The sequence below is a fragment of the Numenius arquata genome, chromosome 17 (genome assembly GCF_964106895.1).
Source record: "Numenius arquata chromosome 17, bNumArq3.hap1.1, whole genome shotgun sequence".
Taxonomy (NCBI): Eukaryota; Metazoa; Chordata; class Aves; order Charadriiformes; family Scolopacidae; genus Numenius; species Numenius arquata.
Genome location: NC_133592.1, coordinates 2526683 through 2644125, shown reverse-complemented (window position 1 = coordinate 2644125; position 117443 = coordinate 2526683). Strand labels below are relative to the sequence as shown.

Genomic DNA, 117443 nt, shown 5'->3' with positions numbered 1-117443 from the left:
CTGTCAATGTGGGAGCAGTCTCCACGGTCCCTCCCGGCTCAGGCACGGCGCCACCAGCCCCATGGCACACAGGGAGGGCGAGGGGGACCCCAAGGGACCCCCAAGGGGCTGTGTCTGAGTGGCTCCTGGGGGGGGGGGGGGGCAGGGGGGGCTGCTCCAGCAGCCACAGCAGAACACACACTGCAGCGTGTCTGTGCGGTGTCAGTGTAGTAAACCTCTTTGCCTTATGTCCAGTATATACATATATGTACAATCCCCCACCCCTTCCCTCCCGGCCGCGCCGTGGGGTGGGATGTCTTGGGGTGCCCAGGCTTTGCGTCCCTCGTCTCCTTCTGCTCAGGACATGGCATGAGGCTGGTTCCCCCCACTCTCAGCTGGAGCCTGGCTGTGCTCCTGCCCTGGCTTTTGGCAGTCCGGGTCCCGGAGCAAGCAGGGAGCAGGCTGAAATCCGTCAGCAGACACAGGGGGAGGCTGGCAGGGAAGGGCAGGGGTGTCCTCGGGTCGGGAAGCGGCAGTTCTTGTTTCAGATCTAGTAGCAGAAAGGGTGGTTTGGGGTCTGCTGTGCCCCTTTGCTCCTGCCTCGCTGGTGATTCCCGCTTGGGGCAGGGCGTGTGGCCGGTGCAGCCCCGGCAGAGGGGACGGAGACTCTCCCTGAGCGGTTTGAAATCAGCTTGGTGGCAGCAAAGGCTGAAACAACCCCCAGAGACGTGGGTCCAGCCCTGCTCTGAAGCAGAGCACGGATCCGGAACCTGGGAGCTCTCTGGGATGGAGCTGGATGGGGATCACCAGCTGCACTGTTGCCTGTGAGGCCACCTGTGTTCCCGCGGTGCGGGTCCGGGAGGGAAGGAACGTTTCCACGGAGTCTCCGTCAAAGACATGGCTCTTCCTGTGGGGACAGAGTCAGGGAGCCCTCCAGAGACATGACAGTGCAGTTCATTAGGAGATCATTATTTTAAAGAAGTCCAAGGCAGCTTTGGTGCTGGTATGAGGAGCTGTAGAGGTGTGACAGGAAGGCTCCTGGTCCAAACCCAGCCTCTCCCAGCCCAGAGCAGGGTTTGGCTATTGAGCACCGGGGGGCACTGGCCACCGCAGTGTCAGGAGCCAGGCTCAGTCTGAGGTGGGAATTGTTGGAAGTGCTCCCAGGGTGATGCCCAGCCACAGCATAACCCCCCCGGCTCCAGAGGGCTGAGGGACAGGAGACAGTGAGGATGCCTCCCCACAGGTCAATCCCACGGGGGCTTCCCTGGGGTTCCTCGTCTGCCTGGGGTGGGGGGAGAAGCCAGTGGTGGGGAGGGAGAGTTGGTTTCTCATGGGCTTTGCGGGGGGGCTGGCAGTCTTCTGCAAGAGTCACCTGCCGCAAACGCCCCCAGTGACAGCCCCAGCACCGGTGACAGCCCCAGCAGAGGCAGCCCCACAGCAAAGTGTGGGGCTGGATCCGTGCCCCCCATACAGGAGAGCTCGATGGGACACATCTCTGCTTCCCATCACCTCCGATTTGTGACCAATCTGTTCCTGCTGCTGTAATTAATCTCATTTTCAGGGGGACAGCCTGCGTGTGAAGCGGCCGCGGAGCCGTTCCGGCACTTGCAGCATCAGCCCGTTTGCTCGGCAATAACCGGGAGAGGTTTCCCATCCCGCCGCCGGCAGCCCCGCGGGGGATTTTCCAGAACAGATCCCGTACGAGGTCAAGTTCCCACTACAATCATGTGGCTGGGAAGGAAAACTCTGTTACTCGCGGCAGCGACGGTGCTGCCGGCCATTAGTCAGCGCCGAACCAGCAGAAGGTTTTATTTTGCTGGTTTTATTTTGCTGGTTTTTACGATGGGCGTTGGGCTGCGGCTGCCCCCCCCCCTGCTCGCTCCACCGCCGCGGCACGATTCGCTCTCCTGCCCTTTCCCTGGGGCCCTGGAACCCCCCCACCCTCCCCCCGGGAGTCACCTCGTGCTCCCACCCTGCAGCATCCCACCTTGGTGGCCTTTGGGACATCGGTGGTAGCCCCCACCTCACCCCTCGCTTCTCACCTGCAGCCCCGTTATCCCCAGCCCAAGAGGGTGCAAAGGGGGAGTCGGGGTATTTCAGATCACAGCCCCCTTGAGCTGCCAGAAATGTCACTCCGGGGGGGTCAGGGGGTGTTTGCCGGGACAAAGCTGACCTGGGCACAGAAAGACAGGCTTTTTAGTATTTTCCCCATTAAAACAGCCCAGAGAGGAGATGCTCCCGCCGGAGACTCCCATCCATGGGTGTGTGGCTGGGAACAGGCATCACCTCCCAACGCCCCCCCCCCCGCCATCGCTCGGGGTGTTGGTGGCAGGGTTTAGTAGGGACAGGACCGAGGTGACACCAGCCACCGGCCAGTCCGGGTCTGGCCCCTTGAGGGTGACTGCTGGGGGGTGACACATCGGCTCCCGCGATGGGGAGGGGGCTCTACGCACACACCCCCCCTCCCCACAGCCACACAAATAACCCCTCTCCACCGCCCACCAAATATGAAATATCCCAAGCCCTGGCTGACGCGTCCCTGCAGCGGTGACACCGAAGCCTTTTGTTAACGAAGGGCTCCAGCTGCACCAGGCCTGGCCGTCGCCACCCCGTTATGTCACTGCGGTGTGACATGTTGCTTGTGTTTTAATTCCTGCAGCGTCAGCAGCAGGGCAGCCTTTACTTAACGGAGCCGGTGCGGGGATGCGCTCGGGGGGCAGCTGCCTGCGCAGGCAGCGAGGGGACAGGAGAGGGGACAGGCAGCGAGGGGACAGGCAGCTGCCCGCACGGTGCCTCCCAGCACAGACAGGCGTCCCTCGGAGGAGCAGTAAAGGGTTAAAAGCAAATAAATGCTGACAACGCTCTGTTTTCCCCGCAGAAACCGACCTCCCCCCCTCCCCGCCTCCCAGCCCTGCGCTGCGTCCCCAGTGCCGCCGCCGTGCTGGAACTGGTGTCCGGGAAAGCTGGGATGGGGAGCAGGCGTCGAGCCCCGCGCTTGAGCTCGTTTTTGGGGGGGGTGGGGGTGCTGGGGGGGACGGACGGGGGGGACTGCCCCGGGGCAGGGACCAGGCAGAGCCGGGGGCGAACTTCTCCCGGAGCTGGTGCTCTCGGAGCATCGACTGGGGGGAACGGGGCTGAGCGGGGGCAGCACCCCAAAGCGGGGGCAGCACCCCAAAGCGGGGGCAGCACCCCGTGAGCATCGCTCACCCCCCCCCTCCCGCATCGCCCGTAGGGCGAGGTGAAGGCTCCGCGTCTGCGGGCGCCGGGGCCGGTGCGGGGCCGCCGGGGTGGGACGGGAAAGGCCGGGGGAGGGAGGCGGGGGTTGCGGACGAAACCGGGCTGGTTTTCTTCACCTAAAAGCGCTGCTTTCCCACGGCTCGGCACTTGAGCAAGAGCCTGTGAAGAGAGTCTGGCCTCTGGCACCGAAGCCCCTCGGGGTGCTGTGGCGGGGTGACGGCGTTTTTCCCTCTCCCCTGGGGCTTTCCCTCCCGCTCCCGCTGCGCCGGACGAGCGGGGCGGCTTCTCCGGGGCAGGAGCGGGCTCTTAGGGCTCCCCAGCCCCAGAGGGGCAGAGCCGAGAGCTCCGGGACGGTCCGGAGAGGCTAAATGCCAGACCCACCACCCCTCTCACCGGGGACCGCACCCCGTGTCCCCCCTTTTTCCCATGCGGCGGTGCAGGAGAGGGACGTGTGTGTGTGTGTGTGTGTGTGGGCTGGATGCGCGCTGCCCTGTTCTTCCTCACCGCTCGGTGCTGGAAGCCCTGGTCCGCTCTGCCCGGTCCCTTCGGCTCACCCAGGGTCGGGGTCAAGTCCCCAGCACCCTCACCCCCCCCCCCCCCCTCCATCACTCCCTTCCTCCGGCGGGACTTGCCTGGCAGGAGCAGGGCTGGTGTCACCGGCGGCCGGTGGATGCTCGCCCACCGTGTGCCCGGGGATCCTGGGAACCGTCGGCAGCGGGATGTGCCGCAGCCTGTACCGGGATGCTCCAAACTCCCCCCCTCCCCCCCCCCCCCCCGTTGTTTTTCTGCCGTTTAAACGCTTCCGAGGATTTCCCACCAGGGACCGGTGGCGGGCGATGGTGCCGTGGCTGCTCGGCCACGGCTGGGGACAGCCCGGGATGGACCGTGAGAAGCCGCGGGTGGCAGGAGGGACAGTGGCTCCTTGGGAGGGGAAAAAGGGGGGTGGGAAATCCTCCATCCGAGGAGAAAAACCTGCGGGCAGGTGACGTCACGGCGGGGGGAAGGAAGGGGCTCTCCTGCAGCGGAGACGGAGGAGGCAGGATGGGAGCGTGGTGGGACCAGAGGGTTGGCAGCTACCTCCGTCCTGGCGTGTCACCTCCGGGCAGGGTGGCCGTGGCAAGCGACGCAGTCAAACAGCAGCCAGGGAGGCTTCAGGGGAGGCGGCGGAGTAACTTAGAAGCCGGGCAAAACGCGACCCCGAATATCCTTGTCCCCTCGGGGAGGGTGGTGGCCGGACCACGCTCAGGCTCTCAAGGGAGCTCCCACCGCGTCTTGGCTATAAGACGGCGCATCTCTGCGGTGGCACGTTGTGTTGGCACACACCCGTGGCCTCGGCTCCTCCTGAGGCTGCCCCGCTGCGTGCACGTGTCCACGGGCGAGTGCCCCGTTGTGGGGCAGAGCACCCAAAGCCAACCAGCCCCACAGGGAACACTGGGGCAGCCGGTGGAGCCGCCCCGGCAATGGCTGTTGCCCACAGTGGCACTTTGGTGTTGAAATGCGCTGCGTCGCCACAAGTTGTCCTTATTTTCCTGGCATCCGTATCCTTCCCAGCTTCTCTTCATCCATATCCTTCCTAGCGCCTGAAAGCCAACCCACCAGCAGCTCAGGAGGAGCCCAGCTGAGGACACCCTGCTGCCCATCGGTGTGCGCACCGCTGTCCCCTAAGCTTGGCTCTCCTGCCCTGACTCCGTACGTGCCACTGCCAGGTGGGAGCAAGTGGGGAGAGGAGAGCGAAGGAAGGACAACCCCGCTGTCCCCTCAGATGCTCGTCTGCAGGTCGCCATTGAGCAGGGTCCTTTGGGTTTCTGTGGTCTCGTTGAGCCTGGATTTGTCCTGCTTGCTGTCGCTCCGGTCCGCCTCGTCCATGCCGCTGACCTTCACCAGGCAGAGGACGTTCTGAAAGCTCTTCTTGAAGTTGTCGGACAAGAAGGCGTAAAGGATGGGGTTGGCACAGCTGTTGGCGTAACTGAGGACCACCACAAAGTCGAACATGCCCTTGAGGACAGGTGTGGGGACGATCAGGACGGAGACTGAGGAGACGTTAAAGATGTAGAAGGGGAGCCAGCAGAAGATGAAGACGGCGACCACGATGGAGACCATCCTGGTGACTTTCTTCTCAGACTTTTTCCTCTTGGAGGAGCCCACTCTGATGCCTGAGGACTTGACTTTGATGATGATGAACAAGTAGCAAAGGCAGATAATGGTAAGAGGTACCAGAAAGCCCAGGATGAAGGCGTAGATGATGAAGCCCGTGTACCAGGCGCCCGACTCTCCCGGCCAGATGATGGTGCAGCTACTCCTGCCATGATTATGCTGCACCCCAGCATAAATCATGATGGGCATGATCACCAACAGGGAGACGCCCCAAACGGCCACATTGATCATTTTGGCTGTCCTGGGCCGCCTCCACTTGGCAGATTTAATGGGATGGACGACAGCCAGGTACCGGTCAACGCTCATAACGGTCAAGCAGAAGATACTGGTGAACTGGTTGATCCCGTCCACCGTCATGACAATTCTGCAGATGGCTTTGCCAAAGGGCCAGTGCACCAGGGCGACCTGCATGGCCAGGAAGGGCAGACCGAGCATGAAGAGCTCGTCTGCGATGGCCAAGTTGAGGATGTAGATGTTGGTGATGGTCTTCATCTTGGCATAACGGAGGATGACGTATATCACCAGCGTGTTGCCGCACAGCCCTATGATGCAGACCACGAAGTAGATGAAGGTGAGGATGGCGTTGCTGGTCAGGTCGAAGTGCTGGCCTGTGGCGTTCTGCGACGCGTTGGTGGGCGCCTCCACGGAGAAGTTGTCGAAGGGAGAAGCCGGGGAGAACCAGAACGCGGTGGCGTTGGGCAGCTCGTATTCCAGCTCCATGGCTCTGCCGGTCCCTGGGCACTGCTGGTTCAGAGGAGCCAAGATGTCATCTTCCCTTGCTCTGGGGATGAAGGAGAAGATTCTAGAAATCAGGATAAATAGAAATGAAGGGATTCCTGAAGAGGATTTGCCCATCCTGCTGCCAAGCTCTGTGGGTGAGATGCTCCTCGGAGGGGCTTTTCCCAAACCACTTCCCCATCTCCCCTCCAGAGCCTGCGTGGTGCCGAACAGTCTGCCCTGGACATGCCACAGCTCCTCCTGCCTCCGGTGATACCGGACTCCTCATCACTCCCCAAATCCAACCGGTGAGTCCCCGCTGGGTGCGACTGACACTGGGAGCACCGAGAGCAGAGGAAAACCTTTTCCCTTCCCTTCCCTCGCCTTTCGGTGGGGCGGCAGCCCCTTCCCTCCCGGCCACCACCCGAGCCGGGGCGGGCACCCCGAGCACGGAGGCTCCCGCGGGCGATGGGCTCGGCTCGGGGGCGCGGCTCCTCCCGGGATCCATCCCCTCGGGATCCATTCCCCCGGGATCCATCCCTCCCTCCCTCCCTCCCTCTCTCCCTCCTTCCCTCCGCTCCCCGCCGCTCACCTGCTCCCGCCGCCGCGCCCCGGACCGGCGGGGGCAGCGGAGAGGCGCCGGCAGCGCCCGTTGGGTTCCGCGCCGCTCCGTTGGGTTCCGCACCGCTCCGCTCGGCTCCGCGCACCCGCCGTCCCCGGCGCGGCTCCGCCGCCGGACCCAGCGCACCGGCTGCGCCCCGCCCCGCGCGGGGCGGCTCTGCGGGGCCGGGGCGGGGACAGCCCTGCCCGCGCTGCCCACCCTGCCCACCCTGCGCTGCCCACCCTGCCCGCGCTGCCCACCCTGCCCGCGCTGCCCACCCTGCCCACCCTGCTCTGCCCACCCTGCCTACCCTGCTCTGCCCACCCTGCCCGCGCTGCCCACCCTGCCCACCCTGCTCTGCCCACCCTGCCTACCCTGCTCTGCCCACCCTGCCCACCCTGCTCTGCCCACCCTGCCTGCGCTGCCCACCCTGCCTACCCTGCTCTGCCCACCCTGCCCGCGCTGCCCACCCTGCCTACCCTGCCCACCCTGCCTACCCTGCTCTGCCCACCCTGCCCACGCTGCCCACCCTGCCCACCCTGCTCTGCCCACCCTGCCCGCGCTGCCCACCCTGCCTACCCTGCCCACCCTGCCTACCCTGCTCTGCCCACCCTGCCCGCGCTGCCCACCCTGCTCTGCCCACCCTGCCCACCCTGCCTACCCTGCCCGCGCTGCCCACCCTGCTCTGCCCACCCTGCCTGCGCTGCCCACCCTGCCTACCCTGCTCTGCCCACCCTGCCTGCGCTGCCCACCCTGCCTGCCCCACTCCCTGCCTGCTCTGCCCACCCTGCCCGCTGCCCACCCTGCCTGCACTGCCCACCCTGCTCTGCCCACCCTGCCCACCCTGCCTGCTCCCCTCCCTGCCCGCGCTGCCCACCCTGCCTGCGCTGCCCACCCTGCTCTGCCCACCCTGCCTGTTCTGCCCACCCTGCCCACCCTGCCTGCTCCCCTCCCTGCCCGCGCTGCCCACCCTGCTCTGCCCACTCTGCCTGTTCTGCCCACCCTGCCCACCCTACCTGCCCCACTCCCTGCCTGCTCTGCCTGCGCTGCCCACCCTGCCCATAGTGCCCACCCTGCTTTTCCCCCTCCCTGCCAACCCTGCCTGCTCCCTTCCCTGCCCACCCTGCCCACACTGCTCTGCCCACCCTGCCTACCCCCTCCCTGCCTGTGCTGCCGACCCTTCCTGCCCTGCCTGCCCCCTCCCTGCCTGCTTTGCCCGCGCTGCCCACCCTGCCCGTGGTGCCCACCCTGCCCACCCTGCCTGCTCCTCTCCTTGCCTGCTCCCCTACCTGCTCTCCTTTGCCTACCCTTCTTTGTTCACCCTGCCCACCCTCCTCACCCTCCTCTGCCCACGCTGCCCACCCTGCCTGCTCCACTCCCTGCCTTCTCTGCTCACCCTGCCCACCCTCCTCTGCCCACACTGCCTGGTCCCCTCCTTGCCTGCTTTGCCCACCCTGCCTGCTCCCTTTCCTGCCCTCCTCTGCCTACCCTGCTCTGCCCACCCTGCCCACCTTACTCTCCACACTCTCTGCCCTCATCTGTTCATCCTGCCTGCTCCCTTCCCTGCCTGCTCTGCCTGCCCTGCCTGCCCTGCTGTGCCCACTGCCCTGCCAGCACCCACCCAGCCAAGCAGGGCACCTCAGCTGCCTGCAGCTCTGGGTGCTGCCCCTCGAGGTCTGGCCGGCCACGTGGTCTTGGGCTTTGGGCCTGGGAGCAGAGCCTCTCCCGCTCACAGAGGGTGTTGGTGCACAACGAAGCATCCCCAAAAACCAGGGGGGAGTCCCAGGGGAAGTGCTGGAGGGGCTGTGCAGTGGGCAGCGTGGGTGCAGGGACCCTGGTTCCACCCAGAGCGTGGTGGAACCTGCCCGGCTCCATGGGGCTTCCAGCAGAAGAGACCCCCCCAGGGCCACACACCCCTCGGCTCCTTGGCCTTCCTCGCACAACCTTGGCCTTGCTGCCCAGCTCCTGCGGCAGAAGCTGATTCTCCACAGTTTGATTCCAGCGATGGTGCAATGGGCTTGGCTTCTCCTGGTGTCTCCAAGGCCACCAGGGGAAAAGGGACGGGGCAGGGCGATGGCAGCGTGATGGCTCTGACCCTGCTGAAGACCCCTGAGAGGTGTCTGAGATCCCCAAAGTCTCCCGGGAAGCTGGGAGAACCTTGGCCTGCAGGATTTTGCACCTGGCCACCAAAGGCAAGACAAGGCAGGTCCTTGCTGGCCTGGGAGAGGTGGGGAGGTGATGCAGTGATCACCCACAGCTTTGGGGTCCCTGGGGACTTGTGCAATATGGATGGCTACTGCCACAGCCTCTCCCTCTGCAGTTACCCAGTAACGCTGACTGGAGGAGGACGACCAAAAAAAAAAAGAGAGGTTTGGGGGAGATAACCTCTGCTCTGGCTTGTTTGAGATCTTGAAAGCAATTAAATAATGGCTATTCCTTTCCCACCGCCCCCCCCTTCCATCACTTATCGAAGAGACAATAGAAAGCAGGAAATTAAGAGTGACTTGGAACAAAGAGCCCGGAGTGGGGCTGCTGATTGCGGCAAGAGGGGCCTGGAGGTTCTCATTTGCACTTCGCCATCCACTTCCCAAGGTGGATCTGAAGACACCGGGTCCTGGAGCATGAGGGAGAATCGTGGTCAGCCTCATAAACCTTCAGGAGGCTGGAAAAAAAAAGCTTCTCCTGGAATAAATGATGTGGAAACGAACATCCCCGTGAAAGCGTGCGAGGAGGGAGGGTGGGGAAAGAAGACGGTTTGGGTGATGAGGATGGGAGATGGGGGTGCTGCCTGCTGAGCTTGGGGTGCCCCGTTGTCTGTCACCCGCCCCGAGGGCAGCTCCTTGGGATGCTGCTGGGGGCAGGGTGTCCCCGGGGGCCATCGCCGTGCTCTGCCTGCTGGAAAAGCAGGCAGGGGTGCAGGCAGAGCAGAGATGTTCTTTCCCCGACAGCGGGGAGGCGGGGGTGCAGCACACCAGCCTGGCCCAGGAGAAGGTTTTGATGCCTCCTGACCTTTTCACGGGTGGCTTTATCCTCTCTCGCCTGGTTCCTGTCTCAGGGACATCCTGACCGTGCCCTTCCCTCAGAGCCGCAGCGGGAAGGGCAGCGTAAATCCCTGCTGCGCGCGTTTCCAGCGCTGCCTCCTTGAATTTCTCCCCCGAGTCGGTGACGCTGCCACATCCCTCCCTGGGGTCCCTCAGCACGCAGCAAGCTGTGCTCGTGGCAGGTCGGCGTGACGGGGTCCCCCCTCGCCCCGGCACCGAGAGCAGTCCCCAGTCTGGGCTCACAGCATTTTCTCCCAATGCCCAGTGTGGTGTGAGCATCGCTGGGGGCTGGAGCAGGGCGAGCGTGGGGGTCCTGGGGTGTCTCTGGCCGGCTGCTCAGGGCTGCCGGGGACTTTGGCCACCCTCTACCCTGTGCTTTCACCCCCGTGGGCGGCTGCGGGGGCTGGGGAGCTGTGTGAATTCAGCCAGCAATCTCGCTTGGCTAAAATCAGATTGGGTCTTCATTAAAAAAACCCCAAAAACTAACGAAATGATGGGCCAGTGTGTATTAAGGCGCTGACCTGGGCTGATATCCACCCGGTGAGGAGGGCAGCAGCCGCTGGCTGTATCAGGGAGCTGTGTTTGAGCCTTTTGAAGATTTTAACTTTTTTTAATTCTGCTTAGATTTGGGGGTGAATTAAAGGCTCGAGTAGAGCGTGTTCTGTATCTCTGGGTGGTCCCTGGTTCGGAGAGACGTTGTACCCCAGCAGCTGGTTTGGTGCTGGCAGATAAACTCCTCTTTGTCCTTTCGCCTGGGAAGCATCCATCCTGCTGAAAAGCTATTTACTGGCAGGGGCTGGATATAGGAGAACTGCACGGCCTCTTCCCACACGGCTTCGGTGGCCGAAATAACCCCTGGGAGAGGGGCACGGGGGATTACGTGACGACAAAACGGTTTTTTAAAGTCCTCCCAAGTTTCCTGCCATCCATTCCCAGCTGTTTTCCAAGAGTCCCCGTGGAAAACGGTGCTTTCGACCCCTGTCCTGGAATCGAGTGTTGTAAGGAGCTGGGGGGGTTCGGCTGCCAACGGAGGGGTAGGGTGAGCCGGCCTTTCTCCCCGATACATGGAATGGTGTGTGTGTGGGGGGGGCAGTGAGATCTCCGGCATTTTGCAGGAATGAAGGAGGCTCTGTTAGACTGGTGGGGCTCTCTGATGATGGAGGGGGAATGGGGGAACTGGGAGGCAGCTGCCGTTCCCCAGCAGTCAGGAGGGGAATGGTTTGTCCTGCGGGTTGCTCCTTCTGCTCGTGCTGCTGGGGGAGAGATGGGGGGATGTGGGGCTGGTCACCCACTTTTGGGTGCCGAACGGGTGCCATGGGGTCCCTGCCTGTCACAGCCCTGCCCATCGCTGTCCTCAGGAGCAACCCTGCCCACAGCCCTTCTGCTGGTCTCTCCCGTTACCTCTGTCAATGACCGATGGCAAAAATGCCATGGTCATCACTCTGGCCCCTGTTTGTGCTGGGGGACAGGTCCCGGGGGGGTTAACGCTTCATCTCATCTCCTGTTCTCTGGGTGCAGTGTCCCATGAAGTGATGCCACCCAGCCTCGCTGGCCCCGTCACTGTCCCTGCTCCCCCGATGGCAGCCATGCCCCAGCCCGCTCCTCCCCGACAAGCCCCCCTACTGTCCCCATGGCTGTAGGGACAAGGCCAACGCAAGCAGAGGTGACTGTGGTGTTTCCTCTCCCGTGGGTGCTTTGGGTGGCACTGCCCTGTCCCTGTCCCTTCCCATCTCCAGCCCAACAGCAATGAGTGGCTTTGGTGGCTCCGCTGACGCTTGGCTGGAGGCTGCCTGGCTCAATTCCAGGGATGCCTGGGATGGAGGGGTGGAGGGGGGGGTGAGGCTTTGCTTTCTGCTAATTAGCCGGCCAGACAGGCCTGGACCATCTCCCCGCACCCCGGAGGCAGGGCAGAACCGGGCTGGTGGCTGCTGGACGACATGATTTAGTCGGGCAGCGTCTGCAGTGGTGATTGATGGGGAGGGAGAGGCCGAGGCGGGTGGCAGCATCCTCAAACACCCCGCAGCACCCAGACCCCATGAGATGCAGGTTTTGGGGGCTCTCCCGGGGGACCCTCGCATCCTCCGCACACTGCTCCTTCCCCCAACCCTCCCCGCGGCTCCTTCCTCCCGCTCCCACTTCTCCTGTTCTCACCCCGCTGTTATTTGCCTCCGTAATTAGTTTATTGATCTCTGCTGAGGGTAGCGGGGCTGGGCTGCAGGGAAAGCTGCCGCGAACGTTCCCTGGGAATCCTATCGCTCAAACCCTGACGCTAATGAGCCTTTGGCAACCGCCGGCCGAAATCTCTGCTCCTGCCTGTGTCTCTCCCCGCTGTGCTTGGCTTGTCGGAGGGTCGTGAGCATTAAATTGGGACTTAACGGCGCTCGGCATTTGGCAGCTGGGGCTGAATTGCCGGGGTTGGTCACAGCACACGTCGAGCCGCTGGTACCCGTGTCCCCTGGTTCCAAGTAGGGGACCGGTGGGACTCTGCGCTCCCCCAGCCTCGCTCCGCATCCATCCTGCCTCTCACGGGGAGCCTGAAGCCGGCAGAGAAGCATAAAGCTGTCACTTTGTGCCCCGCGACTAATAGGTGCCATTAGCTGGTGGGATGGAGATGGCGTGTCCCTGCCTGCGGTGCTGTGCTGCTCCCGTGCCCTGTCCCCAGGACTTCTCTGGATGTCCTTGTTCCCTTGGCTCGGCAGCCACCTTGGAACGGGGCCAGGCTGGCTCCATCCGCTGCCCCAGCGTGACGCCGATGGATTTGTGTTGGGAAAGAGCCCGGCCACGAGCCCAGCCTGGGCAAAGGGGACACAACAGGGGAGGGACCCCCCTGCCATGCCTGGCGAGGGACACCTCTGGGGCATCTCCAAACCCTCCTCAGCCTGCGGTGTCCCCGAGCTGTGTCCCCCCCACGCCCTCTGCCCGCCACAGCTACCCCAGGCATCGCTACGGAATTTTATTGCAACAAAACGAAGGGGTTTGGGTCCCAGGAGCCGGGACTGCGGCGCTGCCCCTCGGCACCTTCCCGAGAGAGATTGCGCAAGGATTCGTGCCCCTGTTGTCGCTTAAAATGCATTTTAGGGATCACAGGGAACGCAGGGCTGGGACCATCGGTCTCATCCTTCCTGGTGCTGGTACAGGCAGGAGCTGCCGGCCCTCCCTGGCGCTCCTCTGCTGGGGGGGTAATGCCCGTCCCCCCTGCCCTGGAGAAGGTGACGTGGAGGTGACGAGGGGGAAGGAGGGGTGTGAGTTGATTTTGCTGATGCTCCTGCACGGAGCGTCACTGCCATCACCACTGTCCCCATCAACTGCCCACACGTCTCCAGGCAGGGACATCCCTGCCAGCCGCCCCCAGCCCGGTGGCGGCAGCAGCAGCGTGCGGGGCTCCCGTGTCAGCGGTGTCCCCAGGGCCAGCCCCGCCGGCTCACCAGCTGTCCCCAGCCCTGCCAGCCCCTCCATCACGGGGGCAGCGAGGGGACCTCCGCTCACTCTGTCCCCGTGTCCCTCCCAGCTGGCACCTCGCACTGCAGCTGCCACGTTAGGGGAGCTAATGAAGGATGAGGGCAATTAGAGGGGGAGATTGATTAAATCCTAAATCGGGGAGGTTTCAAATGGCCTTGACCTTTCCCAGCTGTGGCAGGGGAGCCTGATCAAAGGCTGTTAAAGGATAAACACTCTAATAAAGAAGGGTTGTGTTGCAAAAGAGCTGGACGCGTCCTTCTGCCACCCCCTGCGCCTTCTGGTGTGACACAAGCAGGTGGCACCGGCAAGTCCCACGGCTGGCCTGGCTCCCTCCGCCCCGTGGCAATAAGCCCCAGCCCTGCCAATGCCACTGTGCTGCCGGGGAGGGGTCGGTGCCGGAGCTGCTTCTGCTCCCAGCCCACCCGGTGCTGCAGGCTTGGCCGCCCTGTGCCCCATGACGATGCTTTGAGGGGACATCAATGGGTGGGAGAGGACAACGGGGGTGCCTGATGCACCCTCCAAAGGCTGTGCCGGGTACGGATGCCAGTAGGGACGGCTGGGGGATGTTTCCAGCAGGCTGCCAGGTGCTGATAATTAAGGTTCAGCCTCTGGTTGTTAATGAGCGTGACCAGTCGCACCGCATGGGCACAACTCATCACACCAGTGGCGGGGCCGCACTCATGAGCTGCTGGGTGGCAGGAAAGAACACTCCAATCCAAAGAGCAGGGGCTGCCTTTAAGCAGCCCAGCGGGAAGCCCAGCCCGGGGGTCCCATTGCCGCGAAGGGCACCGCGTTGCCCGGGGGTGGCGGTGACAATGACAGCTCCCTCCCCGAACCTTGCCGCGCCCGCCCGCGCCGCCCGCCCGCCTCGCTCTCCCTCCGCCTCGCCCGCCCCAAACGCAGAACCGCGGGCGACCCGCCCCCGCCGCGCTCCCATTGGCGGCGGCCGCGGCGGTGGGCGGGGCGACGGCGGCGACACGTGTGCCGGTACCAGGAAGTGGCGGTGGGGCCGCGGCGGGGAGCGCCGGGCGGTGAGCGGGGACCGGGGAGCAGGCCCGGGGTGGGGGACGGGGTTGCCGGGTCCTGGGGGCTCCGAGCCCGGGCGGTGCGGGAGCCCTGAGCCCATCTGTGGCGGCTGTAGGGCCCGGGGTGCTCCGCGGTAGGGGTTTTGGGAGGGGGCCCGGTGCGGTATTGGGGTCCCCCGTTGGGACTTGGGGTGCTGGGGGGGGGGGGGGAGACTACAGGAGGAGGGGGTTCCCCTCCTCCCGGGGCTGCGGGGTGTGTGTATGTGTGTGTGTGTGTGTGTGTGTGTGTGTGTGTGTGAGAGACCCGGGCACCCACCCGGCAGGTTTGGCAGCAGCCCTGGGGCAAGGCCAGGGCCCGGGAGGGGCTTCGGGGCCGGGGGAGGGGGGGGCAAGAAGGCGGTAGTGTATGTGTTTCTGATGTGTTTATGTATAAATATGTGTGCGTTTTGGTTACATGTATAAATGCATGTGTATTTTCATATGTTTACATGTAAACGTGTACATACATGTGTATTTTAATACGTTTATCTGTCTGTTTATGCACATATGTGTATTTTCGTGGCTCCCACTACCCCTCTGCCCAGGACCCCCCTCTCCCTGCCCGGGGCACCCCCTGGGCACAGCCCCCACTCGGGGTTTGGTGCCCCTTCCTGGGACTCTTTCCCCTTTTCTCTTGGTCCCAGGGTGGCCCCAGCCAGGTGCTGCGGGGGCGTTTGCCTTCAGCATGAGTAAAATCGGGTTTTTGGTGCAAAGAAGTGCCACCAAGAAGTGGGACATAGAATAGAATCATAGAATTGTCCAGGTTGGAAGGGACCTTTAAGATCATCGAGTCCAACCATCAACCTAACTCTGATAAAACCCGTCACTAACCCGTGTCTCTAAGCGCTATGTCAACCCCTCTTTTAAATACCTAAACGATGCGTGTGCCTGGGAACTGCCCGGGACCGAGTGTCCTCTTGCTCGGTGGGGGTTTTGGGCACTGTTTCTCCACAAAATCAGCACAGGGTCGTGCCCTGGGTGGGACGTGGTGTGTCCCATCCCTTCTCCATCCCTCCCGCTCCTCGCAGCTCGGATTAAACTGCAGAGTCCCCTTTGGCGAGGAAGGGTTTGGGGTGCCCCCCCTCCCCTCCCCCCCACCTCCATGAACCAGGGAGGGATTTGGGGGTTATTCTCTGTCTCTAAGCACCGGGGGCTTCTCCTGACGCAGCTCGTCTCTCCTAGGCCAGCATGATCCCGGGGCACGGGCCGGTGATCCAGTCGGTGCTGGGGACCTTCCTCACCTGGGGGCTGACGGCGGCGGGCTCGGCGCTGGTGTTCGTGTTTTCCAGCGGGCAGGTGGGTGCTGGCATCGCGTCCCCCGTCCCCAGGAGACGAAGGGGGGGGTCCGGGGCGAGGGCTGCACTGTGCTCAGGGCTGGGTTTGGCCGCTCGGTCCCACGCCTGAGGGACTTGCCGTTGGCCCTGGGAGGTCCTGGGGCAGGAGGAGGATAAATGCAGCTCATTTCTCTCCCCTGTGTCAACACAGCCAGAGGAGAAGGAAATCAAATTCCTGAGCCTGTTGGTATGTGCTGTAGCACAGCTCCCAGCGCTCCGGAGCTGGGGCAGAGCTGCAGGCAGGGCTCTGCCTTTGGAACGGCAGGTTCCCCTCCTGTAACCTTGGTCTCTCTGGTGCAGGGATCGGGTCGGCCCGTGCTCAGAACGAGCCGAGTGCTGATGGTTAAGTCACCTTGTATTCCAAAAAATTAGACGTCCCCCTTTGCCGTTGCGTTCAAAAGTGCCCGGATGAATTTATTATTTATGCCTCTCTCTTGTGATGATTTATTCAGGAGTTTGTTGCGAAGTGAGATTCCCTGCTCAGTGGCAACGTTGGTTCCCTTCCTCCTGGGGGAGGGCCACGTGCTAAAGAAGAAAAACTGCACTGGGAGTGAAGTGGGCAGGATGGTGCTGGGTTACTGGGAGAGTAATGGCTTTGTTTATAGCAGCCTGTTGTTAGAGGAATCAAAACCTTCGGGGTGGGGGGGGTGGGGAAAATGCAGGGCAGGGGGGAGAGTCTCCGGTTTACTTTCCGCATCCTCGGAGCGGTTTGGTGGGGGCACTGGATGGGCCGAGCCCACTCCGGGCAGCGTGGGTGTGTGGAGGGAGCCAGGATGGGCTCATGGTGATGGTGGGGGGGCCATCACCCCGGGAGGGTGGGCCCGAGGAGCGCGGCTCTTGCCCCGAAGCCCAGAAATCCCTTTGGGTTGCAGAGATGGGGAGGAGACAGTTATCTTTCTTCTGCTTTCCTGCCTCCGTGGAGTTTGTGGTGTGGCTTCACTCCGCTGCTTCTGCTGGGAGTCAATGGTGTGTTTTGTTTCTTTTTTTGTTGTTTTTTTGTTTTTCTTTTTTCCAGAGGCGGATCCTAGATGGGAGCTTGGGCTTTGCCGCGGGGGTAAGTACAGCATCTTCCCACTTGCTCCTCATCTCTCTGTGCCCTGCCCACGCCTCCGAAGCCCCACCACGCATCGCTTGGTTGCCCACTTGCATTAGTGCTTCTTGGATAATTTCCTGGGGGGCAGGTGGGGCAGGGGAGAGCTCGGTGGGAGCTGGTTACCTCTTGTCACCTCTCGGTGCCTCTTCAGTGAGGGTGGAGGTGGCACGAAGCGGGTCACGAGGACTTTGAGCTGCCCGTGCTCTCATTTCCATAGTGTGATGAAGAGCCTGTGTCCTGGAGGCTGGTTTGTGTCACTTGCTTTGTGCTGTCTCGGTCTCCTGCAGAACGTGGGTGCTTCAAACCCTTGGGAGAAGGGGGAATAAAGACACTGCAGCTCTACATCAGGGACGCACGCTAGTGTGGGGCTTAGGGCATCCTTCTTGAAGGAAGATACGAAACTGTGGCTTGAAATCATGGTGGGGCTTGTGAATGTAAACCTTCTCCCGCTGCCCAGCTGCTGGGGTGATGGGGGGCAGGTGGAGGCTCATTTAAACTTGTTAAATCACATTTGTTTTCCTTCAGGTGCTGGGATGTGCCTGAGAAGCCCCGGGGGTGTGCTCTGGGTGGAAGGTGCATCTTCCCTGGGGTGTGCGGTGGGTGCGCAGGGCTCTGCCAGGTCCCGTGTCCTGGTGGGTGATGTGAGATGCCACAGAGCTCGGTTTGCTCCCTAGGAAGCATTCCTGGGATGTGCCTGTGACCTGCTGCTGATGGGAATAATCCAGCTCCTCTGGGGTAGTGGATTCTCGGGCCGTCATTTATAAATGAATCACTCGCCTTAGGAATTGCCCGTTCTGGAACTTTCCTCGGTGGTTTGATTTTAGAGCAGTTTTTTCCCTGGAAAACACCCCCTCGTCCCTGCAAAGCCAAGTGGGAGCCGCTTCCATGGTGTCGGGGAGATGCTGGTGGGGGCAGTGTGGGCTGGGCTGTCCCCTCGCCGTGCCACCGCTGTCTCCTAGAGCAGCCACCACGACCAGCCGAGGAGGTACCGGGGCACGGCGGGGTGTTTGCTGGCTCGGGTGGTGGCCCGCCACAGTGTCACCCTGCCGTGGCCACGGTGTCACCCTGCCAGCAGCACTGAGTCACCCCTGCGTGGCAGAGGTGTGGCTCGGCCGGGGAAGCAGAAGTCCTGCAAACATCTGCTTTTCCTTCCAGCTTCTCTCTGTTCTCTGCGCTCGGAGCAGGAAAGGGGGATTTTTTCTGGGGCTGCTGCGGTGTCTGCAGGGGAACGTCACCGAGGAAAAGCCGTGGTGGCAGGTCCCGCTGGCAGAAGGTGCTGCCACATAAGCCACCCACGAGCTGCAGTTCGTGAGGGTTTCTAGGTCGCGTTTCTGGAGCTGCCGAAGCTGGTGGTGGTTGGGGTGAGCTCTTTGTGTCCCCAAGGGTCCCCGCAGCCCTGCCCTGGTGCTGTGTGGCCAGGGCCAGCTCTTTTGGAGGAAGGTGCCAGAGATCCATGGGTGATTGTGCCACCGAGGGCTGCTGGGCTCCATGGGAGCAGGTCCCTGCTCGATGGCCGAGACTTTTGGTGGCAAAAGCACCAGAGGTTGCATCTTTCATCTTCCTTTTTTCTTGATTTGCTCTGGATGTGCCCATAGCTCTTTGCCTCGTGTCTCACAAGGGGCTGGCGTATCCCCCTCCGAGGGCTGGAGACAGGGAAAGTGCTGGAGGTGTGTGTGCTTGGTGGCTTTAAGAAGAGTCCACGGAGAAGCTGGAGGAGAAACCGCCTCCTGACCCAGCCCTTCGGCAGGAGGCACCGTGGCCAACTTGTGCGTCCCTGCGTGTGGGTGGAAGTGGGATGCTGGAGGTGGGACGGGATGCTGGATTTCAGAGGGCTGCAAGGGGGGAGCAATGGAGAAGGAACCCAGATGGGCTGGGAAATCCTCCTGGCTGGGAGGAGGGGCCGTTCCTGCCTCATCCTTTGTGCTGCAAACCCGGTGCCGGGGGAAGCTCAAGCTCCCTGGGTTTTACCGGGCTGGCTTTGGTTGGGGGGGGAAGAGGCAGGAGGTGGAGCAGCCGGTTTTGAAACCTATTTGTACTGTTCCCTCTCTCTCTTCCTCCCCGTAAGAAGTGTTTCTTCAGACAGCGCCGTTGCTCTCATCACGAGCTGCTTCTCTCGCTCTGAGGGATTTCTGGTGAAAACACCACGGCTTTGATGTCGATCTCTCGCAGATACAAGCGGCTGTTCCTCTGAGCGCTGGGGCAGAGGGAGGCAGAACTTAACTTCCCCTTTATCTCTGCTCTGAAATCTGGCCTGTCGGGTTTAATTAAACTTTTCTCGTGCTCCGTCAGAGCCAGCAAGGTCCAAGTTCCTCTGCTTTCAGAGGCAGGTGTTGCTTCTAACCTCGCTGGCTTGGTGCTTAGCTCAGGATCCCTGGTGGCCCTCTGGGTTCCAGGGAGTGTAAATGGAGCTCTCCGAGACCAGGTTCCCTGGTGAAACTGGGTATAACGGATGGTTCTCTCTCCTGTTGGGAGTGATTTGCCTGCTCGTCTTTGGGGAGCACGCAAAGCAGAATAAAAGGAGAATTAACTAAAAACTTCTCCGCCACTGCTGAGCCAGGAGGAGGAGGTGGGACAGGGGTGTCCGGGTGACCTCGAGGAGGACGGTCTGGGCTGCAGAGGGTTAGGTTGGGATCCAGAAAGCTGTGGCTCCATCTGATCTGGGGGGACTGGTGTGAGCCTGGGCACATGGTGAAATGGGGGAGCCACCTGCGGGTGCTGGGACCGTCCCTGCTGCAAAGCAAAAGCCCCTTTTGTCACGTCTGATGGCACAAGTGTCATCCTCAGGCGGAGGGGACCCGTGTGGGTGGTCACTGTGGCGTGATGGAGCTCGGCTTCTTCCAGCCCGGTACCTCCTCTCGGGTGTCTGAGCTTCTCTCTGCCTCAGTTCCCTTTCTGGAAATCGCGGATAATGGAGGGTTTTGTGTGCGGAAGCCTCGGAGGTGATGTGTTTCCATGGAGACAAGGCTTCGCTTGCTTGGGCATCTGATGTGGAATTCTGGCTTTTCTCTTAAATTTTGATATTCTTAAATAAGACAGTTTTCTTAGATGTGCTCCGTTATCTCGGTGTTATCCTGGAGGTGCTGTGCTCTCAGACATCAGAAACACCCCCAGCCCTCCTTCCCTGCAGCCTCGCGTGGCCATTCCTCTTACTGGGTCGCAGTTTGAGGAGTTCTTCTGTCCCAGGTGAAGCAGCAAACTGTCAAGATGTGCTCTTTAAACTCCACTGGGCACATCTGGTATCGAATATTCCCTTTCAGGGCCACTTAAAAATCATCAGTGATTTAGGTGGCTCTGCTGAGCCACGTTCTCATTGTCAGAGCCTTCATGAGGTCACGCTAAAAAGTTTGGCTGGGAAGGTGTCCTGCCAGTCTCTCACCCTCTGCTTTTCTTTCCCCGGGGATCTCCTGTGTGGGCTGAGCTGGGGCGATGCTGGCTCCATGGCCCGGGTGGGGAGGAGTGTTGACCCCCCAGCATTTGGAGGGGGACACCCCCATCGAGTCCTTGCCTGGCAGGAGATGCTGGTGCCAGCGATGGGGACCCGTCGAGCCCTGGGAGCGGTGCTGGGGCACAGTGTGGTTATAAATCCCGCTGCCTGGCACGTTTTGAGGGGTTCCCATCAGCATGAGGACACGGACCTGGGTTCAGTTGTGTTCCGTGGCACGAGGCAGTCGGGTTTCAAGCCTGGGTTTTGTCTCCAGTTCCATCCCAGGGAAGGGTTTGGGCTCCCCACAGCCCGGGGATGCTTTAGATACGCATCTGCCTTCTGCCTGCTTCCTCCTCCCCCATCGACCGCAGCTTGTTTTCCCAAGAGCTGGTGCATTTACCGTGTCGATGCATCTTGGCTCTGGAGCACCGAGTCTCTCTCTTTTTGCGGAAAATGTCCAAATCCCGTTTGGCAGGAGGCGCGTGTCCCAGTGCCAGCGAGCTGGCACGCTGCGGGTCCTTCTCCCCGTCGTGGCTGGGGCGAGGGAAAGGCTTTGTGTAGAAAATCGTACCCTCTGCCGAAGTGGCTTCGTGTTTTATTGATCTGAGGAGAGCCAAGGCGCTTTCTCTTTTATTCCTGCCTTTGATGCCAGCTTGCTCGGTGACATCGGTGGGGTTTGAGTTCCTGTCCCTGGCTGGACAAGGACAAAGATTTGTAATTGAGTGTGTGAGTGATATTTTTATATATATATATTTTTTTTTTAATATATTTTTTTTTTTTGTGACTTAATTCAGTTCACTGGCAGAAATCCTCACCCTTTTGTTAGTTCTCAAGCATCATCAGATAAGGGATGCTGCTGAACCAGATGGGGAAGCGCCCTGAGCGGGCAGGAGCTGGTGGGCAGGAGGTAGCACCCTTGGGTGGGACCTTGGCAAGCCCATGTCCCCATATCTGAGCTTAGGGGGGACACTGTCACTTCTGCTGGCTGCTGCAGGGCAATCCAGCTCCCCCACCAAGTGGGGTCCAGGTGTTTCTCTGCATAAAAGGGTGTGGGAATAAATGGCTTTCCCTTCCCGAGCAAGTGAAGGTGGTGGGTGCAGCCCCACGGTTTGCTCCCGGGGAGGCTGGGGTGGGTTAGGGCTCTGTCATCTCCTGCCCCCGGAGCCTGGTGGGAGCTCCGCTGCCTTCGGTGGTGACGGGATCTGGAGGCTGAGCGGTGTCAGGCCTCTGTTTTCCGTGGGGAAATGATATCTTAACATAAGATGACAATATAATTCTGCAAAGCCTTTCCCCGTTGCTTGTGTTTCCACGTTGGGGTGTGTGGTTGTTTTTTAAAGGAGGTGGCATTTGAAATATGAAGTTTGACAGCCGTGGTGCAGCCTGACATGACAGCCTGCTTTCTTCTTACTCATCGCGAGCTGAGGTTTACACAATCCCTCCGGGACTGGTGTCTACGGCAATAGGCATCTCATTCCTTCGTTAGAAGTGATTTAAAATGTTAATAGTTCGTTACGCACCCCTCTGCCGCGGGCGAACCCTCGTGCCGTGAGACCAAGCTGGGCAGCAGCTCTTCTGAGCATCCTGCAAAGGGGACTTTGTGGGGTGCTCGGGGAAGTTGCTGGAGGGAGAGTTGGGGTTGCTTTTCTCTCAGCATCCCTCCCGCTGCCATCTCCGGGCTTGCTTTGCTCCTTCCTGCTGGATCCTGATCCCTTTTTCCATTGCAAGCTCCCCTTTGATGTGTGTCCTTGCTCGCTGGGAGCATCACTTTGTCCGTGGTGAGGACCCTGTCACCCCATGGTAGGGCAGTGGGTGCCACCACCTCCCTGCCTTTGGTACAGGGTGGTTCCCAAAGCCTAACACAGATCTCCACTGTGATTTTATTTATTTATTTTTTAAGCCCATCCGTGCTTGTCTCGCTGACTCTATTCCTCCCGGTGTGTGATGGGACCAGTCCCCAGAGCTGGTCACAGCTGAGCTCCCAGAGCTGACCGGCTGCAGGGAGAGAAGCCAGGGCCAAGGCTGCTGGTGTTGTGCTGGGCTGATGACTTTTTAATTAACCCAGCCCAGTACATCGTGCAGTAGAGGAGAGGAAGAGATAAGGTGATAAAAATGCAGGGTAATATTATGTTCTTTAGTATAAGCTTGTGAAACGGGTGCCTCGCTTGGCTTTCTGTTCCCTACATGGGGGAACACCCTGAGCAACCGGCTCTGCAGCCTGCCCTGCTCCCAGCTGGGCTGCAGAACCCCCCCCCCCAAGGCCCAAATTCTGTTTTTTCTATAGTCTTTTGGGTAGTTGTTTCTTCTCCCTCCCTGCTAAGAAACAAGCAAGGGGGGGGGAAAAAAAAAAAAAAGACACTCTGCTGCCTGAAAGGTTTATTTTCTGGGTGCAGACTGTGGTGGTGGAACACCCCAGTTGGACTCTGGCAGCGCTGGTCTTTGCTGGGAGCCGGCGCGTTGCTGTTTGGGATGGGAACTTGTTCTCCTCCCAGTCTGGGGGCTCTGGCTCAGTTGTGGGGCAGGGGCAGCCCGAGTGTGGGTCCCTGCGGAGGCAGCGGGGTCACAAAGCCCTCCTGCTGTGGTTGCCGTGGTGTGGGCTAGCGAGGCAGGGAGCTCGGCATCTAAACCGCGGCCGGCTGGAATCGGCATCGCAGCCCCGTGGCGTGCCCTCAGCTGGCTTGGAGATGGCTCTTCGCCTCCAGGCCTTATCCAATATTTATTCTTTTCCTGCCTGAGATCAGGGCTGTGTTTCCTTCCTCTCCTGCCCGCTCCGTGAAGCCCAGAGCTGGGTGCGGGATGGATGGGGCTCATCCCGGCTTCGGCTGGGATGCAGGGGAGGAGCGCGGGGGCCGGGGAGGGCTCGGACCCGCTCCTGTTGTTGCAAAACCCCTGAGGAGAAGGTGTTTTTCCTGTTCCCACCCTGCTGCTGTGCTAACCCCACAGAAAATCACCCGAACGAGCTTGTGCGGTTCGTTTGCTGCTTTAGGCTTTTGAGCCAAGAAAAATGCTCGTGGCGCAAATGGGGAAAACCCTGATTTCTCCATCCTTCAGTGATTTGTTCCGTTGGGAAGCTGGTGTTTAATGGCTCTGCTGGGTTTTAGCGGCCACGCAGCTTGTGGGACCAGGCACGGGGTTTTCCTTGCCCGGAGGGTGGGCTAGTGCTGCTGTGCTGTGGCCGGTGTCCGATCCTCGTGGCATCGGTGCCTCCGTGGTTCTCACCGCTCCCCTTCTCTCTCCCAGGTCATGCTGGCCGCTTCCTACTGGTCCCTGCTGGCCCCGGCTATCGACATGGCCGAGGAATCTGGCAACTTCGGAGCTTTCGCCTTCTTCCCGGTGGCCGTGGGCTTCGTCCTGGGAGCAGCTTTCGTGTATTTGGCCGACCTCCTCATCCCGGCGCTGGTGAGTGGGTGTTACCGGGCTGGGGGCTTCTGCTCTCCCCTCCAGAAGCCAGACACAAATCTGTTCCTATCACAAATGTAACGAATCCGTGTTTTCCCCGAGCCCCCGGGCGGCTCTGCCAGTGCTGACTGCAGCTTCAGGCTCTCTGCGCTCTGTTTTTTCTTCCTTTTTCCTTTGTGCTTCTGCTTTTGTTCTTTTCACTGGCAACACTTTGCGAGCAGATCAGGTGTGACCTTCTGTTTCAGCCCAGAGGTTTAATTTGCAGAGCTGCCAACCCTCGGAGCATTTCAAAATTGAATGAACCATCCTACCGTCTAAGAGTATTAGTAAAAAAATAAATAAATTGGAAGCTGTTGGATTTTTTATTTATTTTTTTTTTTACGGCTGAAAACACAAGAATGGCTTAGGAAAGATATTCTCAAAAAAATTCCAAAGAGCTTCTTAAATTTTTTAGTTACTTTAATGGAAGTGGGGATTATCTGTGGTTAGGAGTGTGGGGTTTTCCATTTGAAGAGCGGTACACCTGGTAACCCCGGTGTCCGGGGTGGGGGCCCTCAGCGTCAGCCTTCCCCCCCGCTGAGCTTTCGGAGCCTCCCGTACCAGGAATGTCCCCAGTTAGGAAGAAAACGGCTTGATATTACGGTGTGTAAATGCATCCATTCGCTTCCAGTGCGAGTGGACGCATTAGAGTAAAGAACAAATAAATGAAAGGACAGCGGCGTCAGAGGGCTGAAAGCCTGACACCCCCCCCCCCATACCCCCCCTCCGTGTGCTCTCCCTGCTCGTTCCCTGACTCTTCTTGGGGCTCCCCAACCCTTTGTGGGGGGCCAGGGGCAGCCGGAGCCCTTGGAAGCTGTTTGCCATCAAACTTTGATTTTCTTTTTCCTTCCCCTCTCAGTAACCCGGCGTCTCCTGCCCGCGTTGGCTGCGGGGGGGGGGGGTCACCCTGGTTAAAGGTGCCGGCTGGGGGCGGGCTGTGTTTGACCAGCTGCCCGAGGTTGGTGCTTCCCCGCAGGGTGAATAAACAGTTGCACCACGAAAACCGCTTCTTTCCGACGGCCGGCGTCGGTCTCCGCTGCCTTTTGACATGGGCAAGAGAGGGAAGAGCGTCGGGGAAACGGAATTCTGGCGTTGCAAAGGGCGGGATGGAGGGGTGACAGGGGGGGCCAGCGGGCACGGTGACGAGGGGGATGCGCTGCTCCCCCCCGAGACCAATATCTATGAAAAATACACCCTTATATCTTGCTTTAAATCCAGTCCAAGTACCGAGGGGAGAGGAGCCGTTGCCTCCCCTGGCTCGACAGGGCTGTTTGCCCCGTGCCACCACGCTCGCGTCCCACGGGACCGGTGGTAGCTGGTGCGTGTGTTAACGCTGAGCTCGGAGAGGGTTTGCAGCCCGTGGCTGATGCTGCTGCCGGTGTGTGTTTTACTTCCCACAAAAGCGTGTGTCCTCGTGCTGGAGGGGTCTCCTCCAGCTGGATAACAGGCAGGACCCACCTTGGGCAAGTGTAAGATGCTCCTTGTTCCCTCCCCAGGTGACTCGGGCAGGGTCAGGAGGGTGATGGTGGATGGGGGGCTCCTGTACTCCCTGCCCAGAGGCAGCAGTGACGGCCTCTGGGCTGGTCACAGACCCTGCAGCGGGCAGGCGGTGGGATTTTTGGGATGCTTTAGGAAGAGGATGGGGCAGCCAGGGGTTAGGAGTGATGCAGTGGAAGGAGCACGGGTAGAGGTTGAAGCTGAATGCGTTGAAATGAAAAATCAGCAAGTGCCTGCTGGGTCCTGAGCCCTCCTCGGGGCTGTGCTGGCCACGGAGTCTGGCTCAAGACGCATCTCCCTTTTTCTTGGAGCCCAGACGTCTCTCTCGGGAGCCAGCGCTGCTCAGACAAGGGTTAAACCATTGCACTTCACTTCTGAAAGTCTTGCTTCTTCCTAAATCCATTAGAATCTCAGGGCTGGGGATTGTTTTTTTGTTTTTTTTTTTTCCTTTTTTTTTTAGCCCCCCACTTAAGTCTGGCGGGGAAGGGATGCTGGCGAGACCGAGGGCGCGCTGTCCCCGGACCAGGGATCTGTTTTTAGCTCTGCTCTTTGCACAGAGAGCTGGCGCTCCGCCTGGCGCTCCTCCAGGATCGGTTTGCTGGATAGCAACAGGTAGTAAAAGCTTTTAAGCTTTTAAAGGGAGTCCTTATCGCCCCAGCCCCTGCTCCCTGGGGAGGCAGCGAGGCTTCGCTCCGGCTGCAGCTCCCCCCTGGGAGCTCAGGTGGCTCCGGTGCTGCCCCGGTGTTTGCTCGAGGGTGGGAGGGTTAAAACCTCCAAGACAAACCAGTTAATGATGCTGAACAGCCGTAGTCACTAAATTCCTTACAAAAGACACATCTAATCTATTACATTTTTATCTTTGGCCGTTTCCCCGCCCCCCCCCCGTGTTGAAGCCTTTAAGGTGTTTGTTCATCCTTGAGCTGAGTTCACGGAGGAGATGCTGGTCCGGCTGGTGGAGGATGGCAAACCATTCGGGAGCATTTGGGGAGCGAAAGCACCACAGAAACCTCCAGAATTTTTAAAGAAAGGGTCTCTCCCTAGTTTTGGCAGCCGTCTCCTCGCACATCGTGTTCAGCCAAAGTGTGTCTGTACCTGGGGTCGGTGCCTGGGGAGGCGGCGGCGGAGACGTTTCTGCAGCAGGATGTTCTGTAGTTTCTGGAATATCTTAAACCACCAACAAAGAGCCCCATCTCTTCCCTCCCTGGTCCCAATGATGCTGAAATAAGTTTCTCTCCTCCTTCGGCTCTTAATTTAACCTCATGGCTACTTTTTAAATAAGAACTTGGCTTTCAGCTGGTATTTGAGGAGGTTTCTGGGTGCAGAGGGGCAGGTGATGGGGGTGTATGAGATGCTGTTGCCTTTACTAAAAAACGTTGAGGTTATTCAGTGCCAAGACCTGAAGCCTTTAAGGGAGAGTTTACTTAAAAATACTGCTCAGCACAGTAGGTCCCTGATCGCCGAGCAGCTATTTTTGGGTCTACTGTAACGCGTAAGAATGCTGGAATTAAGTATTATTATTCTCATCCTTCATATGTGTCTTGCAGCTCTGCTGACTTGGCTGGGGTTTGTTCAGAGCGTGATGTTTTATTGGGTTTCTCTGATGGGTTTTCTTGCTTCGGCCTCTCTCTTCCCGGAGGAATCCCACAAGAGTCCAGGGGATGCATCCAGCCCTGGCTCCGGTTTTCAGACAGTCTCTGCCTGCTTTTGCTCCTGAATTTTCATGTGTGTGTGTGATGATGAGGGGCCTGGAGCACCTCCCTTATGAGGAAAGGCTGAGGGACTTGGGTCTGTTTAGTCTGGAGAAGAGAAGGCTGAGGGGGGATCTGATCAACGCCTATAAATACTTCAAGGGGGGGTGTCAGGAGGATGGGGCCAGGCTTTTTTCAGTGGTGCCCAGTGACAGGACAAGAGGGAACGGGCACAAACTTGACCATAAGAAGTTCCATCTAAACATGAGGAGGAACTTCTTTCCTGTGAGGGTGGCAGAGCCCTGGAACAGGCTGCCCAGAGAGGTGGTGGAGTCTCCATCTCTGGAGACATTCCAAACCCACCTGGACACGTTCCTGTGCAACCTGCTCTGGGTGACCCTGCTCTGGCAGGGGGTTGGAGGAGATGATTTCCAGAGGTCCCTTCCAACCCCATATCATTCTGTGATTCTGTGTTGTCTTTGTCTTTGAGCTGGTGGGTCCCCAGGGCCTCTCCCAGTGATGCTGCAGGCTGGGGGAGGCCCACGCGGGTGGGATTTGGGTGGGAAGCTGCAGCCCCACTTAACACTGTGGCTTCCAGGAGCTCCCTCGCTCCTGCCTTTTTCCAGATCGCTGCCCCGAAATGCTCCTCTGAGAGAACGGGAACTCGCAGATGGGATACTGGTGGGACTGGGAAGGTGGCCTGGGCAGGGAAGGGGAGAAATTGGGAGATGCCCACCAGCCTGGTGGTACCTGCTGCCCACCTCCATGCGCGCTTCTGTTAACCACGTTGTTCTTTCCTGTGTGACGTCCTCTGGGCTCTGCCATCATCACGCTTAATAGGATAATGAGGCTTAATCAGCTTCATCTCCTCTACCTCCAGGCTTCGTTTTCCTCCAACATCTGTCTGAAAACAACTCTATCGCTCCCACCGCGCCGGGTGCGGGGCTGAGCTCGCTGCGGGACCCCCATGGGTGCTGCGGCTTCTGGGTGCCCCGGGGTCCCCCCTGGGAAAAGCGATGAGCCTGGGGGAGGGAGAGGAGGGCAGATGTCGCAGGAGAACCAGGAGTTAATCTATAACCCGGGGAGAGAGCTGATGGGCCATTACTGGGTTATAACCAGGAGCCTGCCAATACTTCTGGTGTAAGAGACGATGGGGATGGGGAGCCAGGGCTGTAATTCTGTCCTGGAAATACCATCTCTATTGGATTTTTTTAATTTTTATTTTTTTTTCTTTTGTTCTTGTCAGCTAGATACAGGGTTTGTTGGTTGCTTTTTTTTTTTAATTTTTTTTTTTTTTTATTTTTGCAGAGCACAGAGTAAATCAATAAAGCTGCATGTGGCGGGTGGATCAGTCCTTGGATTTAAAACAAATAGTAACCAAAGAGCCTTTTGAAAGCCTTTCCCCTGGGTCGGTGGGCGCTCTGCGGGTGCCAGCCCCTCGTGCTGCGGGAAGGACCCCCGTGGCCGAAACCCCTGCCTGGGCTCCGGGTCTTGCGTTTTAATATTAATTTTGAATTGTTTTGGGCTGTGGTTTGTAGCTACATCCTGATTTTTCATGAGCAGGCTGAGGGTCTTCACGTGGATGCCGGTGGAGCGGGTGTGGGATGTTCGTAGCAGGAGGCTGGATCCCGTTAACCCCCCAGACATCAGTGCCTCGTGCTCCTGCCCCCTTTGGCTCTTTTTGCAAACCGAGGCTTGCGAGTTTTTTTGGAACCTACTCTGGGAGTGGGCATTCCGCGGAATGAATTTGAGGCTATTTTTGGCGGGCGCCCTCGGGAAGGGTTTGGGAACTGGATAAACAGAGCTCTCCGAGGGATGCTCCCCCGTTTGCTGACGACGGTGTCTGTCGTGTGGCTCGGGATGTGCCTCCAGGGTTGTATATTTTGCTTTCTCAGCCTGTGCCAGTCACGTACTGGGGGAAAGCTGAGAAGCGTGAGGTGGGGGGGGGGGGGGGGGCGAAGCGGGAGGAGGGACCATCGCCCCCTCTCCAGGCACAACGCACCTTATTTCAATTTACAGTTTATTTTTCAGGGCTGAATCACAGCTGGATGAGACCACGGGAAGCATCTTTTTTTTTTTTTTGGTGGGGGGGTGTCACTAGGTAGGGATTCCCAGCACATCCCTGGTGTAGTGGGGGTAACGAGGCAATCGTTAGTGCCGGGGGGGGGGCGGTTGGAGGAGGCTGTGGATCTTCCCAGTTTGGTGCCGGCAGCGTGCGTGCTTCCACCCAGCAAAGATGGGAAGCTTCTAATACCCTTCTGATTTGCTTGGAGCCGGATTTGACGGGTTAATTATTTCACGAGGTGGTAAAAACGTGCTGGGTCTTGTCGCTGGTGTTAATTTATAATCGGAATAAAGGTTTCTCGTATGCAATTTGCCAATTCCTCCGAGACGTGCCCATCACAAGTTCCCATCCTTAATGTGCTTTTTCCTGTTCATCTGTGACTCCTAGAAAGTTAATTAGCTGCACATCCTCATTGCCGTGGTAGGTAGAGGCTGCTTTTTCTTTTTTTTTCCTCCATTGGAGCATCAGCCACAGGCTGTGCCTGTGTGTGGGACATGTGTATTTTCTGGTTTATTAAATTTTTGAGCGTGGGACGGAAACACTGTCCAGAGCAGCCTGGGGACACGGTGGCGTGGGTGGCACCTCGCCGAGCTCAGCCCGGTGGCTGCACATCTTGGGCCACAAAATCTTGGGAAAATGAGCAAATAAAGGGGTTCCAGTGAGGTGGTTTTGACGGTTGGGGGTGTGCAAAGTGACTTTCCCCCTTTTTTTTTTTTTTTTCCACGTGCAGCCTGTGCTGAGCGCTCCCGGCAGCTCTGCCTTTGCCTCGCTGGGGGGATGAGGATGGACCCGAGGACTCGGTTGACATGGGCTCGCGTGAGCCGCAAGCTTGACTCATGCATTCCTGCTTTGCTCTGATGTCCTTTGCTTGGGGGAAAATAAATAGCAGCCCTTCTGTTTGTTTTGTTTTGTGGCATTTTGGCCCTTTTCCACTGGCTCTGGGGGGAAGGAAGGATCCGGCTGCCATGACCGAGGAAGGGAAAAGCTTTCTTAGGAGCCTCATCAGGGAACGTAGCAAAAGCTTCTTCTGGGAAAGGTCCTTCCCCTTCCAGCTCTAAATAAGTACGAGTATCTGGGCATGGTTTTTATGAACTTATCAAACAAGCCCAACCCAACTCTTCCCCGAGGCCGGCTCTGGAAGGTGATGGAGCCGTGCGGGAGTGATGCCTGGGACCGGCTCCCCCCATGTCCTGTCCTGGGATCCTCTGAAAGTCTCTTGTGAGAGTCCCGCTTCTCGAGGCCGGCACCCAGGAACCCCTAAAGGTTTATTTAAGATGTGTTTGCCCATACATCCTGGAAAACCTGCCTGCCTCCTACCCCTTCCCTGCCAATCTGCAGTGGTTTTAGCAATTGAAATCCAGTTGTTGCTGGATAGAGTGAAATTATTTGCAAAAAAAAAAAAAAAAAGCACAAGGTTATAATTATACTAATTTTTAGAAAAGCATTTTGTTTTATTAATGGTGTTAAAGGGTTATTTACTTCCAGAGCGCAATTTGTCAGCTGCTCTTAATTATAATTCTCTCTCTTGTTATGTACTAAGTATTTCAAAAACACATTAAGTTTGAAGCCCCAAAGCTCGAGCTAAAGAGAAGAGATGCTTTGAAAACAAGTCAGGGTTCCATCCCCTCCCGCCCTCGTTAGGTTTGTGGGGACAATCACTAACGTGCCGTTGGCAGCCGGAACCCGGAGCAGTTTGCCACCGTGGCTCTGTGGGCTGGCGGCAGGGTTGCCCGGGGAGCCAGGAGGTGAAAAAAAAAAAAATCCCTCTGTAAAAAAGCAAGGACTGAGAAAAACCTGGCTTAATTCTTCCTTTGATGAGCCTCCTGCACTGGGTACGTGTTTCTTCCCCGTTCCCTTCCCCGGCGGGTACCGGTGGCTGGGACAAAGCGCCTCTTTCCCCGCTGGCTGCCTCCAGCAGGAATTACCCACTGATAAGGCTGGTAATGTGACACGGGGCTTTTCTCCTCTGTGGTTCAGCCTTTGCTGATTTAATTTCAATTACTCTTTGGGGCCTGGCTTGGAATTGTACAGGAGAATGGATTTTCCAAAAGGAAAAAGCCTGTTGGGGTACCAGGTCTGCGCCGTACCTGCCAGGAGTCTGGCTGGCAGCGTGGGGAGGGAGGGATGCATCGCCGTCGGGGGGGGTTCTGCCGGATGCTGAACGGTGTCCGACCTTTTGGCTGATTGAATTTGAGCGTATTTTTTTTAATCTTGAGTTTCAGTCCTGGAATAAGCAGAGAGCAGGGAGTGGGTGTTGCTGGCAGCCGCATGGACCGGAGGGGACGTGGATGCTTGGACCACCCCCTGGGCTCTGGTGGTGGGAACCTCCTGGGCTCTAAAAGCCGATGGGTGATGCTCCAAGCTCCTTTCCTCGCTGCAGTGATGCTCTGCCTGATACCCTGCCTGCCTCCCGGTGGGCTCGGGGGCAGGATTTGGGAATCTGGCTCCCACAGCATCCCCGCTCTTACTCCCAACAGCCGAACCGGATCCCGTTTATCCGTGGGCACGCTCGAGCGCCGGGGATGCTTCCTCGCCTGTTCCTTGAGCTTAAAATCTGCCTCTTGAATTTGCTCACGGCATAACCCCAAATTAATGCCTCTGCTGTGAAAAGGAAACCTGCCATTAACGTGACAGAGCAGCAGCGAGTGAGGTTGCAATTGGTGAAGGAGATCACGGGGAAAAAATATATATATACACAGATCTCCAAGTGCCGCACCATGCCAGCTCGCTCCCAGGGTAAACTCTGACTCAGCCAGACTGATCTGACGTGCTCTCTGCCTTGAAGGCGAGCTGGAAAGAGTCATTTTTGTGCTTCTTGGGGGGGGTGTGTGTGTGTCCCCCCGTCCGTCTGTCCCCAGGGAGGACAGTCCCCTCCATGCCCGAAGGGTAAGTCTTGCCTCGCCGTGCTCGGTGAGTGGTGTCAAACAGGCATTTGCTCTTAATCCAGTGGAACGTCGTGCCTTATTAACAGGCTGACGACCTGCTGGAGAGGGGAATTGGGTGGGAAAAAAAAAAACACGGCTTATTTATTCCTTTCTGGGCTCCTCTGCCGGTGTTCAGAGCCCGTGGGTGTCTCCGCTCTCGCACCCGTGCGATGCTCCGGGCACGTGGGGTGACGTGTCCTCGTCGGGGACACCTTCTGGGTGTGAAAACCTTCGTGGTGCGTTTTCCTGTCTCCCTCCATCGTGCTCTAATTGTCGAGGAGGTGGTGGCAGGGATGTGACTCTAATCTGCTGCCCGGGGGCTTCGGAGCTAATGCAAACTGAAAAACTGACTGGATGAGTCTCCTCTTCAAGGTTCGGGCTATTTTGGGCTATTTCAGGCTTAGGAAGGCATCTCACTGTTGGTTTATGTTTCATACATGGTGTTTTTTTTTAAGGTCTATCAAGACTTTATAGGAGAGGTACACATTATAAATGAATAAATGCTGTGATGGCCAACTTCAGAGCTTGATTTCTGGGTTTTTGGTTGTCTTTGGTTGGAGTCCAGCACCCCAACCTATTACCTGGGAAAGCCCGGGACCAGCCCTGCCCGTGGGGCGGTTTTGGGGGGAACCAGCCCATTCCCTGGGTCAAAATTCAATGGTGGGACGGTCCTGAGCTTCCAAAGGAAGGGAAAGTAGTTCTCTTCTGGGTGGTGGTAATCAGGAAGTGCCTTGTCCCTTATTACGCCTCTCTTCTTTGTAATGAATTAACAAATTAATTTCACTGGCTGAGGAGAAGGTGGATTTATTACGCTGTGCTTCAGGAAGGTGTTGGAGGTTCCTTCGGCGTCTCTCCTGGGCTTCGGTGCTATTTTGGTAATTAGGGGATGTGCAGGATGTGGAGAGGAGAAGAAGAGGGGCCGAAACCACGGCTTTGGGGGACGAGGTTGCTGCGGGCTGTGTCCCCGGAGCTGCGATGCTCGGGTTGGGGGAGATGCGGGGAGCGGGGGCTGCTCCCCAGCTTCCCCTTTCCCGCGTCCGCCGGGCACCGGTGCACGTCCCCATCGCTAATTGCGGGTCTGAAGGAAGTTGTGTTTTCATGTAATGTAATTAGGCAGCGCTGGCATGGCGTGGCGCTTCGTTAGCGGGGTGATGGATCGCTGGCTCAGCTCCTGCATCCCCGCGTTCCCCTCCCGGGGCTCCCCACTGCCCACCCCGCAGCAGCAGCGCCCGCTTTGTTTCCAACCCCCCCCCCCACCCCTCCCCTTCCCATTAATTCAATCTGGGCTGATGGCAAATCATTACCGAGGAGAATATTGTGTAAAAATGAGCTGTTAATTGAAGTTTTGTTTGCTTTTTCTCTTAGCCTTGCAAAAAGCCTTGCATAATAGAGGACTGTAAAAATACATGTTGCCACGCTACAAATACACAAGGTGGGAAGGGGGCAGGGAGAGAGAAAAGAGGCGAAGCTGGTCTCCATTAGGCTTTAATAAGCATGTGGAGAAAAAGCTCTCGTTAATCCCTTCTGAGGCTTAAAGGTTTATTGCTAACAATTAAAATCTCATATTGTAGCGCTGACTCGATGCCACAAACCTCTCTGCCGTGTCCTGCTGAGCCAGCCGCGGGCGTCGGGGGGGCGGTGACGTGTGGGGCAGCCCTCAGGAAAAGCAATGATAACCCTCAGGAAAATATCCCATAGGATCTGGCTGCAAAAGGCACATTTCCTCCCAGCAAAAAACTGGAAGGGTATATACATCCCAACTGGGTTTGGTGGGCAGCGCTCGCGAGCTCAAAAACTCTGCCTGGAGCAACCGATCCTTAGGAAAAGACATTTGTTGGTTGTGTTTGGAGGTTTCTCCGGGTTTCCTGGTGGACAAGGAGGTTGGTGACAGGAAACCTGTCTCCTGCTGTTGCAGAGGTGGGTTTTGTTTGTTTAACAAGTTGTTTGGTGGCGTGGTTTTTGGGTTAGTTTTTTTTTTTTTTGTGAAGTTGCGTGGCAAAAGGGAGCTAAAAGGCTCCTGTGCTTTTGTTTTCGTAATGGCAAAGGTTACAAAAACGACCTCCTTTTTCTGCCGTGTAGAACATCGCTCTTGCAAAACATCACGTTTTGTAACAAACCTCCTGGGTTTCCCGAGGAGCCTGGGAATTGCGTGTGCCTTTCCCCCCCCCTCCCGGGCTGCGCTCGCCGTCCCCTTCCCAGACCCGGTGCCAGCAACATTCCTGCTGTGTTTTTCCTCCCTCCTGGAAAGCCCAAAGCCCCAAATGTGCCAATGAGGAGAAAAAAAAAAAAAACCCAACAAAAAAAATCTGTATATTTGTTCTTAGTATGAACGTTGCTTTGGCCTAAAAGATGGGTTTGCGGGTGCCTGGTCCCCTTGCTCCCCGCAGGGATGCTCCTGGGGGTCTGGTCGTGCCGCATCCCGGCTGGGAGCGGGTACCAGCATCCTCCCCTTGGGAGGGCGGGATGCGGGATGCGTTGCTCTCGTTCCCATTGGAGGGCAGATTTGGTTTATTTGAGGGTTTGGGGTGACTTTTGATAAATTTGCCTCCCTCCCCTCCCTAGGATTGCCAGATTTAGCGTTTCTGGCTGTGCTCGGCGTTGCCGGGTCGTGAGAGATGCGGGTTTTGGCTCTGCCAAGGGTCTCCCCGTGGCTGCTGTTGGACGAGGCAGCTCCCCACCGCTGCTCTGGAGTCACCCTGCAGGACCCCCCGGCTGTCCCCACGCTCCCGGTGACACCGAAGGCAGGGGATTTATTCCTCCTGCCCTCACAGCTCATCAGCGGAGGCCGGTGATTAGATAGAGCTGCTGTTTGCAATTTTCAAGAATTATGACTTATCAAAGTGGCTGATAATTAGCAGTGAATAAAATGTACTTGCGATAATATGACATTAGTTACAGTTAAACTGATACCAGCCTTTCTTAATATTCACTTAAGCTTCCCTGTCGGCAGTTATTAGGGGAAGGCTCTGGTTTTGCTGCCGGCTGTGCCGTCAGGATGAGAAAGGCCTCCCAGCCTGATGTGATCTGCTCGTGAGATGCTGCCGGAGCGGATCTGCCGTGAAAAAGCTGATTTTTGGTTGTTTTGGGTTTTTTTTTTTGTGTGTGTCTGTGGATGAACCTTTCCTTCCCCATTCCCGCGGCAGCGCTGCCATAGCTACCAGCCTCCTGCCTGCTGGGCTGGGGGAGGACGTGGGGCTGGAGGAGCCAGATGGAAGATGCTCGGTGTGGGAAGCGGGGAGCCCCCTGGTCTCCCCCCCCCCAGCGCCTGCTGCCACGGCTCCGGAAAAATGCTGGTGGTCCCGGTGCTGGCAGCGGTGCTCGGTGTGTTGCAGGATCAGGTCCTCGGGGTCTGTTCCTCCTTGGGAAGTTGGGTTTCATGTGGATGCTCATGTTAAATGATGGCTGGATTCATTGTTTGGTTCCTCTGTGCCTCTGCTCGGGGTTATCCTGCTCTGGCAGGTTATCCCAATCCCAGCCAGTGCCACGCGGACTTCCATAGGTGTCATGAAGGAGCGATTCCCTTCCAGCTCCCTTGCTGGTGGGGGATCCTGACCCACCGCTCTCTTCTCTGGAGTCGCTTCTGCTACAGGCATGGCATGGGGACGAGGACCTGGTGGTTGGGATGAGGGCTCGGGTTGGATTTGGAGACCCCAACAGCCGCTGATGTCCTCGTGTGATGCTTCCTGGGGGCTAATCTTGTTCCTTCCCCTTCTCTGGGGTTCATCTTCTCCTGCCGCTGTGTTTGGCAGCACGTTGAGGCTTTGGAGGACGGTTCCGATCACGGCCTCTGGTGGCACATGTTGTGGTTTAGGTTTTATGAAACTTCAGGCAGTTGAATTTCAGAGGGAAAAAATGGAAGAAATTAATTTTACAACGTGATAGTCAGCACCGACCCGGCTTCGTTAGCAAGCCCTAAAAGAATTGCCATTAAGGTGCCTTTGTCTGCTCTGCCTGTTACTGCTGCTCCGTTGTTAGCGATCTCCAAATTAAAATGCAAACTGAGATGGACCTGAAACTCTCGGAGACTCTTCAAAATAAATTCAGCTTTCCATCTTCATTACGTGGGGTTTTGTTGATGGGGGTTGGGGGGTTACTCACTGTTACTGCAGCAGCCGGAGCAGCGCTCCGGGGTGTGCTGGGTGTCCCCAGGTTTATTCCCAATTTATGGGGGGACGGTCTGCCTGATGAAGGGGTTTGGGTGCTGCCGGTGGGACCCCAGCGTGGTCCCGAGCGGCTGGACTGGGCTGTGCTGGGGCACGGGGGTGCCAGGCACCGCGGGAATAGAAAGAAGGGAGATTTGCTTGTGTCCTAGAGCTGTTTATTGGGTGCCATTAATCATAAATATGACTGCACCCACTTCAGCGTGGAGAAGAGCCTTCTTTGTCGCATGGAGTGTTTCAGGTTGCGCTCGAGTTGTTTATTTTAGTGTTTTGAGTGGGGGATTGTCAGTGATCCTGGCTTTGAGAGGAGCTGTGATTCAGGCCCTCTTAGCCGCGTGCCTGCCAGCCCCTTCCCTTAACCCATCAATATTGACCAAAACCATGATTTTTTTATTTATTTTTTTTTTCCTCTAGGTGAGGTGGTGGGACTCCTTGTTTTTTGGGGGATGCTGTGCTGGGGGAACACAGAGCTGGCTGAGCCTTTTTAGGAGGGATGCCTGGTGGCATTGTGGCTCCTGGTGGCATCATGGGTCCTGGTGGCACCTCGGCTTCTGGCAGCACAACTCGCCGCAGCCTTTGAACCCTCTCCCAGGCAGGTCCTCACCCACCCAACTATCGTGCTCTTCTAATGACCGTTGGCTTCTGGTCCCCCGTGGGGTGACATGGGGTCTTTGTATGGAGCCCCATCCCGGTGTCTGCTCTGGTGAGGGGCTGGGATGGGCAGTGATGCAGCCAGGTGGTGGTCAGCTTTATCTTTAATTATTATTATTTAAAAAAAAAAAGTAGTTTGAGATGAGGAGGGCTCTGGAGAAGTGTGGGGGTGAGCAGGAGGACCTGCCTTCTGCACCCTGGGTGGTGGGGCAGGTCTCATGGGACCATCAGTGTCCCCAGGGACTTATGTGGCTGTCCCTGAGCCCCCCCTCCAGGGACTTCGGGAGCAGCGTCACCTGCCCAGCTCTCAAGGGGTGAAGCCGAGGGAGGATAGGGGTGCGTGGGGTGCCTTGCCATCACTCTTGCCTTCCTCAGCTCCAGATGGGATACAAATGGGTGCTGCTGGCACGGGGATCCACAGCTGGTGGGTGTTCCCTTGGGAGCACCGAGCCCCTGATGTGTTGTTTCAAATAACAAAATACCCGCCCATTGTTTTACATGCAAATGGGGTTCTCTGATAACTAAGTGCTTTCTAAGGGAGCTCTCTTCCCATCCGGTCCTATTTCATGTTGTTAACATAAATCCCGTTTATCCGCCTCGGAAAAGCCATGGACTCGCTGCTTTCTTGCCGCACAGCCTTCGTCTCCGTCCCCAGAGGTGCAGAAGCAGCGAAGCCGAGCGAGCGGCTGATGCTCAGAGCTTGCCACGAGCTCATTGGGGTCCTGGGGGGGCCACAGGGACACGCTGCGTCGGTCCCCACGGCCGGGGCGGCCGCTGATACGGGCTGGGGACGTGCAGCGTCTCCCCGTCCTCTCCGTGCTCCCACCCCTCTCTTCTTGTCCCTTTCTGGTCACTGATCTGTTATCACTTTCTCTCTTTTAATAAGTGTGAAACGGGAGCCTCCAGGCACCATCGAAGCAGGGCTCGTTACTGTCTCGTTGGCTCCGTGTTGGCTCCGGCGCGGGTTAGGAACACCTTCTATTATTTTTTAATAAGGTAGTAAAATTTATTTTATTTCTCTTTTCTGTTGAGGTGCTTTCTGCCGTGATTTGACGCGTTACAGGCTTTGTTTCCCGTGGCTTTGCAGAGCCTGCTCCAGGGCTGCTGGGGTGTTTGCTGGGTTAAGACCAGTAAGATGTCATACGGGAAGAGCAGCGCCTCCAGGTTTGGTACCCACAGCCGGACCATCAGGTTTTGTCATCTCGTTTTCTTTATTAATTAATTCTCCTTCGTTGCTGGGGTGGGGAAGAGCAGATTGTTTCTTAAAGGTATTTATTTCTCTTTCAAATTGGATCCGGTTCCGTTAGCAACTCGTGCGAGAGATCTGCCCGGCAGCAGGATGCAATCCCATCCCAAATCCTCGCTTCGTCTAAAAGCCACCAGCTGCCTCCTCCCTGTCTCCCCGCTTCGCCAGGACCAGGGCGATGCCACCGATACCGCGGTGATGGCCACAGCACCTGGGATGCTGGCAGGAGAGGGGCACGTTTCCACGCAGATTAATTCAGGATTGCTGCAGCTTTTGGGTAACAAAAGCGGGGTCTGCGTGGAGCGGGGGTTCTTCTCTGCTCTCTGCAGAGACACCTGTCTCTTCTCCTCCGCTTCTACCCGCGGGGCTGTGACAATCCGACGACCCCTCAGCTGGAGCTCCGCGAGCAGAGCCGAGCGCGGTGGGGACTCCCGCGTTCCAGAATAGTTTTCCTCCGAGCTCCGTGGCTCTTCCTGCCCAAATCTCTCATTGCATCAGGCTTTTTTTTTTTTTTTTTTTTTTTTTTTTTGAAATAATCAGCCCCCGTGGTTATTTCAGTTAGCGCTAATTAGTGGCATGAACTAATTAATGTGGGTTGACTTTCCTCTTCTCTTTCTAATGCTTTTTTAACCCACTGACACATTCCAATTAAGGGACTCATGCAGGGACCGGACTGCAATGACTCAGAGCAATCACAGTTGGAATAAATCGCGTGCTTTACTGAAGGTCACCAATATTTTTTCCAAATTGCCGGCGTTGCGTGTGTGTGCCTGCCAACAGCGAGGTGACCTGACCTGACAAGAAACATCTCAAGTAGATCTTCAAGTTTGCCTCCCTTTCGGTGTGAGCAGCTTCCCGGGTACCACATCGATAGGCATTTGACCTGCCGAGAGCGGCGGCCCAGAAAATAGCCGGGGGGAGGTTTCCCATCAGGACTGAGGACCTTGAGGCAAGTGGTCTCGACCTCGCGAGGACCTTGTCTGCAGCTGGAGCTGTGTGGTGGAAATAGAGGGCACACGCTGAGTGATACCCACTGCTCCTGGTACAAGTGGTTTCTTTCCCCCCCCGGGTGGGTTATTGTCACTCGCCAGGTCCCGCGGGCTCCGGCCGTGCCCTGGGCTCGCCGCCCTGCCTGCGTGGACCAGTTGCAGTTGAGAGGTTTGGGCTGGGGGGAAGCCACAAATCTGGTGGTGATAAAGCCTCCAAAGCTGCTGTCGCAGTTTTTATAGCTCATTTAGCAAAACGCTGGTCGGAGCCGTGAGGAAGCTGAGCCTTCTGCTCTGTAAAACCTGGCGTTCCCAGGGTCCGAGGCGAGGGCAACGGAGCAGGGCGGGAGAGCCCCGTGCAGCGCTGGCAAACCCTTCCCCTGCGCTTAAGCTTGAGGCTTTACTTCTGCAGCTTCACATTCCCATCCTGGCTTCTCCTCGGCTCGGAGTTTTCCAGTAGGTGATGGTACTGGTTTCCCAGAGGTGAAAAATCCTTCAGCTTCAGCTGGACTGGGCTCTCCTGGATGTAGGGAGGCCACGCTGCAGCAGGGCCAGCCCGTGACCTTCCATTCTCCGTCTCTTTTTTCCCTTATCCGAGTCAGGTCTTGATGCTGGAGTTCCTCTCCCTCCTCACTGCATCATGTTAGATCCAGGTTTGGCTGGAAAACACTCGTTTTTCTACCGGCTTTTCCAGGTACCGCTCCTGAGACGAGGCGCAGAGCTGCTGGTGTCTCCCGGTGGGGTGGGATCTGGGGCGGGGGGGGGGGGTCTTCCTTCTCCCAGTGGGATTTAAACGCGGGCACCTCATCGGTGCATCCTGTCATTGCTGGGTGAGCGGAGGTGAAAGCACCCTGATTAAACTGCAATAGAGAGCAGACAGCAAATATGTCATTAGTATTAATAGCACTGGTCAGACTGTATTATGCAAATGATGGGAGAATAGATGATTTAGTTATTCATCTTTAACCTTTATTTTTGTTTAACATGACCTTACCCATCAAGTCTCTCGTTACCGGCTCTGGCTCTTCAGCGTATGTTCGTTTATTCTGCTGCCATCAATCCCACAGCTACACCAGTGTTCCCAGTGGTGATGCCGGGTGCAGCGGGGACATCCCTCCTTGAGGATGCTCCCGGGGGCTGGTCCCCAGCCCTGCGTGGGGACGGGGACTCGGGGTCCCGCTCCCCGTGTTCTGGGTAGAGCTGGTTACACCGGGTCATACTGGGAGACGTTCCCATCTCTCAGCTGGCTGGTTATTCCTCTAACCCTGCCTTTCCCATCGGGTTTGGAGCTGTCTCTGGGTGGGTTTGAGCAGCCCGTGGGCATGCGGAGATGCAGACATTCCTTCTGCGTGTCCAGCACTGGGTGGGGGGGAAGGCAGAAAACGGTGTCTGCCAGGATTTTTTGGCCGATGTAGATAAAGACTCTGGCACATCCTTGGTCTCGGCTGGTTTTCAACAGCCTGGTCCTTCTTGCCACAGGGCGTCTGCTCCCATTCCCTGCAGACTCTCCGCATAGCTGGAGGGTATTGGTTTTGGCCGTCCCTCTCTGCTTTCTGGAGCTTACAAATGGTGTGGGAATGTATTCCAAGTGAGTCTGGAGTTTCGTTGGGCCATCTGGACGAGTCCCACTGAAATAACACCGGGTGGTTGTGAACATAGTGTTTCATCTGATGTTCCAGCGGGTTCAATTTTGAACGAGCCATTTCCCTCACAAACTCCATCCACCCTGAAGAAATGGTACCCGACTGCAAAGCCAACTTCTGCAGAGGTCAGCCCAGCAGCTCGACCCTCTCTGGCATCACTGGATGTCCTTCCTTGTCTGCTGCTCTCCTCCAGGCTGACTTTGGAGGGAGTTGAGCCTATGGAATTGCATTTCTTTGTGTTTGTGGAACTGCATTTCTTGCTGTTAATGCATGTGAATATTGGCTTTTTCCCTCTTTAGCCCCATAAAGAATCACAGAATGATATGGGGTTGGAAGGGACCTCTGGAGATCATCCAGTCCAACCCCCTGCTAAAGAGGTTCACCCAGAGCAGGTTGCACAGGAACGTGTCCAGGGGGGGTTGGAACATCTCCAGAGATGGAGACTCCACCACCACTCTGGGCAGCCTCTTCCAGGGCTCTGCCACCCTCACAGTGAAGAAGTTCCTCCTCATGTTGAGATGGAACTTCTTATGGTCAAGTTTGTGCCCATTTCCTCTTGTCCTGTCCCTGGGCACCACTGAAAAAAGACTGGCCCCATCCTCCTGACACCCCCCCTTGAAGTATTTACAGGTGTTGATCAGATCCCTCCTCAGCCTTCTCTTCTCCAGACTAAAAAGCCCCAAGTCCCTCAGCCTTTCCTCATAAGAGAGATGCTCCAGGCCCCTCATCATCTTTGTAGCCCTCTGCTGTACCCTCTCCAGCAGTTCCCTGTCCTTCTTGAACTGGGGAGTCCAGAACTGGACCTAGTGCTCCACATGGGGCCTCACCAGATGGGCCCATAATTCTTGGCCCAGGGCTCCTCCTTCTGCTGGAAACGCACATTTAAATCTAAACAGCTCGATGCTCTGTAGAGAGAGGAGGGAACCCAAAAGAGGTGTTTCCATGCAGCTGGCAGAAGCTGCTGTGACACAGGCCCTGGTCGGCTTCCCAACTGCAGAGATGCCAGAGTGGTCCCCACGGATGGGGCTGGGAGAAGGCTGTTGGGGGAAACGTGGGAAAAAACCTTAAATTCCTCTCTTGCCTTGCAGGGTTTCAGCGGACCTCCCCACGCAGCCTTTGCCCTGAGCTGCGACCAACGAGCGGTGAAAGAAAAATACGAGCAGGAACCTGCCCATCAGCTGGACTACGAGAGCGAGTTGTCCATCCGGATAGGTAGAGCTGGGCTCCATCCAGGCAAGCATCCTGTCATATACCCACCGCAGAGTGTCTGGGGGGAATACCCCCCCTTAAACTGGCACCCAGACTGTCACGTATGTGATTGAAATTAGATTGGTTTTGACACGTGCATGCAGAGTGCACCTTCTCTTCCCTCTCCGGATCTGTCTCTCTGCTGGCTCTTATTCCAAGAATCGTTACTCCTGTTTCTACTTCAGTTCTCAAAACCACTTGCACGTCTGTCTGTGCCTATGAATTATTGATAATTAGATATCTCATTCACGGGGGAAATGAAATCATCAGCTTAGCTTGAGATAAGTTTATTTTCGGCGTGGGCGCAGCTTGCCCTAGCCCTACCCTTGCCAAGTTACGCCACGGTGAAGGTGCCCCGTGACACTGACCCTCGGTGGCCCTCCCTAATTATAGACGAGGACTGGCAGTCGTGCTGTCACTCCTTATTTTGGAGGTTAATAGAATTGTAGCTGCCAAAGAGTGGAATAAAATGTCTTGCTGGCAGCTATTTCCTCCTTAAATAGGTTTTTAAAGAAAGAACCTTTTAGTCAAGGTGGTGGAACCTCGTCGGGCGTCCCCAGGTCCCTGGTGCGTGTATGGGATGGATGTGGCCACCCTTGCACCGGCTGCGTGGGGATACGTTCCCTCCTCTGAGGCAACACCGTTTTCTTTTCCTCTACTTAACGGCAGCTTTTCAGTAGACAAAGAAAAGGTAATTTAGCGAATTAATCTTTTTCGCTCCTCTGCTTTTTCTTGGTTGGAAAGAAACTGAAATAGTGGTTTACAATATCTTGGGTACAATTGGGAGCAGATTGAGAGGAAGAAATGATCCTTCTTTTTGCAAAGAATAGTGCTACCCTCTTAAATCGGGCTCTCCGTTATTTAACTGCATTGCTTAATTACATGTTTCGTAAAGTCTTTTAAATCCACAGGATTTTTCAGGACTTGAATTACCAGTGTGGATTTTTCCAAAGGGATGGAAGGGAGCTTTGTACTAGACTCAATGGGCTTTGGGTCCTGGATGTCTCTCAGTTCCTGCAAAGTTTTTGATATTTTTGTAAGGTGGAAGCTTTAAATCCCAGGTGCACTTTAATTTTATTCTTCAGGGGGAAAAAAAAAAAAATAGTAGGCAGCCCTGCAATTTTCAGAACCGTAAGCTGCTGGGGTTTTATGTTTTCATCTTCTCTTGGTTGCAAACAATAACGGTGCAAATGGTTTTGAGAATAGAAAATTTCCATTAGACTTCGTTGTTTTTCCTCTCTCTGGGGAAATGGTATTAAGAATCTACAGTATATTAATTCTTTTATTTTTTTCGCTTACTGAGATGAACTCGGTATTTTCACAAGATACCTCAAGCCTTCCAAGAAAGCAGCTTTTCCCCAGCCCTGGGCAGCGCTTGGCTGCGCTCTGGGGAACGCTCTGGGAACGGAACAGGCGTTTTCAAAGTCTAACGGGTGCTAAGTGGAATATTTCCGACTTAATCACTGTTGAATCATTGACCCTTCCTTCATATTTACATGTTTTAAAATGGCTAAAGCTGTGAAAACAACAGGAAAAAAAAAATCCCAAAGCACGCTGCTGCCTTGTTTTGCAGTTGGGGATGGTGGGGAGCAGGGGAACTGGGATGGAGCTGGCTGGAGACTGGAAACACGCAGCTCTCCAGGGCCCTGTGTGTCTGAGGGCTTTGCTTTTAGACATGGAAATGCATGCTTAAGGTGGTGGCGTGTGAGGTTGGGAGCCAAAGCGGCTGTGGGTCACGCTGGGGTGGTGGGATCTCCGTAGCTGCACTCAGCAAGTGAGATGGTTTGGGTTTAGAGCTGTAGGAAGGGAGGTGGAGGAATCATAAATCACAGAATGGTTCAGGTTGGAAGGGACCTTGAAGCCCATCCAGTCCCACCCTCCTGCCCTGGGCAGGGACACCTCCCACCAGACCAGGTTGCTCCAAGCCCCGTCCAACCTGGCCTTGAACCCCTCCAGGGATGGGGCAGCCACAGCTTCTCTGGGCAACCTGGGCCAGGCTCTCACCACCCTCACAGCAAAGAATTTCTTCCTGAGATCCCATCTCAATCTCCCCTCTTTCAGTGTCAAACCCTTCCCTCTCCTCCTATGGCTCCCCTCCCTCATCCAGAGTCCCTCCCCAGCTTTCCTGGAGCCCCTTTAGGGACTGGAAGAGGCTCTAAGGTCTCCCCGGAGCCTTCTCTTCTCCAGGCTGAACCCCCCCAACTCTCTCAGCCTGTCCTCCCAGCAGAGGGGCTCCAGCCCTCCCAGCATCTCCGGGGCCTCCTCTGGCCCCGCTCCAACAGCTCCATGTCCTTCCTGTGCTGGAAATGCAATAGTTAAACTGATCCTTTATCAACTCTGTTGGGAGAAAAGAATCCTCATTCTGCTTTTTCCCCCAGCATGGGGGAGACATGGCAGCATGTTCGGGTGCCTCTCTTCTTCCCAAATCCTTGGTTTCCCATCACTTGTGAGTTGTTTTTAGGGGGTGAGGACTCACGGTGCCACCTGGACTGGTCCAGGAGCCCCCCTCTCTCCTTCCTCATCTCTCCTCTGCTCCCCTCCTCCCTTGTCCCCCCCCCACTCCATGGTGGCCAGGCCATCGCGGGCATCGATGCTGGATCAAAATGTGGTTTTCCTGGGAATTGCTAGTGGCTGGCTGCCTCGTGGATGCGGGGAGGAAGGCACACGCATCCGTGTGGAACAGTGGATTCGGGATGAATTGCAGTGAAAAGGCTGTGTCTAGACTCGGGGTTTGATGAGTGGGATGATCGCTAGGCTCTAATTACTACAAACGAAAGAGGAACCCAGCCCTCTCGTTAATATAGATGGTTGGCAAGGGGTGTAGTCTGTATTTCTCTGGGTCGGATCGGGATGAAGCCGAGGAGGGTTTGTTTGTCCCTCGGATGCTGCGTGGGGACCTGGTGGCCGTGCCCTCCCTTCGGCGGGGGCTGCCCTGCTCCCCAAACCCCCCCTCCTGGCACTCGGAGCAGCTCACCCCGCTCGGGTCCCCGGACGTCAAACCCAGGGGAGGTGGTTTTGGCGGGGTCGCTGCGGGAGCGGGAGGCCGGGGGTGACCCCGGGAGTGGTGGGGATGTGCGCGGTGTTCTTGGGTAGTTCTCAGAAAGGATTTACATACAGCATCGCACCTTGAAACCCGAGCGGTGACTCACGCCTCCCGCACGCTGGATATTTAACAGCCGGGAGTGTTGATTCTTTCTAGCCTGTCCCGGCGCCGAGTGATTCACGTCGCTCCAAATCAGATTACGGAGGGGAACGGGAGGGGAGCGATGGTCCCCAGCAGCCACCTCCGCTCTCGCTTTACCCTCCTCCCCACCGTCTTGTGGAAGATCTTGTGTCCGAGGACGTGTTTTCGGGGCGCGCTGGGGCAGAGGAGCGAGTTCACAGCAGCGTTGGCTCTAAAGTACCCAGAGTAAAAATACCAAATATCGCTTTGATGCTCAGCTGGGAGCATCCTCCGTGGTTGGGAAAGCTCCAGCCTGGGAGAATTAAGCCTAATAGTAGTCTCTGAGGTGGCTGCTAACTCACGCCACAACTAAACAACTGCTGAAGCTACCGAGCATCCACCGGGCCCACCAGCAGCATCCCTGCCGGCTCGTCGTCCCTCCCAGACGCACGGATGTCTGTGCCCAAGGGGATGTGACGCGCTTCTGGCATGGCGCTGCCACCGCCGTGAAGTCACTAATATTATTAAGGGGAAGCAGAGTTGGTTTTTCATGTCTCGATGGACTTTTGGTGGGGCGGGATTTGGGAAGTGGCACTGTGGCGAAATCCAGTGAGGAAATCCAGATGGGTTTAGTGATTGGAAAAAGACACCGCTGTTTGAAATAGTGTACTTAAGAAATGAAAGTTCATTAAACTTGTTACCTAATGAGCCATGAGGTTTGGGGTCACCGTAGAGAAATCTCATTAAGTAGAATTTGTATTTTTTTCCATACATTTGAGTGGCTGCCAAACCAGCAGTGTTTTGGCCGGGGAAGCCCTGGAGGAGGAGGACCACCAACACTAGCCCCGGAGTGGGTCCATCCTGAGACCCGCTGAGCCCGTTTTGGGCTCTAATTCTCTACCTCCTTCTCGAGGCTGTAATTTTTTTCCATTTTTGCTTTATTTTTCCCCTTCAAAGGGAGTTATCAGGGGCTGCCGGAGTGGCCTTGGGCACCAGAGGTAGCAGACCCTGCTCGCGTAGCATCTCTTTCATCAGTGCCCAGGCAGCTCAAGCCCCGTAATGAACCCCTGATGAAAGGGAGGAAGGAGCTGGGGAGATAAAAGAGGAGGCGAAGGCTCTTAGGGACCAGTGCAAAGGGAGAGCGTGAGCTGGGGCATCGGTGCTGGTGCTTCGGGTATGGTTTGTCTCTGCCTCTGGTTGTGTCCTGGCAGCCAGAAAATTCCCTTTTTGCTCTGTTACTGCTGGGTTCAGAAAGTCCAACCTCATCCCAGCTTTTCAGGCTGCCAAGGGGAAAACTCCTCCGGTTTCCCGACGCTCACTCTGTAAATTTTCTCCTTGTTCCCTCCTTGCCTGAGCAGAAGCGGAGGCCGCGGAGGAGGGATGAGGTATAAAGCCTCTCCAGCCATGAACCCCGTCGTGATTCATTGGGTTAATATTCAGCCGGAGCCTCGCGTGTGCAGCCGAAAGGTTCATTAAGTCGTCGCAACTTATAAAGTGCGCAGCTCCTTCTGCAAAATGGGATGTTCACCCGTTTTTCAGATGGTTCCAAACTGTATTTGTTATAACGTTGAGAGGTTCACACCGTGCTCGGTCTGGGAAACTGCCACTTTCAAAAGGCATCAATTCATTTTGAGTTTTAATAGCCAGCCTCCATGATGAATGCCTCTGGCAACGTCTGTATTGATTTGAAAACATCCTAATGCTCCCTTTCTGGAGCGTTTCAAATGGTTATTGACCACCCTTGTCAGGCTGGGTTCCGTGGTTGGGTTTTATAGTCATGACTAAATGTGAACTTATATACGCAGAGCTTCAAAAACATAAATAAAATCGGAGCACATCATCCCTCATAAACTGATGAAAGGCCTTCTTCACGCGTAGGTCCCTGCCCCAGTTGTTCTCGTTGCAGGTTTGCTTCTTGGATTAGGAATTCTGACTTCACGGGGCTAAACGCACCCTGGTGGTTTGTTCTCCTTTGCTTTTGGTTGACACCGCCCTTCACCTCCAAGGGCTCAGGAGATGGGCATCCTCGTGTTGCACATCCCATCTGTTTGCCGTTGCTCATTTCCACCTTGCCGGGGGAGCAGAGCCTGTTTTCACACGTCCTGGTGCTTATGTTATTGCTAATAGGGAGGAGGAGGAGAACCAGGGGAGGAGAACCACCAGGCTGTAGCAGTGCTGGCAGAATGACTGCCAGATTCCTCGGGTGGATTTTTTTTCCAAGATACTCTTGAATTAGCGGTAGCTCTTTAGAGAGTTCTGCTGCCCTTCAAAGATGAGAAGTCTGGAGCTGGAAGGTGGTTGGACCCTTCAGAGAGGAGAAGTCTGGAGCCGGAAGGTGGTTGGACCCTTCAGAGAGGAGAAGTCTGGAGCCAGAAGGTGGTTGGACTCTTCGAAGAGGAGACGTCTGGAGTTGGAAGGCTGTCAGAGGTTGGGGGCACTTGAGGAACGGCTCCTCAGGATAAGCCTGGGCATAACATTTGGTGGCTTTGTCCTTTGCTTCATTCTTGGTTGAGCAGCTCTGTAATGACCGTGGGAGCTGCTGGCAGGCGTAGGCATCTGCTTTATCTGCTCGGAGAGGCATGAGCTGCCTCCACACTTGCTGCTTCCACAACCGCCTGGTCGGGGAGAAGCTCTGGGCCGAGAAGAACCAACCGTCCCTCTCTGCAGACGACATCTGTGCCTGGGAAATGTGCTCTTGGCATCTCCTGCCGCTTCCTACTGTCCTTTGCAAGTGTTGTCTTTCATGACTTCTTGTTAGCGCCTCCTTCTTTTCTGGGCTTCATCCAGTGTCCTCCCAAGTGAACCGTGGCCAGAAGGGTTTATCCTCGCTACAGGCGCCTCTGTTTAATTCTGCTCAACTCTTAGAGTTGCAGGAGAGCTGCAGCCTTGTTCCCATCATCTCCTTTTCAAGATGGGGACCCTTCAGTAGGACCTGGGGGTGGCATTTGAGCTTTCCAAGGGAGGTGGAAGAGGCCAACACGGGATTATCTTGCTGGGGGTTGGGTGCACACCAGCGCTGGTGGCACGGCTGGAGGACTGGGCTGTGCCCTGCAGGAGCTGCCGGGAGGATGCTCAATGCAGGGCACGGAAGGGGACAGATGCCACCTGAGAGGGCTTTTGTCTTTGAAGTGGCTTTTCCCCGTAAGCCTCTTACCCTGCCTGTGTCAATGCAGACACAGATTTGACAGCGCAGTGGCTTCCTTTGCTGTCACCTGTAGGGTCTTAGCCCTGTCTTCTGCCTGGAAAAATGGAATCAGCAAGCAAAGAGGCTGGGTCGGTCTGTGAAGGCAGCAGGGTCCCTTGGCTGAAGTGCTCGGTGGCAGATGAGCAAGTGTCTTCATGCATGGTGGGCATGCATAATGGGCACAAACTTGAACGTAAGAATGTCCACGTAAACACGAGGAGGAACTTCTTTCCTGTGAGGGTGGCAGAGCCCTGGAAGAGGCTGCCCAGAGAGGTGGTGGAGTCTCCTTCTCTGGAGACATTCAAACCCCACCTGGACACGTTCCTGTGGGACCTGCTCTGGGTGGACCTGCTTTGGCAGGGGGTTGGAGGAGATGATCTCCAGAGGTCCCTTCCAACCCCATGTGATTCTGTGGTTTGGTGGTGGTGGTGCAGGAGGGGCAGCTCCTTGGGAGACCTCCTCATTGGCACTGTCACCTGCGCGCCCGGACCGTGGAACACGGGGACATGGGCAGCACCGTGCTACGTGTGCTCCATGCTCCTTTTATTTCAGGGTGATTCGTTAATCTGTGAGGCTTATTAAAGCCTGCGGAGTGACGTGCTGGGTAGGAGCCACGCTCCGAAATGGGCTCTGTGGGCCAGCGTGGAGGCTATGGAGAGATGTTCTGTGGCACTCATGGCCGTTAATCAGAAGAGTCGTTGCCCAAATCAAGCCTCGTTAACTCCATGCAATATTATTATCGGGGAGCTCTCATTTCCTGGCTGCACCTGACAATCTGTTACGTCTTTTTAATTCTGCAGCTGTATAAAATGGGTTGCTGGGTCGTTCCTGTCCTCAGCCGCTCGGTGGGGGCAGCTCGGCGGCTCCGGTGCGGGGGCTCGGTGGCAGCGATGCCGCAGGGGACAGGCGCTGGTGCTGTAATTAGTCCTTTAGTAATAACTCTCCTGACTTAGGTAATAAGGCATTAAAACGTCCCCCGAGGAACATCTCCCGAGATGCGTGTTCCATCAAACCCAGAGCGGTTGTCCCGCGGCTCGGGAGGAGCTGAGATCCCATCTCAGCCCAGTTCCAGACCGGGAGGGAATTAGCACAAGCGAAGCTTGGGAGAAACACGGTTCCTCTGCAGCCATATTCAGGAAAACCTTACATTTCAGGGTTTATTAAACCGAACTAACAATCGGTCTCGCTGCCTCTGGAGTGGATGTTGTTTTGGCTTCATTCAATAAGCGCAGTAATTAATTTATTTTTCTAGCTATGGTTCTTTAGTTGAACGGGGATGGGAATAATTTTTAGTTGCCCTAAGGATGCTTTGGAGGAGGGAAATGAGAATCAGGAGCTCTAGCAGTCACTCTGCGTTACGGCAGCGATGTCAGCCGAGGAGCGATGCCAGGGCACGTACCGTGAAGTGTAGGAAGGCCATCATCATCTTTGCAGGAAAGGGAATAAATTGCATTAAAAAAAAAAAAAAAAAGAAGGGCGATTCCCCACTATTCAAACTAAACAAACATTTTTAAGGATAACAAAGTGTACAAAAAGGCGTAGCCCAGCCGTGACATTGGGGATTGACCGTGGCTTCAAGCGTGTAAAGGTGCCTGTGACGGGGTTGGTAACGGATGGGCCAGGGACTGGGATGATCCCAGCACAGTGAGGGGGGGACACTGGAGTGTCCCCAGCCCCAGCGTGTCTCTGTAGGGCAGCTTAAACATGTTGTGGAGATGTATTTGTATATATGTGTATATATAGATGTACGGCTATATATATGGCTATATGGCCTGGAAAGCTCTACTGAGGAGAAGGATCTGGGAGTCCTGGTGGATAGCAAACTTTCCATGAGCCAGCAATGTGCCCTTGTCGCCAAGAGGGCCAATGGGATCCTGGGCTGTGTAGGGAAGAGTGTGGCCAGTAGGTGGAGGGAGGTCATTCTCCCCTTCCAGTCTGCACTGGTGAGGCCACAACTGGGATACTGCGTCCAGTTCTGGGCTCCCCAGTTCAAGAGAGACAGGGAACTACTGGAGAGAGTCCAGTGTAGGGCAACAAAGATGATGGAGGGATTGGAGCATCTCCCTTATGAGGAAAAGCTGAGAGAGCTGGGGCTCTTTAGCCTGGAGAAGAGAAGGCTGAGGGGAGACCTTATTAATGCTTCCAAGTACCTAAAGGGTGGGTTGAAGGAGGATGGACCCGGACTCTTTTCAGTGGTTCCCAGTGACAGGACGAGGGGCAACGGGCACAAGCTGGAACATGGGAAGTTCCATTCAAATCTGAGGAGAAACTTCTTTATGGTGAGGGTGCCAGAGCCCTGGAACAGGCTGCCCAGGGGGGTTGTGGAGTCCCTTTCTCTGGAGATCTTCAAGACCCTCCTGGATGCAGCCCTGAGTGATGTGCTCTGGGCAACCCTGCTTTGGCAGGGGAGTTGGGCTAGATGATCTCTAGAGGTCCCTTCCAACTCTGACAATTCTGTGATATGTGTGGATAGATATCCATCCAGAGGGATGGAGCACCTCTCTTATGAAGACAGACTGAGAGAGCTGGGGTTGTTCAGCCTGGAGAAGAGAAGGCTCCGGGGAGACCTTATAACAGCCTATCAATACCTGAAGGGAGCCTACAGAAGAGCTGAAGAGGGACTCTTTGTCAGGAAGAGTGGTGACAGGACAAGGGGTAACGGTTTTAAATTGGAAGAGAAGAGATTTAGATTAGATATAAGGAAGAAATTCTTTACAGTGAGGGTGGTGAGGCACTGGAACAGGTTGCCCAGGGAAGTTGTGGCTGCCCCATCCCTGGAAGTGTTCAAGGCCAGGCTGGATGCGGCTTTGAGCAACCTGCTCTAGTGAGAGGTGTCCCTGCCCATGGCAGGGGGGTTGGAACTAGATGATCTTTAAGGTCCTTTCCAACTCTAGCCATTCTATGATTCTATGATATCCATATATATATGTCTATATATGGTTTTATATATGTGTGTGTATATATCCATATATATATATATATATGGTGATTTTGCTGTGTGGTTCTGGCCATGCTTTCGGGTGACTTGTTCTATTCTCTGCAACGGGGCCATCAAGGGATCTGTTTAGGTAAAAGCCTGTGCTGCTTTGGGATTTTTTTTTTTTAATGGCTGCCTGGTGGTGGTCGGGGGGTGCTGGGGGGCTCCCGGCTCTGCTTCTGCTGCCTGTCAGCACAGACCTCCTCGGCAAAACCCCAGCCCTTCTCTGGGGGCAAAAGAGGGGCACGGGGGAGCCCCACGAACTGTATTTTTATTGCCTAAAAGCTTGCGCAAGGCTTTGTGTCTTTCTAAGGCTGCACAAATGCTTCCTGAGCTGCTGAGAGATGGCAAGAAACGGGTGGGCTGGCCCCCCAGCGTCCCAGCTGGGACTGGTGGGCGTTGGGGTGCTCGAATGCCTTCGTGGAGCTAAGCCTGTGCCCCCAAAAAGACGGATTAATTAAGACTTTGATTTTGTTTCTGATTTGGGGCTGTGAATGGGAGCTCTTGGCGAGGTCTCCTGCTCCAGAGGAGGCTGCGCCCAGTGGGTGCTGCTCTGGCCCCACCAGTTTGGCTCCAGTTTGTATCACCCTCCCAGCGTGGAGGGTCAGGAACCTTTTTTTCTTTCTGAAGGCGGCCGGGTTCTTTTTCCCCAATCACCGGTTCTGCTGTGATTTGTGCTCCTGATTTCTTTCCCATCTGATTTCAACACATTTTCATTTCATTCGCTGTGCCCTGAGACAGTCGTTCATGTCCGGGCCCCTCTTTTATCCTCTCCCACGTGGTATATGGCACAGGATGATGGAATATGCCTTTTCGCTAAAAATCAATGTTTTATTTCCTCCCCCCCCCGCCAGGAAGCTTTCCCAGATACGAGTATCGATTGTGCGGATAAAAGCCACGTTTACGCTATAATTGCTCATTAAATCAGCGGGGCTGGTGGGTTTATGTTATAATTGCTCTTTAAACCAGCGCGGGGCTGGTGGGTGCTGGGTGGGTGCCGTGGGACGGAGCTGCTCCTTGGTCATCTGAAAGAATGGATGATATTTTGGATAGTATTTTGAAGCCTCCGCTGGTGGCCGGGTTATACACAACAGGGACCTGTGGCGCAGCCGTCACCTCCCTCCCGCCGGTGCCATCGGGGTGACTTCAGCAGTATCCATATTTTCCATGGTTTTTTTTTTCAGGGGATGTGCATCCCGTCGGGCTCCCGAGGGGATGGCTGGGTGGGAGGGAGACGCTGCTGTGGTGGTGTTGAGCCACGGAGGGCGTCTGATGCAGAAATTAAATATCAGGGCCTTTCCAAATCGTGATTTTTACCATTAAAATCCCTTTTCAGCAGCTGGTTTTTCCCCACCTCCTGGAAAAGTGATGCCGCCCAGTGCGGCCAGTGATGTCCAGGGCTTGGTGGCATCTTCCTCGACCCATCCAGGCTGCATTACCCCCAGCGCACCCTGATCCCGGCTCTGTGCCCCCCCCGCCACGACCCAGGGCCACCAGGAGACCCAGAGCCACCGGGAACTGGTCTATTGCTCCCGGCACTGGGGTGACCATGGCTTCAAAACGCTCCTTGGGGAACAGTTCTGGGAACCCCCCCGGGCCAGACCGGCTGGAGAGTCAGCACCCAGGGCTGGAGCGGGAGATGCCACGGGGTTACAGGGCGATTTTTACATATTTGAAGGAAAAAGCTCTGCGAGGGGCAGAGGTAACGAGGGCTCATGCCGGGTTCCTGGTGCCTCATAAGACGGAAGCTGTGACTGGAGCTTTGTCGGCGCCTGGTCTCCTGCGATGGTTCTGTTTTGAACTTTGCAGCATTTAAAGAGAAGGAGCTCCTGCCGGTGCCCTTCCCGAGGAGGGAACCCGACCAGCAGAGCATCCCCCACCCTCCCACCCCGGCTTCGTCTGCCTGTTTCCTTGAAAAGAAGAATAGCTTTGAAGCAGCTGCCCTGCCTGCGATCTGCCTGCTGCCGCCTGCTGCATCCCAAAGCCCTATAGCGATGCCCAGGGGACCCGGGTTTAAAAACGTGGCTGGGACACGGGGAGGGGGATGTGGGGTGGGACGGGAGACCCTCACCCGGGCTGGGGACAGGTCAGCAATCCCAGCCGGGAGAGATGCTGGGTAAATAACCCCAATTAGAGAGCGTTTTTCTGCTTTTCACGTAGGCACCGCCGGGCTGGAATGAGTTTTGGTTTCAAGCTGAGCCCGTGTGATGGATTAGCTGCTTGGACAAGCCCGTCTGTCACGCAGTGTCCCTCTCCGTGGGCCGTTGTAAACGAGGGCTTTACTTCATCCCGATACGGGGGGGGAAAACGGCATTCAGCCTGGCTGGGGGGGTTGTTGGTGGGCTGTTTATCTCCCTTGGCTGCTCGGCAGAGAAATCGGCCGTTCCCGGCTCGGGCAGGATGCGGAGAAGAGGTGTGTTCCTCCAGGCTCAGCATCCCTGTCGGAGGCTGCTCCGGGAGTCACTTCATCCGGGTTTGGATGCAGAATGAGCAGGAAAACCTCAAATTGGGCTTTTTCTCTCTTATTTTTTCCAGTAGGCTGTGGAAGCGGGAGGGTTGGTGGGTCTGGAACAGCCCCGGCACCCGGAGCCAAGCCTGGCAGCTGCCTGCGAGGGAGGGGGGACCAGAACGCGCTCCCCGCAGCGTCCCCATCACGGGAGCCTGGGCTGGGGTTGGTGGGGGGGGGGGACCGATGGCAGCCCGGCAGGACCTGCTGCTGGCTGTGAAGGCATCACAGCCTCTGCAGGGACAGAGGCAGCAGTGGGATTTAACACTCGGCTTCTTGGGAGCTCAGCAGAAAAAGGTCTTTTGTTTTTTTTCTTTTTAAAGAGTCGGCGGTTTCTCATCTGTATCGGGTGTAAGCTTAAATTACGTCTCTCTGTTGGTTTTTTTTTTTTAAACGGTGTTATCTGCAAGTCCTAGAGCTCGAGCGTATTCATTGCCATCTGTGTGGCTCCACGTAAGAGCAAAATACTTGCCCCGGGCCCCGTTTTTGCCCTCCCGGGTGCGAGCGGGACGGGCGATGCTCCCCCAATCGCTCCGGCCTCGGGGGCATCTGGAGAGAGGAAGCGAAGCGGAGCCTGATTCTCTTCAAAGCCTTGAGATGTGTCTGCGGCAGCAGATGGTGCGAACCGCCTTAAAGTCAGTATGAAATAGCACTGAATTCCCAATTACGTGTAATTAAAATGGTGCTCACTTATTTATTTATTTTGCTGCCAAGGGGCGGTTCTCCTCTTTGTACGAGGGGCTCGGGCTGCGGCGCGGGGCTTTCCCTGCAAGCGAGCCGGGGGGGGAGTTCAGAGCATCCTCAAGCGATGCTGAGATTTAAAAATGAATCAGTAAAAATAATCAGTGAAACATTCGTTAGGCTCTTTCTGCCTGCGATTCTCTCTCCGGTGTGCAAATGGGGACTGTCCCCCAATGTCCCATCCCAGGATGATGCCATTTGTGGAATAACGGGGTTGTGGTTTTGTTTTTTTTTTTATGAAGTTGCGCATCCTTTTCCAAGTGGATCCCGGCAGCTCTCCCGGAATGTGGCGAGGTGACCGACACACTTGTCTCTTAACATTTCCTTGCCTTCAGAGGAGCCGTTGCCGGGCTCGGGGGTGGTGGCTGTGCCTGGGAAGGTGCGTCGCTGCCGGGTGCGAGAGCCCGGCAAAACATCCATCATTTTCCTCACTGTGTCAGGTTTTTTTGCCGGTTTGGTTCTGGGGTTGGTCTTTGGGCAGAGCAGGACCGGCCCCAGCACCACCGTCGCGTGTTGTGGGCATCGGGGCACCGCTCACGTAGGGATCAGGAATACCCTCCACGGGAAACAGGAGTTGCCTGGGAGGCTTAGCGCTGAGGGCTTTTCCATGAAAAGCCTGTTTAAAATAATCCTTTATTGAAATACTGGAGGAAAATTGAAGAAATGGCTTTTTTTTTATTTTCTGGGGGGGGTGTGCGTGTGTGTGTGCTTCCCAGCTGAATTCCTGCGCGGCGGTGGAGGAAGGAGAGCTTAGCGCCGTTCTGCCGGCTGAGTCATCCCCAGCTTCCCACCCCGGGCAGAGACAGATCGATTTGCTTTGGATTCAAAGGAGGAAAAATACAACCCAGCTCCTTCCCGTCGTAAACACCGGGGCTGGTTCAGATCCTTTATTTTTTTAAATTGATTTTTGAGGGGTATTTGCTGCCCTCCCCCAGCTCCACGTCTCCGGTGGCTCCTCTAAATGTTGGGGACCAGAGACCCGCGGAGCATCCCCTCTGCCCCGTCCCCACCGACTGCCATGAGCGGGTGGTGAGGATGATGATGATGGTGGGCATGGCTCTGTGCTCTGCGTGGCCGGGGCTGTGCGGTAACCCTCTGCGGGGACAGATGTGGTCAAACCCCTGGAAAATTGGCACGTCCTTGGTGCGGGGCTTGGGGCGAACGCAGGGGAATCGGTCCCGGTGTGAGATGGACCATCCTGACCCCCATCGAGCTGGAGGCGCAGGCTGCAGCCACGCAGCCCGTTTCTACTTAAACTCTCTGCTCGAGACAGGAGTTTTCATTTCCGAGATGTTCATCCCAGATCCATAAATCAGAATTTATTGAAGCAAAAAAGCCCAGACCCCCAGCGAAGAGTCTCATCTTGCAGCTGAGGCTGTTGATGAATCCTCCGTTTCACAATGCGATGCGGCGGGTTGAGCCCTGGTTTTTGCTTTTCTGGTTTTACCCTGAGGACTACCTAAAATAGGAAAATTAAAAATTTAACAGTAGGCTGGATAGGGCTGTCACGCAGAAGAAAAGGACTGGGATCCTTTCATTAATGTGGGAAGGCGTCTTCTGCTCTTCTGACGGGGCTCAGTTCAAATCAGTTTTCTTCCCCTTGGGCAGTGCAGGGAGCGGGTGCCTCTGGAGTGGGAGAGGTGACATCCCCTGCTCTCCTTCCCGGATGCTAACGAGCATCCCTAGGTTGTGGACCGGCTGTTGGGGTGGGAATGTGCCTGCGGGTGCCGTTGGGATCCGTCCCCTCTGTGCCGGCACCACTGGGGAGTTCGGGGAGGTCCCTTTCCATCCCGCAATCTGTTTGAAATCTGCTTTGTTTGCCAAAAAATACTGCTTTTCTGCTGGGATTTGTTTCTGTGGATCAAAGGGGTAGTTTGTGTGCGCGATATTGTCAGGATATCACACTCTGAAACCCACCGGTCTCCGTGGGCGGGCAGGGGGTGATGGATCATGTTCCAAAAGCAGCCTGATGGGTTGGTTTTTCCAAGAGAACAGGCAAAAATCCAATCCCTTTATCCCTTCGGGGGGAGCCGGGATCGATTTTTTTTTTTTTTTTTTTTTTTTTTTTTTTGCATGTCTGAGGCCTGAGCTGCTGAGAACAAAGGAGCACTTTATTTATCGTTTTCCTCAGGAATCGATTATTTGTTCATTTTATTTTGCAGACGGTGAGAGTAGCCCCTTTCCCCCCCCCCCCTTCGCGGGCGTTCGCTCTGCCCGGCCGTGACAGCCACGGAGCCGGAGGGATCGGTGCCTTTCCCTTGTGCCGGCTGTGTGTGGGGGGGAGAGGCTGGGAATCCCAGATGTGTCCCTCCAGATGTGTCCCTCCAGATGTGTCCCTCCAGATGTGGTTTTATTCCAGAGCATGTGTAAAGCCAATGCCACTTGGGAAACTCTGGAGGAACTGGTTTGTGAGGAGCTGGTTCGCTCTGGGAAAGCATCTGGTGTGAAGGGTGGTATCTGGTGCCACCTGGAATTCTTCCTTTAACACCGGTAGATCGGGGGGGTGGGGGGTGTTATCGCGGTACCCTCAGTTTGTAATTTGGGGTGTTGGGCTAAAAGCTCTTCAGCTACAAGGGGAAGATCCTCCCCGGACCCTGCGTGTCCCTGCAAGGGAGGGAACCGGGTCCCGGGAAGGGATGCATCCACCTGGCAGGTGTCCCTTTGAGCTTGGGGACAACCCGAGGCTGGTATGCGGCCGGGGGGAAGCCAGATCCTGCCTCCCTTTCCAGGTCCATAAATCCCTCCACGGAGGCAGAAACGATGATGCCCACAGCACCAGAGCCCCCCAAAGCCGCTTTGGAGCCCCCCAAGATGCCTGCAGGACCGAGGAGGGTCCCTGGGCACCTCACCCCGTGGCATGGGGTGGGTGAGGGAGGGTGAAGACACCCCCAGCGTCCCCTTCCCTTCTCGGGGGGGGGGTCTCTCTCAGACCATTGCAAAGACTGCAACTGGCGTCCACACCCCTGGAGTTGGTAAGTTGTTGCTTTATAATTTTTCCAAACTGTCCCCTGCCCCTCGTCTGCACAAGTAAAGGGATAATTTGGGAAAGGTGCTGCTGGGAGAAAGATGCTGCTCTTGGGTTTGGAGCAGGGTCGTTCCGGTGCTAAGGGTGTCACTCGGCTGTCGATACGGGCACCGCTCCCTTGTGCCGCCTCCATCTCCAGTCAAACCTCTGGGCACTAACGCATTTATGCATTGATTTTGGTTTTGGTTTTTTGGTTGTTTTTTTATTTATTTTCAAACAAATTGAATTAATTTGCAAAGCGAACTTCTCCCGCCGCAGCCACCGCGTCGGTTCTGAATGAGAAAGAGCAGGTGGCTGTGAGTCCTGGCTGTGCTGGAGTGGGAAAACTAATGGAGAACGGGAACTGAGCAGCTCATCTTGTTTGTCTTTAGTTTGGCTTCTTGAAAGTGCTGCGGGGAGACGTCCTGGTAAAAATAAAAAGCGAGTGGCGATGATCACCTTTCTGTTCTGCTCTCTGGGATGGCAACGGTGTGGTTCGTACTGATACCTGCTCCTGGAGACTGTGCCGGCCTCAGTTCCTGCTCCGTGGATTTCCGTACTTTAATTCAGGTCTAATTAAAAAAAGAATTAAAAAAAATAGAAGAGAAGCAAAAGAGAAGCAAACAGGGAAGATGAGCCGGGCTATAACGTGGGAATAAGCAGCAGATTGAGATGCAGGGGTGTGCGGAGAGGAGACGATGCCAGAGCATCCTTGGGCAGGAGGCAGAGCTGGTGGTGGGACCCTGCGGTGACACCAGCCGAGCCCGTGGTGACGTGCCACCACCCCGGGCTGCTTGGAGGAGGGTCGGCGTGACCCCCATCGCCGCAGGATTGTCATCTGTGCCTGGTGCAGGATGGCTGCCTGGGCCCTTCATAGCTCCTGATAAAAATTCCTGGGTTTTTAATAAGCAGGTAATGAGTTGATTTATTTTTTCCTTCCTCCAGAGCTTGGCTGCACCTGATCCTGCGCAGATCAGAAGCTGGTCCCTGCCAAGGATCAGAGATCTGAACGCAGCTCAGCCCTCTGAAATGAAATGATTAAATTAACTCAAACGGGTAAAATTTTGGCATAAAATGATTCAGTGATGCACTTTATCTGCTGGGAACTCTTTGAGCTCTTGGAAGTTCGCGTGAATTAGTTTGCTTAAGAGGACCTGGTGCATGTAATTACATTTAACGTTGTGCAGTCGCTCTTGCCCAAGAAATTAATCTTTGGACACCGCAGACCTCGAGGGGTGAGGTTTTTGGCATCTCTCCTGTCCTCTAACGTGAGGTGATCTGTGTTGCCTGAGGGGCGAGCGGCGACTTGGCTGTGTCATCGCTGAGGGTGGCCACCACGTGCTTGGCTGATGCCACGTCCCCTCTGTCACTTGGGTTTGGTCCTTTGCCAGGAAGCAGCCTTGGTGGCACTGATCACCATGTGGTCCTGTGCCTTCCCGGGGAGTTTTCCCAACAATTTCTGGGGCAGGAGCGTGCGGTGATGGGGTTCGGGTGGTTCCTGGTGCGAGGATCTCCCTCCCGAGTGGGGGTGAGGGACCCTCCTCCTCCAGACCCCTCTTCAGAGCCTGCGTTGTGGTGGTTGTCCCCAGTGTCATCATGGAAGAGGCTCCTGTGGCATCAGTCCTGCTGGGAACGGGGTATTTGGTGTCTGTGAGAGCGAATCCCCGTGGCTCTGGAGGAATAAGGTGCTGCTCTAATGCATCCAACTGAGATTTCCAGAGGGTTGGTTGTTCTGGGCCAACTTTGGCCAACTCCTGCTGTTCCTTCCCTTTATTGTGTTTCTCCAGCGCTTTTCCCTCTGCATTTCGGATTCATTTTCCCCATAAGAAAGTGCACCCAAATGCAGGCTGGCGACTCTCTGGGCTGACGGGCAGCGTGAAGGATCACCAGTGGTGGGAGATAAAGAGGGGCAGCGAGAAGGATTTGTGCCTTGTGTATCTGCCTGTACAGGATTTATGAGGGAGGGGAGCCATAGGAGGAGGGGGAAGGGTTTTAACCTGAAAGAGGGGAGATTGAGCTGAGATCTGGGGAAGAACTTCTTTGCTGTGAGGGTGGTGAGAGCCTGGCCCAGGTTGCCCAGAGAAGCTGTGGCTGCCCCATCCCTGGAGGGGTTCAAGGCCAGGTTGGAGGGGACTTGGAGCCACCTGGTCTGGTGGGAGGTGTCCCTGCCCAGGGCAGGGGGTGGAATGAGATGGTCTTTAAGTTCCCTTCCAACCCAAACCATTCTGTGATTCCATGATTCTATGATTTCTCAGGCTGCTGTGTGTAAACGATGGCACGTAGAGGGCTGGAGCGGTAATTTTGACTCGATGATGGGTCGCCGAAGCCGCGGGGGAGAAGTTTGTGCATCAGGATCAAGGTTTGGAGGGACGAAGGTGGTGCTTGCAAAGTGGGGGGAGCCTGGGAAGGGTGGTGAAGTGGGTGCAGCACCAACAAGGATGTTCTGGAGCAATAGCTGGGAGCAAGAAGGAGGTTCCCTGGGTGCTGGGGGGAGCGCTGGAAGGTCTCTTTTTAGGCTGGATTGTTACTGGTTTTAAATTGGAAGAGGGGAGATTTAGATGAGATATTAGGAAGAAATTCTTTCCTGTGAGGGTGGTGAGGCACTGGAACAGGTTGCCCAGGGAAGTTGTGGCTGCCCCATCCCTGGAGGGGTTCAAGGCCAGGCTGGATGGGGCTTGGAGCAACCTGCTCTAGTGGAGGTGTCCCTGCCCAGGGCAGGGGGGTTGGAACTGGATGATCTTTAAGGTCCCTTCCAACTCTAACCATTCTGTGATTCTATGTTTGAGCTGGGGTTTGGGCTCCCCTTGGCTCGGGAGCTGACGCTCTTGGGCGATGGGGTGGAGGAGGGACGCGGCGGGGACTGGTGCCGGTTCCAGCGTCCTCCTGACTCCAAACTTCAGCCGGATCCCGGCAATAATCGTGTGTCTGAGCGAGCGGCAGTCAGTCATGCTGAATTAAACAACCTTTTATGAAAGCTCCTGTGCACGCTCGGATAAATGAAGGCGCCTAATAGACAGTGAGTCATGACACTCTATTTATCTTCCTTGCTGAAAGCCTGAGCAGATGCAGGGACCTCTTTTATCTGCCAGAAACATTGGAAAATGAATTTGTTACGTATAGGGGAGGCTGGAGGGGTGAGATCATGCCAGCAGGCTGGGGTTGCAGCCTGTAAATGGGTGTCACGGCTGTCCCGCTCCCGTCCCCATGTGACACCCGCCGTGGTGGCAGGGTTGGTGGCACTGGGCTCTGCTTGGACACCCGGAGCCGAGGCATCCCCCGCTGCCTGCTCGAGCAGACTGAACTTGTGCTAGCAGTAAATAAATGCTTTTTTTTTAAAAAAAAAAAAATCCTTATTTTGACCGTAGTTGGACAACTGCGAGGAGTTCCTTGTGCAGCAGCTTTGTTCTCTGCGTGCAGGCTTTCCAGGAGCGGGATTTTCCCTGCTTTGGAGACTCATTTTTATTTTTTTTTAAAAGAGAACCTTTTTTCTTGGCAGTTTTATTTCCAGCTCCTCTGCGATCCGGGCTGTCGGCCCCGACGGGAGCAGAGACGGGCGACCCAGGGCTCCCTCCTGGCTCGGAGCCTGCGGCACCCGCTGCCTCTCCCCGTACCTGTCTGCGAAGGGGAGAGCAGTCATCCCACAAGAGGTGCTGTGCTTAATTACTTACGGTAATTAAACCCTCTTACGGAGGTGTGAGAGCGGAGCCGCGTGCCTGTGCGGCGGCGGGGAGCAGATGCTCGCCAACACCCATCTGCTCTTTAGCATCGAGGCCCTTCTGTGCTCCCTGAAATTCCCGCTGCGGCGGCACAAGGAGGATGAGGAGCACGAGGATGTGGGGAAATTTTGGAGGAGAACGGGCTGCCATCGCCCGCTGCCAGCCTGGGCGAGGAATCGCTTCCACGGCATCTATGGGATAGGCTCTCGGTGCTGGGGAGAGCTGTTGGATTCATGGCTTCAGACCCAGGAATCCTTGAAAAAAGCCTTTAAAAAACAAGAAAAAGAGGAGGAAGAAAGATCAGGGTGGTGTCCTCGGAAGATGGAGCGTGCTGTTGTTGTAATGTGGGTGCTGCCAGGAGCGTGCCTGTGTCTGGCTCTGCTTCCCGAGGGCTGTGACTGTCGATTTTGATGCGGTTTCTTCTCTTCTGGGATTTCCTCATGTTAAAAAAATGAAGGAAAACGAGAGGCTGGGGAGAAGGGGACGGTGCACCCTGTCCATGCGTGGAGGGGTGTGCTGGGGACCGGTGCTGCCTCCTGTAGCCTTCAGACAGAGGAGGGATGCTTGGTACCGGGATGGTTCTCCCTCTGCCCCCCTGCCCGGGGTCCCTGCCCCATGGAGATGCTTCTGGAGCCTGGCTGTGGCCGTGGGCACCGTGGGCGAGCAGCGAGAGGGGGAGGCCAGGGTGGGTTTGTGCAGGGTGGAAGCGCCGATGGGGACCACAGGGATGCAGCCCGACTGCCAGGAAGCATTCGTTACATCTGCTTAAAGTTAATGGAGCATCCCGGGTTTACGGAGCCCAGCGGAGCGGGGAAGGGGCTGGGGTTTGCAGAGCTGGAGATGTTCATAGCATCACGCTCGCAGTCCAGGCAGGCGTTTCTGTAAGGGGCTTGGATTAACTATCGGGCCTTTGGGAAGCTTAGAAGTTTTCCAAGTAATTTTGATTTATCTCAGCCATTAGGGGAGAGAATTTAACATGCAATTATTTTCTGCCCCTGGAGAGGAAGATGTCAGCTACGTGGGTTATCGTTTTCTTTAGCAAATCTCTTTTTCTTGCCCACCCCACCCCCAGACAAGGGGTCAGCCCAGGCTTTGCTCAGCTCTTCTGGTGTTAACCCAGCGGCTATAATGGGAAATACAGGTTTCCAGCTGCAAACCAGCAGGTGCTGGCAGTAATGGGGGGATCTGCGGCTTGGGCTCGGAGGAGCCGAGAGGAATTTGGCTCCCTGCGTTTAGGGGGTGCAGCCGTCATGGATACGGTAGAAACAGATGAGAGGAGCCAGAGATGTGGCTGGGTGGAGGCTTTTGAAATGAGAGTACTCGATGCCTTTCTTCCTTCACCTTCTTCCCGTCCGCATCGACACCAATCAATTTTTACAAATCGCCGGCGAGAGGCAGTTAATCACAGATTTAAATAAGTCTATTGTGTGCCCGTGCTCGGCGCCGTCTCTCCTTCCCTTCTCCCGCACTTCAGAGGTGGGAGCTGGCAAATTTTCCTAAATGCATTTTTTATAAATTCATCCCCTGCAAGTTCAATCGGAAGGAACAAACCCCGGAGCCCCCGGTGTGGGACTGGTGCTGCTGCGGGAGCCCGGAGATCCCTCCTCAGCTGCTGGCAGCTCCGGGTCCCTCCTCGGCCAGGCAGGGTCTTGTTGCGAGAATTTGATGGGGAAATCGCTGGGGATGAGCCGGAGGAGCGTTTTGGAGCTGTACATGATTTTCCTTCCAGCATCTTCAGCCAAGGGAGGCTCAGATTCCCACGAGCGTGGGGGAAGATGCGGGGATGCTCCCCCCAGTCTCCCCAGCCCATCTCGCCCCTACCTGTGTCATGGGGCTGGGCTGGAAGGAGACATTTGCAGTGAATTCAGAGCAAAATAAGTCTCAAGCTGCCTAAGGAGGGGTTCTCACACAGAGAATTTGCCGAAGGAGGAATTAAGTAGCCCCATCCCCAACTCGGCAGCCTGCTTGAGCACATTGAACTTCATTTGAGGAGGAGGAGGAGGAGGAGAGAGGCAGGGCTAAAACCAGGCCTAATTAGAGGGGAGAAGGGCTGTAAAGCAGCTGTGGAAAGGCAGAGAGCTCCACAGGCTTCCGTTTGGATTCAGGAGCTGAGGTGCTGCAGTAAAGAGGGGGGGTTTTTTTTTGAGCTCAGAGAATAAATAACATATTGTCTGTTTGTGCACCGCTTGCGAGTGCAATAAAGCTGAGCTCACAGCTAATGCAAACAGTTTTCATTAAGAAATAATCAAAAATAAAAAGCCGTTTCACATGCTGATAAGGAGCCAGTTGGTTTTTATATTTCACCAGCCGTTTAAGCCATACTCAAAGCCATTTATCTTTTTCCAGTGCTGGCTGCAGAGGATATGAAAAATGCAGCAGGCTGCACGTATGTAATTAAACTTTTGGCAGAGTCTTTGCCCTGCAGCTTTACTGAGAAATTCAATAATGATAAATAGAGTAGAATATATAGAGGACTTTTTGTGAACAAGATTTAAAATCATGTATGTGGTGCAGATAATCATTTGCCACATAATTGTCTTGGCAGCGTTCTCACGAGTACCCTTGTCTGATTGTGGCAGCTATTCTTTCAAAAAACCACCCCTCGTTCTGCTCTTATCGCTCCTCCAATTTGCCATTGAGGCTTTCCTGGTTTCCAGCCAAGCCCATGTTTAGCCCTAATTATTGTTTTGTTCCCCCCCAGCCCGCGGGAGCTGCGTTTTGTGTGACAGCAGCCCCATCCCCTCCCGCGCGGTGTCCGACGCCGTGAGCTGGTAGCATCACTCCATCACTGTAATTATCCTTTTTTATTTCCCTTTCTTTATTTTTTCCTCCTTTCTCTACAGCAATTGGAAGGAAAACGCATCTCTTGACCCACGTGGGGTTTGTGGTCTGTTATATGTGACACCACGGGGACAATCGGGCTGGGGTTGTCTCCCTGCTCTTGGTGTTGCTGCCTTTATCCTCCGCTAATGCACCGAGAATTTGTGTGAGAGGCAATTTTGTGTTCAAATCGTCCATCCAAACCACCCTCGGTGCTTCCCTTAGAAAAGCCGCCTCCAGTCTGTTTATTTTTCACAGATTTGCCTCCCCGCGCCCCCGCCTTTGCCGCTGGCGGGAGCCAGGCACCGTGGCATCCCCGCCGTCCTTTGTCACCGCTGTCCTCGTGGGCGCGTGGCCACGCGAGGGTGGATATTGCAGCCACCTGTGACCGTTTTAGGCTGTTTTAGCAAAAAAGGAGAAGCGGGGATGAGCTCACCCCAGGCTTTGTGGTCCTTATGGGTGCTCTGTGGGTGCAAGGACGGGACCAGGCACCTGATGCGTCATCAGGGCCCTTTTTCGTTGTCTGCCACAGCCAATGAGCCAGGGGCTGGGGTGGTCTCCGCTTCTACAGCTGGTAAAAAGTCTTCATTTTCATCAAAAATTTTTTCAGTAGTACAAGCTTTAAGTAAAATCAAAAAATTGTATTTAATACAAGTGATACAGGAACTGAATGGATACCTTAGCAGGGGGCAGGCTGGGGTTAAGCACCAGAGCTGGTCTGGGCTTTCCCTGTCATTAGTGAGAGCCAGGAAATGGATCTTTTCTGGAAATTTGATAATGGGGAGGAAGCGCTGCCGAAACACCCTGGCAATACTCAATGGAATGGGAATAGCTGGAACTTCCCCAGTTTTATGATGGGAAGAGATGAACGTTGGCTGTTGCATCCCTTGCTCTGCTCCTTCGTGGAGCCGGGTGGGATTTTGGTGTCTGTTGCTCTCGGGAATCTGATGATGCTGGGAGGGCTGGAGCCCCTCTGCTGCGAGGACAGGCTGAGAGAGTTGGGGGGGTTCAGCCTGGAGAAGAGAAGGCTCCGGGGTGACCTTAGAGCCCCTTCCAGTCCCTAAAGGGGCTCCAGGAAAGCTGGGGAGGGACTCTGGATGAGGGAGGGGAGCCCTAGGAGGAGGGGGAAGGGTTTGACACTGGAAGAGGGGAGATTGAGCTGAGATGTGGGGAAGAAGTTCTTTGCTGTGAGGGTGGTGAGAGCCTGGCCCAGGTTGCCCAGAGAAGCTGTGGCTGCCCCATCCCTGGAGGGGTTCAAGGCCAGGTTGGAGGGGACTTGGAGCCACCTGGTCTGGTGGGAGGTGTCCCTGCCCAGGGCAGGGGGTGCAATGAGATTATCTTTAAGGTCCCCTCCAACCCAAACAATTCTGTGATTCTATGATTCTATGATCTGGTTTCCGCAGGTTCAGGTGGCCCCGAGGTGCAGATGGGTCCCTCTGTGGCATTCACAGCTCCTCTCCGGGGCTCTCCTCCGTGCCCATGGCCAGGCATTCAGCAAAATGTGCTTTTTTCTCAATGAAAATTCACCCACAAATAGGAGTCGGGGGAGCTGAGCTCGAAGCCTGGAAGAGGGGGCTGGGAAAGCTCCTCTTTGATGTTTAAACGTTAGCAAAAGCCTCGCTGTGCTTTGCTGCGGGGGTCCTGGGGGACGGCGCGGTTTCACGGTGAACCCATCAAATCCGGGGAAAAGGGAAATAAGGAGGAAGTACGACTGGAATCAGGCAGTGAAAATCCTGATAAACCAATAGTTCTGAGCACTGGGGGTCTCCGTGCCCGAGTGGGTCCCCATTGCTGGGGGGGGGCTGGAGCTGGGCCAGGCTGGAGCAGGAGGTGGCTCTTCCCTTCCTGGGGGCTCCATGGGTGTCCCCGGAGGATCCTGGGCATCGTGCCACTGTGGGTGTCCCCTCCCTGCCACCGGTCTGGGGAGAGCTGGGATTCCCCAGGTAACGGGGAGTGAGAAATAGCCGAAAGGGAGACGGGAGTCAATAACGGGGGGCAAAGTGACGTCTGTGCGAGCAGAGCAGATGCCGAGGCAGAGCTGTTTTGTTCTGAGCCCGAAAGTTAGATTTCTTTGGAAATGCTGGTGACATTTGGTTTATCAGTTCCGTGAAGAGCCAAGTGAGAAGCAGCTGGAGGTTCTGATTTTTTGGCTTGTTCTGCCTGAACCGTGGGGACAGGAACCGAGACATCTGGGGTTTCCACCCGTGGCTCTGGGTGAGATGCTCCTGCCTCCCCTGCCCATCCCCTGCCTGGGAGCACGTGGGCATCACCTGGCTGTAACGATTAAAGTAAAACCCTGGATTTACTTATTTTGTTTAGTTTATCCTAGAGAAGATGAGGGTGACGTGGTCAAGGACTTGGCCAGGGCAGCGCTGTGGGGTGATGGATGGTCCCTTGACTTGGCGTGTTGTTACGAGCGCTGCGGTGGCTGGAAGGAGAGGCTGGATCAGTCCAGGGAGGAGGAGGAGAAGGAGGAGGAAGGCTCCAGCCTGAGCCTGGTCCTTGAGTAGGTGAGAAAGAGGCAAGGGAAGATCTAAAGTTGCAGAGGAAGAAGATGTGATGGACACGGGTTTGTGCTTCCTTGGATGGCACGTGCTTCTCTGGAGTCACCAGCTGGGTCTTAAAATCAGAAACGCTGGGGATGGACAGGACCAGGTGACATCATGAGATGAGCCAAAAGAAAAAGTTAATAAAAATAGAAGAAAATTGCCGTCGATGGCGTAGCCTGCCTGGTGTCGTGTCGGTCCCGCCGCTCTCGGCTGGTGCTGTGAGATGAGAGCGCAGCGGAGATTTAAAACTCAGCCTGATTTCAAAAAAGCTACTGATGTCACATTCTGCCTTTTCCCTGCGTTCCCCAGCGGGTACCTGAAGGCTTGAAAAAGCAAAGCTTCCCCCGCAGCCACCGAACCCTCTGCTTTCGGCGTTCATCCTCTGTTTGTCCCTCGCAGAAAGTGCCTCGGGAGCCTTCGCTGCCCCGGCTGTTGCGCCGTTGCGGTCGCTCGTGCTTTTATTTAGCACTTGTTGCTTTCTATAAAGGGGGAAACGCGGGTGTTTTGTCGCTTGCATATAAGTGCTCTTCTCAAATTGTCACATCAACTGGTTTTTTTCCTCTTCCCTTGATGCCGGAGGGGGGTTCCTGCACCTCTCTGCATCCCTGCATCACCCTGGGTTCCGTGTAGGTGGTCCTGCAGCGCAAGCAATCACAGAATGGTTTGGGTTGGAAGGGACCTTAAAGATCATCCAGTTCCAACCCCCTGCCCTGGGCAGGGACACCTCCCACCAGAGCGGGTTGCTCCAAGCCCCCTCCAACCTGGCCTTGAACCCCTCCAGGGATGGGGCATCCACAGCTTCTCTGGGCAACCTGGGCCAGGCTCTCACCACCCTCACAGCGAAGAATTTCCTCCTAATATCTAATCTAAATCTCCCCTCTTTCAACTTAAAACCGTTCCTCCTCCTCCTATGGCTCCCCTCCCTGACTGAGAGTCCCTCCCCAACTTTCCTGGAGCCCTTTTAGGAACTGGAAGAGGCTCTAAGGTCTCCCCGGAGCCTTCTCTTCTCCAGGCTGAACCTGGGCCAGGCTCTCACCACCCCCACAGCAAAGAATTTCTTCCCCAGATCTCATCTCAATCTCCCGTCTTTCCATGGAAAACTGTTCCCCCTCGTCCTGTCGTATGGGAACCCGTTCCCATCGTGGTGCCAGGGCTATGTCGGTGGCCGGGGCAGGGTCAGCTGAGTATAATGCTGTTTGTGGGGCCGGGGGTCTGCGTGCCAAGCAATTAAAGTCGTCCACTGGTCTGGCAGGAGAAGGGAATTTCATCTCTAAGTGGCTCCAGCCTCGGCTGCCCCATTGCCAGGGGTCTGTCGTGCTGTGGGGCTCGGCTGGATCTGGTTGTCCTCGCTATTGCTTTAAAAAAAAATATTTATTTTCATCCCGGCGGGCTGAAACGAAGCTCTGCCATCAAATGTTACAGCGCATTATTGGCTGGGCTAGGGTTTGGGGACAGAAAGTGTCTGGCTCCGTACGGCTAACGACAAGGACAATATTTATCTGTGCAGCATCATGCTCTGTTTGCAGAGCGGCCGTGGCCTTTTGGGGAAAAACCCATGAGAATGGCAGGTCACGGTTTGCAGCCCCGGTGACGCCGTCCAGGGATGCTCCTGTAGCAGGGGAGGTGGCAGGAGGGAATGAGCCGGAGAGACGGCTGGGTTTTGGTCTTTGCCCTGTTGTTTTTGATACCAAAATATATTAAATTGTCAGTTTTTATTTTCTGTGTCGTTGAGGGCTGTGGCAGGATGCCTTTCCACCTCCGTTACAGAATCACATGGGGTTGGAAGGGACCTCTGGAGATCATCCAGTCCAACCCCCCTGCCAAAGCAGGTCCACCCAGAGCAGGTTGCACAGGAACGTGTCCAGGTGGGTTTGGAATGTCTCCAGAGAAGGAGACTCCACCACCTCTCTGGGCAGCCTGTTCCAGGGCTCTGCCACCCTCACAGGAAAGAAGTTCTTCCTCATGTTTAGATGGAATGTTACTGGGCGCCACTGAAAAAAGACTGGCCCCATCCTCCTGACACCCACCCTTGAAGTATTTATAGGCGTTGATCAGGTGCCCCCTCAGTCTTCTCTTCTCCAGACTAAAAAGCCCCAAGTCCCTCAGCGTTTCCTCATCAGAGAGATGCTCCAGGCTCCTCATCATCTTTGTGTAGCCCTCAGTTGTACCCTCTCCAGCAGTTCCCTGTCCTTCTTGAACTGGGGAGCCCAGAACTGGACCCAGTGCTCCAGCTGGGGCCTCCCCAAGGGAGAGCAGAGGGGTAGGATGACCTCCCTCCACCTGCTGGTCACACTCTTCCTGATGCCCCCCAGGATGCCATTGGCCTTCTTGGCCACCAGGGCACATTGCTGGCTCATGGTCATCCTGTTGTCCACCAGGACTCGTAGGTCTTTCTCTTCAGAGCTGCTCTCCAGCAGGTCACCCCCAACCTGTCCTGGTGCAGGGGGTTATTTCTCCTCAGGTGCAGCACCCTACACTTGCCTTTACTGAAGTACATCAGGTTCCTCTCTGCCCAGCCCTCCAGCCTGTCTTGTGTCTTGCAGCACAGCCTTCTGCTGTGTCAGCCACCCCTCCCGGTTTTGTATCGTCACCAAACTTGCTGAGGGTACATCCCATCCCTTCATCCAGGTCATTGATGAATATATTGAAAAGGGCTGGACCCAGTACTGACCCCTGGGGGACTCCACTTGTTAGAGACCTCCACCTAGATTCTGTGCCCCCAATCACAACCCTCTGAGCTCTGTCTTTCGGCCAGTTTTCAATCCACCTCGCTGTCCATTCCTCTAATCCACACTTCCTAAGGCTCACCTATGAGGATGCCGTGAGAGACCGTGTCCGTTGGTGCCTTGCAGATGGGAGAAAGCGTGGAGCGTCGCTGGCTTTCCCGAGGTGACCCCTTGTGTCAATTTACACGAGGCCACTTAACGCCGAGGTTGTTAATTGGCGCTGGAAGCGCAGGCTGAGGGACGGCCGGGCATCGTCCTGCCTCCAAACGCCGCTGGCCCTCGGTCAAAACGCTTCCAGACGGCTCCTTGCACTGTGTCTGCGGGGAAAACACAACCCTCGGGGTGGGTAGGTCAAGGGAGAGGAAAGAGAATTCTGTAAATCCAGAGGGGGAATTATACCGTCTAAATGTCAAACCTTCTCTAGCACGGAGCTGTTGGGGAGGAATTTGTGCTCCTCGATTCTTGGCTTCCCTTCTTTTCGCACTGAAGGTGGACAGTGAGGGGCTCGGCGCGTGGCGGTTTTATTACGGTGCTGCCTGGTGCTCCTGCCACCCTTCCCAGCCCAAACTGGGGCTTGGGTTTCGGTGGTGTGTTTTTAAATAACTGGTGGAAATAGAGTTGGTAGTACTGGTCCTGGCTGGGAGCAGGGGGCCGGGAGGGCCTGGGGTTCTCGGGGGATGTCTTAGCAAGCGGCAGCGGCAAATCTTTTGGTAGCGGAACAAATAGTCGCTAAATAGAGCTCAGCGCAGTCGGTTTGTGACCGGGGTGAAATCAAAATGAAATATTTTGTAGGGTTTTCCTTCTTGCAGGGTTTTCCTTCATCGGCGAAGGCACCGGAACTGCAGAGCTGTCGGGTTGGGGGTTGGTGGAGGGGGGGACAATCTCGTTGTAGGACCCTGTGGCTGCTGCCTGTCGGCTCTGTCCTCCTCATCCTCATCAGCCACCGGCCCCAGAGCTTGTCCCGGCCAGATCTGGGGCTTCAGGGTGGGGGGTGAGCCTGGGAGTGATGCTGTGGAACTCTTTGGGGCTGGGAGTGGGTCCCTGGAGGAGGAGGAAGCAGAGGATGAAGTTCTCCTTTGCCTCAGGGTCTCCCTGAGTGGGAGTCTCCCCTCTCTGCGTGGGGAGAACCCCCCTGCCCTTACCTGAAACGAAGGGGAGGGGGGGCCAACACACCTTCAGCCCTGCTTTGGTCAGTGGTTTTTCCTTCTCTCTGCTTTTTCCTTTTGGGAGGGGAGGCAGGAGATGCCCAGCTTGTCCGTCTGTCTGTCTCCCTCTCGCCTGACCCGGCTGTTTTTTGTACCCGCAGACAAAGGTGAGAACGGGGAGCCCTATCAGAGGAGGAAGGGTGTGGGGGTCACCCTGCCAGACACCCCCCCGGCGTTCCCCACGGCCAGGGACGGTGCCCCGACCGCCGGCAGCAGCAGCTGGAGGCGGATTATGCTGATGATCCTCGCTATAACCATCCACAACATCCCAGGTGAGTCCTGTCCGTCCGTCCATCCATCCCAGTTCAGGGGCAGCCCCTTCCCAGTGCCGTCCTGGGGAGATCACCCAGGGCTCCCACCTTCTCTCCCTCCCTTTTCTTGCCGGATGGCACTCGCCGAGCAGGTGCCCGGTTGCCTTTTGGCAAGATTTATCACGTCCAATCTCCCTCCCTCGGTGGGGCTGAGCCCTGGAAGGTTTGGGCAGCAAAACATCCTGCAAGGTGGGGGCTCGGGGGGGAGCCCGTGGGCTCGGGCTTGTTGCTGCATCCTCAACATCTGCAGCCCCCTCGCTCTTGCCAGCCTGGCGTGGGCGAAAATTGTGGAGCTGGGAGGATACTGAGGGAGATGACACTGTAAAGACAACAAATTCTGGTCTCTCTTCATTTCTTTTCTGCTCTATGTGCCAGCAAGAGATGCATTTTAAAGCGCTGCCGCTCTGCGGGAGCACGTACAGTTGGGGTTTTCGTATTCAAGGGACGGAGTTTGCCAGTAGATGGAAAACTGCAGAGGCCGGAGTCGGGAAGAGCCATGTCCTGCCAGGGGCTGGGCTTTTTTTTTTTTTTTTTTTTTTGGATAGAAAAAGCTGTGATTAAAAAAAAAAAAAAAGATGAGAGAGATTTGTAACAGCTGAGGACACTCAGCTGCTTTGCAATTCTTGGTGCTGTTGAAAGTGATAGAAGGCAACCTCTTCTATCGCTCGCTTCCCTGGTTTCCTTCTCCTCTCCCTCCTCCTCTTCTCCTTCCCCTCCCCTTTTTTTCCTTCTCCGCTCAGTCTCTGCCTCTCTCAGGTTGTAGCCTGGATGGGGGGTGCAGGGAGAATAGGAAAAGGTTTTTCTGCATAATTTGGGTCATAAACTTGGCGAAAAACGATGAGAGCCTTTGGATGAGCCGTGGTTTCCGAGCTGGGCTGAACGCGTGGCTTGTTGGCTGAGGAGGTGGCTACTGTCAGCCCTGAGAGGGCTCGTGTTAACCCTCAGAGCTGGGGAGGGGGAGCTGCCTCGGGGCCTCAGGTGCGCTTTTCCATTTCCAGAGCAACTTTTATCCTTTGCCAGGGCACCCAGCTTAAATTCCATCCCTGGTGGGGCTTCCCGGGTGAGAAGGCTCCATGACGGGTCGGTAATGGCAGAGCCCGTGTTTCTGCCCTTCCAAGGACACCCCGGGATTGAAGGGCAGGAGAAAATCAAAGCCAACACACAACTCTTCTCGAGCCTTTGGGAGCCACCCTCCCGTCCAGCAATTACTGCTGGGGCAGTAATTGCTTCATTCCAGCCAGACATTGGCTCCCAGTGCCCTTGGGTGCTCCTGCTCCCATGGATTTTCCTCTTTGCATCCCTTTTTTTGTTTTTAATTATTAATGTATAACTCAGATGCCTTAGCTGAGCTCCGTGTATTGCCGGGGGAGGCGGATGCCGGGCAGACGAGGCACACAGGGAGCTTTAAATTAGCCACATGCACTAAAAAAAAAAGAAAGGGAAAGGTTTGGGCCGAGCAAACGGTAATTGGATTTCATCCTTCAAATGAAGTGTCAGGGAGCGGGGGTGAAGAGCCGGGTGGTGTGTGCGGCCGCGGTGGCTGGGGATTCCTGTCTCTGTCACTGGGAAAAAAAAGAAAGGAGGTTTTGTAGAGGAGTGAACAAAGCGTCACCCGCAGCAATAGGTTAATGGTGACACAGCCCCGGGTGCCGCCGAGACGCCCGTCTAACCTTTCCCAGCTCCTGCAGGAGCTCAAAGCCACCCTGGGATGGCTACGGAGGCTCAGAAATTCCCTCTTGCATCTTAAAGGTCACAATATTAAAGTTTAATATCCAGAGGAGGTGTGCGAGCGGTGGCCTGCGGGTGGCTCAGCTCAGCGGGGTCTCTGGGTGGCAGTGGGGTGTCTGTCCTTGCCAAGCCCTGTCCCCAAAGTCCCCCTCCTGCTCTTTTCCAGCTGGCGCGTCCCTTTCCAGCAGCGCTGGGTGGGTGACAGTGGCTGTCTCTGCTCGGTGGGGCCACTCACGGGTGGCAAAGCCCTGCACCGACGTCCTCCTGCCAACGGGGATGTGCCCAACGTCATCCAGAGGTTTCAAGTCACAGAGGTTGGACTCCGGCCCGCGTCTGCCATCACGCTCCTTGTCACCCTGCCCGCAGGTGACAGGATGCCGGCACCCGTTTCACCCTGATAAATGATTCAGACGGTGATTAAAACGGGAGCTCGTGCCCCGTGTGCTCATTCCTGAGGTCTCCGGTCCTTCACGGATGTAGAGGCAGATGTGGTCTCTCTGGAGCAGCAGGACGGGGGTTTGCTTTGGCTTCTCCTTCCCCGCAGCCCCTGCCTGCGGCGCGGGGTTTGGAAACACTGTAATGCTCTACCTCAATTAGCGTCCCCGCTGGTGGAAAAGCTGACAACTATAATTAGCGCAGGCTCCGGCGGCGTAATGACACCTCGGTGAGCGTGTGGGGTGGGAGGGAGGGAGGAGGCGGGGGGTGCCGAGCCGGGAAGCTGGGGATGCTCGGCACCCTCAGATGGCTCCCAGATGTGGGCTACCTGCTCGGATGGCCCCTGGGCTTGCAAAATGGTTCAGGACTCGCTTCGGCGGCAGCACGTGGCTCTGGTGCTGTGTCTGGGGCTCGCTCCGCTTCCCTGCGATCCCAACGTGCTTGTGGGGAGCACGTCATTGAAGGATGGAGCACGTCATCAGAGGGGGGAGCACGTCATTGGAGGTTGTCCAGGTGGTTCCGAGGGTTTTCTGTCCTCCCCTTGTCTTCATAAAACTTCATAATACCTCACGTGCCTCGGGGAGGATGTGATGCTTGGGGGGATGCAGGGAGGAGGATGCAGCAGGAGGGGACTGCTCCTGTCCACGCTCCCCTCGCTGGACCCCTGGTCTGCCCAAGTGTCTCTGATGGGTCTTGCTCCTTTGAAACCTGGGATTGAGCCCAAGCTCTACCAAGTCCCTCCTTCCCATGGTTAAAACCCTCGCAAGGACCAGATCTGGCCCTATTTTTCTCCTCCACCGGTGGGGAAGGAGCCTGTTTTATTGCCAGCGGAGAACAGTTCTATTTACTTTGAGCCCCATTTAGGGATGTTTTGGTCTTGGCAATGCGTCTGTCTTTGGTTTGAGGCAAACGTGCTGGAAGCTGGTTAATGTGTGGGTGAGATAATTGAATGTAAAGCTCAGCCTCTCGCTTTCGGTTTGCATTTAGTGGGCTCTGCCAGCAACCGAAAGGTTTGTTAATTTGTTCCAAAGCTGGGGCTGGCAATGTAAAGAATAAATTGATAATGACAGGAGATGCCAAACTGCAGACTGTTCCTGCTAATTAATATTCATATATGCCGAGTTTAGTGGAACATTAATTATGTATTTAATCAAGCCCTGTTTATTCTGGTTTATCTTTGTACCTTGGGTGGCTGTTATGCCGAAGACTTCAGATTAATTAAAATGTTACTGGTGTATCACAAATAACAATTAGCGAGGTGTGAGTTGAACCACCTTTCTCTGTGCTCCTTTTGAAGGGAGGAAGAGGAGGAGGAGGAAGAGGAGAGCCCCGGTGGGATGGAGCTGGTGGGGCCGTGGGTCCACGGGGAGGTCCTGGAGGGCTCTGCCCTGCTCTGAGCTGGGCCATGGTGGTGTGAGATCAGGGGGTTCCTCCAGCATGGAGATGCTGCGGAGCCTGCATCCCTGCCCCTAATGCTCATACCGCTATGGGTGAGATGGAGGAGAGGACCAAGGCTGTGTCCTGCAACCATCTCCATGCCCCGGGGCTCTCCCTGGGACACTCGGTGGCTTAAATTTCCCGGCGGGTGTCTGTACGTGGTGGTGGAGATGGGGAAGGAGCTGCAGATATTTCCTCTGTCGGGTTGTGGCGATGCCCGGCCTTGCTTTCCTCCGGCAGTTGGGAAATGGTGGTTTCTCCCACAGAAACCACTCAAACGGTGGCAGGTATCTGGCTGGGATCCGCCTCGCTGTGGGGACCGCAGTGCCACATCCCTCCGTCACCCCGGCAGCATCCCAACCGGTGCACCCTCCTCTGCTTGGTCCCGGGGGAGGCAGCGGGGCTGATGCCGGGGCCAGTTGCCGGCAGACACGAGGTGATGCTTCCAGCCACCCTCACGTTACCATGGAAACCTGAATTTTCCTTTTCCATTGGGATGTGGTGGGCAGAGCAAGGCAGCCCCGGAGCCCGGCACACGGAGCCGGAGCCATCCCGTCTGCTCCAGCCCTGCAAGAAAATATCTTGCTTTTCTGTATTCAGTCCCATCGCTCTGTGTTTTCGCTCCCGATTCGATCTCTGCGACGTTTCTGCCTCAAGTGTCACCGTTAAGCAGAGGTGTCTGGCAGGGAGCAAACAGGACACGGCAGCGACGTGACCAGAGCCACTGGGTCATGGTGCAAGGTGGCAGCAATGTCCCCTGCTCGTTGAGGGCCAGGGGTGGGCGATGGGCATCTGCCTGTGCCCAAAACGAAAGGGTATTTCCCCACTGGTGAGGAGGCAGCTTCACGGTGAGGTTTGTACCTAAACCCTGGGGTGGTTTGACATCTCCCAGGTGAGCTCCCTGCACGTGGTGGTGTCTCACCGCTGCGTGACAGTGGCCAGGTCCAGGTTGGACACACTCTGCTGGCAGGTGCAAGGTGGGATAGAATCATGGAATTGTCTGGGTTGGAAAAGACCTTTAAGATCCTCTAGTCCAACCATCAACCTGACTGATAAAACCCATCACTAACCCATGTCTCTAAGCACTATGTCAACCTGTTTTTTAAATACCTCCAGGGATGGTGCCTCAACCACTTCCCTGGGCAGCCCATTCCAAGGCTTAAGAACCCTTTCTGTGTAAAACTTTTTCCTAATATCCAATCTGAACCTCCCCTGGTGCAACTTGAGGCCGTTTCCTCTTGTCCCATCGCCCGTTCCTTGGGAGAAGAGACCGACCCCCCCTGGCTACCCCCTCCTTTCAGGGAGTTGTAGAGAGCGAGAAGGTCTCCCCTCAGCCTCCTTTTCTCCAGGCTGAACACCCCCAGCTCCCTCAGCCGCTCCTCACAAGACTTGTGCTCCAGACCCCTCACCAGCTCCGTTGCCCTTCTCTGGACACGCTCCAGCCCCTCAATGTCTTTTTTGTGGTGAGGGGCCCAAAACTGGACACAGCCCTCGAGGTGGGGCCTCACCAGTGCCCAGTACAGGGGGACCATCACCTCCCAAGTCCTACTCACCACACTGTTCCTGATACAGGCCAGGATGCTGTTGGCCACCTTGGCCACCTGGGCACACTGTTGGCTCGTGTTCAGCTGAGAATTAATTGACCAACACCCTCAGGTCCTTTTCTGCCAGGCAGCTCCAGCCACTCTGCCCCAAGCCTGTAGCGCTGCGTGGGGATGCTGTTGTGACAGTGGGGATGCTGTTGTGACAGTGGGGATGCTGTTGTGACGTGGGGATGCTGGAGATGTAGCTTTTTAAACCTTAAACCAAGGTGGCCCAGGTTCAGCCAGAGCTTCTCCATCAGACCTGAGCCAGGGCTGGTGGTTTCCGTGGTGAAGCTGGTCCTCAGATGGTGGTGAATCCGAGGATGTAAACAGAATTCCTGCTGCCGAGGGGGTGGGTATGGAGCGAGGGGTTTTTGGGTGGCTGCAGGGGTTGCGTGCTGTGCTGTCAGACTGGTCTTCCTCGGGAGGGGGTGATTTCCAGGCTGGTTCCTCTGTCATTAGCAAAAAATTGATTGAATTCATTCCCTGGGGACAGGTGCTCCCATGTACTCAGCCTCCCGAGAGAGGGCTGGGCCAGCGAGTGGGAGATTGCATCTCAATTATAAAGAAAAGCGATTATTTATATGAATATTCTCAGAGATCTATTAAAGGCTGGTAACATTCACTTTGAACGATGAGGGCTTTTTTTTTTTTTGGGGGGGGGGGTGTCTATTAAGACCGAGCCTATTTTACAACTGTTGACTTTCATACGCGTTTGGTACCCACCGGGGTTCGGCAGAGCGTGGGAGCGGGAGGCGATTAATCTGTGTCTCGTCTCTGCGATGCCTTTTTTTCTGAAATTACAGCCGGGCTCCTTCCCCTGTCGCCTCTGCTGGTTGCGTTGCCGTTAATGGTTATTCTTGGGCGCTCTCGGAGCCCCTTTGATTTCTCCTGAAAGGTGCTATTTTTAGTAAGAAAAAGGAGGAGAAGAACCTCTCTGCAGCTTGCGTTTCAGAGAAGAGGGTGAGAAGGAAGATGTGGGTGAGGGAAGGTGTCCGGGTGCGGGCTGAGCACGTCGTGCAGTGATTTGATGGGGTTGAAGTGGTGCCGAAGGTCCGGGGGGGGGGGCGAGGAGAGCGCTGGCCCTGGGACCCCGCGCTCACGAGGATGGAAAGATGCACGTTTTGAACAGTCCTGAATTTTTCACAGCGTTTTTCACCTCCGGGGAAAGAAAAACCAGCCCGGGCCGTGGCTTTCCCAGGCTGCTGCCCGTCGCGTCTCCTCTTCCATTTCCAGAGGGCCCCCGGGGGGCACGGAGGTGTCAGGGAGCGAGGGCTTGTTGCTGGGGATGGTACTGCGATGTGATGGCCCTGTGAGCTGCCGGGGGGGACGGGGGGGTGAAGAGGAGAGGAGAGAGGTCAGAGGCAGCCCCCGAGGACGGCGCTGGGTGTTCGATGCCAACCGGGGCGCTTGGCGAGGCGGTGACTCATGTGGGATGGGGAGGAGCTGTGGGAAAGGTTGCTTTAACCTTTCGTCAAACCTCCCATTAATTGTCGCCTCGACAGCACATATTTTGACATTTTCATCTATTAAGCACTTTGGTGGAGTGAAACGACCGGCTCAAAGTCGTCAAGCTGCTGTGTGAGGGGGTGGGAAGCGCGGGGAGGTGGCCGGGAGAGGTACCGGCGCTGGGTAAAGGATGCGGGCGATGCTCTCGGCAGCTGTGGGACGGCTCTGCCCCGCTCCCCCGCTCGAGGGAAGGTGCCACCAGCAAAAACCAGCACCTGAAAAGGTGGGGGCTAAAAAGAAACCCCCCCACTGCGTCAGCCCAACAGGGCTTTCCTGTGCACGCCGTGTATCGCCGTTTCCCTGTCCTCGGTGTGCACCCAAAGTGTGGGTGCCCCTCTGCTGTGGCACAGCCGGGGATGGGAAGGTCCCTTGCCCCCGGGGCTGTGGGCTGCTTTCGGCTCCGTGGCCACCGGCTCAGCTCCCTCGGGGCTTCCCCTGGCTCCTCCTGGGCTTTGGGTTCAGGGCACCTCGGGAAACGGTGCCTGAGGTGGGTGTGATTTCATGGATTAGGTGGGCACGGTTGGGCAGTTTTCCTCTGCAGCCCCCCGGGGGGGTCACGGCCCGTCACGCTGGCACCGTGAGAAGCAGGACGAACTCGTGGGGTCTCTAACGCCCCGCTGGCGGCAGCTCATCTTTCAAAAACTCATTTGTAGGCAGACACCTGGAAAGCCGGCGGAGAACTGATAATGTCCGTTTATCTCTGCGGCATCGTTTGTGAGTCGATGGTCGGTGTTTCGTAAGCGGTAACAGCCACAAAGGTGACAAAAGCCAATTAAATACAGTATTTTCACCAGCTGGAACGAAAGCCCACTGAAATATGCACGTGGAAGCTCCTTTTCTTTCTTGTCTCCATCAGATCTCACCGATCTCTTGCATTAATCATCGCTGAGCAGTGGCCTGAGAAATCCTGTGCGTGCTAGAAATGAAACATTAAATATCCCTGCTGGATTCGGGTCGTGGGGGAACAGGGAGAGCCCGTTTCCAGCAGGGGTCAGGCCCTGCTTTTAGGCGACTTCTGGTTTGTTATTTTGCGAAAGAGTTTTCTTCTTCCGGGGAAGCTTTTCCGTGATGAAGGAGCTTTGGGATGTTGGGCGGTTACTTTAATTCTTTAAAATGCGGTGCCTCTGGTGGGAGCAGTGGCCTCGTCGGCTCCTGTTTATCCATTGCAGCTCGAGGGATCAAGATGAGGATTTGCTCCACATTGTGCTTTGGTGAAAGGGGCAGAAAAGTGGCTCAGGGTGGGATGTAGGTGGTCTGGCTCCTCCAGAGTAAACCCAGGAGGTGACATTAGGAGAATTGCCTTGTTCTACCCAAATTCCACCTTGTTTAATGGACACAAACCCTCGAGCAAGGCCAGGAGCTTCTCTTGGGCTGGTTTTTCCCTGTATCCGTGTCCGTGAGTCACCCAGAGTCACCTTGTGTCACATCCTACCGGCTTTGCTCTGAGCAGTTTGGGGTCGCTGGTCCCCTTCTTTCCAACCCAAGCCAACCCCTCCGGCTCGGCTGGTGGCACACGGGGCAGGGGGTGGGTTCACTGCTGGAAATGCCCAATTCTGGAGGCTTTTTTCAGACCAAACACCTGGGAAATTGCCTGGGACCCCCCCAGGATAAGGCATATGGGCTTAAAATCCCCTTTTAATGGCATTTTAACTCCATGGTGTTGCACACAGCGATATGGTCTGGCTTTCTTCGTGTCGGCTCTGCTGTTACGCACCATCGAGCAGGGGATTTGGGCTGTTTGCTTTTCCAGATGATGCTGCCCCGTCCCTGTCATCGGCTGCTGCTTGTTTGTCATCGCCGCTCGCATAACCTTGATGGGACCCATCCGCGAATCCCTGGAAAACTTGGGATTTTGTTTTTAGCTTTCGAAATCGAAGTGGTGGAGTTGAGCTGTCTGGGCACGTCAAGAGCTTTTGAGATATTTTACCTTCTTTTCAGCTTCTTTCAGCGGCCCGAGCCGCTGCTGCATCGGTGCTTTATTAATGGCTCTAATGAATAAACTCCCGAGTCGGTTCTAGAGCCGTCCCTGGAGCGGGGAGAGGAGCTGAGCGATGCTGAAGCGGGTCTGTGGCGGTTTGCCTGCAGTTCCCTCCCCAGAAAAGCAATTTCTCTCCATTTTCAAGCTGCCTGGCTTGACTGCGCTTTCCTAAAAACCTTTATCGGGTTTTCCTCCCACACACCTTTTTTTTTCCTCCCCCCGTGAGCAGGGGATTAGGTGCCGGAGCCAGCAGCTCTGCACGACGTGCCCGGTTGTCTGCTCCCTCCCGGGCTGGTGTGGTGTAAAATAGCACCAAAACGGGTTTATTTCTCCTATTGCTTTTTTCACAGCCAGCATTTTGGAGGGGCGGCGCGATGGGGCTCTGCTGGGCAGGATCCCGGGGGCGTCTGGGCTCTGCCCGTGGTTGCACAGAGTCGAGAGAATGATGATTGCCCAGGACTGCTTTGTCTGAGCAGATTAATCCAGCTGGTGCCTCGGGTTTTGTTTTTCCCCGTCCTGTCACCGTCTGTTGGCAGGGTCGGGATGGGAGCTGCGAATCCGCAGGGGAAGGGGGGACGGGGCCACGTCCCACGTCCCACCATACGTCCCTCAAACAAAAGCTCTCGTTCCTCGGGAGCCCCGGGGGAGGAGAGGGGACGAGTGAATAATTCATCCCGCAACCGATAATACTGTGCCACTGTAAACTGCAAATTAATCATTTAAATTTCGCCTGGAAGGCGTGCGTTCTGCTGGAAGGCTTTTTGGTCAAGGTAATAATTAGGAGTGATCTGGCCTCGTTAGCTGGCGGCTTCTGCTTGGCTGCGGAGACGGCGTAAAGGCAAGTCGAAATCCTGCTTGGCCGATGTGACTTTGTCACGGCTCCTGTTGGCGTTGGGATCTCCAAGAGAAGTGGCTGAAGGGCTGCCTTCAGGTCAAGCATGATGATGATCCGTGACAGTGTACATCTCGAGGGACTCCTGGGTGTTCGCTCCATCCACGCCATGACCCGCTGCTGCTCCCCAGACCCTCTTCACCCCCACCTTTGGAGGACAAGGACTTCTCCACGGTTCTACCCCACCGTCCTGGACCTGTCTGAGCCCGGGGAGCTGTGTCCCACCTGGGGGAGCTGAATCGAAGCCAGACTCTAATGAGCAGCAATCTTTTATAATAAACCCTGGCTTGGTTTGTTGTCATTAATTAGCAGGGCAGCTGTGATGGGTGCCGTGTTTGACCAGGAGATGAAGGTGTGTTGGACAGGGATGGAAAACCCCACATGTGGTGATGGAGTGATTCATGGGCCACCTTTCTTCTTACCACCTTTGAGGGAATTGGGGCTGGGGGCTTTCAGGGAGGGGTGGCATTCCTGGTCTTGTGCCCGAGGAGCCTGCGAGGGCATCTGGGGCTTTGGGGGAAACACCACTTACCGGGAGAGAAACTGGTGGGATGGGAGCCGGTGGGACATACTGGTGGGACGTCCTGCCCTGTGTGTGTGTGGGTGGTGGCTAAGCGAGAGCCACCGTGTCCTGGTTTGAGGACATGCAGCTTTCTGGCGTGGTTAAGTTAAAAAAGGGAAAAAAAGTCTTTGTAAAATGACCTTAACCTCCTGCTTGCTACTCTCATAATGGTGGATGCCTAGAAACCTGAAAATCACTGAAATCTGGCAATCTCTGCGCTTTCCTGCGCAGTAATGGCAAAATGATGTTACCTACAGGGGAACTGGAAGTCAATCTTGGGGGAAAAACCTTCGAGTTTGAATAGTGGCGACAGGGACATGCTTAAACTCTCATCGAAATACAAACCTCATTATAGCAGGATTAATTTCCCACTAGGAACTTAATAGTTCTTCAAAGAGCGGGATGAATAATTGATGACACGTTGGCATCCGTCGTACCTTCCTCAAGGAAGCCTGTTCATTTGCTGACCCTGGAGAATTAGCTTCGGGAATCCTCGCAGGAGGGGAAGGTGTTGCTCCCGGCTCCGATAATGGGAGCTGCCGGAGCTGGGGGTGCTGCCGGACACGGGGGGGTGTGAAGCACTGAGGGACGTGAAGCTGTCACAACGCTTGGTGTTACCAAGGAGAAGGGTTTGGGCAGCCCTTTATGAGCCCAACAACGTTGCTTCATTTAACCAGGGGGTGATTTTATGGTCCTGTGTCGCACGGGGTGGGCGCCCTCATGCAAAGGGCGCTCTCAGCATCGCAGGCTCTTCCCTCCGCTCGCAGAGAAAGGCATTTACTGCTGTTAAATCCATAATTCTTGCCATTTCTTTCAAAGCTCTGCGGGCACGAGCCTCCGCTGAGCCCTGCTCTCCTTATCTGCCCCAGCAATCCCACGGCCCCGGCGGCAGCGCCGTGGTGTTACTGGTTTGGTAGAAGTTATTTACAAACCTTCTTTTTCCTCTAAATCTTCACCCTCCCTCCAAGCCCAAGGTTTTTGCCTCCGCTCAGACTGTGGGATCTGTGAGTTGCTGCTTGTTTTATTGTCACCACAGATCCTCCTCCTCCTCTTCCTCCTCCTCTTCCTCCCCTGCCCAGGGGAGCCGAGCTGCGTCCCCAGGGGGAGTTCCCCTTCCAATTTTTAAGGCAAAGACACCCCTGGGTGGGCGACGGGTAGTGACAAGCTCGGGGATGCTGCCACCTCGTTTTCTTTATTCCTGAAATCCTGCCGAGGTGATGACAAACTGATTTGGAGAGAAAAGTGAATGTTGTTTAGTGGATTCTTTTTTTTTAATTATAACATTCCCGTAGGATACTGTTCTCTGTCCACTGCCTCCCGTCTTGCTCTTTATGGCTTATAAAAGTAGCACAATAGCTGGGGGTAACGTGCTCCCCTCTGTCGTTTATCGAGGCCCTGTGGGTGATGCTCGCTCTTTACTCGTAGGGATTTCTAAGGAATCTGAAGGGCTTTTATTCCCAGTTGTGTTTGTGAACAGCCTTTCTCCCGAGGATTACGAGTGGCTTCCCGCGGTGGCTGCGGAGCTCATTTCATGCTGGAAAACGGAGCTGGCGAGGGCAGGAGCTCGACGAGTCCCGGGAAACCCGGAGCTTGGATTTTCAGGAAGGTTTCTCTGGCTGCTGATGGAGACGGGAGAGCGGAGGGCTGGGATCCCTGCCCTGGCTGCATAAGCCGCCCTGAATAGGATTTAAAAATCACAGCCTGCTTAATTTCCCCCCGGTTCTTTCAGCTTGCCAAGCTCTTGCCGACTCGGGCAGGGGGTGATAAGGGAGAGGTTTGATGGGATGGGGATCAGCCGTTCCACTTGCAAGTTGATCCTTTGAATTTAAGGCTCGTGTGGCATTTGCCGAGGGGGACAGGCCCCGCTGTGTGAGCCTGGAATCGACCGCTCCGGGCAGGGCTGGAGCCGGGGCTTCTCGGAAAATAGATATATGGAGAGCACTAGAGCAAAGAAACAGCGTTCAGTGCTGGTGGGCAGCGGCAGGAGGCGATTTCGGACCGGGGAAAGTGGACAAACCCAGATTTCAAACCAGGGAAAACCGAGCAGCTTCCCGGGTGAGTTCAGTCTCCTTTAGTTTCCCAACTTCAGCGTAGTTTGGGAGTTTCCTCTCCCAAACTCCCGTGGGATGTGCTGGGGTCCTCTGGTCATACACAGCAGCATCCGTGTTACCTGAGCAGCGAGTCCGGGCTGGCTGGAGCCCTCTTTATTAATGACCTTTAATGACCTGATTGCTAATGCTTCCCCTCCCACCCACCCCCCCCGCGCTGCTGTGTAATCCCCCCAGCATTAATACAGGAGTCTCGGCAGTGGCCCTCCAGCACCGTTATCGCTTTGCAGGTGGAGGTTTTGAAGCTTTTTTTCCCTCTTTTCTCAGAAAACAAGCAGAGAGGAAAGCATGCCCGTGCCGGGAGCGCTGCCGAGGGAGAGGTTTGCAGCTGATCCCGAAGTTGGCGCAGGATTAGTCTGATCCCTGGGTAATGCCTTATCAGGATAAAGCGTCTTGAATTGTAAAGCCAAGGAAGCCCGAGAGAGGCGAAATCCCTTTGTTTAGGTTAAATAGAAGCTGAGATTGCTCGTGTTTTTCTTTCTTTGTTCTGCAACTCAGCAGAGAGAGGCCGAATTAACACCCCAGCCTGGCACCTTCACCATGCGAGCTCGCCAGCTAACAGGGTTCTGCGGGGCCACCAGTGCTCCCAGCTCCATCACCGGTTGCAGGAGGGGCTGACGACAGCTCCAGCCACTGAAAAACCCTCTCTGATGTGGAAAGGTTTCCTGTGGGATGTGCCTTCCACCCTCTTTCACATCCCAAGCTGGGGGGGCTTTTTGCCTTGCCCTCCACAGGGTGGTGGCCACCGTAGATCCTTCAGTCACTCTGGGTCTCCCGGGGCTGTGCTCCTCTCTGCCTTTGCTGCTGATAGAACCAGAAATCACCCAGGGCTGGTTATTTTTCAGGCTGATGCCTGAGCTTTCAGGGGGTGAGAGATCTGCTCTCCCGCACCCATCGTCGCTGACCTCCTGTCCCAGTCATCCATTTGCAGGGCCTTCAGCGCAGCGGATCTCTGAGGGGTTGACATAGAAACATTAACCTTTCTGCTTTTTGTGTCTTTTCTCCACCTGAAGAAGCCACTCGGGCTATTTATAATTTGTGTACGTGCAGAACTCCTGAGAGAGGGGCTGCAGCCGGAGGGCTGAGCTGGCTGTGAGTGTGGGCAAACTGGCAGCAGGCTCTTTCTGTTGGTTTTCCATGGAAATCTCCGTCTCTCTGCTTGATTTCCCACAAAACAGAGGCGGTTTGGGCTTTGACGTCTTCTTTGAAAGGGGCTGAACCTGCGTTATTGAAGAGGTGCCGTTGTTGTGTGATCTTGGCAGGCTTTTCTAAATGAAATATTCGGAACCAATCTCAGCAATGGCCTGAGTGCGTCACACGGCGTCTGCTCTGTAGAATTCGAGGCTTCCCCAGGCTCAGCAGGGACCGTGGGATGTGCTGGGGTCCCTCCTGCTTCTGGACCATGCGTGACACCAGACTCGCTTGGCTGTGAGTTCCCATGGGATGCTCCGGGGTCAGCAGCCTGGTGGTCATACTGGTCTTGCCCCAGCTCTTGTGTCACAGAATCACAGAATGATACGGGGTTGGAAGGGACCTCTGGAGATCATCCAGTCCAACCCCCCTGCCAAAGCAGGTCCACCCAGAGCAGGTTGCACAGGAACGTGTCCAGGTGGGTTTGGAATGTCTCCAGAGAAGGAGACTCCACCACCTCTCTGGGCAGCCTCTTCCAGGGCTCTGCCACCCTCACAGCAAAGACGTTCCTCCTCATGTTTAGATGGAACTTCTTACGTTCAAGTTTGTGCCCATTTCCTCTTGTCCTGTCCCTGGGCACCACTGAAAAAAGACTGGCCCCATCCTCCCGACACCCACCCTTGAAGTATTTATAGGTGTTGATCAGATCCCCCCTCAGCCTTCTCTTCTCCAGACTAAAAAGCCCCAAGTCCCTCAGCCTTTCCTCATAAGAGAGATGCTCCAGGCTCCTCATCATCTTTGTGTAGCCCTCTGTTGTACCCTCTCCAGCAGTTCCCTGTCCTTCTTGAACTGGGGAGCCCGGAACTGGTCCCAGTGCTCCAGCTGGGGCCTCCCCAGGGCAGAGCAGAGGGGGAGGATGACCTCCCTCCACCTGCTGGCCACACTCTTCCTGATGCCCCCCAGGATGCCATTGGCCTTTTTGCCATTGGCCACCAGGACTCGTAGGTCTTTCTCTTCAGAGCTGCTCTCCAGCAGGTCACCCAACCTGTCCTGGTGCAGGGGGTTATTCCTCCCCAGGTGCAGCACTTGCCCTGGTTGAATTTCTCGTGTCCTCTCGTGGGAAGCGGGGACCTGGAGAAGCCCGTGGCCAGAGGCTGTGGTGTCACCTCCTCCTCTCCGTGCTGGTGAGCATCTCCACCGGGCTGCAGCTTCCACTGCTTCTCCCTTTCCAAACAAGCAGTTCACTACGCACCATCTGTTGATTTTAATTCCCTATAATTTGTTTCCACGTCTGTGTGATTTGTACTTTCAGTAATTGTGCTGCTGTGTTTCTCACTCCGTGAGACTTGCTCTGCAGCGGGGAGATCGGTGTGGTTTTTTCCCCCTCTGTCAAAAGCTATTTTGGTTATTCACACAAATTAGCGCTTCTGTCCTTTGAATTTTTGCTCTCTGGGCAAGTCTTGCTTAGAAAGAAATCTTTGGGAAGAGTGGTGCCAGACCCATTTGTGCAGGATTTCGTTACATCCTCAGAGCCGTACGGAGCCCAGCTGTTAAATGGCTTTAAAAAGGTTTTCTTCCAGAGTTTGCTTACCCGCCTGTGGAGAGGAGACCTTGAAGCATCCCTATCGCAGCCCCCCCCCGGCTCTGCTCCTGCCCCTGAGACTCCGCAGCTCCCGGGTTGGGGGGGGCAGGAATGAGGAGCGCTTTGCACAAGAGCTTTGCACAAGAGCGTGATCCCTCCTGGGGCTGGTGTGTGCCTCGGTTCCCTTGGCTGGTTCTCTAGATGGAGTTATCACCCAGGCGTGATGTTTTAGGGACAATCTGGAGTCTCCTTGTCCCGTAGCCGTGTACGCGGTTCTTTTTCCCCTCTCTCCGTCCCAAGCCTTGGGTCAGGGCTCTGAGGAGTCAGGGAGTGTTTCGGTTCCCCACGCTCAGCCTGGACTCGAGGATGCAAATGCTGTGATTATCCGAGTTAGTGCTGCTTTTTATGGTTCCGTTTCCAAGGCAACTGGAAATTCAGAAGACCACAAACACACGCACGGTCCTCTTCTTCTGCGCCCTTATCCTCCCGCCACACAGGTAAACGCTCCCGGTGACATTTTCAACCTGTTGGGATGCTCATCCGCATGGTCCCTGCCGTCCCCTGGCGGGGTAATCGCCTCCTTTGAAGGCTGTAAAACCCACCCAGTTCCACAAACAGTTTTGGTTTTGTTCTTGGAATGGTTTTCCCCCCCGGCCTTGCTCGGAGGGGAGCGATACCAAAAACAAAATTGGGGATTATGAACAAAGGGGGAAAAAGTGGGTGGGTTTTTTTTTTTGCCTCCTGAAAATAAGATTATTTCGTTTCTGGGAGGGATGAGGGAGCTGTGGTGGTGGTGGGAGGGAAAGAAAAGTTTGAGCAAAGGCAGGAGGGGAGCGGGAAGGATGGAGCAGTTTATTCCCGAGGAACTGCAGGGAGGAGGCGGGGGGGGGAATCCAGGTCTCCCACCCCCGTTGCTCTCCTGGGAGTGCTCCTCGGCTGGTTTTCTTTGGGGTTTATGGGAATAACCGCGATCTAAAATTACGGGATTAGCTGTAATCTAAAATAATCCGCAAGGTGAGAATTTTTTCGTGGAGTTTGGGTTTCTTTCTGCTTTGGAGACCGTCTGTTCAGGTGCTGGGCTGGGATTTGGGCACGGGGAGACCAGAATCTGGGGGGGGGTCATTGCGGGGAGCCCAGTCCTGGCTTAGCTCAGCTCCCGGGGACTCGATGGGGGAAGTCGGGGTTTGGTTCTTCTGCAACCCCCCTGTGGCACCCGGTCATCTGCACCTTGCAGGGGTGGCTTCTCTGCAGAGAGTTTTATCCCCCCCCCCAGGATCCTTTTGAGCAGACTTTGGTGTTTTGCACTGCTATTGCTCTTTATTAAAACGGCATTTCAGCTGGGGGGGGGTGGGATCTCTACCTCTCCAGCACCCTCATAAATACAGAAATCTCTCCTCTCTCTGTTGGCTTCCTCAGAAACTGTTAATCTGGGGTCAAGCGGGGAATTACCCTGGGCAGGCTCTTGCACTGAGCTGAGATTAAATGAATTTAGATTAAAATGAGACGGGTAACGACCTGCCCGGAGCCCCGCTCTCCTGCTCACACCACTCTTTGCCCCATTGAAGCGCAGAAGGAGGGACGGTCCCGGGGCTGTTGTAGGGTTTGACCTGACTATTTGTTTTTGTTTTTTTTTTTCCTTCCTGTTCCAGAGGGTCTGGCGGTGGGAGTTGGATTCGGGGCTGTTGGAAAATCAACGTCTGCGACCTTCCAAAGCGCCAGGTAAGTCCCAACGTCGCTCACTCCTGCTCTGTGAGCATCGGGGGTTTGTGCCGGAGGAGCTGCCTGGGCTCTGGAAGAGCTGCTGGCACCTCTTGGCGGCTGCTTGGCAAACGGCACCCTCCTGCCGAGCTCCTCGACCTGCCCTTTCCAAAGGCTTTTCTTTTTCTGGTTGAATTTTACCCTGGTGGCACATCACGTCCCCTTCGCCCTGCATGTGTCAGACCCACGCTGGCGGTTCCGCGGTCTGGGGACACGCGGCGCGTTCAGCCTGTGAATAACCTGCCCTTAGGGCTGGAGGATGGAGGTGCCGGAGGATCCGTGGGGTTCCGGGGCTGGGTTTGGAGCCCTCTGGTTTGTCCAGCCCTTTCTCTGGCCGGGCACAAGCTGTGCTCGCAAGGACCCTGCAAAGACACAAGCAAAACCTTCCGTCCCCGATGCCCTGTTACATCCTGCCCCGGGCGCTTTGACGGCAGCAGACACCATCCAGCCTTGTGGGGAGAAAAGCGGGATACGTCAGCTCTAGACACCACATTTCTCTAACCTTTTGAAAGAAAAGGCTCTTCAAAAAGTCCACGGAGGCTCTAGAGATGCTTGAACAAAAGGACTTTTTTTTTTTTCCTTTCACCAGCTGCTCAGTAGAAGCTAAGAAGCCAGAAGCAGCTGGTTCTTTCTCTGTATTTACGACGGCATTAATCACGTTAGATGAAAGGTGGAGTCTGTACCGTGAAAATACCGATGCAAATTTAGTCAGCTGCGAAAGGAGGCAAAATAACTTCATTGCCACCGATCTGTCTGTCACTGTCACCTGCGGACAGCCCCAAAATCGCTCGGTTGTAGCCGCTCCGCCGTGAAGCCAGTTGGAAATATCCAAGAGGAAAACTTTAGGTGACCCATCTGTGTTCTGTGGGCTTAAAAAGCAGCGCTGGGGTTACACTCGAGGCGAGGTAACGTGAGAAGTAGAGCTAAGGGGAAAGCCAACCTCAGCTCCTGGGGGACGCCACAGTCGTGATCCCCCTCGTGCCCGTTATTTTGAAATCGGGTTTTAATGAAGCAGCGTGATGGGGTTTACCTCCTCCCTTCTGCTCTCCCCCGGGCGTGACTAAGGGTGTTAGTGCCCGGCTGGGGTGAGCTGCCTCTCGGGAAGGCTCGTTCCTCCAAACCCTGCGTCGTGCACAAGTGTTTATGAAGGCTCCGAGGTGCTGGGAGCTTGAGCTAAAGACACAGGTGCCTGGGGTTGCTCGCCATGGCTGGTGATGTCCCCAGGGCCGGCTGTCACTTGCCCACGCTACCAGAGGACCTTCCTTGTGCTCGGTGAATCAATGCCTGGGGAAGCACCGCCTGTTTGCATTGCTCCCGGAGCGGGGAAGGAGCCTGAATTCATTCCAGCTCTCTGCGGGGTCCTGGTGAGACACGGCAGTGCTGGATCCCCAAGGGCTGTTTTCGGAGCCACGGGCTTTGCAAATAAGCAGCGTGTTTGCAGAAAGACCCCGGAGCATCTCAAGGTCCCTTCCTGCGCCATCCGTCCGTCACCGTCCCAAGTGCTTTGTTTTTCCCACGTAGCGCTGCGATGCTCCCCAGTTTGTTTGGATGAGTTAACACCCCCTTCCCGATACCCTGCAGGGATCCCTGCAAGGTGTGTGATGGTTTAGTGATGGGTTTTTGGCAGCGTTGGGTTGATGGTTGGACTCGATGATGTGGAAGGTCCCTTCCAACTGAGACAATTCTATGATTCTATGAAATTCCGGCGGCTGGGGGGTTTCTTGGTGCTGCCCACCCGATGGATGGGTGCTGTGGGGCATGGCGAGGGACCGTTTTGGGGTTTTAAAACACAGTAGGGCTGGGTGTACTGCAGAGACAGGGCTGGCTGGGAGCCGTTGTGGCCAGTAAGGGCCAGCACGGGTGGCTTAAGCAGGAAAAGACCCAGAGATAATGGTCTGAGTCATTGAGATGCTTTGGGGGTAGGTTAAAAACCAAATAAAGGATGGTTAGGAAGCAGCGTGGGATTCTTGCCTTTTAAAGCACCCGGTGCTTTGCATGTGCTGGCATCGCCTCTGGCATTCCCTGACTCTCTGCGCTCCGGTGGGGTCCTGTCCCTTATGTCTGGGCTTGCAGGATCTCCCTTCCCTCCACCCCGGATCCCCGGAGCGTCTTGATGCTTTCTGCCAGGCTCATGCCCACACTCCTCCACGTTTCTTTGCTGCCACCGGGTGTGCAGGCTCTGTTCCTGCGATTTGGCTCCTCCGCAGCTTCTCTCCGCCGCTGCCAGGGCTTACCCTTGGGATTTCAGCCCCTCTGCTGGCGAGTTGTTTCATTTATGGCTTGTGGCATTGGGGGGGGGGGGAACCCACTTTATTTGGCCTGTCTGGGGATGCTGGTGATGCTGCATCCCTGCTGCGGAGCATCCCTCTCTCCATCCCTCCCTGCTGCGGAGCATCCCTCTCTCCCTCTATCCCTGCTGCAGGACCGCGGTTTTCCTGCCCAGTTCCTCACAGGGGTGAAAACATGGGAAAGTCCCATGGGCTGGAAGTAGCAGCTCAGGAAAAAGCCGCTGCAGTGACAGAAGAGGAGTGAGACCCGAAGCGAGCGTGTACCCGGGGTGGGGGTGGAGGAGCAGAGCCCCCCTGCAGAGGAGCCGTGCCTGGTGTGGGGTGTGCGGCTTGCCCCGGGAGGGGGGAAGGTCCCCTCCAGATGTGAGCAGGGAGGCATGAGCTGCTGCTGGCTGCTTTCCAGGCAGGAAGGTAAAGAGAAGGGCAGCCATGTCTTAAAAAAGCTGTTTTACCTCCCCCTTCTTTGCACGCTGTAGCGTGGGGTGGGGGGAGGAAACCCTCTCCACCTTGTGTGGCTGATTTAACGGGAACCAGATGGGGCTGGAGCTGCTGAGATCGAGACGGGCTGGATTTGCGCTTCCCTGGGCTGCTCTGGGGATGCCAAGCGGGCAGGGGTGCCTGGGGGTCCTCCCTTCTCCTGCTCCCCTGCCCTCACCGTCCCTCTCGTGTCCCTTTGCGGTTTGGTTCAGGCTTTGTCCCCATCACAGAGGGAATGTGAGCCCCACGGTGCAGCCCCGGGCAGCAGGGACACAGCATCCTCCGAGGATGGGGGTCCTGGGGGGGACAGGGGTCTCTGGGGACCGGAGCTGGGGGCCTGGATGTCCTCTCTCCTCCCTTCTGCTCCCCTGCCCTCACCATCCTTCTCATGGCCCTTTGTGGTTTGGTTCCCTTGTCCCCATGATGGGACAGAGGGGACGTGAGCCCCGCGGTGCCTGGGTGCAGCCCTGGGCAGCAGGGACACAGCATCCTCCGAGGACTGGGGTTTTGGGGGGACAGGGGTCCCCAGGGACCGGAGCTGCTGTCTGTTCTCGCACGACGCAGCGCAGGAGCCAGGGTTTGCTGCGGCATGAACTCGGCAAGAAAGCGGTCCTTGTCACGTCACGGGGCTAAGTCCGGTCACCAGGGACGGTATGTGCCAGAAAATAAAATATATTAAAAAAAAAAAAAAAGATAATTTCAACTGCGGCAGCGTTTTCAGGTCCTGGGTAATTGGTGAGGTCTGAGTTGGGCAGAGGGGTCATTTAATTTTAATTTCAGTGTTGAGAGCCATCCCCAGCCTGAGGTCCCGCAGCCCAGTGGCTTTGCCATGGGATCCCTCCGGCACCAGACGGGTGATTCCTGCCTCATCAGGAAAAGCATCCTTCTCCTTTGCCGTGGGTTTGCTGCGCTCGTTTCACTCCATGCCTCCCCGGGCGATGGTTTGAATGGCCGAGCACAGTGTCCCCATCCCCACGTTTCTCTTCTATTCTGCATTTTTGTTGCTGGCTGGTCTCTGTGCTCCCCGTGCTCCCAACGCGGATCGGGCAGAGCCGCTTCTCTGCTTCCTCCATCAAAAACAGGAGGTGAATTAGGACAGTGCGGACCTGGCTGTTCCAGCGAATACCTTGGCCGGTTGCAGGCAAGAAATATCTGCAAGTGGGACTTGGAGTGAAAAGACAGAATAGAACAGGGATGGGAATTTTTCTGCACTCACCCTCCCTAAAATCGTGCATTTTTATTTCCAAATCCATCCCTCTTACAGGGTTAGGAAGCTCATGTCCCTGCTGGTGGCCGGGAAGCAGAGGTGTCGGGGATGTCCGTGCTCTGGGCTGGCAGTCCCACACCGGGCGGTTTCCGCAGAGCAAGAGCTATCCCTGTCCCCGTTCCCATCCCTATCCCTGTCCCCGTCCCCGGTTGCTGCTCCTCTCCCATCCGACACTAGGTGGTAACATCCATGTTCCGATCAGCCTGGTCTCGGCAGATTTGGGGCTGGTTCATGGTCTCCCATCGCTGGTAGGGCGACTTCCGGAGGGACCGGGACTCCCAAATGTGGCTTTTTGGCTGGCAAAATGCCTGGCGGGGGGGGGGTGGCTCTTTGAGACGAGCGAGGACGTTCAAAGAAGTGAAAGCGATATCGAGTGAAACGCTGTAAATTACTTTGAGCAGGTGATATAAATATGTATATATAAGGGACTAAAGGTTTGGAAAATAAGAGTGGAATGTTTTGTTAAGGCACGGCCGGTCTGGGCACCGGGTCCTCGTAGGGTACCGCGGGTGCCAATAACTGAGAGAGGTTAGAAATGGTGCAGGAACGTTTTTTTGCAAACCTCTGCCTTAGGATGAAGCCAGGCACGTTTAGGGGTGTGGGGGGGAAATGGGGGTTCAGCTGCTGCCTCTGGTTTAAAGCAGAGGGAGTCGGGGGGGGGGACACAGACTCTGCTCATGGTGAGGATGGCAGCGTTCCCTGCACGGCTGGGGAGCGATTCTGGGGGTTCCCACGGATCCCCTTTAGCAGCTGCAGCGGTCAGAGGGTGAGCGGGCGGCAGGGGAACCCCTCGGCACCTGGGCAGCGAGAGGTGTCAACCCCCACAGCACCCTCTTTTCCTGGGCTGGGACCCTCCTGGGTGAGGCGGACCCCCCCCCCCGCAGTGCTGCCTCCAGCTCTGGGGCCACCAACATGGAGCTGTCGGAGCGGGGCCAGGGGGGGGCCACGGAGATGCTGGGAGGGCTGGAGCCCCTCTGCTGGGAGGACAGGCTGAGAGAGTTGGGGGGTTCAGCCTGGAGAAGAGAAGGCTCCGGGGAGACCTTAGAGCCCCTTCCAGTCCCTAAAGGGGCTCCAGGAAAGCTGGGGAGGGACTCTTGGTCGGGGAGGGGAGCGATGGGACGAGGGGGAAGGGTTTGACACTGAAAGAGGGGAGATGGAGATGAGATCTGGGGAAGAACTTCTCTGCTGTGAGGGTGGTGAGAGCCTGGCCCAGGTTGCCCAGAGAAGCTGTGGCTGCCCCATCCCTGGAGGGGTTCAAGACCAGGTTGGAGGGGACTTGGAGCAACCTGGTCTGGTGGGAGGTGTCCCTGCCCAGGGCAGGGGGTGGCACTGGATGATCTTTAAGGTCCCTTCCAACCTGAACCATTCTGTGATTCTATGACCTGCATCCGTGAGCTTTTCTCACCTAAACCCCAAGCTCCTGCTTCAGGGACTGATTCCTTCTCCCCTTCCTCAGCACCTGGATCCCACCGGAGACTTTGCTGCATCCTCTCTGCAAACTGCAGGTGATGTTTTGTCCAGGCTCCGAGCCCCGCTCGCCCCAGGTGCCAGGAAGGGGGGGAAAAAAGTGCACGTTTTTGCGGGCGGGTGTAATGTTTGACTTGTCCTTGCCCTCCCCCAGCACGACTCGACTCCCAAAGTGCTTTTGGTGCCGAGGGACCATCGTTCCCCCCAACAGCCCACCTGCCCCGCTATCTCCCCAGTGAAAGCTCCCAGTTAGAGCAGCTGGAGAGCGGGTGCGAGGCTGGAAGTGATGTAAACAGATATATTATTATTTTATTTCCCACCCCCCCCCCCCCCCCCCCCGATGCTGATGGTGATGTTTCCTCCACCGCAGCACAATGGTTCCCATTCATGGGCCCTTTTGCTGGGAATGCTGGCCTTGTTTGGATCTGTTGTGCCCACAGATTGTTTCCTGTCCAGCTTTGGTAAAAACAGACAGAAAAGAGGCTTCGAGTTGACAGGCAGACTTTGACTATGGCTCGGAAAATATTATTTCATGGGACAGCCTGTGCCTCCCACGCTGTGTCTCTCAGGCTGGGAAAAAAAAAAAAAAAAAAAAAAAAAAAAAGAGGGGAAAAAAAAAAAAGAGAAAAGGCTTGATTAATGTACGGAGATTGAAACCAGGCAAAAATTTTATACTGCGTTTTCTTTGAATGAATGGAAATCATTGTGGTCTGAGAGACAGCAGAAGACACACTGGGGTTTTTCTCTCCTTACGCGCACACATGCAATCTCTGCCGCTCGCCGATGAATAGATCCACAGTGGGGGTAATAAAGGGGTTGCCGGGGTAGGATCAAAACGGGGGGGGGGCGAATCCCGAGCTCTATCAGCTCGGGGCTGTTGCAGAGACACACCTAATGGAAAAAACCCACCTAGTGATGGTGGGGGAGGTGGGGCTGGACGGGGATTTCCACCTTTCCCCAGGATCCCAAATACTGCTCCTGCCAGCAGCGCAGCACAAAGCCCGGCTACGAAACGGAACTCTTGGAAGATGCTTATTAAGCACCTTTTAATTAGCCTGTCCTGCGGGCAGGTGTTTATTACTAAGTGAGAGATAACAAGCTGGGTGGGTTTCTCCAGGGCTTTGCTTTGGAGAATGGTGGGGATGGTACCAAGGTGCGTTTTCCCCACGGTTGGTGCTCCGGAGGAGAAGGTGGTCTTGGAAGGGTTTAGTGGGCCACAAAATGGGACTGTGGCTCCTCAGCTGCTGTGTTTGTCATCGTGGCTGATGAACCTCAGCAGGAGAGGAGAGGAAGTGAGGTTCCCACTGGCAGTGACAGCATCTTCCCAGCAGAAACGTAGGATGCAGATGTCCCCATTTTCAAATGTGCAGATTGGCTTTAAGAGAAGAAATGCACAATTTAGGCAGAAGAGCAGGTCTTGGCGCTGGGTGAAAAGAAGCCGTGGGGATGTTTGGAAGGTGCTTTCCTCCACTGCTTGCCAGGAGAGCGGGGGTTTCGGTTTGGAGCGAGGGGATGGATGCCCTGTGCTCACCTTGCCGTGGCAGCACAGCTGATGGACCTCCTGCCAAAGCCTTGTGATCCTCTCTTGGCCCATCAGAAAACGATGTTTTATTGAAAACAGATATTACAGCTGCTCTTGGCCATTAGGAAAAGGAAGCAGGTGCCTGGGAAGCCGGGTGAGGTGGGCTCGAACTGTTTCCCTCCACCCCCGGAGGTGTTTGCGGGGCTATGAGGGACCAGGCAGTGCCTTTGCCTGTGCTTCCCCCTCCTGGAGCCTTTCCCAGCATCTCTGTGATCTTGGATGGAGCTTCCCGGTTCCTGTTTGATGCCTTAGCAGATGCTGCAGGACGGCTCTGGCACACTTGGGTTGCGGTGTGGGTGAGATTTGACGGAGTAGCCCCAGGTGCAAGGATGGCCATGGCCTGCGGAGCAAAGTAGCCTCCCTTCCCACCCCTTATCCTCGACAAACAGACTTAAAACACCAACAGACAGAAGCCAGACCGATCCCGATGTCCTGGCTTCGTCCTGTATCCAAGAAAAATTATCAGTGGGAATAATGCCATCAGGGTGACACCAAGCACAGTGGCGTGTCCAGCCTCTCCCGGAGCAGCTCCGATGCCTCCCGGCATCTTTGCATCCGCGGGACGGGCAGAAAAACCGCAGTGGGAAAGCTGAGAGGGCTCCCGTGTTTTCATTGAGCTGCCTTCAAAGCTACCAAAGATGTTTTCCACACCAGGAAAACACCCATTTCTCCTGCAGCGCCTGGGTAGTCTGTGGTCTCGCAGACGGACCCGCTTCCCGTTTTGGCACTGGTTAATCTGGGGTGAACCAGTTAAATCTTGGGGTTTACGGCGCTTTGCTGCTCGGTCCCCAATGCGGAGAGAGCAAGAGACCTTGTTTTCCCACTCCTGGGATGGGGAACAGGGTGCAAACCCTTTTCTGCTCCTCAAAAAACGCGGCAGCTCGGTTTGCTCACAGCAGTCCAGGGGTCAGGGTGAGTTTAAATCTCTGGGGGAGATTTTCCCCGGTGCAAACCAGGGCTCTGGACCCCAGCAAAGCCCCTCGAAGCGCTGCCGGTCCCCCAGGTGATGGACGGGCGGTGGGAAGGTGCTTGTGTCCCACCGTTGAGCAGAGGTGGGGGGAGCTGAGCCGAACTGAGCCCTCCTGGCAAAGGGAGCCCCCCCCTCAGATCCGCGGCTGCCTTCAGGCAGGGTTCCAGCCAGGAAAGCAGCTCCTCGGTAGTTCTTGGCAGCGAACCGCATCTTGAAGGGTTTATCTTGGCCTGGCGATGCTGGTCCTGCCTCCTGCCAGGCTGCGGAGGTCGGGACGGGTCCGTTCCCCCCCAGCCCCGTGCACCAGTGCGGGGGGGATGCTTTTTGGCAGATGCTTTTTGGAAGATCTCTCTGAGCCTCGCAGACGGGCTGGCCGGGGGTGGGTTTCCATGGCAGGGCTGTGTTTCGGGGCAGCAGCTCTTTCCGAGGCAGTCGATGATGCTGCGGGGGAGCACGTGGAGACACCCGGGAGAGAATCATGGAGCAGAGCCGTGCACTGCCTACTGGGGACCTGAGAGGAGCCAGGCAGGGGGTGAAGGAGGTGGGCAACATCTTCCAAAAGCAGCCAAACTGCAGGAGGTGGAGGGCTTCTAGGGAAAACGGGAGCTTTGTGCTCCTCCTGAAATTCAGAAACCAAAATTCAAGGCACTTGAAGCCAGTGCCTCAGCAGGGAAAACCTGCCCGAAGTGGCGGAGCCAGGCTGAGCAGAATCCCTTGGGCACCATGGCTTGTGTCCACACGTTGGAGGCTCCTCGGCCACCTTGGTGGCGGCAGGTTTGGTGGCAACACCAGTTCTTCTTCCTTTGCCTGTCCCTTATCCGAAACGGGCTGGTTGAAAGCCCCTGGGAGCCCAGTCTCTGCTGGTTCCTGGGGCTGGATGGGTGCTGCAGCCTTATTTATTGCCCCGGGCTGGAGGAGGAGAAGACCTCCCAAGTCAGCAGGGAGGTCTCCAAAGCTTGGCTGGGAGCCGGGCTGCTGGCTGCGAATCCCTCGCCGGCTGCTCGCGTTTACATCACCGGTTGTGTAAATAGTCTCCCCTCCTCTTCTCTCTCACTTCTTCCTTCTCCCTTACTCAAGTGTCTAGACCGAGGAGGGTTTTTGGTTGATTTGTAATGCTTAGGAGAGACAGCTGGGCTCCCAAACAACATCTGGCTCGGTGGAAAGTCTGTGTAACGCCTGCTTTTCTTCTCTTTCTCTGGTGGTCACTGCGTCTGCAGATACAGCCTGAGAGACAGGCGATGCCCGGAGCAGCTCCAATGTGGAGCTCTTCGGCTTCTCTTCCCCCTGCCAAAGGGCTTTGAGGGGCTCCCCAGCCCTTCCCCTGCGTGTGCTGTTGGCCAACTGAATGGCTTCTGGCCGAGCTGTGTCTGGGCGCTGCAATGGCCAAAGCCACCCTTGGTGGCCTTGTAAGAGAAGGCTTCAGCTCTGCGATTGCAAGAATGCATGAACAGAAGCTGCTGAATCACAGAATCATAGAATGGTTTGGGTTGGAAGGGACCTTAAAGGTAATCTCAATCCACTCCCTGCCCTGGGCAGGGACACCTCCCACCAGCCCAGGTTGCTCCAAGCCCCCTCCAACCTGGCCTTGAACCCCTCCAGGGATGGGGCAGCCACAGCTTCTCTGGGCAACCTGGGCCAGGCTCTCACCACCCTCACAGCAGAGAATTTCTTCCCCAGATCTCATCTCAATCTCCCCTCTTTCAGTGTCAAACCCTTCCCCCTCATCCCATCGCTCCCCTCCCTGATCCAGAGTCCCTTCCCAGCTTTCCTGGAGCCCCTTTAGGGACTGGAAGGGGCTCTGAGGTCTCCCCGGAGCCTTCTCTTCTCCAGGCTGAACGCCCCCGACTCTCTCAGCCTGTCCTCACAGCAGAGGGGCTCCAGCCCTCCCAGCATCTCCGTGGCCTCCTCTGGCCCCGCTCCAGCAGGTACGTGTCCTTCCTGCTCTCTTAACAAACGCTCTTTGATGCTTCCCAGGGGGCCTGGTTCATCCCGTGCCCCGTGTTGGAGGTGAAGCTCTCACGGGTTTCATTGCAGCCGTGTTGGGTGTCTGCATCACGCTCTGGTGTTTTTCAGGAGAGTGGCTGGGGAGGCTCCCAGAGCCGGGCAGGACCACAGAGGGGGTCCCACCTCTCCGTGGTGGTCCAGGCTGTGCGGGATGCTCCCGACGGAGGCTGGATAACGATGCTGTAGAGGATGGGTTAGTCGGGAGGGGAGCTGGGGCTGCCTGAGGGTTTGCCCTTGAACCTGGTTCCCATTCCCATGGGAATAAGCATCGGGCTCTGCTCCCTCCCCGGCCCCAAAAGCCAGAACCTGGCAATCGGGTGTCCTCCAGAACCTTACCACAAAGGCCCCTCCTGCCCCAGCATTTGATCGGCAAAGTGCACCCTTCCGGTTCCTGTTCACCTTAGAATGAAAGAAAGAGGCCATGGAAAAAACAAAAGCAGAGAAAGAAAAAGCCATTATCCCCGTTTATCTTATCAAGATAAGGCCAAACAAGGCTGTGGTTGAACACCAGGTTGGGTCTGTGCAGCCCCAGTGGCCTGTTCCTCCCTCCAGCAGCCTGGTTTAAAAATAAATCCTCGGAGGAGGGGAAGCAATTTGAATGCAGACATTGTTACTGGACACGATGCGATAATGGGGCCTTTTATAGCTACAGCTGTTAGTAAATTGTTTAGTTCCAGGTTTTCTGGGCTGCATAAAGGAGCCGCCCCGGTGCTTTTTCACGCTCTCCCCTGGCATGTTTTACCAGCGATGCTGCAGGAGAGGGACGAGGAGAAACCCTTTCAGAACATCTAATTTTGCTCTCGGCTGGTGATCCCCATCAGGATGCGAAGGTGGATGCCCAGGAATTGTTCGGGAGCCACTCTGTGCATCCCTGCCACCAGCTCTGCCCGGGGGCCGGGTGGGAATGAGTGGGATGCTGAGCTCCATCATCCTGTTACTGCAGATGCCTGAGAAAGGAGTGAAATATATATTTTTTTTATTTTTTATCTATTCGTATAGCTGGGCTTTGATTCCCTTCAGGTTCTTTTCACTCCCTAACAGGGAAGAAGAATAGTGTCTTTATTAACTGCACTCATCCTTCCTTCCATCCTCCCTTCCATCCATCCTTCCCTTGCTCGAGGCTTTTGTTTTCCGTGAGCCATGGGGGACTGCCAGGCTCTGGAGGACAAGACACAAAAAAAAGAACCTAAAATTTACCTCCCCTAAACCCTTCCTAAAAACCCTGTTACTTGAGCTGAGATTTCCACGGTGTAGAAAATTGTTTTCCATGCGAAACGTGCTTATGTGATTTGAAGATTCGTACAAAGGGGAGCGGGTTGGTGTTTTTGCATGAGGCTATAAACATTAATTGGCAGGTATTATTGGGAATTTTTATAGGTGGGCCCTAATCCCAGCCCTGCTTTTAGACCACCCAGCTTCTCTGTGTGCGTTTAATTTTTTCTTTAAAATATTTTAATAAGCTTTATAAGGTTCTATATCTCCCTCCAGCTCTAGCCCTACCCAAGATCAATGCAGCCACATCGTTAAATCCTGCTTTATTTATGAATATGTAAAAATTTAAATTATCTGCAGCCTGACACTGTTTAAAATAGAGTTAACGAGGTCTCGCAGGAGGGTCGTCTTAAAGTATTTGAAAATAGATACTCCTGACTTGTAGGGTCTTAACTGAAGCCTCCTGGGGACGGTTGGAGTTGGAAGGTGCTGCCTGTGGCTCCTCGGTGGCCGCCAGGGAAGGATTTTCTTGGTTTCTGCTCAAAAATGGAGATATTTCTGCCCAAGCCGTCACCCTCGGGAGCCGGCTGTGATGAGGTGCGAGCTCTCGCCGTCCCGGCAGATTCGGCTTTTCATGGTTGTCACTGTTCTGCTTTTGGTGGGATTTCCAGGGTGCCTGGGAGCTGGGTGTCTGCTGGGCTCAGGGTGGCCCCTAACGATGCCGAGCTTTTCTCCAAATTCCCTCTGAAAAAGGAAGGATGTGGTGAGTTACAGCAAGGAGAGACATCCCGCAGCTTTTTAATGCTGCCTCCCTATCCTTATCGTATGAAGGGGGAAACTGAGGCAGCTCCCGGCTCCATGGGCCCCATCTTGGGGGCTGAGCATCTCCTGGGTCTCACCCACCCCGGGGGCATCGTCCCATCCCTGGCCAGATCCCCCCTCCCCTCCTGGCTGGGCAGAGATGGGGACTGGCTCCTGGTGCCCAATTTGTGTGTGGGTGATGTCGCCGGCGTCAGAGCTGGGAATAATTGGGATTTGTGCTGCTCCCTTTCCTTGGGCATGAATCGAATCCCAGTAAACACGATGGGGAAGCGATGCTGAGCATGGGAAGCGATGTGCTCATTCCTTTCAAGTATCTGCTAATATTTTAGCTAATGGAAATCCGTCTGTGCGATGGATTCTGCTTTTCATTACGTGCCGCGGGAGCAAGTGGTGGGAAGAGGGCAACCGCTCCCGGTTGGTATCTCCCACAAAAGGGGGTTTTGCCGGGAGCGGGTCCGGGGCTCGGTCACGTCTCCTGCTCGTTCTGCAGGTTCCAGCCTTGGAGAACCGGAGCCGGGGGAGGCTCGGCCGATGCTGGCCACATCCTGCGCTCACAGGTCATGTTCCCACTCTTACCTGGCAGCGGGAGAGAGCACCGAGGCTCCCCCAGCGTTTCCTGCCGAGGTCAGAACGTGGCCAAAGAGAGGAGAGCGCAGGAACGCGCCGAGCTCATGAAACGTGTCTTTGTGCTTCCCCGATCGGGGGAGACGTGAACTTTTACCCTGTGCGTGAGCCTGACTCATAAATCAAACAGTTGCAGAAATAACCGGGCAGATAAGAACAAAGATTTGGAAACCCCGGGGGAATAAATAGCCCCCAGACAATGGGACACCCCCCCCCCCCCGTGCGATCGGGCAGTAGATACGTGCCTGCCACAGCAGAGCCACAGCCACCGGCCAGCCCGGCACAGCCATGGCTTCTGTCACCTATTGCCACCCCTGCACCATGTCAAAGTTTTGAACTTGCTCGTGTCGGGGTGTCCGGACTCGTGGCCTTTGGGCTGAGCCCCCCCTGGCTTTGCTGGGTTGGGAAGGAGATGCTCCAGCCCCATGGGGCACCTGAGTCCGGGCTGGCAGTGCCTGGTACCCGGAGCCAAGAGCCTTGTTTGCTCCGTGTGTCTCATGCGATGCTCTTGCACCCATGGCCAGCTGCCTCCGAGGCTTGGCCACCTTCGTGTGCCAGTCCCTGGGTTCCTCAGCCAATTAAGCTGTAATGGTAACGACTCGGTGGTTCATGCGGGAAGCGTTTGGAGGGTGAATCCTCCCGAGGAGCGCAGGAGGATGCAGCGACCCCGAGAAGCGGCGGGGGCTGAGCTTTGTGTTTGAAGTGGGGTTCGGGAGTGGGGGGGGGGGGTAGGACGGAGCCCCAGCGCTCGCGTGGGTCTGGCAGAGACACGCGTGTCACGGGCAGGACGCAGAGCACGGCGACGCGCAGCAGGTTGGGGGCGAGGAAAGGAGATTAAAAGCCCTGCGTGTTTTAGCCGAGCGATGGAACCAGCTCGGGCACGTGAACGCGCTCGGGTGCTTCGTGCCCCGACCCATCCCCATCACCTGGCTGCGCAGGATGCGGCCGGCTGGGTGGCACGGGGGCCCCCCCCCCTCCTGCCCACCCAAAGGTGAGGGTGCCCAGAGATGGGGGGGGTGTGTGTGTGTGTGACAAGCCCCCTCCCGGGCTGGGCCTGGCACCGGTGGGGATTTGTGTGGGGAAAACTGGAGAATTTCTTGCTCTTCAGCCAAAGTTCACGTCCCGGCTGCTGCAGTCGGGGCGGGGGGGGAGTGACGGGGGGGGGGAGAGTGGGTTTTATGACTTTGAACTTGGCGTACGCGCCTTTGGGATAAATTAAGGCTAAAATTTCCTAAAATTGTAAATGTTTACTGCGTGCGGATGCAGGGCAGGGTGTGTTTAAGGCTGGCGGGGGGCCAGGCGAGCAGATGTGACACAGCCCCGGCCACACGCTGCCGAAGAGCCCAGCGATAGACTGGGAAGGGGTGGGAAGAGGCACGGAAGTGGCTACCGAGGAGCGGCAATGAAAGGGCCAAGCAGCCGGGGGGGGGGGTGGTGGGGGGGGGCAGGCGCTGTTTCCATTGGGATGCGCCCACCACCTGTGGCTCCAGCAGAGACCCAACGTGAGCTTCTCTGTCCCCGGGAGCAGGTTGGTGCTGGGGCTGCGTGACCGCTCAGCCCCGTGCCCCTTTGGTCTTGTGCTTTTGTGGTTCTCGTAGGAGATGGGCGTCCATGCGACTGCCCAGCCCGTTCCTGCCTCCTGATCTCTGCAGCTCTTCCTTTGGTTTGTGCCCCTGGTCCTTTCCTGCAGCTTCTTCTCTTCCCTTTGCCTCCTTTCGGCTCGACTGGCTGGTTTTGGTGCCGTTTAGAAAGCACCTCGTTCACGGCACGCTTTGGCTGGTGGCTTTGCTGTCGACTTCCGAATGAAAACAGGGTGCCTATATTTTTCAGATTTTATTGAGATGTAATTTCCAGCCTGTCCGTATGTCTGCGTAACTGGGAAATCGTGCCATGGCCACCAGCCTGGTTGCTTCTTTGTCGGTAGGGAGGAGAGCTGAGAGCTCTCAGGCTCAAGGCATCATCCAGTGCCACACGCTGCATCCCCTCCCAGGATGGGACCACACGCTGCATCCCCTCCTGGGATGGGACCACGCGCTGTATCCCCTGCCCCGGGATGGGACCACGCGCTGCATCCCCTGCCCCGGGATGGGACCACATGCTGTATCCTCTCCTGGGATGGGGCCACGCGCTGCATCCCCTGCCCCAGGATGGGACCACACGCTGTATCCCCTCCCGGGATGGGACCACACGCTGCATCCCCTCCCGGGATGGGACCACGCGCTGTATCCCCTGCCCCGGGATGGGACCACGCACTGCATCCCCTCCTGGGATGGGACCACGCGCTGCATCCCCTGCCCCGGGATGGGACCACACGCTGCATCCCCTCCTGGGATGGGACCACACGCTGCATCCCCTCCTGGGATGGGATCGTGCACTGCATCCCCTGCCCCGGGATAGGTTCCCACGTTGCTCTGTGCATTTCTGTGTCCCTGTGTGTAACGGGGCTGGTGGCTGCACTCAGGAGGAGGAGGCACGATAGGTTTGTATCCACTTTTGTTTTTTCTTTTAATGGTTTTGAGTGTTTGAGATGAAAGATACTGCGTTATCAAAGGACAAATCTGCGGGAGTAGCATCCTCCCACCTGTGTTTGTAGATTTGGCCTTTAAAATGGGGCTGGGAGCCCTGGGCACCCGCAGATGGGTCCGGCTATTCCTGAGGACTGGAGCGCGGTCCGGTGGGCATCGGGGCTGGTGGAGGGGGGACCGCGGCCGCCCCTTCTTCCCCCCCCCCTGCAGCTCTCTGGCCGCCTCCTCGCGTGAGAGCCCCCGGTAAAGCCGGGGCAGAGCGTGCCGGCGGCTGCGTGGAACAGGTAGGGCAGGTATGGGGAAACGCCGAGGGCTCCGCTGAGCTCCTTCCCACCTGCGAGCCCTGATCAAACACCTCGACGGGCGGCCCGAGTTGGGAGCCATGATGTAATCTTGGGAACCCAAAACAATCGGCCCTTTCATGGCAAGACGATAACAATCAAAACAGTATGTAAGGGCCTGCCATGCAAGAATACACATGCACATTATACACTGGAGGGAATTGAAAGCTGTAGTGAAAAGGGGCTTGTTAAGAATATGTAGCCTGCTTTCATAATCAGTTTGTAAAAGAATAGGCCCTTGAAAACAAGGGTTTAGGCTTATAGAAGGCTTTCTGTGCCTTGACCTTGCAAATATGCAGAGATGCCAACTTTTTTTTGAAAGTGAACTTGGAGTCTCCCAGCGTGGTTCCATTGCAGTTGGCAGGCGAGCTGGGGGTAGGAGGTCCAGCCCCGGTACGTTCCTGGGGGACGCGGAGTCTTTCCTTCTCACCACGAGGAGCTGGTCGGAGCTCCTCTCACCTCGGTGAGCTTCCTTCTCACCTCGGTGGAGCTCTGCCAGGATGCCACGGTTTTACCTTTTCTTCCTTAAAACCGTAGCACTGGGCTCTGCTGCAGAAGAGGATGAGCCGATGCAAGGGCAGACCCATCCCAGCATCGCCGAGCTCTCGTGTAGATGGCACGTGTCCTAGTGGTATTTGTGTTCCTGGATCGAGAAGGTTATGGAGGACGTCACTGTCCTCACCGCCTTTTTACAGATGGGGAAGTTGAGGCAGAGGTGGGCAAGGTAACCTGTCCAACGCGTGTTGGGTCTCTGGTCCTCGATGGACAACCTGAGTCCTCTGTGCCCAAGCACAGAGACACCCGAGTGACATTGCCACCTCAGGGTGCCGGTGGCAGAGCCACTAATGGGACATGCACATCCCTGGGCAGAGTCCGGTGTGGTTTCCACTGGGCTGCTCTCTCTTTACATTGGTGCCCGTTTGTAGGTTGGGGCTGAGCCACTGATTATCATCCTCCTCTGCAACGTGTCTTCTAGCTGGTGACACTGGTGACCCATCAGACCAGCTGAGACCTGCTTCTGGCACTTCTCTGTCCGTTATTCCCCACCTTCCTCGCTCCAGAGACCCTGATGTCTCTAAACAGGCTCTTGGCAGGCTGAGAGAGCTGGGGTTGTTCAGCCTGGAGAAGAGAAGGCTCCGGGGAGACCTCATAGCAGCCTTCCAATATCTGAAGGGAGCCTCCAGGAGAGCCGGAGAGGGACTCTTTGTCAGGAAGTGTAGTGACAGGACAAGGGGTAACGGTTTTAAATTGGAAGAGGGGAGATTTAGATGAGATATTAGGAGGAAATTCTTTCCTGTGAGGGTGGTGAGGCACTGGAACAGGTTGCCCAGGGAAGTTGTGGCTGCCCCATCCCTGGAAGTGTTTAAGGCCAGGCTGGATGGGGCTTTGAGCAACCTGCTCTAGTGGAGGTGTCCCTGCCCATGGCAGGGGGGTTGGAACTCGATGATCTTTAAGGTCCCTTCCAACTCTAACCATTCTATGATTCTATGATTCTAAACATTTCATTCTGATGATCGTCCCCCTGGCTACCTTGGCTTGTGTCCCCGTCATCGTCCCCTCTGTGTCCTGCAGCCCACCCTGGGCACCCGGAGCTTCGTCTCCCCTTGGCCCCGGAGCTTCGTCTCCCCTGGCCCAGGCTGCTCCGGTCTCTCTTTGTGCATCTGTTTTACAATGTGCTTCTTTGCAGTCGGGGGAAGCCTTCCAAGAATCCCCACCTATTTCCGTAATAAGGACGCCTTTGTTTTCCCGGTACACAATGCAGCTTTGATTCCGTCCCTTTCTCACCAGCCCCATTGCCGTCAGCTCGGCACGGGAGCTGCGGAGAAGGTGTGAGGTGTGCGGGGCTCGGCGGCCGAAGAGGGGGAGAGGAAGGTCCCGGGGGATGGTTTTATTTCACAGTTGGTGCGTCGGAGGTGAATCTGCTTTGCCTTCGCGCCCGGACATCTCCCGAGACGCTGCGTTGGGCAAACAGAGGTGGCCTCCGTGCAGTGAACCAAGGCAAAGCAAATAGGAAAGCTGACGTGTTCCCGGTCTCCACGGTGTCACGGAGTTGTCCTCACCCTGGGAAAGGGACACTCAAAAGGCCCCAAAGTCCAAGAGTTGTTCAGGCAGAGCTGCAGCGGGAGGAAGGGTTGAAGGAAGGAGTGGTCCTAGGGGTTGGGGGAGTGTGGTCTGGGTGAGCAGAAGACCTTTGTGGGGACATGGATGGACCGGAGGCCAGGAGGTGACCAGGGACACGTTGCTGCCTCCCTGCTGTGACCCATCACGTGCCGTGGAGTGTGGATGCTGGTGGCCCAGGCTGTGGGGCTAGGGACGGTTCTTGCTTTTGGGGAGCCCCGATGGGTTTTGCCAGGGGTGTGGGTGGGAGGGAGGGTAGGAGGAGAACCAGGACAAACCCACCCATCTGGGCTTCTCCCGCCGGATCTTTTCCTGGGATAAAATCCCTTTCCCTCTGCCCCTCGGGCTGCTGCGGGGCAAGGGGTCAGCGCGGGGTTCCCCCCTCCCGGCAGGACCGGGGGCGAGGGGGGGGCTCCTCTGCCTTCCCGTACAGACCCCTCCATTCACACCTCCCTCTCCCACCCCATTAATTTGTTGTGGTCGGGGCCAGTAATAGCTGCTTTGTGCGAAGGCGAGGGAAGGAGGGGAAAAAAAAAAAAAACCCACCCCAGCGCAGAGACAGCGGCTCCAGTGTTTTCTAAAAGGGATGTTTTTCCCCCTCCGTTCTCTCTCTCTTTCCCTTGAATAATGTTTTCGATTGTAATAGCCTGTCCCGGTCAGGGAAACCCACAGCCTCTCCCCCTTCCCCTCCCCTCTCTGTAAACCCTGGTAGAAGTTTAAACAACCCGGAGAGATTTTTCTCACCGGTCTTATTTTACTAATAGGAAACAAGTGTTTAAAGGAGCAAAGGCAGCTTTCGGCTGCTGGCAAAGGAATAACTGACCTTGCGGAGAGGCGCCGGGGTCCGGCTCGGAGCCGGGGGCAAGTCACTGCCCGGCTGGAGCTTTGAGCCCCCCCGGGGATGGTCACGCTCTCGGTGTCCCCCCGGGGACGGGCCACAACCGGCTCCACCGACACACACCAGCGGAGCCACAAAATGCTCCAACTGGGGAACGAGTGGTCGTTCGCCCTCGGGTTCGCTCAGCCGGAGGAGCCCACGCCATAAAAAACGAGCCCCCTTTGGTTTGGTCTTTGCAACATTTTTGTTCCTTGAGTGAATGAAAAAAAACCCCACATCCCAATTTCTTGGTTTTCACCAAAAAAAAAAAAAACCTGCCCTGGAACATCCCTTTGCACCTCTGAGGTCTCTCCCGCGGTTGTCAGCTCTACGAGCCGTGTTTTCTGCCGTTGGGGACACGGGGCTTGGCTTGGAGGGGTTCGAGGCCACCCTGTCTGCCCGATGAACCCCCTTCACCGGGTGTTTTATCTCCTGTGCCTGGAGAAACGGTCCTCGCAGTAGCCTCCTCCTCCTCCTGTGCTGCTTTCCTGGTGGACAGACCGGCTCTGGAAGTCCAGGTGCCGCCTTTCCATGGGATGCCAGAGGGGGAAAAAAAGAGAGAAAGTGAAATCCTGTGGTTTATCATCTACTTCTGAGGAGCCCCACGGCTGTAAGGCTCCTGCAGGGGGGGGGGTTACGGTTAAGGACGGCGCTGGTGAGAGCTGGGGCAGGTCACAGGAGAGGGACCGGCCATCCTGGGAGGGAGAAATCCCGACCTTCTGGGGGACCCGTGAACCTGGGGCTGCCCCAAATCCCCAGGGTCCAGGGATGCCACGGCTCCCGGGAAGCCTTGGGTTGGAAGCACCTCATGGGGCCTCCCGGGATAGGTCTCTCCTCCTCCATCTGGTCTCTGTCGCTCCCAGGGCTGGTGCTGACGCTGATTAAATGCCGTGGAGCTCTTTGAAGATGAAGTTTGCCGTGTTCACGTTAAATATTAGCACGAGTAGCCCTGGGGCTAGCTGCACTTCCATTCCAAAGGCGTATCATTAATAATGTCTTTTTTTCTTTTTCCTAGCTTCCAGCTTTGCACCCAATATATGTATTTTTATATATATCTATACACACTTTTTTTTTTTTTTTTTCTGTGGGTAGGAACTTAGCAATCGGGATTGGGATTCAGAATTTCCCGGAGGGCCTGGCTGTCAGCCTGCCTTTGCGCGGCGCTGGATTTTCAACGTGGAAAGCATTCTGGTAAGCCCAGCTCCGCTCTGCCCCTGGGAACGGGAGCCCTTCGCCAGCCCCTCCTGACGAGCGGGTGCCCATAGATTTCCTCCCCTTCTCCACTTGCGTTGCCCCATCGTTGAGCTGCCCGTGGGATGGCTCCGTGGTCCCCGTGGGTCACCCCGTTCCACTCAGCCGAGAGCTTGTGGCGAGTTCCCAGATCCTGTACTAAACAGGGTTTTTTTTTTTTTTACAAATAACTTTTATTTTATTTCATTTTTTTTTTTCTCTCGCTTCACTCTGGGCTGCATTTCAAATCCACTTTTTTTTTTTTTTAATTATTATTTTTTCTTTTCCTTTTTTCCCTTGAGGTGAAAAAGCCAAGGGCATGAACTCCGGGAGCGTGGGGCTGCGTTCCTGCCCGTGCACGTGTGCTGGGGCGGGTGATGGATGGGAGGGCAGGGGGGGGCCGGTGTGGAAACTGCTCCCCCCAAAGCTTTGTTTTCTTTTCCTCCCACCCACCTCCCGTTCCGTAAGCGCAGCCGGTGCTGGGACTTGCACCAGGATCGCTGCTGCCGGGAAGGGAGTTCCCATGGTCCGGGGAGTTAAAACAGTCCTAGAGGGGAAGAAAAGGAGGGGGAAGAGCAGAATTTCATCGTGGATGAGGCTGTGGCCAGATGTTCTTGTTGGGATTGAGCTGTGCTGGTCGGAAGTGGTTATAGAATCATAGAATAGTTTGGGTTGCAAGGGGCATTTAAAGGCCACCTGGTCCAACCCTCCTTCCATGAACGGGGACATCTTCAACTTGATTAGGTTGCTCAGAGCCCTGTCCAACCTGACCTGGGATATTTCCAGGGATGGGGCAGCCACAGCTTCTCTGGGCAACCTGGGCCAGGGTCTCGCCACCCTCATCGTAGAAATTTTCTTCCTTAGATATAGTCTAAATGTTTCCTTCCTGACTCATCCCTGCCCACAAGCTGGATCCCCAAATCCCGCAGAGCTCTTGGGGGAAAGAATCAGATGGTGCCTTAATTCCCTTCCTGGAAAAATAGAATCACAGAATGGTTTGGGTTGCAAGGGACCTTAAAGATGACCCAGTGCCACCCCCTGCCCTGGGCAGGGACACCTCCCACCAGACCAGGTTGCTCCAAGCCCCCTCCAACCTGGCCTTGAACCCCTCCAGGGATGGGGCAGCCACAGCTTCTCTGGGCAACCTGGGCCAGGCTCTCACCACCCTCACAGCAAAGAATTTCTTCCCCAGATCTCATCTCCATCTCCCCTCTTTCAGTGTCAAACCCTTTCCCCTCCTCCTGTGGCTCCCCTCCCTGATCCAGAGTCCCTCCCCATCCCTCCTACAGGCCCCATTTAGGGACTGAAAGGCTGCTGTAATACATATAAATCACCTAGGTTAGGATAAATCACCTTCATTGCCTTTTAAAAATAATCCACGTGGCTTGGCTTGGCATGGCCGGATGGCCAACCTCCTCCTGGACACGGTGCCATTCGGGAGGATGGTGGGGATGAGGGGCTGCAGAGCCCCGGCACTCCCCCGGGAGGGCTGTTCCGCCCCTCGCCCTGGGTTCCCGGTAGCTTTTAATCTCGCTTTTTCACAGGTACGGGCAGCTGAGCGGGATGGTGGAGCCTTTAGCTGGCATCTTCGGTGCCTTCGCCGTGGTGGTGGCAGAGCCTCTCCTCCCCTACGCCTTGGGCTTTGCTGCCGGAGCCATGGTCTACGTGGTGATGGACGACATCATCCCCGAGGCACAGACCAGGTGAGACCCTCGGTGACCACCAGTAAATTCCAGTAGACACGGGGGGAAGTGCAGAGGACTCTGGAAGATCCCTTCCCTTGCCCGGATGAGATATAAAGCAGCTCTTCCCTCATCCCAAAAGCCGGTCCTGGTTCCCAGGAGCTGACACCAGCCCCTTTTCTCCCTGCAGTGGCAACGGGAAGCTGGCTTCCTGGACCTCCATACTGGGATTTGTGGTGATGATGTCCCTGGACGTTGGGCTGGGGTAGGGCAGTGCGACGCCCCCCAGGAGAAGACTTCAGAGCCATTTGTGTGGCGACGTTTGGAACTGGACACGCATTTATCCTCTAGACTTTTTTTTGTATATATATTTTTTTTTTTTTTTTTGGATCCGGTTTGGTGTTGATTTCCTATAATTTTATATCTCTTCCTCCCCTCCAACGTCATGTCGATGGTTTTCAAAGCACAAATACGGGTGGTTCCTCGCGGGTCCTGGTTTCCTTTCGCCACCAGATTCCTCTTTTCCCCTCGGGAGGGTCGTTGGAGGACGCGTCGGCTGGGCTGAGGGTCACCCTGTCCCGTCCCGTCCGCGCTGGGCTGGTTCCTCTGTCGGGTCGCTCTGGGTTTCGATCATCTTTTTGTTCTGTAGAAGATTAGAAATTCACTGTAACGTGTTGAAGCTGGTCTGTGGTTAAGTACCAAGGATGGAGAATGGAGGAAAGTCCTTCCAGAGTCTCGATTTCCACACGTTTTTGGAAGGGCAGGCGGAAGGCACTGGGGCTGAGATAACAGGTACAGGATCGCAGGTCTCCTGTATCCTGCTGCTCCCTGGGAATGCTCCAGGGTATTAGTTTGGATGGATGCAAATAGTTCAGGCAAATAAAAATGAATTTTCTTGGGGTGTCTGTAAGAGGGAAATGTGATTTTTTTTCCTAAATTTATCTCCAAAGTGGAGTTTTGTTCCAATGCATCATATCCTCGAGGTTTTCTCTGGAAAAAAAAAAAAACAAACAGGAAAGAAGAATATTTGTGTTTTCCAGCACGTACTCTTTGAAAAGGCAAGGTATGGTTGTCCACGATGTCCATGATGTGCTGCCTGATGTCCTGGTGTACAGCAGGATGCTTTCCCACCTGGGCCTGGGACTCTGGCCTCCCCGAGCGATTCCTGGTTTACTGGTTCCAATGGTTTATAACTCCCCAGGAGCCACCGCAGGTTCTTCCTGCTGAAAAGCTCAGACTTCACCCCTCAGAAGAGCTTGGAGCTGAGTCCCGCCGGGAGCTCTCCTCTTCCTGAGCAGCAGCAGGATGAAATAAGTCATCAGGGTGAATTAATTATCCCACTTGAAGAGCCAGAAACACGGGCCGTGTCTACCTGCCTCTTTGCCCTCTGCTTTTTGAGCATCCCTTGTTGGACGGCCGCTCTGGAGCGGGCAGGATTTGTCCCTTCCAGGTCCTGCCCGTCCCTCCCCGTCCCTGCTGCACCCTCCAGCAAGGACCAAAATGCCCAGGTGGGAAGGATGCTGCAAACCACACCTCCCTCTTCGCTCAGGATGCTTTAGGAACCCAAAAAAAGGGTTCCTGAGACCCTTCAGCAGCAATAACTGGATCATCCCGGGCTGCCCCCAGCATCTCAGGCTCTTGGGGGAGTGGGAATGTGAGCGCGGGGAGATGTCAAGGAGCATCATTTGGTCCCACCGGAGATGGAGATGCTGGAGGAAGGGCAGCCAAAGGGAACAGCCTTGAATAAACTAAGCTGGAGCCATGCATTTTTGTTTGGTTCTTTTTTTTTTTTATTATTATTCTTTTTTGGGTTGGATTTCATTTGTACTTCATTTGTGGGTCACTCTGGATGATACAAAACTACTGTTTGCCAATGGATTTGACCTTTTAACTGTGATTGGTTTCAATAAATGGGAAATTCAGAGGTTGCACTGATTTATTTCCATGCCGTGAAGCCGTAGCTTTGCTTCTCCTCACTCTGTTCTGCCGCCTTTCTTTTTTCCAGCTTAATTATTCCTGGCTTATCGGAGGTGCTGCCTCCCCGCCAGGAAGGGCAGCCTCTTTGGGGAAGAAGAAGAAGGGGCACAGGGGAGATTTGGGGTTACGGGTCCCAGCAGGAGGGGTGTCGGGATCCTCTTTTCAAAACCAGGAGGTGAGAACTGTCTGTGCCATCCCTGGGGCAGGGAGAGGGAAGGGACCAGCCCTTGGCCCCTGCAACCAGTGTCTCCTTCCCAGGAGACAGTGTCTTCCCAGGAGACACTCCCACCGCTCTTCACCTCCTTTCTAGACACTCTCGAAGGGTTTGTAAAGCTTTTAGCCCTTAGTTTTCAGCCGAAAGCCTCTGTGTGAAACCTAAAAATCCTCAGCCGTGTCCCCGGGTTGGGATTTCTCGCAGGTCGGTGGTGATATTTTCCTGTTTGATTTCTGGCGCATGGTGTAAGCTGGTACAAAAAACCACATTATACATTTAAAGGCAGCCTTGTAATCAGTTTGCTGCGAGATAATATCGCGTAAAGCATTTAATCCCGCTTAGATGTAGCCAGCCGAGATAATTATGTACATTGGACCCGCAGGAAGTGAGGGGGGGTGTGTGTGTGTGTGTGTGTGTGTGTGTGTGTGATGCAGAAAGCACGTATGTAAATCCTCCTTTTCTGTTTGTACCCTGGAGGTGAGTGAAATTATATATCTAGTCCTCGGCGTGATTGAAAAGCTGGCTGGGGGCCAGGCCTGAAATTACCCCGGGAAACCAAAGCTGTCGATGAAAAGGTGGAGTTTGGAGGAAGGGCGATGGAAACAGGCAGCCGAGCCCCCGCAAAACCGAACTGGGGGGAGCCGGCTCTCGCTGAGACCGAGCTGGGGGGAGAGGAGAGGAGGGTTATCCCGTTGGAGCTGGGTTTTGGGGGAGCGGGGTGTGCTTGGCCCCCAAATCCTTGCCTGGATGCTGGGATGCAGCTGGGGCTTTGCCCCTCCCTGGGGGGGCTCTGGCAGTGAGGTGTTCCCTCCCCAGCCCCTGACTGAGCCCCTGTGGCAAAACCGGTGTCTCTGCTCCAGTGAAATGGGGAGAAACCCCTGGCCCGCAGCACAGCAGGCTGTACGGTCACGGGGGGGTGTGGGGGTGTCTGTCTGTCCATCCTTCTGATGGTGGCAGTCAGCCTTCGGCAGGACACGGCGGTGCCTGGACCAGTTTGAAACCTCCTTTGAGCCCCTTACAAGCCTCATATTAAATTGTAGCGTCGATGCGGGTGATTTCCCTCTCCCTACTAATTTTTCAGTGAAGCCTCACGTATAGAAAAACTTTAGATTCTTGGGTTTTACCTTAAAAAGGTAATAACTTTTTGCATGGGCTGGAGGAAAACTTCAACCGTGGCTCCATCCAAAAGCCTCCAACCCCAAAAGGTAAAGGGTAACCCCAACCCTCAAAAGGTAAATCTTTTTCTCAACGGCTCCTGTATGTGCTTTTGCGATGGGCTGGAAAAATAACCCCAAGCCTGGTATAAGGTTGTGGCCTCTTCCTGATGCTTTTGGGGATGTTTGGGGTTTTTGCAAGCCCTGCTAATGAGGGAGGGGGACCTGAGAGGTGGAAAACCCCCCCAGTTCTTCACAGCCCCAGCTCGGCGTGCGTGAGCAGGGGTGTCCTGGGTGCAGAGCTGGGGCTTGGAGAACTTTGCCAGGCAAAATCGCTGCGAAAAAGCTCAGCGATGCTGCACTGGGTGTGTTTTCCTGCTTTTCTTGTGCTTTTTTTTTTTTTCCTCTTTCAGAGGCTGAACCGCCGAGACCCTTTTCCGCCGGACGGCTGTGGGCACGGAATGCCGTGGGGCAATCGATGGCTGGCGAGAAGACGGTGGAGGAGACCAGGAGGAAACTCCTCTGCGACGGAAGAGGTGCCTGGGGCGAGCGTTGGGCTGTGACTAAGTGGTGGATGGAGAGGCTGCTGATAGCCCGGCACCGCACGCGTGTTTGCCGGGGGATTAGTGCTTTGGAGAGGGGATTATTTGGGGCTGTGAGTGCGTAATGCAAAGCCTTGGGCTTTTCCCTTTCGGAGAGATGCGGCTGATCCATCCCCCCCCCCACCTCAGAGCTGCAACCCAAGGAGGAACCCCCATCCCCTTTACTCCAGGCAAATCCCACCATATTCCCCCTCTCCCCTCGATGCCAGGCAGCTCTCACGGCACGTGGAGGGCACGGAGCTTGGCACCGTGGCACGACGCCTTCTCGGCTGCTGCTGTTTCCTTTCCCTTCCCGGCCCGGCCCGGGGCGGGGGGGTGGGGGGGGGAGTGGGGCGAAGGGCTGTGGTCACGGTTGTGCAAATGGGGCAGGGAAATCACACCTTTCCCCGCGCCGGCGTGACACGGTGCCCGGTGGTGCCGTGAGTCAGGGAGCAGGAATGGGTGGGGGGACCCTCCGTGGGTTCCAGGGCGGGGGGGGTGTGCTGGGGAAGGCGAAAGGCGGCTGCGGTTTGGAAGGGTTGGGCGGGGAGAGGGGAAAAAAAAAAAACAAAAAAAAACAAAAACCAAAAAACAGAAGAAGAAAAAAAAAAATCCCTGAGCGAGGGCTTTGCACGCAACGGGAACAATAATCCCATTATTTGGGCCCACGCCGTCAAACAAAACACGGCACAAAGCGTTACTCGGGCTGGCGAGATGCGCGCCCGGGGTAGATCGTAGCACCTGAGTCATTGCTTATAAAGGAATGGATTTCACCTTCCCTCCCCTCCCCTCCCCTCGGGAAAGAAACAATTCAAAGCCTCAGACAAAATGACTTCTATTCTTCGTGCGCGGACTTTGTTGTACTTGGCAAACGAGGCTGCAATTAAAATCGAGACGCCCGCTCTCTCCTGCGCGCACACGCAGGCTCCGGGAGCCAACGCGGGATCATCTTCCCGCCTGGGAGCCCCCCAGCCCACCCCACGGCCTTGCTTCGTCCCCAGCGTGGACATCTCCAGCCTCAGGGACAAACCTGGTTCTGGGGGACCGGAGGGAAGAGAAGAAATTATGGCTCAGGGTGCTCTTTTCCCAGGGCAGATATTACAAGGTTGTTGAGTTTCCAGGGGAGATTTGGTGCCAATTTCTCTTTTTAGGTGTAGATTGGCACGCTCTAAGTATGTGTATTTAGTCTTGCGTGGCCAACCAGCCCTTGCAACGCCCCGTGCTCTTGTCCCTGCTGGTTTGCTGGGACTCCAGCTCATGGATGATCCCCTGGTTGCCTTTCTCCTGGTTGCTTTACTTAAAAAAACTTCATTTCAGCGCATAGAAGGGGTTGGTGGCGGCGGAAAGGTGTCCCCTGCCATCTCAGAGGGACGTTCTCCACACTGTTCCTTATCTGTTGTGTTGAGGTGGGGAATGTCGACACACGGGTGAAATGCCGTCAGCCCAGCAGCGGCTCCGCTGCAAATTCTTCAATCTGGAGTGTTGTTCCCAAAGGGAAAAGAAGGAAAATCATGCATTGTGGGATCTGCAGACTGCACAGCTCTGATCTGAGTACCTCTTCTCTTGTTTTAAGGCTTTTACAGTGCGGAGGGCAGTCACTTGTGCAAGAACAGGGAGAAAATATTCTTCTTAAGTCCTTGGTTGAGATTTCTGGGATACGTTTCTGTGCCTTGTAATCCTACGAGGGGGCTTGTGAGAGCAGGAAACTGAGCCTGGAGGTTTATTTTAATATAATCTTACAAAATGCTGGTGATAACTAAAAAGCTTTTCGTGTCCAGAGCTGGTTTGCGTGGGGGAGTTGTTTAAATCTCTCTCTCTCTCTCTCGCTGTTCTTACAGGAACAACGGAAGCGTTGCAGACCCGACATACTCTCTCCCCATCCCCTCTCCTACCATCCTTCTGCTCTGCCTGAAGCAGAAAACACCCCCCCCCCCCGCCCCAAACCCCACATGGAAATAGGAGAGAAGAGAATGGCCTGGATCTGCTCTCCTTTTACTGCAAAATAATTTCCCTGCCATAAAATTACCAGCGAGAGCCAAGGGAAGATTAGGTCATACGGAAAAATGCCGGTTGGGAAACAATGGAGGGAGGTGCTGGTAACGGCTGGGGTGCAGGACTCCCCACCGCCCCGGGCTTCCCCCAGGGACGCCCCTTCTGCTGGGACCCCCGTCTCTGCTGGGACCCCCCCATCTCTGCCAGCCCCGAGACCCAGCGCTGCTCCCCCGGCCCCGAGCGGGACCAGCAAAAGGCTTCAGCATCCCCAACCCTTTTTATTTCCCTTTAATTCCCAAGGTTAAACAACAGCGAGGGCTGGAGCATCCCAGTTTCTCCCAGTTTGGTGCTTCCATCTGGGCTGGCAGCAGGGGCAGGTGTGACTTAGAGCACGAAGCAGCATCTCACTGCCTGTTTTATTTTCTCCTTTCCTTTTCGGGTCATAGTTTGTCCCGGAGCTGCTCTGCCTCCATCCCCATCACCCGGCTCGGCTCTGCCAGTGGATGGACAAACCCTCCAGAGGGGCTTGAAGGTCCTTTTCCCTGAATCCAGAGTCACTGGGGTGTCCCTGAGAGGTCAGAGACCCTTGGGCTTCGGGGGAGATGTCTTAAAACTTGTCTTGGTGCAGGTTCCAGTTGGGAGGCGGCTGCCAGCGCCGCCGAGAAAAACCTTTGGGAGACCAGGGAAACAAATCCAGACAACAAGGGGGCCCCCGGGGCCTCCCGAGTCATTAAACAAATTAAGTTGTTTAGAACGAGGGGGCCCAGGTGACTGGGTGTGAAAGCCCCCGAGGCCTCGGTAATTGCTGTGTAAAGGCAGCGCTGGTGGGTGGAAGGGAGACAAAGAGATGGGGGGGGGATTTTTAACCCCCCCTCCAGCAGCAACTCCAGCCCCATTTGGCTTCATGGGGTGCTCGGGGACTCGGCCACACTGGCACTGGGAGCCCGGGTTGGGATGATGCTGGGATCCAGTGAGGTGCCATCCTGTCCCTGGGGTGGAGGGGGAGACACCCCCCCCCAGCCTTCCCAAGTGTGCTTCCTTCCTTTAAATGGACCTTGGCTCCAAATCCCCCCAGGTGTTTCGCTGCCTCTGAGACCCCTCCTGGCTCTTGCTGCTTCCCCAGGCTCTGAAGAGGCCGGTGAGCAAAAAGCATTTATTTTTTCCCGTCCCTTTGTGTAAATCTTTTTCCCTTTTGCTTTGTGCAAAGGTGGGCAGAGACCCCCAAGACCAGCGCGGGGTGTCCGAACCTCTTGGAAATCCAGAAGGAAACAGAGGAGGTGCTGCCTGGCCTTTCCTTTCAGCCAAGGAAAGATGCAAAATTCCCCAACTCCTTCATTTCCAGGCTTGGACTGGGCTCAGAGGAGATGACGAGCTGATGAGGTGGAGCCTTGCAGTCTCCCGGGGGGGTAAGGGGATGCTGCAGGAGGGAGCAGGAGCCACCACCGGCCCCGGGGACCCCCAGCTCCAGCCTCCCCAAGCCCCGTCTGCTTGGCTGGATGTGTATTTCTTAAGGACATCAACCTTTTAATTACTATTTGATCTTCTCAGACCAAGAAATCTGTACATACCCGTGGGAAACACCACTTGCTGCTGCAAAGCTGTGAGCTGGGAAGGGACAACGTCCCTTCTGGAGCTAAATGCGGGATATTTAATCACAATTATTTAATATAGGCAGGACCAGCACCGTGTGCCTCAGCTCGGGCACGGCTGGGACCCCATTTGCCAACGGTTTAGGATGCAGGGACACGGAGGGGTCTCTGCAGGGTCTCGGGCTGCTGATAACACACCGAGTCACCCCGCTCAGTGTGGGAAACGCTGGTGGGACCCGAGGAGAGGTCTGAGGTTCCTCCTCCCCTGAGGGTGGCTTCTTTCTCCTCTTTTTTTTTTTTTTTTTCTTTTTTCCCCTCCTCCTCTCCTTGAAGCTTTCTGAAACAAGTGCTGTTTTATTGCAGATAATTTACCAGCTGCACAAAGGCTGCCTTGTACCGCTGCGCTCCAGATGTTTAACATTTCACACACACACACACACAAAAAAAAAATCACCTAATCACAAGGTACCTGTTTCTCTGGAGCACCAGCCGACCTGGATGGGGAGAGAACTGCCTCCCAGCCTTTACCTTCCCTTTTCCCGGGTAGATCCCAGCCCTGGAGAGAGCAGATAATAAATACCCGGAGCATCATCAGTGACTCGGAGTCACGGCTGGTGCTGCCTGTGTTTGGGGTGGATTTCCCCAAGATGGGGTCAGCAGGGGATGCTCCCCTTTGCCCATCCCTTTGGCAGGGGGTCTCTGTGACCCATCTGCCTCCGATGGCTCTGTCCGAGGGTCCCTGCAGGTAGGGCCATGGGTAGGAATATCTGCTTCCCACCCTTGTAGGAAATGGGCATCTCTGGGATGGGAGATGCTGCCTCAGCAAGAGCAGCGCGTGCTGCGAGGGGCTCCCAGGAGAGATGGAAGGGTTCGTGTGGGGATTTTGTTGGCCCTGGGTTGTCCCCAAAGGGTTCGCGTGGGGACTTTGTTGGCCCTGGGGACAGGGGTCTGCAGCTCTGGGTTGTCCCTGAGTATCCAGGTGTCCTGCTGCTCCACCATGGCTCTGCTCCACATGGCATGGCCAAGGCTGCACAAGGATCCCTGTGCCACTGTCCTCGCCGTGCGGGGCTCCTCCGGGAGAAGGTGACCCCAGGACCCCCGCTCTCAGCTCGGGACGGATCCTGCAAAGTCCTGAGGGCTTCGGTCCTGGCTCTGCTCCATCCCCACCCCATTCCTTTGACTGCAATCCTTTAATTGTT

The 117443-nt window shown here is 55.9% G+C and overlaps 2 protein-coding genes across 2 annotated transcripts; one reads left to right on the top strand and one right to left on the bottom strand.

The window, feature by feature from the left end:
• Nucleotides 1–4974: 4974 nt before the first annotated feature.
• On the bottom strand, nucleotides 4975–6090 carry SSTR2 (somatostatin receptor 2). The gene has a single exon (XM_074160205.1). It carries the CDS (start codon nucleotides 6088–6090, stop codon nucleotides 4975–4977), a length of 1116 nt encoding a protein of 371 aa, XP_074016306.1.
• A 9350-nt stretch (nucleotides 6091–15440) lies between these two features.
• Nucleotides 15441–110664, top strand: SLC39A11 (solute carrier family 39 member 11). Its single transcript, XM_074159941.1, has 9 exons — nucleotides 15441–15548; nucleotides 16602–16640; nucleotides 23341–23499; nucleotides 41487–41631; nucleotides 70339–70509; nucleotides 87143–87212; nucleotides 106918–107016; nucleotides 108600–108758; nucleotides 108928–110664. Exons 1-9 carry the CDS (start codon nucleotides 15441–15443, stop codon nucleotides 109004–109006), a joined length of 1029 nt encoding a protein of 342 aa, XP_074016042.1. The 3' UTR covers nucleotides 109007–110664.
• Nucleotides 110665–117443: the final 6779 nt, after the last annotated feature.

Coding starts and splice junctions, on each gene's coding strand:
- SLC39A11 (XM_074159941.1), top strand. CDS start 15,441: ATGATCCCGGGGCACGGGCCGGTGATCCAGTCGGTGCTGGGGACCTTC. Junction 16,641..23,340: donor GCTTGGGCTTTGCCGCGGGG/GTAAGTACAGCA, acceptor TCTCTCTCCCAG/GTCATGCTGGCCGCTTCCTA. Junction 108,759..108,927: donor ATCCCCGAGGCACAGACCAG/GTGAGACCCTCG, acceptor TTCTCCCTGCAG/TGGCAACGGGAAGCTGGCTT.
- SSTR2 (XM_074160205.1), bottom strand. CDS start 6,090: ATGGAGCTGGAATACGAGCTGCCCAACGCCACCGCGTTCTGGTTCTCC.